This window comes from Haemorhous mexicanus, chromosome 3, assembly GCF_027477595.1.
Source record: "Haemorhous mexicanus isolate bHaeMex1 chromosome 3, bHaeMex1.pri, whole genome shotgun sequence".
NCBI classification, from domain to species: Eukaryota; Metazoa; Chordata; class Aves; order Passeriformes; family Fringillidae; genus Haemorhous; species Haemorhous mexicanus.
Genome location: NC_082343.1, coordinates 117080919 through 117222925, shown reverse-complemented (window position 1 = coordinate 117222925; position 142007 = coordinate 117080919). Strand labels below are relative to the sequence as shown.

Below are 142007 nucleotides of genomic sequence, written 5' to 3'. Positions count from 1 at the left end.
TCCCCAATTTTTGTTATTAGAAAGCAGGGGAAGAACAAGTGGCAGCTCCTCCATGATCTCAGAAAAATAAATGAAGTCATTGTCAACACGGGACCCCTTCAATCAGGGATGCCCTCCCCAGTGATGCTTCCCCAAAATTGGAATCCGGGAGTTCTTGATATTAAAGACTGTTTTTTCAGAATTCCTCTTGACCCAGCTGACGCCCCACATTTTGCATTCTTGGTCCCAACACAAAACCAGGACGCTCCCATGAGGCAGTTCCATTGGAAAGTGTTGCCACAAGGAATGAAAGCTTCTCCTACCATCTGTCAATGGTACATTGCCTCATTGCTGTCTCCTGTAGATGCCAAGGTGGGGGAAGCCATCATCCTGCACTCTATGGATGCTGTGCTTGTGTGTGCTCCCAGTGACAATATGCTCCAACACACACTTGACCAAGTGGTCAATGTTTTGATAACTGCCAGTTTTGAATTACAGGAGGAAAAAGTACAAAGGGTGAGACAGAGTGGAAATTTTCTAGAGCAGAAATCCGTTTTGATTTAGGTGACATCTTTGAATTAAGTCTGTAGCTTGCAAACATAGCTGTTTGGTCTGACCACCTGTTCTCACAAAAAAACCTGTGCTCTAAGAAGCTGCTTCAGACAAAGGACAGAGATAAGGGAGGTCCCCTTGAACTCTGAAACAGATGGAGAGACTGCGGGAGACAGGGCAGGGTGACCCGGGAGTTCTTTCTGTACTTTCTGATGAAAAACTAGCTGCAAGTATAACACGAAATCAGTAAAATTAATATGTATGAAGCTATTGTGAAATTCCATGCATATGGATTAGTAAGGGAGATAAAAATGGATCTGGAGTTCCCAGAGGTACACACGTCTTTTTAAGGGGAGTGATCCCCACATGTGTCTAGTGCTGTAATAAACATACTGGCTTTATAAATTTTACAAAAGTTATGGAGTTTGTTTTCTTTTTCTGCAATTCAAGGGTGCCCCTTTAGAGGTATCTGGGGCTTCAGATTGCTGCAAGGACCATTGTTCATCAAAAATTGGCTATTGACAGCGATCCCAAAATATTAGCGCACCTCTACTGCTTGTGGGGGTCTTTGAATTGGATCAGGCCCTGGCTGGGATGACAACAGAAGACCTAGCCCCTCTCTTCAATTTATTGAAAGGGGGAGAGGAGCTAAGTTCTCCCAGGACCCCGACTCCAGAGGCAAAGCTTGCCTTAAAGAAAGTAAAAAAGCTCTGAAAGAGAGACAGTCCCACCATCGTAAAACAAACCTGCCATTCAAATTTATCATTTTGGGAAAATTGCCACACTTACGTGGTTTAGTAGTCCAATGGGACCAGGACCAGAGGGACCCTCTCTTGATCACAAAGTGGGTTTTCCTCAGTCACCATCAGTCCAAGAGTATAACAAGGCCACAAGAGCTGATGGCTCAGCTGGTCAGGAAAGCATGAGTAAGGATCCTGGAACTGGCTGGATGTGATTTTGCATGCATTTATCTGCCAATCGGCCTCTCTGAGGATACAGCATCTCCAGAGAAGTTGACAGCAGGTATGTTCGAACAACTATTAAGAGAAAATTAGATCCTTCAAATTGCATTGGATAGGTAAGTAGGAAAGATTTCTGTCCAAGCTCCTGCCCACCAATAGTTTCATGAAAAGTTTTATTTGATCCCTAGAGAGAAAAGGAGCCAGAGGCCACTCAAGGCTCTGATAGTTTTCACTGATGCGTCTGGAGTATCCCATAAGTCACTAATGACCTGGAAGGATCCTCAAACTCAGCAGCGGGAAACAGACGTAGGATATGTGGAGGGGTCTCTGTGGATAGCTAAGTTGGCTGCTGTCCTTAGAGCTTTTGAGAGGTTTTCTGGGCCATTCAATTTAGTTAATGACTCAGCTTATGTAGCAGGAATAGTAGCTAGGGCAGAGAATGCAATTTTGAAAGAGGTCTTGAACCAAACTCTCTTCAAGATACTCTCAAAATTAATTGATACTGTTTCTGACTGAGAGCATCCATTTTATGTCATGCATGTGAGATCACGTACCAACCTGCCAGGACCAGTGGCTGAGGGAGGGAAATCAAAGGTCAGATTCCCTGGCTATAGCCTCTGTAGATCTAGCAAGGCTTCCTGACATTTTCCAGCAAGCAAAGATGAGCCATCAGATGTTCCATCAGAATGGGCCAGGGCTGGTCCACCAATTCCACCAGAAGCAAGATCAGGCCAGGGCCATTGTGGCGACCTGTCCCAACTGGCGGTCAACCGCCATTCTATGATTAGGAGATGGGGTTAACCCCAGGGGCTGGGCAGTTGTGAATTGTGGCAGACTGATGTCACCCACATATCTGAATTTGTCAGGCTGAAATATGTGTGCATGTCTCTATTGACACTTTCTCTGGGGCAACCTATGCCTCTGCCCACACAGAAGAGAAGGCCAAGAATGCAAAGAAACACCTGCTGCAGGCTTTCTCAGTGTTGGTGGTCCCTAAAGAAATTAAGACAGACAATGGCCCAGCCTACACTTCCAAGGGATTCAACAAATTCCTGCAGGTGTGGGGAGTTGAACATAAGATATCTCACACCTCTCACTCCCCCACAGGTCATGGTGTGGTTGAGCAAGCACATTGGTCACTTAAACAGGTTCTAGAATGTCAACAGGAGGGCACCAAGGACAAATGCCTCAGGCAAAACTTTGCAAAGCTCTCTTCACTGTTAACTTATTAAACTGTTCTTTTGAGAATCTGAATCCCCCAGTGGGGACGCTCTCTGCCGTATGGAGATCACAGATACGAAGAACATCTGCCCATCTTCATTCAGGACCCACAAACATCCAAAACTAAAGGACCCTGTAATTGGTAACATGGGGACGTGGGTATGCCTGCATGTCTGCTCCACTAGACCTGCAGTGGATCCTACAAAAATGGTTGAAATGCTGTCACCAAACACCTTAACAGGCCTCCTGATGCTGAAAAAGATGTGGTAGCAGCTAAAAGGAGGAAAAGTCTGTTGGGTGGAAAAGGAGACCCAAATTCCCCCTTCTACCCTGATTTTCTGTCACTTAATATGTTCATTGATGATTATGAAATGCTAAATAATCCTTGTTAAACTTTATACTATTTTAGGAAGAAGCCATGTTCCCCAGGCCAGCCCTCACTGGAATTTGTTTCATCTGATTCACCCTAAACCAGTCTTCTGATGCATGGATCCTTCCACAACCCAGGAAAAATGTCTGGGTTATGTTGGCAGAGGCACTTAAGCAAGACCACATCTACTTGTCTACAGCAGCAGTAGAAAATCCTATGTCAGCCTGCCTAATGGGGGTCCCGTTTAAACCCGAGGAGTACCCTGAAAGAACATTAAAAAACCGTAAATAGCAAAGAAAGCACCCACATAGTTTACTGAACACCAAGCATGACCTATGAACCATTTAGAGCCCCCTCATGCTGTGGTGAGTGTGGGTAGGCAAGCTGCTTGACATGAACAGTGAACCACAAGAACCTGAAGTTTTAGGGTCTTCAAGTGCAGCCTATTGCATTCAGTTTGTCTACGAACCAAGGCACCACATGGAACAGTACACCAATGTCCTCCAGTATAAAAAAGATTGCCAGGACAACAGGTGGTGCGATAAGATTGTGTATGTTAAGATGGTGTCCACAGAGGACCACCGACCAAAGAGGCTAGGAAAAGGTACTTTTCTCATTTGTGGGGATAGAGCTTGAGCAGGTATCCCCTCTTGCCTGCTCGGAGGTCCGTGCACATTTGGGCTGTTTATGCTGTTCATTCCCAACCAAACCCAAATTATGAATTAACAACAGAAAAACAATTTGAGAATCCAAAAGTGAAGCATTGATAATTTAGAAAAACACTGTTATTTATTGGTCTAGGCTAAAAAGAGCTACTTTATTTTTACCATGGGTTGCAGCTGCTAAAGCACAAGGTGAATTGGGCCACCTTGAGTGTTGGGTAGTGAAACAAGCCAGTTTAACAACAACCGCAATCAGTGACCTCCTAGCAGACAAAGAAATCACTAGGAAAGCTGCTCTACAAAATTGGGCAGCTATTGACTTCCTGCTGCTGCTGCACGGACATGAATGTCAAGAGTTTGAAGGTCTCTGCTGCCTCAACCTACATCAAAGGCACCAGACGTCCGCGCATTCTTGCGAGAAATGCAAGAATGGATAACTGATATCAAAAAAGAATCGGAGGACTGCCAGGGGAACATCTTCTAAGGGTGGGGGTTGACTGGGTGGCTCTCTTACATTGTTAAATCTATTGTTTGGTTTAATGTAATGGTTTTGCTTATTGTAATACCCTTTGTTATTTTAACAAGATGTTGCCTTTCCACTGCTGCACCCCTCACCTTTTCCCCTCCTGAAATTGATGTTACTGAGAGCCCTGATGCTCCTTACTCTGAAAACCCCTATACCAATAAGCCCGATACTAAGGATTCTCCCGATGACAGCCTCCCAACCAAATGGTGGTACGAGTTATGCCCAAAATCAGAGTGTAATCCCGTTCCTTCCTCTTCTTAAAAAAGATGGGGGAGATGTTGCAGTTAGTGTTTGTGTTACCCCAGTTTTCAGTTTTGTAATCTGGATTCTCTGATAGTGGTTGCTTCCAAAGCTCTCCCTATGTTGTTCCAAGTTGGTATCTCCCTAAATTGTATCCACCCTGATGTAAACCACTCCCCTTTCTCCTCCCCTTTGCTCTCATTGGAACTGGCTCTATAAACCACTCCCATCACTCCTCCCCTAAGGTTATCCCATTGGCTGGCTGTTTGTATCTGCCCGCCAGTTTTGGCCCGTATATAAACCACTGCAGAGCTGTGCTCTTTCCCTTTTGCTTCTGCATCTCTGGATTAAAGATTTTGTGGAATATGTGGTGGAGAGGATCCGTTGACTCTTTTACTTTTCTCCCTGACACTTGTAAAGCTAATCCCACTGTAGAGCCGCAGCTCTGAAGTTCAGCTCCTGGTGAATTTGTCCTGGAGTTGTTCCATAAACCTTGGTATGGCTGCTGGTGTTCTAAAAGAGCTAGCTAAAGACTGTAGTGATTGCATCACTTTCCCTTGGGAATCCCTGCAGATTTGGGCAATGTGTGCAAGGGCTCTGGGCTCTGATTCCCCTCACCCACCTCACAGCAGATGCTCCCGTTGCTCCCAGCCTTGGCTTCCCAGCAGACACCGGCAGCCGAGGGCTCCAGCTCAGGGGACACAGCACAGTGGCAGTGGCAGACCTGGGGTACACGATAGGTGTGGAGAAGAAGAAGGGAACCACCTCAAGAACTCAGGAGGAAGAGCAGCAGGAAGGAAAGGCCCAAAATCCTAAAGGAGAAGAGCAGAGAGTCAGGAGAAGGTGACCCCATGAGCACAGCAGATTCATTCCAGGGAGCACTGCAGGCCAACCCTTCTCCTCCACTGGGGATTGCCCAGGCAGCAAAGACTCCTCAGGACTCTTCTGGAAAGGTACCCAGAGCAGGATTTCACCTGGGACCTGCATCCATGTTCCCCCACCAGAAGGAAGCTCGTCATGCTGGGGAGGTGGGACAGAGCAAAGCCCCTGAAGGTCACCAAGGCCAAGTGCAGGTGCTGCCCATGGGTCAGGGCAATTCCAGGCATAGACACAAGCTGGGAAGAGAATGGATTGAGAGCAGCCCTGAGGAGAAGGACTTGGGGGTGCTGATGGGTGAGAGGCTGTCCAGGGAACATCTGTGCTCTGGGGGCAGCAGACAAGGTGAGGAGGGGGCAGAGCCAGGGGAACAGCCCTGAAAATGGGGCAGCAGGGCCCTGTCCCACCACTGCCCACATCACACAGCTGCTGCTGGGGGGAAGCTCAGGGCCCTGCAGAGAGGGGAGAAGCACAGCTGGACTTGGATCCCAGCAGGCACTGAGACCCCCAGCAGCTCCTGTGCTCCCAGCAGCAGGTTGGGGACAGGAGGGGGACAACTGAAACAGGAAAAGCCCCTGGATCTAGACAAGGGCAGTTCAGCAGCAGAGGAAAGCTGGGCATGTGCTGGCAGAGCTCAGGAGGGATTTCAGACACCAATTGTTTTGTTTGGGCACATGTCCAGCTGCTCCCTGGGCAGCAGAGTGTCAGTTCAGGACAGCTGCTCAGAATGGGAACTCCTGGCTCAGGATCATTGCTGGAGCTTGTCCACTCGGTCCACTTGTCCCAGCCCTGTCCTCTCCCACATTCTCTCCCTCTGGAGCATTGCCAGAGCTGGTTCAGTCTCAGGAGCCGGAGGCTGCCCTGAACAACATTAACTCCAGCCCAGCCACACACTGAGCCTGCTCCCAGGCACCCTTGGCACTCCCTGCACAGCTTCCCACTGCTGCAGGAATAGGGGAAAAGCCCCATGCGACTGTGTCAGTGCCCACAGAGAGGCACTGAGCACATTCAGGGCATAACTCGGGACCGAGTTCCTCCTTGGAAGCAAAGGAGGGAAGCAGCAAGGCTGGCAGCAGGACCTGCCATGGGAATGCCTGCACCCCGTTTCACAGGAACAGCCCCCCGAGAGTGTTTTCCCCAGCCCTGCCCCAGGGAAAGGGGCTCTGGGAACACCGCTGCCTTTGTGGGGCTGTCCCAGGGACCAGAGCGCTCTGGGTGGTGCTTAGACTGCAAGAGAGGAGAATCCCACCCTCCCTGCATGGGCAGGAAAAGGAATGATCCCCCCGGCTCCTGCCTTCAGGGGAGCGCAGCCATCCGGCCCCAGCGCGGGGCTGGGGGTGCCCGGGCCGGGCAGGGTCGGCCCCGCCTGCTGGGAGCGTTTCCCGGCCGGAGGGGCACGGGCTGGCGGAGGGGAAGGGGATCCGCAGGGGATCTGTGCCCAGCCAGCCCCGCTGCCAGCCCCGCTGCCAGCTCTCGGGACAGCCTTTGCGCCCCTGCAGCCTTCACTGTGCCCCTCCATCCCCCGCATCCCCCCTCTTTCCCCCGTCGCTCCGCTCCCACCGCTCTGACCCCGGCCCCCTCCCAGCTCAGCCCCCGCAGCGCACACGGCTCCCCTGAGCTCCCCCAAAGCGTTGCCAGCAAAGGAGGCTTCCTGCAGCCCACGCTGGGAGCACACAGTGCCTGCCCGCTGCCCTCAGCCCCCTCTTCTCCTGCCCTGCCATCTCCCCAGCTATGGCAAAGCACCGGGAACAGGAGGCAGGAGAGCAACAAGATGCTGCTCCCGGCTCCGAGCCCCGCAGCTCATCCTCATGCCCATGCCCATGCCCATGCCCATGCACATGAACATGCCCATGCCCACCCCCATGCCCATGCCCATGCCCATGCCCATGCCCATGCCCACCCCCATCCCCATCCCCATCCCCTACCGTCTCCCTCCGGGCTCCACAGCTCCCGGGCTGGAAGAAGCCCACCCCAGCCCCTTTTATCCAGCTCTGCCTCTCCAGTGGGTGGAGGGTTCCCATCTCTGTTCCAGAGCCAGCAGGGTAATTCCTGGAAATCAGGCTTTTTACTGCAGCAGAGTAGTGGAAGTGAAACCATCTTTTTGGAGGCACGTGACATGGTCCGAATTCCACACCAGCGGTTGTTGGAGTTGGCTCACAGTCAACACTGTTGCAGCCGTGACAGTTGCAGACTCTGACACTTAACTCTTGTGCTGACTGCTGGTGATAATATTGTAAACTGCGATAGTTGGATACACATAAATGTAAAAAAAGGAGGAGAGGGTCTTTGGAGAAAGGCCTGGAGGGACATGACAAGGGGGAATGGCTTTCCACTGCCAGAGGACCGGGATAGATGGGACATTGGGAAGAAATTGTTTCCTGGGATAGTTGTGAGGGGCTGGGATGTTATTCCCGGAGAAGCATTGGCTGCCCCATTCCAAGACAGGGACACCTTCCACTGTCCCAGCTTGCTCCAGGCACTGTCCAACCTGGCCTTCCTTGGACACCTCTCCAGCAGAGGAAGCACAGCAGGAACAGGGCCTGGCCGCAGCTTTCCTGGCAGGGGACACCCCACACCTGACAGGAACAGAGCCCTGGGGTTTGGAGAGGACACTCAACACCCAACCAGAGCAGGGTGCCTGGATTGCTTTTCCCTTGGCATGTGGACACAAAAATCCTGCTCCATGGCATCAAAACAAGCACTGGAGTTTGGATATGGAGACCTCCAGCCTGCCAGGAGCAGCCATCACCTGGGCCAGGCTGACAAGTCACAAGTGCTGGAGCAGACACAGCTGGCATTTGTCTGGCCTCAGGGGGAGCCTCAGCAGCTGCCAGGCAGGGCTGGGACACATCACCTACAGAGCATGGATTGGGTCCCTCTTTTCTCAGTTTAGCTGAGCCTGTCTCCAGAGGGATATTTCCTCCAGCCAAAGAATTCCCTGCTGCAGGAGTGTTACAGGAACAGAATCCCAGGATCACTGAAGTTGCAAAAGACCTCCCAGACCCTTGAGTCCAACGGGTGACTGTTCCTCACCTTGTCCCCAGCCCAGAGCACTGAGTGCCACGTCCAGGCATTCCTTGGACACCTCCATGTATGAGATTCCACCATGTCCCTGGGCAGCTCCTGCCAAGGCCTGACCACCCTTTCCAGGAAGAAATTCCTCCTGATATCCAATCTGATCCAGCCCTGGCCCAGCCTGAGGCCATTTCCCCTTGTCCTGTCCCTGTTCCCTGGGAGCAGAGCCTGATCCCCCCCCAGCTGTCCCCTCCTGTCAGGGAGTTGTGCAGAGCCACAAGGTCCCCCCTGAGCCTCTTTTTTCTCCAGGCTGAGCCCCTTCCCAGCTCCCTCAGCCTCTCCTGGGGCTCCATTCCCTTCCCAGCTCCATTCCCTGGACACGCTCCAGCCCCTCCAGGTCTCTCCTGGCAGGAGGGGCCCAGAGCTGCCCCCAGCACTGGAGGTGCCCCAGCAGTGCCAGCACAGGTTCAGGCACTGCCCTGGCCCTGCTGCCACCCCAGAGCTGGCACAGCCCAGGGGCCAGTGGCCTCTGGCACACCTGGGCTCATGTCCAGCTCCTGGCACATCACACCCAGGAAATCTTCTCCAGCACCATTAAACCATGACCCCCTCTCTGCCAGCGCTGCACCTTGTGCTGCACGGCTTCCTCGGGCTCAGGAGCTCCTCAGTGTCCCTTCAGGAGCAGCCAGAGAACCGTTCCCTCTCTGTCCCTGCCAGCCTGGGACAGCAGGAGCACACTCCTGCCTCACCCCTAGACAGCAGGAACGTGCACACTGCAAACTGAAACCGTCTGCACTCCTGACTCCATGGCAGGAGTGACCCAGCCAGAGCTGGAGAAGGCTGGGGATCATCCTGCATGAAGCTCCTCTGCTCCTGCTCTCTCAGCTCCAGGGACACCAGCTCCTCTCCAAGGACACCCTCCTTCCCTGTTGGGGACATGCTGCCACCTTCCCACCCCCCCAAATCCACTTGATCTTCTCCAAATCGAATGTGTGTGGCCAGAGAATTTCTGCCAGGCACAGCTCAATGGCTGAGGCACAGCCAGGGACTGGCACAGGGTGCCCAGAGAAGCTGTGGCTGTCCCTGGATCCCTGGATGTGTTCCAGACCAGGTTGGACTGGGCTTGGAGCAGACAGGAACAGTGGAATGTGTCCCTTCCTGTGGCAGAGGATGGCACTGGATGAGCTTTAAGGTCCCTCCCAGCCCCATTTGTGAGTCTGACAAGGTAACCCAGCTTTGGAAGCTGCAAAGGGCAGAGCACACCAAGCCTCAATGCCTAAATCAAGGCTGGAATACGTGACCCACTACTGAGATTTGTGCTGGATCAGCCACTTTCCCAAGGCTAAAATAGACAGGAACAAGACACGGTTTGGCACGAGGAAATTGGAACAATGTGGGTTTCATGGGTGTGACTGCAGGGAGCACCCACGGGGCAGGAGCACAGCGGTCCTGTGGTCCATGGGGGCAGTTCCTGGGCTGGCCCTGCTCCCGGGAAACCCACAGCCTCCTCTGCAGTCCCTTCATGGGGAGCATGGAGTCCCTCCAGAGCTCGCTGTGTGTGGGGACAGGTCACCACTGCCTCCCTGGACCCCAGCCCAGGCAGAGGAGAAGCTCCCAGTCACACCCTGATCATTCCAGCAAGGAGGGGTCCCATGTCACACACGGTCCCACCTTCACCACACTGCTCCTCACTGCACCCACAGCCCCCAAATCCCGGCTCTCACTCACTGCAATTCCTCTGCCACACAACCCCAGGTCTCTCTGCAGCCTCCCAACCCACAAACCTCAGCTTTCACTGCAGCCATCCCCCCAAACCCTGTGTTTCCCCGCAGCCACCCCCAAACTGGGGTTCCCCTGCAGAGCTCTCTGTAACCTGAAACATCTCAGTGAAGCCTCACCCCAAAACCCAGTTCCCCTGCAATGCCCCGTCCCCAAACTCCAGGTTCCCCTATAGCCCCCTGCCACCATCCCAGGTCTCACTGCAGCACCAACACCCTGTCCCCAAGCCCCTGGGTGTCACTGCAAAGCCACCAAACCCTGCGGCTCACTGCACCTCCCACCTGGGTTTCGGTTCTCGCTGCAGTCCTCCAAAACCCCACGCAGTGTATTGTCAGAAAAATCCACAAATGCCAGATGTTTACATGTGAGAAGAAGACAGAAGCAACCCTGAGGGTGGTAGGCCAAAGCTAAGGGTGAAATCCACAGCCCAGCTGAAATGCACATACACAAATGCACACGGTGTGGAAAACAGGAAGAGTGGAAGCCATTGTGCAACAACAAGGGTGTTTTGTGGTCACCATCACAGAAACATGGTGTGGGAAATTAATTTGTAGAGAATTCTCAAACCTGACAGAAGGTTCACATAGTGTGCATCTGTATGCACACCTTGAGATAAACAATGCTGACTTAGAAATGTTGTGGAATCGGACAGACCTTGTTGAGAGAGAAATGGAACTAGAAACAAGTTTCAAAGGGTGGCCTTGCAAATAAGACTGGATACTTTGGAGAAATAGAACTCTGAAAGATGCATTGTTGTAGGACCCACGAGGGGTAATTTTAGATTTTTGGTTTTAAGGCATCTACAGCATGGTGTGGCAAAAGATGATAGACCAATGTCCTGGTTTAGGGCAAATTTGGGAGAGAACATAATATCCAGCATAAATTACACACACACGAATGGGGATAACAGTCACCCTAGGACAACCAAGAAACGCTTATAGTGTATTGTAGTTAGGGAATAGTTGGCTTCTGATTGTAATGGTGTGAATTATAACATCTGTATTGTCTCACCCTTCACATGAGACTGAAAATGGAACAAAAGTATTTAAAACGCCTCTCAGTGGTCCGATCTCTGGGTCAGAAAAGGGCACAATATGACATGGTGGAATGACTCACATAGCTGGAGAGCTGCACTGGATGGCTACAAGCTCTTCAGAAGAGAAAGGAGAGGGACAAGAGGTGGAGGGGTGGCTCTTTATATTAGGGAGGCTTTGGACGCCATAGGTATTGAAACCAATGACAATAAAGTTGAGTTCCTATGGGTAAGAATTAGGGGGAAGGCCAGCAAGGCTGACATCCTACTGGGAGTCTGTTATCATCCACCCAACCAGGAAGAAGAGGTGGACAATTTGTTCTACAAGCAGCTGGAGGATGTTTTGGGATCACTCACCCTTGTTCTTGTAGGTGACTTCCAACCTTCCAAACATCTGCTGGGAATTTAATACAGCAGAAAAGAGGCAGTCCAGGGAGTTCTGAGAGGGTGTGGAGGACAATTTTTTGTTAGGATTATGGGATTATGGAATTATGGGTTCATGGGTTTTTTGGATTATGGGATGGGATAACTGGATTATGGGATTTTGGGATAATGGGATTACAGAATTTGGTGTGAGAACAGCTGTGAGGTGGGAACACTGTGAGCTGTGGGAACAGGAGAAGAATGGGATAATGGGATAGTGGGATAATGGGATAAAGGGATAATGTGATTATGGGATTACAGGATTACGGGATTGTGGGATGTGAAGATGTGGTGGTTGGAGGCTGTATGGGGCACAGTGATCATGAAATGATATAGTTCTCAATACTTGGTGAAAGAAGCAGAAGCATCAATAAAACATTCACACTAGCATTCCAAAGGGCAGACTTTGGTTTATTTAGGAGACCTTTTTGGAGAGTTCCTTGGGAAGCAGCCCTTAAAAACAAAGGAGTCCAGGAAAGGTGGGCATGCTTCAAAATAGAGATCTTGGGGGCACAGGAACAGACTGCCCCTGTGTGCCCAAAGATGAGCTGACGAGGGAAACACCCAGCCTGGATGGGCAAGGAGATTTTGGAAGAATTTAGGCATAAAAAGAGGATGTATCATCTTTGGAAGGAGGAATTATGGGATTATGGGATCATGGGATTAGGGGATGATGGGAGGATGGGTTTATGGCATTATGGGTTTATGGGATAATGGGATAATTGGATTATTGTTTATGGGATTATGGAATTATGGGATTATGGGATGGGATGATGGGATGGGACAAAGAGATAATCAGATTATGGGACAATGGGATTATGGTATTAAGGGATTCTGGCATTATGGGATTATGGATTTAGAGATTATGGGATTATGGGATTATTGGGTTATGAGATTATGGGATTATGGGATTATGGCATTTGGATTATGGCATTATGGGATTATGGCATTATGGCATTATGGCATTATGGGATTATGGGATTATGGGGTGGTTTTCCAGGCAGAAAGGGACCTGGGGGTACTGGTCGACAGCCAACTGAACATGAGCCAGCAGTGTGCCCAGGTGGCCAAGAAGGCCAATGGCTCCTGGCCTGGATCAGGAATGCTGTGGCCAGCAGGAACAGGGAGGTCACTCTGCCCCTGTACCTGGCACAGGTGAGGGCACACCTCGAGTGCTGTGTCCAGCTCTGGCCACTCAGTTTGGGAAGGACACTGAGGACCTGGGGAGTGTCCAGAGGAGGCAACGAGGCTGGTGAGGGGCTGGGAACACAAACCCTGTGAGGAACCAGTGAGGGAGCTGGGGGTGCTCAGCCTGGAGAAAAGGAGACTCAGGGGCGACCTTATCATTTCAGCTCCCTGAAAGTGATAATGTGGGGTTGGGCTCTTTCTGCAGGCAACAACTGACAGAACCAGAGGAGACAGTGTGAAGCTCTGCCAAGGGAAATTTTGGTTGGATGATAGGAAAAAAAGATTTTTACAGAAAGGGTGATAAAATACTGGAATCATCTGCCTTGGGAATGGCATCACCATCCCTGGATGTGTTTAAAAAAAGACTGGATGTGGCACTCAGTGCCATGGTCTAGCTGAGGTGTTGGGACATGGATTGGATTTGACCATCTTTAAGGTCTCTTCCAACCTTGTGATTCTGTGATTCTGAGATTTAGAGGAGTCCTTCCACTTTATTTGAACAACGGGAGAGAGTCTACAGGAGGTGCACGCCCACCAGGTTTTCTCTCTCTGCATTTTGGAGGGCACAGCCTCCTTTTATCTAACTCCCTGCCCCATGTTGCCCTCTTCCTTTTCTCATTGGCTGAGGTACTAGGGAGGTACAGCCTTCCTGAACCACGTACCGCATATTCCCCCTTGAACCTGTCATTTTACCCCAAAGTTCAGAAGTTCAAGCTTGTGCAGACCCTTGCCTTACTCAGGAGCCAAACTGTCTGGGCTCTGCAACAACCTGGTGCCTGAAGTTAGCAGAGACATGAGGACCCATTTCAAAGACATTAACACCCATACCTTCTCCCACCAAATTTTTTGTAAAAACATGAGCATATGTCTTTCCTCTCAATCCTCCTTTTCTGATTTCTCAATTTGTCTTTACAAACTGTGGTGGTGCATTCCCCCAAAAGTTTACCACAGTTTGTTTGGGACACGAACCCTAGTTATTATTAACTTAACCCTTTTTTACAAACTAGAACGTTTGTAATACCCCATCCCCACTTTTCTACACCTGGTCCCTACACCAAGTGTGGCAAATTCTGCTCATTTTGCTCAGCCCAGTTTTTGGTAGCTGGAGGCCACATGGGTGGCTTCTGTGAGAAGCTGCTAGAAGCTTCCACCATGTCCAGCAGAGCCAATCCCTGATGGCTCTGAAGATGGACATGCTGCTGGACAAAGCTGGGCCCATTAGAGAGGTTGGTAATGCCTCTGTGATAACAGATTTAAGAAGAAAACCAAAACAAAGTGGGATACATGCAGTTTTCTCTAGCCAGAGAGGAGGAGAGAGTATGTGAGGGAAACAACATGGTGACACCACGGTCAGTAGAGAAGGAGGGGGGAAGGTGCTCCAGGCAGCAGAGCCAGGATTCCTCTGCAGGCTGTGTGATGACCATGGTGAAGCAGATTGTCCCCCTGCAGCCCATGGAGGTCCACAGGAGATGCAGACATCCACCTGCAGCCTGTGGGGGAGGTGCCCATGCCAGAGCAGGTGAATGCTTGGAGGCTGTGGTCCAGTGGAAGACCCCAAGAAGAGAGGAGGTCCTTGCTTCTGAATCCAATGTGGTATGTGTAGGAGTTCTGGATGCTGAGAATTTCAGACTTTCAGTGCTGACAGACTCTGACCCCCAGGAGAGCACTGCATTTGACCTGAGGCCGTGGAGAAGCTTCCAAAATTGATTGAGAGCACTGGGATTGTGGGTGTGGAGTTGGGTAGAAATGTGTGATATCACAGGGTGGAAAACTCAGAGTTTGGGGTTTTAGAATATAGTCATATATATAGAGCTAAGATGGAGGGTTTAGGGCAGTGGCTGGTCCTTCTTCTTCATCGCCTTCTTCATGGGTTTTGGTGGTATTTTGTAATTGAACAGAAAAGTCCACATTGCTGACTTCGAGTGATTAGTTATTAGGTTAAAAGTGAAAATAATTTAGGTGTCATTTCTTAATTGGATAGTTTAGCCTTAAAAGATCTTGTAGGGAAAGATAGTTGGCCATTTTGTAGCTTGTTAGTAGAATGCAGTAGAACTCAGGACTTGCAATAGAGATAAATAAAAAGCATCTGACTCTGAACGTGAACTATTGTCTCAAGTGTTTTCAATCCCCATCTCGACAAAGAAAAAAGGAAGCTGAAAACCAGCAGAATGTAACAAAAGGTTAACCACAAGTAATATTGTAACAAGAAGTGCAGGTAAAGCAAGCAAGATAGCGGAACAAACGAGATAGCGGAGCAAACAAGATACCAGAGCAAACAAGATAGCAAAGAAAGCAAGATAGCCGGGCAAGGGAGATAACAAATGCCATCAAGAGCAAGATAGCAAGTTTTAATGGAACTTGCCAAGTGCAAAATTAGCTAAAAACAAGTTAGACTGAAAAACAAGAAGCACCAGGCATGCAGTGAAGATAGTGCTAGAAAGATCAAATGTGAGGAAAATTACAGAAACCTTCATCAAAAGACCACAAGAAGACTGACGACCACCACAGACCGAACTGATGCATGCACGAAAGCAACAAACTGTTATAAAAAGGTGCCACAGCTTTATGCAATGATAAGTATGCTAATGATACATTGTAATTGTGACATTGAGTGGAAGGACTTTTAAAATGTAACTGTAGGCTAAAGAAGATTGGGTTTTTGGCGGAGAGATCTCCCTCACTCCCAGCACTAAATAAACCAATACCTGCTCTGAAGCCCTCTGATTATAGAGATTTATTTTCTTGCCCAGTTTTGGGCTTCCTGAGCAATAGAAAATCCTGTTTTCTCCAGGATCCTAAAGTGCCCATTAATTGTTGTAATTCTTTCCAAGCTAACTATGATTCCACATGCATGGTTCCACCATTCAGTCCAGGCTGAAGACGTTGGTGTGGAAGAGCATCAGGGCCAGACTGGGAGGGCTGTGGGGAGCTGGGAACCAAGGTGCCACAGACAGGGAGCAGCTGCTGCTTTTCCAGCTGTGCTGTGATGTGTACACACTTCTCCACACCCTGGAAGAGCTCTGGGAGCAACGGAGCCCTGGGAATTCTCCTCATCTCCTCTCTCTTTGTGACAGACACCAGAGAGCCCCGACTCGGGAGTCCCTGCCCAGCTGCCCCCCTGGCCCAGGGCAAAGGGAGAGGAAGCAGGAATTCCGAGAGGAGGTGCCCAGGAAGCAGCGGGACAGAGCAGAGAAAGGCAAAAGAGCTGGAAAATTGGCCAGTGCTGAGGGGGTTCCTCACTGTATTGGGTTTTACATGGCCTAGTTTTTGGTAGCGAGAGGGCCACAGGGGTCGTTTCTGTGAAAAGCTGCTGGAAGCTTGTGGTAATCACATATCCTCTGAACGGAGAGAGACATAGCTCTCTCCCAGGATTTTCCTGGAAAGCTGTGAGAAGCTGTGAGAATATCAGAGAAAAGAATGAGCAACAATACTTAGCTCCACTTGCTGCACCTGCTGTTGTGCACATGTGCAATGCATTATGGAGATTTGTTTACCAAAGGGTGATTTTTTAATTGGACACTAGCTGGTGTTTTAGTTGGACACTGGCTGTATCGGACTGTTGGTAAGGTTACAAGCTTCTTAATAGATTTAGTATAATGTAGTATTTATGATATATAGTATGATATAGTATGATATAGTATAATAAAGCAATTGATCAGCCTTCTGCAATCATGGAGTCAGTGCTAATTATTACCCGGCTGGGGGCCTATGTTGACAGTGACCCATGCCATAGTAGTTCTGGGAAAACTGGGAAGGACCCCATGGCATAGCAGAGAAAAGCCACCTCTCCCTAAGCAAACAGAATAAGATCTTGAGTAACAAGCTGACCAAAACCCCCCATGCCCTGTTTCTCTGCGCTGTTGGTGGGAAAGTGTAGAGAGAGAAGATGGAATTGAGCTTCAGGCAGTGGGACGCTATAAGAGAAGTTTTCTTTGCTCTCAAGTTTTCCTCATTTGCCTTGTGATCATCTCAAAGACAGAGACCAAGACCCTGAAGATCCTGACTGGGGTTCTGGGCCTGGTTGGGGTGGATGCTCGCCAAGTGATTGCAGGTGTGCTTGCTGTGTTGCCATGGCACACTGCTTCAGGCAGGGCCTGGCAATGAGCAGCTTGCTCTGTACACTTACAGTGGCTTCACAATCCCTGCTCATCACAACAGCCCGTGAAGTTTCCTTACCTCTTGGCCAAATGAACTTTCTGGGGTAACTTTTGTGATCCCCTATTGAAATAAAATCCCAATATTGCTGGGTGGAACGTGCCTGGGCTCGTCCGGCGCTGCTCTGGACCAAAGGCAGCAGCTGTGGTGTTTCACCTCAGAGACACCTTTGGCTGGCTGGAAGTTGCAGTTAGGCACTCGGAACAAGTCCAGGCATGGTAGAAACTCAGTTTACCTCTAGTGGAAAAGGTTCAGGCGACGGTGAAGAGGAAAGGGAGTGGATTCCACCGGAGGGTTAAATCCAGAGTTTTATTCCAGGGTCACAGAGCTCTGAATCTTGGTAACAGCTCCAACAGAAAACCAACCGCATGGTCTCAGTGTCCTTTAAACCCACAGGGAGGGGGGAGGGAAAGGACAGGTGAGCCACCAACCAGGTGGGAGGGGGAGGGTCTCAGGGGACAATGACACCTGGACAGGCCAATGACCCCAGGTCTGAGAAGCATCTTTTGAACCTCTGCCAATCACACGATGCCCTTACTGGTATGTAGAGCTTGATGGACATCACTTCGGAAAGGGGGCAAGGGGGAGGGGAAGGAAGAGGTTGGCACACCTGAGAAGGAACTGGGACAGGATATTGCTTCACACTGCAACAATCCCCCACGGAAAATCCCTCATCTGCCTCACAACCACCATGATGGACAGAGATTGAAGCCCCCTCCCAAGGACTGAGATTGAGACCTCTATAATCCTAACACAGGGGCCGGACTGAAGCAGGATGTCTGCCAAGTGTTGCCTGCAGGTGTGTTCAGTGGACTAAAACTGGTTTCCCACAGAAACCTATGGGGTTCGGCTCTCTGTCTCTGCCACCACACACGCTCAGGATGGTTCTTGCCTGCTGGGCTTCAAAAGATGGGTCTGGATGCTAGGTTTTTTCGGTCTTCAGAATTGTTTATTATTTCTTATCTAAAAAGTCCTTTCTCTGCCCGAAGGATCTGACCAGCACGGCAGCCAAAGGCACTCTGCCCACCCCCAAGGCGGTCGCATCTTTTATAACAAAAACTACGTATATCATATTTACCTTTTGTCCCCAATACCTATCACCCTTGTCACCAAGTACACCCTCACCCTAGACCAATCCCCAAATGCCAACACCACTGCAGAAGATGGAAGACAGGAAGAAGAAAGAAGAGCCTGGTGGCACGCCATGATTCCTCCATCTTGTCTCTACAACCCCCCTGTACCAAAACCCCAAAATTTGTGATTCACCCTATAATGATATCTTCCCTTCACCATTTACACCCGAGTGATTCTCACAGGTTCCATTTCCTCATACATGGGTGGCACATCCCTAGATGGATCAAAATCAAGCCACCAAGTGCTTTTGGCAACATTCCAGGACTCCCAAGCCCCCCAAGGGTTCTCTCGGTAGCTCTGGACATCAGGAGTGATGTGCTGAGCTCCCACAGAAACCAATCCTGAAAACAATGGGTCCCGCTCACTGCTGTGATTGACTTGTCCTATTTTTGGAACTTGGACTGTCTGTACTTGTTTTTTAATAGAGACTCATTCTCCGCTGTCTTTTACCTGTTCCCCCCGCGGTGGTTTCAGTAGACTCATTCTCCATTGTCTTTTACCTGTTCCCCCTTGGTGGAGGACTATAATAGACCCCTGAATTAATCAAGACTTTGAGATTCTCCCCAACAGGACAGATCTTTTGGCTGGACCACAAGGATTTCGTCTCTCTGTTGGTAGCTATATTCCCCTCCATTTTCTCTCTCTCTCTCTCTCTCTCTCTCTCTCTCATCTCCTTTCTAATCCCTCTCTTGCATTTGCTGTGGGCAATAAAAGGTGTATTTGTTCTGATTAATACTGAAATCCCCTTCTGCACTTTTTTTCAACTCTGAGATCAGTTAATGAACTATCATGACCCCCGCTTGTACGAGCGGATCGTGACAGTCGAGCCTGCAGAACGCCATGGCAGCACAGAGAATCTTGTCTCCACCTGGCCTTGGGGGGAATAAATGGGATGTGGCAGACACCCTATGGATGATGCCTCGAGTATAAAAAAGTGTAAACAGCAAACTGAGAGAGCAATCTGGGAGGATGGGACTGCATAACCTGAAGCTGTAATTGGACAATTAACCCCAATATGGAAAAGGGCCAAAACTTATAAAAGGAGAAAACTCATGACCCAGCGTTCATCTTGGGTATAGCCACAGCTGGGCTCTTGCACTGCCCAAGGAGTATCCTGTGAAGGCCTTTTAATAAATATCTACTTTATTTCTTTAACACTGTCCAGCTTCTGTACTAGATGGCCTCTCAAGGCATCACAGAGAGGAGCCTGCTGAATGAGTGAACAGCATGTGATCACCCACATGTAAGGACATTAAATTATGTTGCTGATGTGGCAATGTGTGATGGGTTGCTTAGTGAAGAAATACCTTATAAGAAAATACTCTGTCTTGAAGAAGTGTGTAAAACCAGCTTTTTTCTTGCAATAAATGTCTCAGTGTCCCCTCTGATCTGAGTCTGTGCATTAGTGGGTCACAGGAAAGAGGGAGTGGCTTAGGGGGAAAAAGAGTGTTTTAAAATCTTCTTTTATTTCTCATTATCCTCCTCTGACTCTGTTAATAATAAATTCACTTTATACCTTTAAATTTGATCCTGGTTTGCCCTTAGAGTGTTTTTCTCCGAATCCTCATCTCAGCTCATGAACCCTTTGTTAATTTTTTTTCTGAAGGAACAGCTTTTGTAGGTGCCTGGTGTTTGGTAAGAATCAAACCACGAGAGCCTGGACGTGAAAGCTGTTTTTTATTGACTGATTGGAATAGTAATATCCTCATTAAAACATGTCTGAGATGTCCTCAGTTCTTCAGTAGGGGTCTTGTGCACCGGGAGCTGGGAAAGGCAGCTCTACAGCAGCAGGATGTCGCAGAGAGCCAGGGACAGAGCGCTTCCCGAGGACACACGGCCAGAAGGACTCCAGCCACAAAATTACCAAGCCAAACAAAATACACAGAGAATCCAGAAGGACACCAGGAGCTCACACAGTGCAGGAGGAGCTGTGAGCCCTGGGGATGTCCAGCCACAGCCACCTCTGGGTGGGTGATGTTGGGAAGATGTTTGAGCTGTGGGACATGTCCCAGTCTCTGCCGGAGCTGTGGGGAGAAAGGGCAGGGTCTGCCCCTGGCCCATCCCAGGGCTCTCTGCAGGACCTGCTGGGCACTATGTCCAGCATTCCTGAGGTGGGACAGATCCCTGTGCCAGGGAATGTGTCCTCCAGAGCTTTGAGTGGAGCAGGGACAGTGCTTGGGATGGTCTGTGCCCTCTCACTGCTGGGCACCATGCCCAGCATTCCCGAGGTGGGACAGATTCCTGTGCGAGGGAATGTGACCTCCAGAGCTTTGAGTGGAGCAGGGACAGTGCTTGGGATGCTCTGTGCCCTCTCACTGCTGGGCACCATGTCCAGCATTCCTGAGGTGGGACAGATCCCTGTGCCAGGGAATGTGATCTCCAGAGCTCCGAGAGGATCAGGGACAGGCACTGGCAGTGGGGACAGGTGCGGATGTGACAGTCTGGTCAGAGAGCGAGAAAACCAGATAAGTTTTCTCAGAGCAGACTTGTGAGACTTTAGGGAGTTGTAGAGAAACAATGACAGCTTGTTATTATAAACAACCTGCAGGTGGTGTGTTCCTACTCTCTGCCTTCCTGTTTTTCTCAAAGACTGTTTATAAGAAAGGTGTTTTTGTTAATTAGCCAATCAGGAGAAATTGATTGATTGATTAACCAATCTGGTCTGAATATATCAGAAGAGTCTATAAAAAGAGGGAATTTTTGTATTAAAGCAGCTGCTGTGCAAACCAGCCTTCTGGTGAGTCTGTCATTTCTTACTCAATAGTGACAGACAGGCACCGGGGATGCTCTGTGCCCTCACTGCTGGGCACCATGTCCAGCATTCCCAAGGTGGGACAGATCCCTGTGCCAGGGAATGTGACCTCCAGAGCTCTGAGTGGAGCAGGGATAGTGCTGGAATTGGGGACAGGCACCAGGGATGCTCTGTGCCTTCTCACTGCTGGGCACCGTGTACAGCATTCCTGAGGTGGGACAGATTCACAGATCCCTGTGCCATGGAATGTGACCTCCAGAGCTCTGAGAGGAGCAGGGATGGTGGTGGCAGTGGAGACAGGCACTGGGGGTGCTCTGTGCCCTCACTCTGCTGGGGCTGGCACCTCCCCAGCTGCTCCATCCCAGCTTCCTGCTCCATCCTGGATTCTGAACATCCCTCCAAGGAGCCTTTCTAGAGCACTCCTACAGCTCCAGTGAGGCAGCCCCAGCTCCCCTCTCCTTCCCCTGATTCCCAGGAAGGCACCAGCCATGACCCCAACAGGCAGAGGCCTCGGGGACTCCCACAGGAGCCAGCTGGGCGCCTCTCCCAGCCCCGGTGCGGGATGCAGAGTCTGGGGATCTTTGCCATGCTCCTGCCCCATTTCCCTGGCACTGAGTGGGACCCACAGAGAAGGAATGCAAAGAGGAGACCCAGCAGCAGCAGCAGCAGGGAGGAGATGCCCCCAGGGCTGCCCAGAGGTCACAGGGAGGAGAAGGACACGGAGCTGGGAAGGTTGTGCCTGGGGCTGGGGACACGGGAGAGGTTCCAGCCCTTCATGCTCCCAGCAGCTTCTTGACCATGTATCCGGGCATGCTGTAGAGGAACAGGGCCACCATGATGAGGAGCAGCAGGGCCAGCACGATCTTGATGATGAGCCACTTGTAGCGGGTGCAGATGAGGTATTTGATGGACTTGAGCGGGTTCAGGAACCAGATGAATGACGTGTCCGGGCGGCTGCAGGGGAACCAAACACCCATCATTAATCCATTACCATGGGAAAGGGATTGATGGACCTTAAGGTTCATCTTGTTCCACATCCTGCCATGGCAGGGACACCTCCCACTGTCTCAGGCTGCTCCCAATTTCCAGCCTGGCCTTGGGCACTGCCAGGGATCCAGGAGCAGCCACAGCTGCTCTGGGCACCCTGTGCCAGGGCCTGCCCACCCTGCCAGAGAACAATTCCTCATTTCCAAGATCCCATCCAGCCATGCCCTGGCACTGGGAGCCATTCCCTGGGTCCTGTCCCTCCCTGCCTTGTCCCCAGTCCCTCTGCAGCTCTCCTGGAGCCCCTTCAGGCCCTGCCAGGGGCTCTGAGCTCTCCCTGGATCTTTCTCCTCTCCAGGTGAGCACCCCCAGCTCTCCCATCCTGGCTCCACGGCAGAGGGGCTCCAGACTCAGAACACCTCCGTGGCCTCCTCTAGACCCTTTCCAGCAGGTTTTGGGGCTCGGAGCTGGATGCAGCATTCCAGGTGGGAGCGGAATACCATAATCCCAGGTCCCTGCTGCAGAAAGGCTTCTCCCACTCACTTGGGTTTCTCCAGGGGATCAGGCTCATTCCGAGCCAGCCCAGCAGGGGATTTCTCAGCCTCCTCTGCTGTCAGAAGGTGCAGCTCAGCCTCAACTTTGCCCTGCAGGGAGCAGAGACCTGTGCTGAGGCCTGGGATGTGCTCCCAGGCCAGAAGAAACAAAGCCATGAGGGGGAAGCAGGGTGTCCACAAAGAGTGGACGGTCCTCAGGAGGCAAACCCTCCCTTTTCCCCATCCTTACAGTGATCTCCAGCTCATCATTCTCATCTCTGGCCACGAACGGCCACCAGCCCTTGACCCGCTTCTGCTTGAAGATGGAGATCATGGGCAGCTCAGCCTCATTGGTCACCATCTCCAGGCTGCACTGCTTGGACGTCTTGGCTCCCCGGGGGAAGCGGTTCAGGTCCAGCTCGATGGCCCCTGGCAGGACAAAGGGGAAGACAGAGGTTGGCATGTCAAAAAGGCAAAGTCCTTGGCTGGAGAGGGGCTGGACCAGCAACTCCTGCCCTGGGGAGCAGCTTTGAGCCAGGTCTGCGATGGAGAAATGGGGTGTCTTGGCTACAGGAGCAGTGGAGAAAAAGGATCTCAGAATCATGGAGACCTGAAGGTTGGAAAGAGGTCCCAGATCCTCGAGGCTAACCTGATCCCCACCTTGTCCCCAGTCCAGAGCACTGAGTGGGATGTCCAGGCATTCCCTGGACACCTCCAGGGATGGGCACTCCAAACCTCCCTGGGCAGCCCCTGCCAAGGCCTGACCACCCTTTCCATGAAGAAATTCCTCCTGGTGTCCACCCTGAGCCTGCCCTGGCACAGCCTGAGGCCATTTCCCCTTGTCCTGTCCCTGTTCCCTGGCAGCAGAGCCCGACCCCCCCTGGCTGTCCCCTCCTGTCAGGGAGTTGTGCAGAGCCACAAGGTCCCCCCTGAGCCTCCTTTTCTCCAGGCTGAACCCCTTCCCAGCTCCCTCAGCCTCTCCTGGGGCTCCATTCTCTTCCCAGCTCCATTCCCTGGACACACTCCAGCCCCTCCAGGTCTCGCCCTGGAGGAGGGGCCCAGAGCTGCCCCCAGCACTGGAGGTGCCCCAGCAGTGCCAGCACAGGGACAGGCACTGCCCTGGCCCTGCTGCCACCCCAGAGCTGGCACAGGCCAGGGACCATTGGCTGCTTACACACCTGGGCTCGTGTCCAGCTGCTGGCACAGCACCCCCAGGGCCTTTCCCACCCCCTTTTCCCAGCCTGGAGCACTCAGTGGGGTTGGTGTGACCCCAGTTCAGGACCTGGCCCTTGTCCTTGGCCCATGGATCCAGCCTGTCCAGAACCCTCTGCAGACCCTTCCTGCCTGCTCATCCCACCTGCTCCATCCAGCAGCAGCTCAGGGGGTTTGTGGGGTGCTCTGGACCCTGCACATACCCAGGAAATCATCGGCTGAGAAGTGGTCGGCATCCCAGACCTGCAGGGTGAGGCGGGCCGGGATCTTGTACTCGGTCTCATCCCAGGAGAACATGGACTCCTTCTTGGAGATGACGATCTTCTCCTCGGCCATCAGGTAGTCGAAGGGGAAGATGTAGCGCCAGTTGAAGTTGCCTTCACCAGTGAGGGAGTGGTAATGGACATCTGTGTCCTGCTTGTCCTCCTGCTGCCCCTTCAGCCACCTGCAGGGCCCGGGGAGGTGAGAGGGGGACACAGGTTTACATGGGGCAGGAGAGGGGACAGGACCACCCTCTTTGGGCAGCCAGGGTGTTTCCAGGACTGAAAAACCCTAAAAGTTATGAACAAGGGGATGGGGCTGCTTCAGACACTGCAGCAGGAAATCCAGGGGGCAGGAGGATGCCAGAGGGAACAGAGAACCTCAGGAGAAGGAGATTCAAGGGGATTGTCCGAGGGCTTACCCTGGGTGAGGAGATGTGGAGGAGCTGTACAGGAGCTGGAAGCAATGCTGGGGAGGCTGGAGCAGAGCAGGATGGAAAAAGGATCAGAAATTTGGACATGGGACTGGAGGGACAGGACAATGGGAATGGCTTCCCACTGGAAAAGGGGAGATTTGGGTGGGATATTGGGAAGGAATTCTTTCCTGTGAGGGTGGGCAGGCCCTGGCACAGTTGCCCAGAGAAGCTGTGGCCACCCCTGGATCCCTGAAAGTGTCCAAGGCTGTTCCAAGGCTGTTCCAACCTGGATTTGGACACTTCCAGGGATGGAAGGTCCTCAAATTCCAGAGGGATAGAACTGCTGGGATAGCTCCAAAGTCTCCTCAGAGCTCAGGGTTTTGCTTGGATTCCTTGGAGCTCCACCCCACAGGATTTGTCTGTTGAGAGAGAACCATGGTCTGGAGCTCCTGGGACAGTGGAAGATGTCCCCACCCAAGGGAAGGGCTGGGATGGGATGAGGTTTAAAGTCCTTTCCTACCCAAAGCATTCCATGATTCAGTGACTCTCTGATGTGCTGAAGTTCTGGAAGGGGCTTTCCCTTCCTGCTGAAGGAGGGTGAAGCAGAGATGGGAACAAACCAACAGAACAAGCATCACCAGTTTGGCTCCAGGCTCAGGGATTGGAGCTGGCAGGGTGGAAATGCCATGAGGGGACATCAAGACAAGCTCAGAGAGGGGCAGAGGTGACTGAATGGTACTTTAAATTTTAGCTTTTCTTTTTTTCAGACTCTGTACTGCTTTAGTGTGTAGGTCTGAGTTTCATATTAGGGGACGGTGAGCTCTGTTCACAGAGTGGGTGACAAAATAATTCCTGCTCTAGCTGGGGACCAAGGACAAATGATCCAAATCTCAGGCCCTAGAGCACAAACAACGTGGGCTGAAGAGAGAAAAACAAGAAGGATTGGATTTCAGGTGCTAAAGCTGGAATTGGACAATTAACTCCAATATGCAAATGGACCAAAATTTATAGAAGTGTGAAAACTTGTGACCTGTTGTCCATCTTGGGTGTAGCCCTGGCTGGGCTCTTGTGCTTCCCAAGGTGTATCCTTTGAAGGCCTTTTAATAAATCCCTACTTTATTCCTTTAATTCTGTCCAGCCTCTGTTCTAGGTGGCCTCTATAGCAATCAGTTTTTGGCAACTCTACCAGGACAGAAAAAGCATCTGGAAAACCCCTTGGACCAAATGAACACCCAACTCCTGCCCCCCACTCTCACTGGCACCCCCAGGGGTGCCCAGCTGAGGTCCAGAAGGTACCAGAGCCCAAGAATCCTCTGAATGAAGGCGGTATTTTGTCTGATACCTTCTGGACGGCAGCTGGGGCCCCTCCTGGGAGTGCTGGTAGGAGTGGGGGGCAGGAGCTGGGTGTTCCTCATCCAGGGGGTTTTGCAGACGCCCTCTGTCCTTTTGTGGTCACAAAAACTGATGCCTTGGGAAGGCTGACCTAGAACAGAGACTGGACAGAGCTAAAGAATAAAGCAGGGATTTATTAAAAGGATCTCCTCCATGGATCCACCTTGGGCAGCACAAGAGCCCAGACGAACCCAAGATGAACCAAAATGGTCCCAAAATGCACGACTGGGCACAGGATCTCTCACTTTGATCAGTTCTGCTCCATTTGCATCTTGGATTTAGTTGTCCAATTCCAGCTTTAGCCCATGCAGTCCCATCCTTCTTGTTTTTCTCTCTTCATTCCATGTTATGTTCTTGGGCCTGAGATTTGGATCATTTGTCCTTGGTCCCCAACTAGAGAAGGAACTGTTTTGTCTCCCCACTCTGTGCAGAGAGCTCACCATCCCCTAATATGAAGCTCAGACCCACACACTAAAGCAGCACAGAATCTGAAAAAATATAAAATATAAAATTATATTAATAGAAAAGCTAAAACCTGAGGCATCAGCAGCACCTGTGTTAGGTGCTAAAGGCATCACAAGCAGCGAGACCTCGTCAGCACTTGACAGAGATGTCTTGTGGAGGATCAGACAGCCACAGAAGCTGAGCTGGGGAGTGCTGCCAACCTCCTGGCCCTGGTGCAGTGGGAGAGATGAACTCAGGGCAAGAACAAAAATTAAGACATCCCGTCTGGTCACTCTGACTGCTCTGAGGAGAGAAGATGTAACAAAGGCATCACTGGTGCAAGAGGATGCAGCAGGGACTTGGGAACTGAAAAGATTTTGTTGCTAAGGGAACGGGGGCAAGGGGGTCAGAGTGGGGAATTTTGTGTGGAAGTGGAGGAACTGTAAATATTGGTCATTAGTGTAATACACTGGCTTTGCTTGCACACAGCATGGTCTGTGTCTCTCAGCCTCTGCAACACCAGGCATCTCCTCTCCCAACAGGAAATTGTCACCATCCAAAACCACCCCAGTGGCATTCTAGACAAGCCCCCACAGCTCCAAGCAGGGCCCTCTGGATGTGCAGCCAAGGAGAGGGGGAGAAGCAGGAAACAGCATGGGAGATGCCAGCAGCTTCTTTGGAATCTCAGCAGAGGCAAGAAAGAGACTCTGAGTAAACATCCCCAGCAAGAACCTGGCCAAAATGATGACATATCCATCCCCTTCCCTGCGTGTCCTCTCCACACTGGATTATTGCCAGAGAGGGGATGAGGACCCCCAGACTCTCCAGTCCCCCCTCCAAGCATGGCACAGAAGTAGATGAGAACACATCCACCCGGTCCTGGCTGGTTTTGGGTCCCCCAGCACCACCCATGTCCAACAACAGCAGGGACAGGCGCCCACCCCGGGAGAGGCAGAGGTTGCTTCAATGGAATTCCAGGCTGTACCTACCCCCTGACAAAAATGTCACTGGATTTCTCACTGCTGGAATTCTGTATCTACCCCCTGACAAAAATGTCACTGGATTTCTCACTGGTGGAATTCCAGGCTGTACGTACCCCCTGACAAAAATGTCATTGGATTTCTCAGTGGTGGAATTTCAGGCTGTATCTACCCCCTGACAAAAATGTCATTGGATTTCTCAGTGGTGGAATTCTGTATCTACCCCCTGACAAAAATGTCATTGGATTTCTCAGTGGTGGAATTCTGTATCTACCCCCTGACAAAAATGTCATTGGATTTCTCACTGGTGGAATTCCAGGCTGTACCTACACCTCAGCAAAAATATCACTGGATTTCTCCATTGTAGAATTTCAGGCTGTACCTACCTCTAACAAAAATGTCACTGGATTTCTCCCCAGTGGAATTCCTGGCTGTACCTACCCCCTGACAAAAATGTCACTGGATTTCTCACTGGTGGAATTACAGGCTGTACCTACCCCCTGACAAAAATGTCACTGGATTTCTCACTGGTGGAATTACAGGCTGTACCTACCCCCTGACAAAAATGTCACTGGATTTCTCACTGGTGGAATTCCAGGCTGTACCTACACCTCAGCAAAAATATCACTGGATTTCTCCATTGTAGAATTTCAGGCTGTACCTACCTCTAACAAAAATGTCACTGAATTTCTCCCCAGTGGAATTCCAGGCTGTACCTACCCCCTGACAAAAATGTCACTGGATTTCTCACTGGTGGAATTCTGTATCTACCCCCTGACAAAAATGTCACTGGATTTCTCACTGCTGGAATTCTGTATCTACCCCCTGACAAAAATGTCACTGGATTTCTCACTGGTGGAATTCCAGGCTGTACGTACCCCCTGACAAAAATGTCATTGGATTTCTCAGTGGTGGAATTTCAGGCTGTATCTACCCCCTGACAAAAATGTCACTGGATTTCTCAGTGGTGGAATTCTGTATCTACCCCCTGACAAAAATGTCATTGGATTTCTCACTGGTGGAATTCTGTATCTACCCCCTGACAAAAATGTCACTGGATTTCTCACTGGTGGAATTGCAGGCTGTACCTACACCTCAGCAAAAATATCACTGGATTTCTCCATTGTAGAATTTCAGGCTGTACCTACGTCTAACAAAAATGTCACTGCATTTCTCCCCAGTGGAATTCCTGGCTGTACCTACCCCCTGACAAAAATGTCACTGGATTTCTCACTGGTGGAATTACAGGCTGTACCTACCCCCTGACAAAAATGTCACTGGATTTCTCACTGGTGGAATTACAGGCTGTACCTACCCCCTGACAAAAATATCACTGGATTTCTCACTGGTGGAATTACAGGCTGTACCTACCCCCTGACAAAAATGTCATTGGATTTCTCACTGGTGGAATTCTGTATCTACCCCCTGACAAAAATGTCACTGGATTTCTCACTGGTGGAATTCTGTACCTACCCCCTGACAAAAATGTCATTGGATTTCTCCCCAGTGGAATTACAGGCTGTACCTACACCTTAGCAAAAATATCACTGGATTTCTCCATCGTAGAATTTCAGGCTGTACCTACCCCCTGACAAAAATGTCACTGGATTTCTCCCCTGTGGAATTCTGTACCTACCCCCTGACAAAAATGTCACTGGATTTCTCCCCTGTGGAATTCTGTACCTACCCCCTGACAAAAATGTCACTGGATTTCTCCCCGGTGAAGTAGTCGTCGTCCTCCAGGATGACCTCGTCGGTGTTCCACACGATGACCCTGAGCTCGTACCTGCCCGAGGGATGGAAAGGGAGGTGAGGCACGGGAGCAGGGAATGGGAGCAAGGAATGGGAGCAGGGAATGGGATAGGAAAGGGAAGGCCAGAAAGCAGAGCTGGCTGCCAGGAGCAGGGAACTGCTCATAGGGATCTATCCTAGGGATCTGGAGGGCAGGATCAGGATCTGGAGGGGATCTCACCATGGAGATGATTATAGGGATGGGACTCTTCCTATGGGGCCAGGCTGGAGAGCTGGGAATGTTCACCAGGAGAAGGATCCAGGGAGAGCTCAGAGCCCCTTGCAGGGCCTGAAGGGGCTCCAGGAGAGCTGGAGAGGGACTGGGGACAAGGCATGGAGGGACAGGACACAGGGAATGGCTCCCAGTGCCAGAGGGCATGGACGGATGGGATATTGGGAAGGGATTCCTGGCTGGGAGGGTGAGGAGCGGCTGGGATGGAATTCCTAGAGCAGCTGTGGCTGCCCTGGATCCCTGGCAATGTCCAAGTCTTGGAAGGGACTGGGAGCACTCTGGGATAGTGGAAGGTGTCCCTGCCCATGGCAGGGGGTGGAACAAGAGCTTTAAGGTCTCTTCCCACCCAAACCATTCCATGATTCCATGATCTCCACGGGATCTCCCGGGTCAGCCTCACCAGGGTGAGCCAGGAACCAAGGGAAATTTTCCATCCTCTGCTCCCAGTCTCTGCAAAGAGCTTTCCAAAGGCTCAACGGGGCAGCCCAGGCTTGGATTTTGGGAGATTTATGACCAAAATTGGATGTGCAAAACAACCAGAGCCCAACTCTGTTCCTGCTCTCCCCCCTTGACTCAGCAGGGCTGTGATTCCTCCCCAAAATGGGCTCAGAGTCCTCCTGAGGGCTCCAGGAGGTTTGGGCTCTCCAAGGAATTCCCAGCAGGGTGGGGAGCTTCCCATCACTTCTGCTGGGCTGGGAATTTCTTGATGGAGAAACATAAACCATAAACAAAACCCATAAACAAGCTGTGGGAAGGCTTGTGAAAAATAAGAACTTCACCATAGCAGATTTACCCCGGGTGGCTGCAATTTGTGACCAAATTAAGAACCATGAGAAAACTGTTTTTCCTCTTGTAAAGAAGTCTCCATCACATTAACAAGAAGGACTTCTCTCCCTAAGTAAACTTAGAAAAAGAGATTATTTTAGCGGCAGTAAACTGACTGGAAATTTTAAGTTTTGTTTCTTTGCATTATCAGCAGGAAAAAAAAAGTTGTAGGGAGAGGAAAAGTGTTTAAAAAAGTTTGTCTTAATTCTTATTACATTTTTTTTCTTTTAATCACTATTAATAAAATTTTATTTGTACTCTTTTAAAGTTTTAAGCCTGCTTTACCTTTCTCCTAATCCTATCTCACAACAAGAAATAAATACACTAGTAACTAACCAATACCAAAACCTACCATACTCTTCAGTACTTTGAAATCTTAAAAGAAGAAACTTTGAAATCTTGAAAATCTTAAAATTAAGAAATTCTCAAATTAGAAAAAAATCTTTAAATTAAGAAATTCTCAAATTAGCAAAATTAGCGGACTACACAAAATCAGTGTTTCTACCCAGTTTCAAACTAAAACCTCCACACCAATGAAGTGGGAGTGGGTGGAGGAAGAGCAGAATCCCAGCTCCTGCAGTGAGGGTAGGCTGGAGGGAGGCTCAGCACACGTGGCCACAGCACCTCACTGGATGTGCCAGGGTGTCTCCAAGTGAGGGAAGTGGATTTACAACTTCCTTAACCCCCTCCTTTGGGATCTCCCTTTGGCAGTGCCCTGGCTGAGCCCATCTGTGGGATTCCTTCACCTTTTCCTTTTCTCCTGCCTGTCCTGTGCTGTGCCTCTCCCAGCTGGGATCCAGGGATGCTCTCTCCACCCAAGGCATCGACTGACTGGGATGCACAAGAGGCTCCCATTGGGATTCCCAGTGCCATCCCTGTATCCCAGCCCTGGGGACAGGAAAAGGAGCCCAAGGACCAAAGCCAGCAGGGTGAGAAAGGACTAGAAGGGATATTGAGGGAAGAAATGTCCTTCTTCCCCCTCTGTGTGCTGTCTGTGCCTGCTCCTTCCTGCTTGGAATGCTGTCCACCACCTCCTGGAAAAGCCTGATCCAAACTGCCCTGGGATAACCCTGCCCCTGCCCAGGAGAGGCTCAGGGCTGGGCACTCTGCTCTGCCCAGGGAGCGATGGAATTTCCCAGTTCACACAGGAAGGAAAGATTGGGATCTGCAGGGGATGGAAGATGTGGGATCCCACCCTCAGGAGCAGTTCTGGAGCTGCTTCCAGTGTTGGGATCCCTGGGAATGGCAGCATGGATGAGGAAGCCAAGTAGAGGGCTGGGCTGGCCATGGAGCAGCAGCAGGAGGTGGGAGAAGCCCGGCTCCATCCTCAACCTCCCATTTTCCTTCCCCATTTTTTGTCTGGGCTGCCAACCAATCCCAGTAATTTCCTGAAGTTCCTTACTTCTTTGGTTTCCTTGGAGAAATATCGATGGCAGGGCCAGGCGCTGGCATATCCATGGGGAACATGTCCACCCACATCTCCAGGCGGCCCTGTGGGGTGGGAGAGGCACAGTCAGTTCCCCCTGTCCCTCCTGTCCCCTCCCCACCAGTGTCCCCCTCTTCCCACATCCATCACCCCGGCCATGTGGAGTGGGACAAGCTTCTCCCATGCCACAAATCCTTCTCCACCCCTGCAGAAACATCTCATGGAGAGGGTGAAACTGGATGGGTTTTAAGGCCCTTTCAGCCCAAACTATTCCATGATTCCATGATCTCCATGTGAGCCTGGATCAGCCTCACCACGCTGAGCCAAGCTCCAAGGGGAGCTTTTCTTTCTCTGCTCCCAGCCTCTGGAAAAAGAGTTTGCCAAAGGCTCAATGGGGCAGCCCAGGATTGGATTTGGGGGAATTTCTGACCAATATTGGGTCTGCAAAATGACCAGAACCTAACTCTGTTCCCACTCTCCCCCTTTAGTCAACAGGGCTGTGATTCCCCCCCAAAACTGGCTCAGAGTCCTCCTGAGGGCTCCAGGAGGTTTGGAGTCTCCAGGGAATTCCCAGCACTGCCTTTGGTGCCCAGCAACCTGCGGGTTTCCAGTCCCTTCTGCTTGGGAATCTGTTGGGAATTTTGCTCCCAGGTGCCCAGAGGTGAATCAGGGTAATCAGGAGGGATTATGGGATGTGAAATGGATGAGGATGGATCAGGAGGCACTGGAGATTTTCTCTGCTGGCCTCCCAGGGTGACCTGCCCACCCTGAGGTGGGTTAGGGCTGCGCTGGCCCCCATGGGCTGCCCCCAATCCCGTTGGAATGTAAGACCTGCTCGATGCCCGGCTTGTCAGGGTTGAGCAGCGGCCGCGTCTCCACGTGCTCGGGGACGAGGCGGCAGCCGGCCCGCGGGATGTCCTCCCAGTGCCGCAGCACCGCCAGTGCCAGGTGCTCGTCCGTCGGCTTCTTCTGGCCTGGAGGACAAAGGGGAGCTTGGACAGCTGGGACAGGGACACAGGGAGAGCAAAGCACCCAGGGCCTCCACCTGTGCTCCAAGGTGCAGAACTGCCTCATCCTCTCCACCCTTTGTAGGAGCACTTTGTCCCAAGGGTTGCAGAACTGTCCCCAGGTGCAGACCTGCTTCATCCTTTCTATCCCTTGGACAAGGTGTTCCCAAGAGTTGCCGAACTGTCCCAAGGTGCAGAACTTCTTCATCCTCTCTATCCCTTGGAGACCACTTTGTCCCAAGGGTTACAGAACTGCCTCATCCTCTCCATCCCTTGGGAACACTTTGTCCCAGGGTGCAGAACTGCCTCATCCTCTCCATCTTTTCTGGGAACACTTTGTCCCAAGGGCCGCAGAACTGTCCCAAGATGCAGAACTGCCTCATCCTCTCTGTCCATTTGGAACACTTTGTCCCAAGAGTTGCAGAACTGTCCCAGGGTGCAGAACTGTCTCATCCTCTCCATCCCTTGGGACCACTTTGTCCGAAGGGTTGAACAACTGTCCCCAGGTGCAGAACTGCCTCATCTTCTCCACCCCCTGGGAACACTTTGTCCCAAGGTGCAGAACAGCCTCATGTTCTCCATCTCTTGGGAAGACTTTATCCCAAGGGTTGCAGAATTGCCTCAAGGTGCAGAACTGCCTCATGCTCTCCATCCCTTGGACAAGGTGTTCCAAAGAGTTGCAGAACTGTCCCAAGATGCAGAACTGCCTCATCTTCTCCACCCCCTGGGAACACTTTGTCCCAAGGTGCAGAACAGCCTCATGTTCTCCATCTCTTGGGAAGACTTTATCCCAAGGGTTGCAGAATTGCCTCAAGGTGCAGAACTGCCTCATGCTCTCCATCCCTTGGACAAGGTGTTCCAAAGAGTTGCAGAACTGTCCCAAGATGCAGAACTGCCTCATCCTCTCCATCCCTTGGGAGTACTTTGTCCCAAAGGTTACAGAACTGCCTCATCCTCTCCATCCCTTGGGAGTACTTTGTCCCAAAGGTTACAGAACTGTCCCGAGGTGTAGAACTGTCTCATCCTCTCCATCTTTTGGGACAAAGTGTTCCCAAGGGGTGCAGAACTGTCCCAAGGGGTGCAGAACTGCCTCACCCTCTCCATCCCTTGGGAACACTTCATCCCTCAGCTGGCACTTCCTAACTCCTCTTACCTCTTTCCAATCCCTGTAGAAGGTTCAGATCCCCATTCGTTATTCCCTGTCTGAACCAGTCCCATGTCCACTGACCACATTTTCCTTCTTTCCTTCACCCCTCCTGGCCTATTTCCCTCTTTCTTGGGCACACTGAGTGTGTTGGGACACAACTCTCACCTCCCATTATTTGGGAATGCATTCCCATGGATAACAATCTCCTCAATGCTGGAGGTGTCTCCATGGCTTTTGGGACATGCACTGCTCAGAGGGCATTTCCAGAGGCAGTTTTGGATGTCTGTGGATGTTCTTGAGTGATTCCAAGAGGAACCCTCTGGTCTGGAGGGTCTGTAGGACTTTGTAACTGGTTTCATACTGGGATGGTGCCTGCAGGGCTGGGTAATGAGCCCACCACACCTGTCTGGGGGGGATTGGACTGAACAACCTTCAAAGCTACATTTCAAACCACTCCACGATTCAAACTACGCTGAGATTCCATCCCTGGATGATGAGGAGACCCCCCCCCAGACCCCTGCTCTGCTCCAGAACCTCCATCTCATGGGGCAATCCCACAGGGCCATACCATTTTCATCCTCGATCTCCGTGGGGCCGGTGAAGACCCTGTTGGCAACTTTCACTCTTCCCCCTGGCCCGAAGTGCGGCCCATCCACTTTTCCCTCTTTGCACAGCTTGGACAGGATTTGGGAGGGCTTCATGGGGTCACGCCAGGTGTTGTACCCATGGCTGGGAACAGGAGGGCAAGATCAGAAAAAAAAGGTTGCGAGGACAAAGAAATTTTTTTCCCTTTTGCCAGGAAAAAACCCCCACTGCACCATGAAGCAGCCAAAATTCCCAGAGAAAGAATTTGAGGCAGCAAAGGTGAACTTTAGAGCAGATTTGATCCCTCTGTGCCCCTTTTGCAAACACCTTCCACCCAACTTTGGCTCAGACCTGGAATTCCCAACGCATCCTGCTTGAGTCCTGATGCTCAGCATTGCCCTGTTTGCTCTGCTCTCATTTCAGCCCTGACCTCACCCCTCTTCCCAGTCCCACCAGTCCCCCCAGTCCCTCTCTCCTCCCCTGGGCTCCTGATGACCCACTCCCTAATGCTGGTGACAAAACCAGGGATAGCACAGACTCCTCCATTCATCCCTGCTCCTTGCAGGGTGTGGGATTTTTCCCAAAACAAATAATTCCAGGATCAGCAGGCAGTGAAGGAGGGAGGTGGGACCTCCTGTGGGAGGTCTGGGTGGGACACAGAGGAGGGTCCAGGTGGGAGGTGGGACAGGGAAGGCTTTTCCCATACATGGAGTAGGTCTGGGACACGCCGCAGGTCGCCCGGTGCTTGCTGTAGAAGCGATTCTCCAGGTCGATCTTGGTCTCCCCAATGAGGTCGTCAGTGCCCACCAAATCCCAGTCATACACAGCCACGGTCAGCATGGACTCCATGGGGAAGGTGGCCTCGATGTCGAAGGATCTGGGATCGGGGGAAGCAGAGAAAAGCTGCTGCAGGGTCTGGCTGCCACTCAGGACAGAGGTGTGTCTGCTCCAGTCCATGGATGCTGTTCTGTCTGCATCCATCACTGCAGCACATCTGAGGTGGGGTTTAACTCAACCACCAGCCCTTTACAGGAGGGAAAATCTTTGACCTGGATGTCCCAACACCCCTGAGGCTGAGTGTTCCAGATTGCAAGGGAAGACATATTCTATTACTATCTGCATGGCAGTTGTCTTTTGTCAAGTGGGCAGTTTTATTTATCTCTCTCTAAGTGATCACAATCACTCCTCCCTCGGGAGGGGACATCTGCTGATAACAAGCTATTGAATGTCACTGCATGGCTGATAAGAACTACAGCATGCTCCGCCCAGAGGGAGGAGCCAAGTGTTGCTACCCAGATATAATCTGGAGGTTCTAGAACACCAGCATGGCTTCTCCACTGGATTTCCCAGAAGAACAGCAGCTGTCTCTTCTTCCACTAGATCTTCGGAAGAAGACTACACCCTTTTTCTACAGGATCCCTGCTCCAGCAGAACCACACCTGACACTCCAAGAGGACTGCAGCCACAATTCCAATTAGACTGCTACCAACACCCTGACCCACAGGGTGTCAGGTTGTGTTCTGACTCTGTCAGTGTTGCTCTAGTGTACTGCATTGTTTATTTTATCCTTTTATTTTCTTCCCTATTAAAGAACTGTTATTTCCTGCTCCCATTTTTTTTGCCTGAAAGCCCCTTAATTTAAAATTTATAGCAATTCGAAAGGGTGGGGAGGGTTTGCATTCTCCATTTCAGGGGAGGCTCCTGTCTTCCTTAGCAGACTCCTGTCTTTCCAAACAAGATATTGAGTTTGTGTCTTATTCTCACTCAAATTTAGGTCTAATAATTCCTAAGCAGGAGTTTCACCTTGATCAGATAAATTTCAGGTTCATCTCTTAAACACGCAGTGCTACTCTGACCACACACTGGCAAAGAGGGACATCCTGAAAGGACATCCACACTGTGGGATAAATCCCACAAATAAAGATAAATAATTAAGCTAAATAAATAAAGATAAATCCAGCTCAAGGAGCAGCCAAGGGACACCTGAGCTGCAGGTCTGAGGGCTGGCAAGCTTGGGCTCAGCTCAGCAGTTCCAGGCGCAGACTTACTTCCCAAAAACAGGGTTCAGCTGCTTGGAGATGTAGTTCTCCTTGTCCTTGATGTCCGTCTTGCCCAGCTTGATGGCGATGTAGGGATCAGCTTTCCCGTTGATGTCAGCCGGGTGGAGGTCCGTGGCCTGCAGGGAACAGGTGGGAAGGGTCAGCACTGTCCACAGTAGCCAAGGATTCAGGGATGGGCCCATTCTCCATCCCTGATGATGGGTTGCTCTTTGAGCCAGGTCTTAGGAGCTCTCAGAGAACCCATCACACCTGAGATAGCTCAGCTACCCAGAATGGCATAAAATTATCAGGATGGCTTTTGAGGTAGTGTTGGAAACAGAAAAAGGTTTAATAAAAGGTAAAAGAACAAAGCTCTTTCAGAGAAAAACCCAAGCCACGGGCAAGAAGTTCTTGCTCCTTCTAAAACACTCCACAAAAATGATTTCCTTTGTCCTCTTAATTTTCTAGTGAATTATCTAGGCAGGACCTCTCGGCCTCTGTCCAATTAGGCAGCCCCAGATCTGAGGTTAAGTCCCAAACCTCCTATGAGGTATCTTTTTACCAAATTGAGGAGAGAAACTTCTGGACTTTTTTCCTTTTTCAGCAGACAAAGAATAATTTGGTCACTCTGTCAACAGGGGGCACATTCCTACACCCTGAAAACATCCAGTTGCTTCAGTCCCTAAACAGAGTGTCTTGGATTGAAATGGGGATGAAACGGTGTCTTGGATTAAACTGGGAATATTCCTGCCTCAGGAAAATCCCAGTCCTAGTTAAGGAGAGTTTGGAACTGGCTTTGTCCTGAGATGTCACCGCAGTGACCTTTGGAATCTCAGCAGAGGCAGGAAAGAGACTCTCAGGGAACATCCCTGGCAAGAACCTGGCCGAGATGCTGAGACATCCAACCCCTTCCCCTCATGTCCTCTCCATGCTGGATTCTCCCCAGAGAGGTGGTGAGGACCCCCAAACTCTCCAGTCAACCCCTCCAAGCGTGGCACAGCAGCAGATGAGAGCAAGTCCACCCAGCCCTGGCTGGTTTTGGGGTTGACCAAGCTGGTGTCTGCTATTCCAGCCTGGTGATGGATGGGAGACTCCATATCCCAGCGGGAAGCAGCTCTGGATGGAGAACCAGGCTGGTGGGAAATGGAGCCAAAAGTAGGTTCCGTTTGTAACACACTGGGACAAGGTGGTGGCAAAGGACAACCCAGGTGCTTCCAGTGGGATGGAGATCCCTCCCAAGTGCCTGTCTGCAGAATCCCAGGCTTGGAGACAGGGGCATGACCAGTTCAGGGGTCAGGAAGTGACTTTTCCAGAGCACATTCCATCTATAGAGGGAAAAAACTTGCGTTGGCTGGATCACGTCGATGATCACAGAACAAGTGTTCAAGGAGGTGCCGTGCCCTTCACAAGGATCTCCTCAATCCTGCTAGATCCCATTCCACCCTTTTCCTCCCATTCTCTCCCATCCCAGAACCATCACCAGGGTGGTGGTGTGGCTGTGGAATGAACCAACACCTCACACTACAGGCTGATCCAAACTATCCATGGGAACTGAGCACCAGGACACGCCGGTCCATCCCACCTCCTGGAGAGAGGTCTCTGGATCTGGCAGGAGTGTGGATCTGTCCTGTTCCCAGTGCTACGAGCACACTGCTCTGGAGACAGCATTGGGTCTGGGTATCCTGGGATGTCCCTGAACAGCTTCGGATAGTAGGAAGTGTCCCTGCCCATAGCAGGGGTGGAGTGGGATGGACTTTAGGTCCCTTCCCATCCAAACTATTCCATTCCCAACCATTCCTTCCCACCCAAACCAAGGAGCTGCTTCAGTCCTCAAGCTGCATCCTGGGTCCTGAAGCAGTGGTGATGCCTCAGGTTTGGCTTTTCTATTTTTCAGATTCTGTGCTGCTTTAGTGTGTGGGTCAGGGCTTCATATTATGGGATGGTGAGCTCTCTTCACAGAGTAGGGAGACAAAGCAATTCCTTCTCCAGCTGGGGACCAAGGACAAATGATCCAAATCTCAGGCCCAAGAGCACAAACAATGTGGACTGAAGAGAGAAAAACAAGGATGGGACTTCATGGGCTAAAGCTGTAATTGGACAATTAACTCCAATAAGCAAATGGAGCAGAACTGATCAAAGTGAGAGACCCTGTGACCAGTTATGCATTTTGGGACCATTTTGGTTTATCTTGGGTGCAGCCCTAGCTGGGCTCTTGCACTGCTCCTCACCATTGAGATCCTTTCAATAAATCCCTATTTCATTCTTTAGCTCTGTCCAGTCTCTGTTCTAGCTCAGCCTTCTCAAGGCTTCAGTCCTGGAGCACTGAAGCTCAATCCCCACCAGCTCCAGGTGGAAGGGAGTGCCAGATCCCACCTGCCGCACCCCAAATTCCCACTCACCCTGACGATGTAGACCCGGACCAGCACGTTGATGGGGTCATTGCTGGGGATCCCCTGGAACATCCCGAAGGTGGGGTCATATCCTGCCTCCTTGCTGATGTCATCAGGGAGCGGCACTTTGTAGACGCACATGGAGCCCTGGTGCAAGGGAGGGTATGAACCAACTGAGTCCTGCTGCCCAGGGCCTCTGTGGAGGCAAACCCATCCCAAAACAACCTTCCCAAAATCCTGGTCAGCATTCCTAACCACTCACCTTGAACCTCCCCACTATACGCTCCTCCTCTGTGGCGTTGTCATCATTGTCCCCAATCTTCCCCCGGAGCAGGTTGAAGGTGTGCAGCCAGTCCTCAAAGTTGTCAAATTCTGATTCCAGCTCTTTGTTGAAGACCTGAGATGAAAAAAAATGTGTAAAGGAGGGAATTTGGGATAAAAACAAAGATGAGCAAAAGATATGGGGAGTACTCAATCAGCTCAGAAGGAACAAGGGGCAGGACAATAGGAAATGGCCTCAGGCTGTGCCAGGGAAGTTCAGATGGGATACTGGGAATTATTTCCTCATGGAAGGGGTGGTCAGGCTTTGGAAGGGGCTGCCAGGGAGGTTTGGAGTGCCCATCCCTGGAGGTGTCCAGGAAAGGCCTGGATGTGGCACTCAGTGCTCTGAGCTGGTGACAAGGTGGGGATGAAGCACAGCTTGGACTGGATGGTCTAGGAGGGCTTTTCCAACATCAATGATCCTGGATTCTGTGAACATGGACACCTCAGCTCCCATTGGTTAATTTTTCTAGGAAGGAGAAGGTTCTCCAGCATTATTGGGTTGGAAAAAGGGAATCTTGGAACAATGGGTGTGGCCATTGTTCCCCTTCTGTGCAAGATCCAGGTCTAAACCCCACCTGAACCCCAGAACCACAGGTGACATGAATCCTGAGAAATCCTTGGGATCACCAAACCAGCGCCCACCCCTGTCCTGAATCCTGGCTGGGCCAGCAGGAAAACTCTCCCTTGGAGCTGGGACACCTCCAAGCTTCCCCAGGGATGAGTCTATCCCAGGACAATTGCTTATCTTGTGATCTCCAGCTACAGAGAGATGCTGGGAAGCCTCATCCCAAGATAAATCCCTAGGAGAGATGTCCCAAGGCACATCGCCCCCACAATTAGGTACTTCCTCGGAAGCACCCCTGGTACCTTGAGTTCATCAATCTTCTGCTTGTTTTTCTTCTCAGGGAGCTCAGGGGCAGGCTGCTGCTTCTTTTTCTTGTCATCTTTGGGCACTTTGGACTTGTCTTTGTCCTTGTCCTTGTTCTTCACCTGGGCCTTGGAGCCTTTCAGGGGAGAGTCACCAAGTTTGGCATCACTCTGAGTCAGGGGGGGAAGTGGAGCAGAGGGAGGAGATGGAAAGGAGGGAGGGAGGGAGAGAATGGAAATGAGGGTCAGGAGAGCTGGGGGAGATGTGGTAGGGCTTGGATAACGTCCTTCAAAGAAGAGAAGCATGAAAGCTGCCAGCTGCTGCTGCCTGCAAGTCCCATCCCAGCCCTGCCCTGTCTTTCCTTGGGTCTGGATCACAGCGCCTCCAGCAGCCCAGAGATCTCTGTGCAGGGAATTCCATGGCTGACCTGAGCAGGAATCACTTGGAGGACTACAAAACATGGGCAGAGCCCTCTGACAGCGATGAGAAAACCTGGTCCTGCCCACAGCAGGAATGGTATGGCCAGCAGGAGCAGGGGGGGTAATCCTTCCCCTGTACCTGGCACAGGTGAGGGCACACCTCGAGTGCTGTGTCCAGTTCTGACCCCTCAGTTTGGGAAAGATGTTGAGGACCTGGGGAGTGTCCAGAGGGGGCAACGAGGCTGGAGAGGGGCTGGGAACACAAACCCTGTGAGGAACCCCTGAGGGAGCTGGGGGTGCTCAGCCTGGAGAAAAGGAGACTCAGGGGTGACCTCATCACTCTCTGCAGCTACCTGAAAGGTGGCTGTGCTCAGCTGGGGCTGGGCTCTTTCTCCAGGCAGCACTGACTGAACCAGAGCAGACAGCCTCAAGCTGCACCAAGGGAAATTTAAGCTGGATATCAGGAAAAAGTTCTTTACAGAAAGGGTGATAAAATTCTGGAATGTTCTGCCCAGGGAGGTGGTGGAGTGCCCATCCCTGGGTGTGTTTAACAAAGCCTGGGGGTGGCACTGGGTGCCAGGATTGAATTGAGCTGTTGGGGCTGGGTCGGACTCGATGATATTTAAGGTCTCTTCCAACCTGATCATTCTGGGAATTTTCTTCCTCTTGCCAGAGACTTCTACAGCTTTATGGAGCCTGGGGAGTAGAATCCCAGCCTGGGAATATGGAGGGGACAGTGCTTGATTCTGCTGCTTCAGATTGTCCAGGACCAGCTGCAACCACAGGTCACCAGAGTCTCATTTGGAGCAACCACCAGTCACAGAGAGCTGGGAAGAGGCTGCTGGAAAAGGTGGATTCAAGGGAAACTCCTTCCCCTCTCTGCAATCCCTGTCCCTTTGTGCCTCTGCCAGCTTTCATGAGGGCTGGACATTATCCAGTGGTGGGGCCAGACAGACAGATGGAAAAATATGGATGAGGAAAGGGGGAAGGAGTGGGAGAGCCAAGGGAAATGGATCATTCTAAAAAGAAATACAACCCCAGAGGACACCAGTGCAAGCCCAGAAGAACCTGCTCAGAGTTGTCTCCAAGCTCAACCAGACAAGACCTCATTTTTCCTGGGATACAAAAATTGGTCTTCAAAAAGAAACCAGGCTCAGAATTTTACTCAGCTGAAGGGTTTTGCATCCCCAGGGCACAACAACAACCCCCTGTCATGGGGACATGGAGCACATGGAGAGCAAGGGTGGAATTCCTCAGGGATACCATTCCCAGCCCCACTGGTGGCATGGCCAGATGAACAAAGTCACCCTTGACCAGCCACTCCCAGGATTCTTGGCTGGCATCATTTTTGGGACAAAATCAGTCTCCCCCAAATTAGGGAAGGTCAGAAGCCCACCTGACCTAAAGACCTGAATTCCTACAGAAAACGGCACATTTAGGGCACCATTCATCTCATAATTTTATAAAATTATAGTAAGTGAAAAATAATGTATAATGTATAAAATTATATAAATTGATATATAAATTGATAAGTTAGGTGAGAGAACTTGCCCTAAATTGTATGTTTGTCTTCCCTGCCCGCATTAGGACAGCAGACAAAGAGTTCAACATGGAGGGGAAAACACACAAAAATCGAACCTTTTTGGGAAAACAAAACATGCTGGAAGTGTCTGGTTTGTCTGGAGAGCTGTGGTAGATTCCCAAAGGGATGTCCAAGCACCAAGAGGAATTCTGGTCCCACCTTTCCCTGCTGTGTTCCCTCTCTCCCTCCCAGCCTTACCCTCTCCAATCTCCATCTCCTCCTTCTCCTCTGCTTCTGCCGCAGCCGCTTCCTGCTGCCGGAGTTGCTGGAGGAAAAAGGAAACCACTGGATATTACGAACAATTTTTTCCTGGAAAAGCTGCCCAGGGCAGTGGTGGAGTTCCCATCCCCAGGGGGATTTGAAGCCACGTGGATGTGGCACTTGGGGACAGAGTGGTAGCTTTGGCAGTGCCAGGGAATGGTTGGACTCGATGGTCGCCAAGGGCTTTTCCAGCCTGAGCATTTTTGGGATTCCATTACTGCTGGAATCCAGGGCACAGGGAATGTTCCTCTGGCTGTCCTGAGAAGTCCTGATCCCCAAGAGAACACTGCTTTTAACCTTTGTCCGTGGAGAAATCTTCCAAGACTTTGGGATGAATTGGAATCTATGAGTGTGTGAAAATAGATAATGGTGAAGTTTATCACAGGGTGAAAACCTTAGAGTTTTGGGTTTTTAGTATGGAGGTGGATAGGAGACAAGATGGAGGATTTTGGGTGTTGTCTGACCTCCTTCTTGTTCTTCATCTGCTCCATTTTCTGCAGTGTTGGTGGCACAGAGGGATTGTTTAGAAAGAGCCGCAATGCAGATGTTGGGTGAACAGACAAATAATTAGTTATTGGTAGAAAGGTAGAAATAAAATATGTTCTAAGGGTTAATTGGACAAAATAGCTTTAAAAGACCTTGAACCTGTGTGCCTTGTGACTTTTGGTGCCTTTCTCTTTGTATGCTAAGTCTGAGATGTAGAGGGACTGCTGAACTTCTGATAAGAGAAAAATAAACCACCACCTGAAAACTGAAAAAACTAAAAGTCGCATTCGTCTTTCAATTCTGGCACAGAACTTTTTAGGGCTCTCCCCATCAGGGGGATCCTCGGCGGGGAGGAGGTGTTTCCACACATAATGAAGCACAGCCCCAAGGCTTTGGAAGGAGCTGGAATTAGGGGAGACCTCTCAGGAAGGGAACCATCTCCCCTGGATACCCCTCACTGCTGCTCCTCACCCACCTCCTTCATCGTCTCAATGGAAGCGAAGTACTTGGACCACCAGTCCAACATGCTCTCATCCGGCTCCTCCTCCTCCACTTCCTCCCCACCTCCTCCTCCTCCTCCTCCTCCTTTCTTCTTCTTCTTCTTCTTCTCCTTCTCTTCCTCAGTCTGAAGGGACAAGGGAAGCACAGACAGGGAAGGGGAGGGATCAGGTAAGAGAGAATAATTTCTGAGAATACAAAAGTGAAGCACCTGAGGAGGGACAACCCCCCAGGCTTGGGGGCCTTGTGAACTTTCTCCCTTTTACAGCCACAGAACGCCCAAGGGTGACCAAGGTTTTGGAGAAAGTGCCAGAATCATGTAATGGTTTGGGTGGGAAGGGACTTTAAAGCTCATCCAATTCCATTCCTGACACCTTCTAACATTGCAGGTCATTCCAAGCCCCAACTAACCTGGCCTTGGACACTTCCAGGGATAGGGCAGTCCCTCAACACCTCCACATTTCCATCATCCTATTTATCCGTGCATTTCCCAGGCTACATCTCTGGAATCTTCCATGGCAAGAGTCAAACTGTGCCCAGCAAAGCACCTTGGGTCCCCTTGGTGGGGAAAGGGAACCTTTCCCAGCTGGTACCTGGTTGTGGTGGGAATACCCAAATCCCTCCCGCAGGGCACTGCCTGTCCTGCGACGGCTGGGATGAGAAGTCCTGGGACAGCTGGGATGAGAAGTCCTGGCCCAAAAGAGCTCCCTGAACTGCAGGAACGAGGCCACTGAAGGCCACTGTCCTTGAGGGGACAGCACTGTTGTGTCTCTGTCATGGGACAGAGGGGTGATGTCCCTGCCTGGCTCGTGCTGGGGAGGGTGCCTGGTCCATCAGAAGTGGCACGGAAGGGCTGAAGAGGGAGCAGGGGGTTGGGAGCAGGGATGCAGAGAAGATCCATCACTTACCACATCCACCTTCACCACTGCATCGGAATTCTGACGCCCCAGGATGGAAGGGAACAGGGAGAGGGAGAGCAGGTTAAGGACACACCCTCAGGTGAGTGCAAATCATCAATCCCAGGGTGGTTTGGGTGGGAAGGGACCTTAAAGCTCATCCAGTGCCACCCCTGCCATGGGCAGGGACACCTCCCACTGTCCCAGGCTGCTCCCAGCCCCATCCAGCCTGGCTTTGGGCACTGCCAGGGATCCAGGGGCAGCCGCAGCTCCTCTGGGAATTCCAGCCCAGCTCCCTCTCACCCTGCCAGGGAACAATTCCTAATTCCCAATATCCCATCTATCCCTGCCCTCTGGAAGTGGGAAGCCATTCTCTGTGTCCTGTCCCTCCACGCCTTGTCCCCAGTCCCTCTCCAGCTCTCCTGGAGCCCCTTTAGGCCCTGCAAGGGGCTCTGAGCTCTCCCTGGATCCTTCTCCTCTCCAGGTGAACATTCCCAGCTCTCCCAGCCTGGCTCCATGGCAGAGGGGCTCCAGCCCTTGGAGCTCCTTGTCAGGAATCTGTTTTTGTGGAGGAATCCCTGGAGCAGAAGGGTGGGAGAAAGAGTTGAAATTCCCATTCTGGACACAAAAATGGGCATATTGAGTGTGACACCCCTGGGACACGCTGCCTTCCCACTTCTGGCTGAAATCCCTCAGAAATCAGCAATTCCATGAGGAAAGAGGTGCTGCCACATGGATACTCACAGCTTCCAGCTTCACCATCGTGTCCATCTTCTTGATGGGGACCTCGGGTTCCATGTTGACCACGATCTCCCCTGTGGGGCGAGAGCGATGGGCCCTGCTGGTCATGGCCAGGTAGCCGTTGAGGTGTTTGGCTGGAGAGAGGACAGAAAAGGAGAAAGAGCAAGGGAGAGGGACAGTGGAGAGGAGAAACCAACAGTTCAGGTGAGATCCTACAGGAGTCAGGCCAGAAATTGAGTTCAGGTGAGATCCTATAGGATTCAGGTTGGGAACTGAGAGTTTAGTTGAGATCCTACAGGATTCAGGCTAGGAACTGAGAGTGCAGGTGAGATCCTACAGGATTCAGGCTAGGAACTGAGAGTTCAGGTGAGATCCTACAGGATTCAGGCTAGGAACTGAGAGTGCAGGTGAGATCCTACAGGATTCAGGCTAGGAACCAAGAGTTTAGTTGAGGTCCTACAGAACTCAGGCCAGAAAGTGAGAGTTCAGGTGAGATCCTATAGGATTCAGGCTGGGAACTGAGCGTTTAGTTGAGATCCTACAGGATTCAGGACAGAAAGTAAAAATTCAGGTGAGATCCTACAGGATCCAGGCCAGAAATCGAGAGTTCAGTTGAGGTCCTACAGGATTCAGGCTGGGAACCAAGAGTTTAGTTGAGATCCAACAGGATTCCGGCTGGGAACTGAGATTTCAAGTGACATCCTACAGGATTCAGGCCAGTAACCAAGATTTCGAGTGAGATCCTACAGGAATCAGGCCAGAAAGTGAGTTCAGGTGAGATCCTACAGAATTCAGGCTAAGATCCTAGATTTCAAGTGAGATCCTACAGGATTCAGGCCAGAAATTGAGAGTTTAGGTGAGATCCTGCAGGATTCAGGATAGGAACTGAGAGTTCAGGTGAGATCCTAAAGGATTCAGGCCAGAAATTAGGCTCAGGTGTGATCCCCCAGGATTTAGGCCGGAGCACAGTGGGACCACCTTGTTAGGAGCAGTGGAAATGAGCACAGAGCCTTCAGCAGGACCAAAATCCCACTCAGAGCAAAGGAAGGTGGAGGATAAGCAGGAAATGTCTTGAGGAGAAGAGGCAAAGAAGATTGTCCTGTGGCTCGGACACAACCCCTGGTCCAGGTTTGGGGATTAGGAATGGTATCCTGCAGGGGAGTAGGGATTAGGAATGGGATCATGCAGGAGAGTAGGGATTAGGAATGGGATCGTGCTGAGGAGTAGGGATTAGGAATGGTATCAGATTGAGAAGGCTGAGAAGGAGATTAGGGATTAGGAATGGGATCAAACTGAAAAGGCTGGTAGGGATTAGGAATGGGATCATGCTGGGGAGTAGGGATTGGGAATGGGATCATGCTGGGAAGGGCAGTAGGGGTTAGGAATGGGATCATGCTGGGAAGGCCAGTAGGGATTAGGAATGGGATTGTGCTGGGAAGGGCAATAAGAAGCAGACCTCCTTGGGAATCTTGCCCAGCCTCCAGCCCCAAAACTGGGAGGAAAGGACTAATTCCCAAGGCTCCCAAGCCCTCAGCTGCTGGGATGGGTGGGAAGTGGGTCTGGGATGGGTTTTCCTGCAGGTGCTGATGGACTGGGGTGAGAGGGGTCTGGACCTCTACTCTTTACAGCCACCATGGGGACTGAGTGTGGCCAAATCCTGTCCCAGTCCTGAGGAACACCTGGGGAATCGAGTCCTGAAGCTGCAGAGATGATGGAGGTGAACCTTGCTGGAGATTAGGGTATAGGAAATATTTTTTATTTGTTTTGAGAAGTTTTGATTTTTAGGAGAATGCTGTTTTTAATCTTTGTTTATGGAGGAAGTTTCTAAGACTTTGAGATTATTTGGAATTTATGAGTGTGTAAAATAGATAGTAGGAATTTATAGGTGTGTAAAATAGAGAGTTTATTATAGGGTAAAAAACTTAGAGTTTGGGGTTTTTAGTATGGAGGTGGGTAGGAGATAAGGGATTTTGGGTGTGGTTTGATCTCTTTTTTGTTTTTAATTTATTCTATTTTTTATAGTGTTGGGAGTACAAAGTGGTTGGAAAGAAACACAATGTAGATGTTATGCAGATAAGCAAATAATTAGTTATTTGTAGAAATAAAGTACGTTTTAAGAATTAATTAAATAAAATAGTTTAAAAAGACTTTAAATTTGTGTGTTTTGTAACTTTTAGTGAGTTTTTTTAATATGCTAAGCCTAAGATGTAAGTAGTGTATATAAATATATAGTGTATAGATAAATATAGACATATAAGTAGATATATAGATATATAGTGTATATATAAATAGCGTATAGAATTTTTAATTAGAGAAAAATTAACAATAATTTGAAGATCAAAAGACTAAAAACTCCTATTTGCTTTTCACTTTTACTACAAAATTTTTTAGGGGTCTACCCACACCAAAGTGCTGAAGTTGGGGTTTTTCTTGGAGTTTTGGACCCAAAACCAGAATTTCTATGGGTTAGCCAACCATCTCACGGTCTCACAGACCATCCCACCTGTGGATGCCATGGGACAGGGAGAGAGAAACGGCAAGCGTTTCTCACAGTGGCTTGTGAGAAATTTTAGGGAGTTGGAAACATGTGATAACCTGTTGACTATAAACAACTTTCAGGTGCTGTTTTTCTACCTTGTTTTTCCATTCCTCTCAAGGACAGTGCTTGAGAAAGATGTTTCTGTTAGCTGGCCAACAGAATAGAATCTATCGTACCACTCTAAAAAAACCGCGCAGTTCTTTTGAATAAAGTTCTTCTTCACCTTTGCTATGATCCTGCCTCTCGTCTGTTCCTGTCCTGACCCCGGCGCGTGAGTGACACCCACCTCCCTCTTCTCCCCGCGGATGTCCCAGACCTGGTCCCCCTGTCCCAGTCCTGGTACCTGCCATGTTCCAGTGCTGGGCTTGCTTGTCGGGCGGGCGGTAGATGAACTTGCGGAGGGAGCTGACGGTGTGGGAGCCCACCAGGGTGTAGCGCCCGAAGGCGCGGCAGTCCACCACGCGGATGTTCAGGGGCGGGTGCAGCAGCTCGTTCTCCGGGAGGTCCTGGGGAGCGGGGCAGGGATGGTCATCGAGGGCTGGGAGTGGCTGGTTTGGGGGTCGGGAAGGGCAGGAAGGATTGGGAATAGGATTGTGCTGGGAAGGGCAGTAGAGATTAGGAATGGGATCAGACTGAGAAAACTGGTAGAGATTAGGAATGGGATCACACTGGGGAGTAGGGATTAGGAATGGGATCATGCTGGGCAGTAAGGATTAGAAATGGGATCATAATGGGAAGGGCAGTAGCGTTTAGAAATGGGATCACACTGAGAAGAACAGTAGGGATTAGAAATGGGATCACACTGGGGAGTAGAGATTAGGAATGGGATCATGCTGGGCAGCAAGGATTAGAAATGGGATCATAATGGGAAGGGCAGTAGGGTTTAGAAATGGGATCACACTGAGAAGGGCAGTAGGGATTAGGAATGGGATCATGCTGGGCAGTAAGGATTAGAAATGGGATCATAATGGGAAGGGCAGTAGGGTTTAGAAATGGGATCACACTGAGAAGAACAGTAGGGATTAGGAATGGGATCATGCTGGGCAGTAAGGATTAGAAATGGGATCATGCTGGAGAGTAGGGATTAGGAATGGGATCATACTGGGAAGGACAGTAAGGATTAGGAATGGGATCATACTGGGAAGGACAATAGGGATTAGGAATGGGATTTTAATGGGAAGGGTTGTAGAGATTAGGAATGGGATCATGCTGGGAAAGGTAATAGGGATTAAGAATAGGATCACACTGAGAAGGGCAGTAGGGATTAGGAATGGGATCATACTGGAAAGGGCAGTAGGGATTAGTAATGAGATCATGCTAGGAAGACATGAGTAGGGACCATTGAGTAGGGACCAGAACTGGGATCATGCTGGAGGAAGAAGTCCAGAGCTGCTCCAGGAAATCGTGGCTTGGGAGCCCTTAGGTGAAGGAAAGGTGTCCATGTGCTCCATTGTTTTGGGAAAACTGGAGTAAAGGGCTTGGAGCCATGGTGGGCTCCAGAAATTCTGGGTTCCAGCTGAGGGATCAGAGGGAAGGGGCCACACTCACCACCTCGAACCACTTGACCAAAGTGCTGAAGTTGGGGTTTTTCTTGTAGTTCTGGATCAGGGCAGACTGGACGCCCTTCCCGGCACACTCAATGTCCACACGGGGCCGGTCCACCTGGGCCAGGTTCACTCTCTTCAGGTCCCTGAGCCCCCAGAACAAGATCTAGGGCAGGAGGAGGAGGAGGGAGAATGTGAATGTGAGAGGGAGGATCCCTGGGAGCTGGTTCTCCATGGAGAGGGATCCCACTGCTGATATCATCACAGGGCAGTGGTGAATCCCTGAGGTTTCTCCTCCTGACACCCTGCAGCCCAAGGTCTCCAGCCTGCTGCCCTCAGCATTTTCCTGCCTTTCTCCCTTCCTGGCCTTTTCCTGCCATGGGAATCCAGCTCTGTCCGTCTCTGGTGGCTCTGGATCCAGCACTGCCATCACTTTGTCCCAATGGGATCAGTGTCACTGTGGAAACTTCCCTGTCCCTACCTGGGATAACAGACTGCCACCATCCAAAATTCCCCAAAACTGAGATTTCCCCCACCTCCTTATTCTCCATGGCTGAATTAAAATTGTGAGGAACATTTATTGTGATGCAAATGTGTGGGAAACCAGGAGCCAAAATCACTTTGGAGACCTGGTCAGTGGAACCTCACCTGAGCAGAGACACTTTCACCCAGGGCTGAGATGTGCCCTGATCATCCCTGTGGGCATTGCCAGGGTCAGGGATGTCCACTGGGACCTCCAAGGGGCACATCACACAACAGTGGAATCAGTTGGAAAAGCCCTCCAGGATCATCGAGTCCAACCTGTGCCTGATCCCCACCTTGTCGCCAGCCCAGGACACTCACTGCCACATCCAGGCCTGCCCTGGATGCCTCTAGGGATGGGCACTCCAAACCTCCCTGGGCAGCCCCTGCCAAGACCTGACCACCCTCTCCATGCACAAATTCCTCCTGATGTCCAACCTGAGCCTGCCCTGGCCCAGCCTGAGGCCATTTCCCCTTGTCCTGTCCCTGTTCCCTGGGAGTAGAGCCCGACCCGCCCTGGCTGTCCCCTCCTGTCAGGGAGTTGTGCAGAGCCACAAGGTCCCCCCTGAGCCTCCTTTTCTCCAGGCTGAGCCCCTTCCCAGCTCCCTCAGCCTCTCCTGGGGCTCTATTCCCTTCCCAGCTCCGTTCCCTTCCCTGGACACACTCCAGCCCCTCCAGGTCTCTCCTGTCAGGAGGGGTCCAGAGCTGCCCCCAGCACTGGAGGTGCCCCAGCAGTGCCGGCACAGGGGACAGGCACTGCCCTGGGTTGTGCCCACACTAATTTGGATATAAAATCCCCCTTTGGATATCCATGGATACATGAGAGGCATCCCATCCTTGTTTCCTAAGGTTGATGGGATAGAGAACACTTGAGCTACAGGATTGCTTTGGGAGCAGATGATCCAACTCCATGTCCATCTCTAACATTCCCTGAGCTGCATCTCAGCCCAGGTGCTGCTCACTCACTGTCCTGCCCAGGTTTGACAGCAAGGAATGATCCAATTCCCTGGGTTTTTTTAGGGATGCTGCAGCCTGGTTCCCAGACAGATCCTTGACTCCCAGTTCCCTCCTGCCCTTCCAACACCCTTGGAGATGTTCTCCTGCCCCACAATGCTCCACATGGGCATTGGTTACCTCCACTCTGTATCTGCTCAGCACCGGCCGAATTCCCAGAGGCACTGGCAGGATGGGACCTCGGTCCATGTCCGTGGGGCCGTCGATGGGGGGTAGGTCTGATTTACCCCCAGGGCCAATCTGGAAGGGAGGGATCACAGATTAGGATCTGCTCCTCTGAGCTGCTGGGAAGCAGTTTTTGGTCCTTCTCACAGAATTGTGGAATCACAGATTGGTTTGGGTTGGAAGGGACCTCAAAGATAGCTCATTCCAACCCCTGCCATGGGCAGGGACAAATTTCAGAGAGAGCTGGGATGTGTCTCAGCTGGAACTTGTCCCAGTTGTTGGAGCTGGGGTGTGTCAGAGGGCTGAGAGCCCAGGGCAGGTGCTTTGGGAAGAAGAAATCACAGGAGCAGAAGGTGCTGGGGATTGCTGTCCTTCCACACAGAACAGTCCCCAGAGCAATCCAAACTTCTCAGCCCACCAATGCAGCTCATCCCAGGGCTGTTCCATCCTGGAACTGTACCTGCTGGACTGTGTGTAAGAAAACAGAGATGTGGTCCCAGAGCTCAGCCTAGGAGCAGGTTTAAGGTCCCATTTCCAGCCCAGAGCTTGGGAAAGATCAAACCCCCATGTGAGCCATTCCCCAGTCCAAGGAAAATTGGGAGAAAAAGGGCTTGGATGAGCATCTGCCCTGGCAGAAAAAGGAGATGGGAAAAACATGAGGCACAGAAGTGGAAGAATTTAACTCTGGTATTGCCCCAGACTATGAATCACTGAATGGTTTGGGCTGGGAGGGTTTTTAGAGACCATTGAATTCCAACCACTGCCATGGGCAGGGACACCTTCCACCTTTCCAGGCTGCTCCAAGCCCCATCCCACCTGGCCTTGGACACTTCCCGGTGTCTTTGATGAACAACAAGTGGTCGATCCATCCAAGAGAAACTACAAAGGTCCATTCCATGTGAAGGGGCAGTTATTCCCGGTTATTCTGAGTTACCTAATTCTCCATAAATTAATCCCCTCTCCCTTCCAACCCTGCATCCATCCTTCCCATCCCTTTGTCCAGCTGGCACCTGGAGCAGCTCGAAGGCAGCCAGCAGGTCCCCGGCTGTGGCGTTGCCGCGGTAGATCTGGTAATATTCCAGCTGTGGCGGGAAGCGCGGAGGGCAGTACTCCTCATCTGACATCTTCACCACCGGCTTGGCAAATGTCCTGCCCATGAAGTCGGCTTTTCCCTATGGAAAGAATCCTTGGGGTTGGCGATCCAACATGGGAATTCCAAATTTAGCCCTGTGGTTCTCCCCAGAAGCACTTGGGGCTGGGGATGCGACAGAGGAATTCCAAAATTAGCTCCATGGTTCCCCTCAAGAGCACTTGGGGCTGGGGATCCAACATGGGAATTTCAAAATTAGCCCTGTGGTTCTCCCCAGGAGCCCTTGGGGTTGGGGCTCCAACATCAGAATTCCGAGACTAACCCTGTGATTTTTCCCCAGGAGCTCTTGGGGCTGGGGATCCAACATGGGAATTCCAAGATTAGCCCCGTGGTTCTGCCCAAGAGCCCTTAGGACTGGGGATCCAACACAGGAATTCCAAAATTAGCCCTGTGGTTCTCCCCAGGAGCACTTGGGGTTGGGGATCTGACATGGGAATTCCATATTTAGCCCCATGGTTCTTCCCACCATGGTCAGAACAGGAATGGGATCAGCGCTCTGGCCTTGGGATGCCAAAGCTCAGGGAAAACTTTCAGCCTGACTCCTTGAAGGAGGTTTGGGACAGCCGAAGGTTGGGATAGCAAGGAGGCCAGGGATGAGCACCTTTCCCAAATGGAAATGCTCCTTGGCTACAGCCTCTTTCTTCCCTCAAAAAACAAGATACATCTGAGATTTATGAGCGGCGGAGGCTCAGTGGGAGATTTGGAAGGACCATTCTCCAAGGATCAGGGAAAAAAGCTCCCCAAATCCTCTGTCTCCAAATCTGGAGAGATCCCAGCATCCAAACCACTCACAATTCCCTGGGATTTTCTCACCACAGTGTCCTGGTCATAGATCTCGATGACGATGATGGGGGGGTCATCCCTCATCTCGTGAGCTTCCCCGTACAGCTCCACGTTGTCGAACACCAGGAGCTGGTCCCAGGTTGGGCACAGGGTCTCGTTGAGAACCTGGGGAAATGGGAGAGATTCCTACTGCTCCAGGAACGGACCAGGGTCCTGGGAAAGGGCGGCAGGTGGGGCTGCTGTGTGTTTTTTGGATTGGGAATCACCCAGTAATTCTTCTGAGGAGGACAATCCAATAGCAGATGAGCAGAGCTGGGTTATTCCCAGGCTTCCTAAAGCTTGGCAACCCTTGGACTGGGAAGGGAAGACTGAAAAATAACTTTAATATGACCCAGTTCTTCCTAAACTGGCAGGGAATCACTGAGAATCATGGAGAATTGCGGAGAATTATGGATAATCATGGAGAATTGCAGCCACCAGGATGTGGGACATAAATTGGGAATGGGCTCCAGGGAAGAGATCTCCTGGAAACTATCAATGTCCTGTTCCAGAGCTGCTCTCCCACCGCAGGAGCCCAGGACCAGCCTGATCCTCACTGATGGGATCTGTGCCATGGGAACTTGCAGAGCCAGCCATCCCCACACCCCTCCCTCCCCGCATCCCAGGAATGTTCACCTCGGTGCACTGGCTCTGGGAGATGAAGAAGACCCGTGCGAAGGGGTCCGAGAGGCCGCTGCTGTCGGCTGCAAACAAACTCCTGGCTTGGTACATGTGGGCTCGCAGCTGGAACACCTGTTTCTCTGGAAGAGAGAGGGAGTGGGATGGGATGGCCTCTGGGAGCCTGTCCATATGATGCTTGTGTTGAATCATGATTTTAAAGGGTTAAGTTTTTAGCTGAGGGTTAGAACCAATTTGTATTGAAGTTAGATACACCAGTGATAGGTTAATGATTATTAGATGCTTAAGCTAAAGCTAATTTTTATATTACGAACTCATTTGTAGAAGGAAGTGGAGCAAATGAACCATTATAGGAACATACTGTGTTGGGAAGGATGAAAGTGTGACAAGAAAGTCTCACAGCTGTATGGGCTTAGCAGAAAGATTTTTGAATGTAGAATCTGAAGAAGGAATAGAAATGGAAGCAAGTTTTGATATAGAAGAAAAGAATTGCTGAGCCAGTCTGACTGGATAACCAAGGAGGCAAAGGGTGTGTTAGTTAGAAGGGGTTTTATGGCTTAGAGCAAAAGGATAAACCCACCTCAAACAAGAAGATGTTTTTACTAAGCAGAAAAATAGCACAAGGCAAACAAGCCTGCCCATGTTGCAAGTAGAAAAAAGGTCTCAGAATTTTCCACTGCAAGAAAACTGTAAAACAACTTCTAGCTTAAACTGTAATGTACTAACTTTTAGTGATTGGAGAATGGTAACATGAAAATGGTAATTACAGGAGTTATGATAGGCTATGGATAATAGTTAAGGGATAGATTGGTTCTACTGGATTAAGATGCTCAGCAAAGAAAAGTAAATAATGTAATGTAACCTAAACTAAGGGGCTCCAGGCCTGCCTGCAGCTGGAGCTGACAGCTGTGGGCACAGCTCTGTCACCCACAACCAACCCTGGACTGCTGTGACACCTTGGATACAATAAACTGCATTTTGAAGAGCTGCCTGGAGCTCTCTCTCTCTCATTTAGGCCCTTACAGTGGCACCCAACGTGCTGCCCCATTAGTAAGAGCCTGAATGAGGGATGCAGGACTCTAGGCCTGCCTGCAGCTGGAGCTGACACCTGCATGCACAGGCTCTGTTATCTACGATCCTGGACTGCTGTAATGTCTTGGATGTAATAAACTCCATTTTGAAGAGCTGCCTGGAGTCCCTCATCCCTCATTTTGGCTCTTAGTCTACTGAAACCAGTAGAACAATGTCCAGCACCTGGACTCTATGTTAATCCATCACGGAGCAGGGGGCCTTGGATCGTGCCAGAAGGTCACAGAGACCTGACAAAAACCTTCCTGACCTCATCCCTGGGACCACTGACCCATTTGAGACCACCAACCCAATTCAAGAGAAGAAATGCTCACGCGTGAAGGACTAAAACCCTCATTTTAATACACAGCGGGGATGGGAGGTGCTGGGGTTATGCCTGTGTATTAATTTGGGAAATAAATAGAAGGCAAAAAATCCTTGTGGGGTGTGGTCACGCATTTCAGGGATGACCCCCTTGCTGCCCCCCAACATAATAAACACACCACTTTCTAAGTTTGACTAGTTAGAGAGTCTTTGTCCATGATTTTTGGTTTTAATGATTCCGTATCCCCATTCATCTGTTTAGCCCAGAAATAATTTTTGCACCTTTAAGATTGGGTTCTGAGAGTGAAGCAGGGGGAGAAGACGCTCATAGCTTATTTTCAGAAACTGCACTCACTCCTCCACATTCCTGCTCCTGGATTGTGTTTTCTGTGGGTGGACAGACAGCGGGACAGAGCTCTCCTTTGCTTTTAGTTAGTTTTTAGCTCGCTGAGGCAAAGAAGTTCCCTGGACTGTGGTTTTTTTCTTTTTCTTGGACCTGTTTAAACCTGCTCAGGACTGAGCACACACCAGGCCAGGTGTGAGCTGTGGCATTTCCAGCACTGGAGTGACTGATAAGAGGCTGATAAGAGGCAGATAAGAGGCAGATAAGAGGCTGATAAGAGGCTGATAAGAGGCTGATAAGAGGCTGATAAGAGGCTGATAAGAGGCTGATAAGAGGTTGAGTGAGCCAAGTTACAGCTCATGGAGGGACTTTGTGAGTTTGTCATCTCTTTTTGAGCAGCAAGAGGGTTTTGTTGTTAGATATTGTTCATTTTTTTGTGTGCTGGTGAATGCTTTGCCCTTTGTTAAATAAGGTTTTTTTCCACTTTTCTCCAAGGAAATATTTTCCCAAACTGACTGGGGGAGGGGCTGCTTAAATTGGCTTTCTAGAGGAGCCCCTTTGGAGATTCTCTGCCAAATTTGTCCTAAACCAGGACAGAGCCCATCCAAGGCATTTCTCAGGAGCCTGGATTTGCTTGTGGCTGAAGGATCTCAACTCAAAGCACAATTCCTGAATGGATACGAATTTCCTTGGCATCTTTGTTGTGCGCACAATGAAAACTCTGAACAGGACTGGGATGAGGGGACACAGTTCCCACCCTCCCATCTCTCCTGGGACAACCAGAATGGTGTCCCCCTTAGCTCCTGGAAGCCCTTGGAGCAGGAGGTGTCCAGCCAGGCTCCCTCCCACCCTCTCCACACCCCGTCCCATGGGAGCTCCTTACTGGTGTACAGGAGGCTGATGGGTGGGAAGGAGGGCAGGTTTTGTCCTCGGGGGGTTTTCTTCTCCTCGAACCCACAGGGGAGGCCGCTCAGGAAGTCCTTGCGCTGCTTGTTGAGGCCCAGCCACAGGTAGATCTCCATCTTGGCCTGGACTGTCCAGCCAGCAGGGCCGAAGCCCCTCTTCCCGGGGAGCTGAGCACAAGGAAAAGAAAAGTTCACATGGATATCAGGAATATGGACAGACAGACCCCTCTTGGAGCACCCAACCTCTTTGGGGCATTGTGCTGCTGCTCCTTAAACCCAAGGATCTTTTGGGATCATGACTGCTCTGGCTCAGGCATTGTCCTCTTCCCACCGTGGTTTCCTTTTCCTAAGTGTCTTAGGTTGGAAATGCAAGATGTGGCTGGGGGTGTGTATTCTATTTTCCGTCTGTCAGAGGTGGGGCAGTAATCTTCTGCTCGTTGGGCAGTTTTCTTTATCTCTTCCACAACCAACCCTTCCTTTGGGAGATCTCTGCTGTTAATGGGCCATTAATTATTAATTATCTTCTGTTCATGGGCCAGTGAGTGTCACTGCAAGGCTGATAAAATTCCATCATCCCACTGGGAGATGCTCTGCCCAGGGGAGGAGCCAAGCATTCCTACCTGGATACAATCTGACACTGGGAACAGCACAGCAGCCTTTTCCCACTTGCATTCCCAGAGGTGAAGCTTTCTTCTCCCCTGCAATCCCAGAGGGAGAGCAGGCCCATCTCCAGCAGCCCTGGAGCTCCAGAGGAAAACTCCCCCCTTGTGCAGGATCCTGCTTCAGCAGATCCATGGCTGGCACTGCAGGAGGGCTGAGCCACCCTGGGATGGGACTGTGCCACCACCCTGAGCCCCCCTGGGATGGGACTGTGCCACCACCCTGAGCCCCCCTGGGATGGGACTGTGCCACCACCCTGAGCCCCCCTGGGATGGGACTGTGCCACCACCCTGACCCATCCTGGGATGGGACTGTGCCACCACCCTGAGCCCCCCTGGGATGGGACTGTGCCACCACCCTGAGCCCCCCTGGGATGGGACTGTGCCACCACCCTGACACACAGGGGGTCAGCTCCTATTCTGACTCTGTTAGTGTTGTTTTGTATTATTGCATTTTTATTTTATTTTGTTTTATTTTAATTTATTTTTATTTTATTTCTTCCTTAATAAAGAATTGTTATTCCTGCTCCCATATCTTTGCCTGAGAGCCCTTGAATTTCAAAATTACAATAATTCAGAGGGAGGGGGTTTGCACTTTCTATTTTTCAAGGGAGGCTCCTGCCTTCCTTAGCCCACACCTGTCTTTTCACACCACAACACTAAGCCAGAAATTCTCTGGATTTCCAGCTGTATCAAGCACCTCCCTCTTTCCAAACATTTCCTACTTACCAGGACAGGGTAAGTTCAGTGCTTCACCCTCCCTAGGAGCCAATTTCCACCCCTACTGGCAGAGTATGGATCACATTTCTCCAATATTCAAAACCCAGAAAAAATGGATACAACACTCTCATCCTCATCTCCCAAATCCCCTCCTCTTGGCTGCTGCTCCCCTGGGCCAGAGGGATCCTCACCTTGAGGAAAACCGTCTTCACTTTGGCGCAGTCCTTGCCCATCTCCTCGTCCACGATGGAGTACAGGATGTCCTTGGAAGGGATGCGGGCATAGGCGATGCGCTTGTTGTTGCTCATCATCCAGATGAAAACGTCGGGAATCGTGTGCTGGGGCTGGGAATGCCACAGGAGAGCCCTCTCAGTGCCCCAGCTCCGACCACTGAGGCACTGATGGGGCTGGAGAGCTGCTGGAGGCAAATCCAACAGATTCCATGGAAGGTGGATGTGCCTGTGGCCACACTGGGGGCACTGGAATTGTTTGGAGATTCCCACTCCAAAAAAGCTGCTCAGACCTAAACCCCTCAGGAAAGAAACTGGGATTTATTGATGCAGTAAAGTAGAAAAATTATAAAAGAAAGGCCTCATAAAATCAGGCCTGCTTTGTTAGGTCTAGCCTTGTCAAGCTAGCACTTTTCATGTTCCCATGTGAAAACAATCCTGGTGCGAGCAGCTCATTAACATAACAATTCATTCCTGGGTGAAAAACAACTAACAACTGCATAAACATAAAATCTATCCCATGAAAATCAGTGAAGAAAATATGTAAAAAATATGTAAATAATTTGGAATGATAATTTAAGAATAATCATTTAAATAAAGATATTTTAAATGCCTTTTACTAACCAATAAAGTAATTGGCAAAAAAGCTCCTAAAAAATTGGACTCACACACGAGGTCTTTAAAACTGTATACAAATGAGTTATGTGAATAAAGAATGGGGTTTTTCCAATTTTTTTTGGCATGAAGAAAATGGAGTCTTGTGGTTGGGATTGAAGGTATTTGAGATGATACTTTGTGTTTACATTTAGGTGTTTATTTTTTTTTATTAAAGTTCTCATTTCACAGCTGTGAGTTCTGTAGTTTTTTATTACTAAGGTATAAAATGGTTAACTATTTTTTGTTATAAGGTCTTTTAAAGTTAAACTATTTAATTAAGAATTTATACCTAAATTATTTTCTCTTTTAATCCAATAACTGATCACTCAAAGTCTGTAATGCGGACTTTTCTGTTTAATTACAAAATACCACCTAAACTCATGAAGGAGAAGGAAGAAAAAGGTAAAGAAGAACAATTTGTTTTTGTCTTAAAACCTCCATTTTGCTTTATATTCATTATTATATTCTAAAACCCCAATCTCTAAGTTTTCCGCCTTGTGATATCACACACTTCTAACTAACTACACACCCATAATCCCAGTGCTATCCATTTCTTTTGGAACCCTTCTTTACAGCCTCAGGTTAAATGCAGTGTTCTCTTGAGGGTCTGTGCCTTTCAGCATGGAAAGTTTAAAATTCTCAGTATCTAGGGCTTCAACAGAGTCTTGTGTGATTTATTCCAATAATTTATGTTGGTTATAAGTTAAAAAATATATAAATTTGGGCATAGAAGACTGAAGGTTTTTGTTCTCTCCTCCTTCAGTGGACTTGGGGAGGGGAGAGCAGCAGCCATTCCTCATCCCTGTGTAGGGAAGACGTTCCCAGTCTGGACAGGGCCCCCTGACTCCTCAGATCTGGGTTGGGTCAGGGCCAAGGAAGGCCTGGCAGAAACCAGGAATGGAGCTGGGAGTTTTCCATGGGCATTGGAAGCAAGAGGTGGAATGGCTGCAGCTCCAGGGAGGGACGAGAAACCCCTGTGAGCCAGTCCTAAGTTGGAAAAATGCCATGGAATCATTTCGGAGACTAAAGGGGTCCAGGAGTTCTGGAGAGGGACGGGGGACAAGGGATGCAGGCACAGGACACAGGGAATGGATCCCACTGCCAGAGGGCAGGGCTGGATGGGATATTGGGAATTAGGAATTGTTCCCTGGCAGGGTGGAGAGAGGCTGGGCTGGAATTCCCAGAGCAGCTGTGGCTGCCCTTGGATCTCTGGGAATGTCCAAGGCCAGGCTGGATGGGGCTTGGAGCACCCTGGGGACAGTGGTAGGTGCTGGGGTTGGACCTAGATAGGATTTCAAATTCCTCCCCACCCAAACCAGTCCGGGATTTAATGTGTCACCTTCCAATTCCTGATTGCGCAGGGATCCACAGGATCCCTCCACGGCTGGGACTGGCTGAAACATCTCCAGCTCTGCTGCAGGAGGACTCAGCTCTGTCCCTGCCTGGGAAACTCTCAATTTTTTTTTACATCGTCTCATTCCCTCCCAGGAGTGCACAGGGATCATGGGGCAGCTCATGGACTTGGAATGGCTCCTTGCAGAGGGACCTCTCCTGCCCTTGGAGGTCTCCATGGATCCATCCATCCATCCATCCATCCATCCATCCATCCATCCATCCATCCATCCATCCATCATCCCTATCCATTCATCCATCCATCCATTCATCCATCCATGTCATCCCCCCTCCATGGATCCATCCATCAATCCCATCCATATCATCTATCCATTCAATCCACCCATCCCATCCATCCATCCATCCATCCATCCATCCATCCATACATCCATCCATCCATCCATCCCAGATTTCTGTCCCCATGAGCTGCCCCAGCCAGAGCCATGAGGGACCCACCTCGTCTGCCAGGAACCGCAGCTTCTGCAGGAAGTTCTGCACCAGCTTCAGCTTGTCCTTCATGGTGTTCCTCTTGACCTGGGAGCGCAGGGCCGTGGCCTGCTGGGCCATGTTCTCCTGTGGGCACAACCAGAACATCAGGACACAGCTCGAACTAAGGAAAGGCACCTCAATCCCACCAGGTCAGGGTGGACACCTTCAGACACCCTTTCGTTGTCCTTGGCATGGTAGAGTCTGAGAGGGCAGAGACAGCCCAGGAGAAGGTGACATCACAAAAGTGTCACCTGAGCTTGGAGAATTTTAGGGTGGCTTGAAGAAGGTGTCTCTCCTCCTGGGGGAACTCTGCTCTGTGGGGTTCCCAAAATCACCCCAAACCCCTGTCCCTGGGGCAGCTCTGTTTTTTGGGGTTCCCAAAATCACCCCCAAACCTCTGTCCATGGAGTTCCTCTGCTCTGTGGGGTTCCCAAAATCACCCCAAAACTCTGTCCCTGTGGCAGCTCTGCTTTTCTAAAAGGGTTCCCAAAATCACCCCAAACCTCTGTCCCTGTGGCAGCTCTGCTTTTCTAAAAGGGTTCCCAAAATCACCGCAAACCTCTGTCCCTGGGGCAGCTCTGCTTTTCTAAAAGGGTTCCCAAAATCACCCCAAACCTCTGTCCCTGGGGCAGCTCTGTTCTGTGGGGTTCCCCAAATCACCCCAAAACCTATGTCCCTGGGGCAGCTCTGTTCTGTGGGGTTCCCCAAATCACCCCAAATCTCTGTCCCTGGGGCAGCTCTGCAGGATCCCCAAAATCACCCCAAACCTCTGTCCCTGCGGCAGCTATGCTTTTCTGAAAAGGATCCCCAAATCACCCCAAAACTCTGTCCCTGGGGCAGCTCTGTTCTGTGGGGTTCCCAAAAACACCCTCAAACCTCTGTCCCTGGAGCAGCTCTGCTTTTCTGAAAGGGATCCCCAAATCACCCCAAAACTCTGTCCCTGGAGCAGCTCTGCTCTGTGGGGTTCCCAAATTTCCCTTTCCAGCTCTGTGCTCCCAAATTTCTTTCCAGAGTCTGGTGGAAGGGAGCCAGCAGAGGCAGAAGTGACACCTGGGACTTTGCTGAGACCTGAGTGGGCTTTGGGGTCAGAATTAAACCCCAAATCCCTGACTCATAGGGACTGGAAACCAACATGTCCATGGAACAAATTCCTGCCCCTTCTCAGGAATCCTCCTCTGCTCTTCCCAAAACTTCCCTGAACGACCCGTGCCAGGGAACAATTCCTAAATCCCAGAATCCCTCTGGCAGTGGGAAGCCATTCCCTGTGTCCTGTCATTCCATCCCTTGTCCCCAGTCCCTCTCCAGCTCTCCCAGAGCCCCTTTAGGGATCAGATCCTGCTCACCAGCTCCCTCATGCAGGACTTGAGCCTCTCCCGGTCCAGCCTGGTGCGGGACGAGTGGTGCTGGTCCTTGTCAGCCAAGGTCAGGAAGCGCCTGCAGGAAAAGGGGATTCCCATGGGAACCCTTCCCAGGGTTCCCTTCCCACCCCACCAGCCTGACCACATCTCTGGAAAATGCTCAAATTCCTGCCAATCTCCAGCAAAATTGTGGATGAGAGGCCAGTTTGCACTGCGGACTCAGGAAGGGACAGCATCATCAGGGCCACCAGGTGCCACCCAGAATTCCCAGAATTCACAGAATCACTGGGTTGGAAGAGACCTCCAAGACCATTGAGTCCAACCCATCCTCAACACCTCAACTCAACTCTGGCACCCAGTGCCACATCCAGGCTTTGTTAAACACGCCCAGGGATGGTGACTCCACCCCCTCCCAGGCATCCGGGAATTCCCAAAATTCCCAGAATTCACAGAATGACCAGGTTGGAAGAGACCTCCAAGACCATCGAGTCCAACCCAGCCCCAACACCTCAACCAAACCCTGGCACCTAGTGCCACATCCATTTTAACCACATCCAGGGATGGTGACTCCACCACCTTCCCAGTCCCCAGGAATTCCCAAAATTCCCAGAATGACCAGGTTGGAAGAGACCTTCAAGACCATCGAGTCCAACCCACCCAGGCTTTGTTAACCACATCCAGGGATGGTGATTCCACCACCTTCCCATTCCAGAACTTTATCACTCTTTCTGTAAAGAACTTTTTCCTGATATCCAGCCTAAATTTCCCTTGGTGCACCTTGAGACTGAGTCCTCTGGTTCTGTCAGTGCTCTCTGGAGAAAGAGCCCACCCCCACCTGAGCTCAGCCACCTTTCAGGCCACCAGCCTGAGGAGGCCACAGGACTGAGGTGTTCCCTCCTCCTTTGGGGTGTTTGGGGTGCGAGATGGAAGCACCACGCTCCAGCCCGAGGCAAAAGATCCAGCATGGTGCCAGTGTCATGGAATGTCATTGCCCCATCATCCCCAGGACAGGGCACCGTGAGGTGACATTCCCCCTGGGAGCAAGGACCTGCATGGTGTCACCTTCCCACGTGTCACTCACAGGCAGCCGCTGCTGAGCTCCTCCAGGACCCCTCGGAGCCGGCGCTCCGGGTGCGGCTTCTCCGTCTTGATCATCTCCTGAACGTCGTTGAGTCCCTCCTCCTGCGGCACCAACGGGGACAGTGTGAGGGACCGGGGCCTGGGAACCACCTGGGGTCACCTGGGAATCACCTGGGATCATCTGGGATCATGTGGACTGGGAATACATGGGATCACCAGAGCTGGGTTGAGGATCAGCAGGGTTCATCTGGGATCACCCGGGCTGGGCTGGGAATCACCTGGAAATCACCTGGGCTGGGCTGGAAACTACCTGAGGATCTCCTGGGGATCACCTGGGTTGGGAATCACCTGAGATCACCTGGAATCACCTGGGCTATGCTGAACATCACCTGGGATCATCTGGGATTACCTGGGCTGGAAACCACCTGGGGATCAGCTGGGCTGGGCTGGGCACCACCTGGGGATCACCTGGGCTGGGCGGGGAACCACCTGGGATTACCTGGGTGGGCTGGGCACCACCTGGGATCACCTGGGTGGGCGGGGAACCACCTGGCCTCCCCACCCTCACAGGAAAGAATTCCAGGCCAATATCCTGCCCAAATCTCCCCTTTCCCAGTTTGCACCCATTCCCCCTTCTCCTGTCCCTCGAGGTTTGTCCCCAGTCCCTCTCCAGCTCTCCTGGAGTTCCTTTAGGCTCTGGAAGGGGCTCAGAGCTCTCCCTGGAGATTTCCCTTCCCTGGCTTTGCCCCATGAGTGCTTCACCCCTCCAGCCCAGGTGACACAGCCTCCCCACTGCTGTTCCCTTTTGTGGGGACATCTGGATCTGACCCACAGAATTGTCAAGGAGCTGCTGGAATTTGGTGATTCCTCACTGGGAATGTTCCCATTTTCAGGCACTGTCCATCTCTGATTTGAAGGGAACCTGGCTGTGGCTGTGCCTGGTGCCAGCCCCATGTCCCAGCCATGTCCCCCAGTCCGTACACCCCTCCCTGTCCACCCCTGTCCATCCCTGACCAGCTTGTCTGCGATCTTGTCCATGATGTTGGCGTTGTAGAGCCGGCGCCGCTGGTCCTGCCACCAGCTCCGGATGTAGATACAGGGCTTCTTCTCCAGGTAGGGCAGGTGGAAGTAATTCCTGCAAAAAGAGGCAGGAGAGGCATTCTGTGAGGGTGACAATCCTGGCCTGGAGCAGCCCCCATCCCACCCCTCTCCTGGGAGGCAATGCCATGGTGGGAAGGGGGATACGGCAGCTCAGGAGCGGGAGGGAGGCGGCCTCAGCTGCATCCTGGAAAGCAGAGGCTCGTTTCTCCTGAGGCCTTTCCCAAAGCCAGGCCCAGGATGGATGGGTGCATTGCCCAGGGGCTGCCCCATCCATCCTGGGAGTCTCCAAGGCTGAGCTGGACAGGGTTTAGAGCAATCTGGGATGTGGCAGCAGCTCTCTGGTCACAGAGAGCAACAGATGACTTTCCCAGGCATTGCTCTTTCATGAAGTAAGGCTGTGAGAAGATCAGAGAAAAAAAGGAAAAAGAATTCTTATCTTAACCCGCTGCCCCTGGTGTTGTGAATATGTGGAACATGTTATGGAGATTTGTTTATCAAAGGGTGGTTTCTTAATTAGACAGTGGTGGTGGTGTTTAAATTAAAGGACCAATCAAGTCCAGCTTTGGATTAGGAATCACCTGGGATCATCAGGGCGTACCATAGCTGTCTATAAAAGCAATGAATTTCTTAATAAAGATTAATGGAATGGAGGCTCTGTTTTTCCCGAGGCCATTCCCAAAGCCAGGCCCAGGATGGATGGGTGCAGTGCCCAGGGGCTGCCCCATCCATTCTGGGGGTGTCCAGGGCCAGGTTGGATGGGGTTTAGGAGCAATCTGGGGTGTGGCAGCAGCTCTCTGGTCACAGATAGCAGCAGATTACTTTCTCAGTCATTGTTCTGTGAGGAAACATGAAGAAAGGCTGCAAGAAGATCAGAGAAAAGAATGAGAAACAATTCTTATCCTAACTTGCTGCACCTGGTGTTGTGAATATGTGGAACAAGTTATGGAGATTTGTTTACCAAAGGGTGGTTTCTTAATTAGCCAGTGGTGATGGTATTTGGATTGAAGGACCAATCGAGTCCAGCTGTATCGTAACTGTCCATAAAAACAATGAGTTTCTTAATAAAGATTAATCTGTAATCATGGAGTCTATGCTAATTATTACCCAGCTGGGTAATTGATGGGACAGTGTCGGGGTCAGAACTGGATAATCCTTAAGATCCCTTTCTACCCAAACCATCCTGGGGTTCTGGAACCTCCCAGTTGCTCCAAGCCCTGCCCAACCTGTCCTTGGAACAGCCGAAGGAATTGTGATCCCCACTTTTGGGGTGCTGGCCGCGAGCCAGGATCCAGCACCTGGAGAGGGGAATCCTGCTGCTCCTGCACCAGGAAAAGGGGAATCCTGCTGCACCTGGGATCATCAGGAGTCAAATCCAGCTCCAGCCTTTCCTGGGTGTTTCCACCAGGAGATGTCAGCAGAGCCCCGTGGTTGAGCGGGGTGGGGGACAGCTGCCAGAGGATGGAGATTTTTGGATAAACAGGGTGGGAGAGGCCCCAAAACATTGGAATTTCTCATCTCCCCTTGGCATTCAGTGGGACGAGGAGGTGAGCAACAAGGGAGGGAATTCCAGGGGGATCAATGTGTGCCAGATATTGATGGAAACAAGAGAAGGAATTCCAGGGAGAGGTGTGCTGGATATTGATAGAAACAGGGAGCAGATTCCAGGGAGATCTGTGCTGGATATTGACGGGAACAAGGAAGGAATTCCAGGGGGATTTATCTGTGCTGGATATTGATAAAAGCAAGGGAAGGAATTCCAGTGGATTTATCTGTGTTAGATATTGATGGAAACAATGGAGGGAATTTCAGGGGGGTTTATCTGTGCTGGATAATCTTGGAAACAAGAGAAGGAATTTCAGGGGGATTTATCTGTGCTGGATATTGATGGAAACAAGGGAGGGAACCCCAGGGAGACTTTTCTGTGCTGGATATTCATGGAAACATGAAAGGGAGGGAATTTCAGGGGATTTATCTCTGCTGGGTATTCATGGAAATAGGGAGGGAATTCCAGGGAGACACATATCTTCACCAGATGTTATTTTCCCAATTTATTTAATCAGAAAGTGAATTCAATTAGCACCAATCTACTGCTAAAACTTGATAAAAATCCACTTTAAGTGAATCTCATCATCTTAAGTCCAATTTTATCTTTCTTGGAATGCAAATCCAGACCTCCCCGGGCACATCTCACCACGCAGAGGGTTTGAGCCTTTTTATCCCAATTTCCTGCCCAATGCATTTGTAGATTTTTCCAGCAGTTTTTCCATCTGGGATCTCAACACTGCCGAGGCCACCACCACTGACCCATGTCCCTAAACCAGGACAGTCCCTAGGTGCCACGCAAGGTGGCCACACTGACCCAGTGCCCAGGTGGACACACTGACCTGTCCAAGACCAGGTGGACACACTGACCAGTCCAAGACCAGGTGGACACAGTGACCCAGTGCCCAGGTGGACACAGTGACCTGTCCATGCCCAGATGGACACAGTGACCTGTCTGTGCCCAGATGGACACACTGATCTGTCCAAGACCAGGTGGACACACTGACCACACAAATCCAGGTGGATACAGTGACCCAGTGCCAAGGTGGACACACCTGTCCATGGCCAGATAGACAATTGAACACACAAATCCAGGTGGACACACTGACCTGTCCGTGCCCAGGGGGTCACACTGACCCAGTGCCCAGGTGGACACACTGACCTGTCTGTGCCCCGGGGGTCACACTGACCTAGTGCCCAGGTGGACACACTGACCTGTCCGTGCCCAGGGGGTCACACTGACCTGTCCGTGCCCAGGGGGTCACACTGACCCAGTGCCCAGGTGGACACACTGACCTGTCTGTGCCCAGGTGGACACACTGACCCAGTGCCCAGGGGGACACACTGACCTGTCCGTGCCCAGGGGGTCACACTGACCTGTCCGTGCCCAGGGGGTCACACTGACCCAGTGCCCAGGTGGACACACTGACCCAGTGCCCAAGTGGACACACTGACCTGTCCGTGCCCAGGGGGTCACACTGACCCAGTGCCCAGGTGGTCACACTGACCCAGTGCCCAGGTGGACACACTGACCTGTCTGTGCCCAGGGGGTCACACTAACCCAGTGCCCAGGTGGACACACTGACCTGTCTCGTACTCAGGTGGACATACTGACCACACAGTCCAGGTGGACACACTGACCTGTCTGTGACCAGGGGCTTCATGGGCTGGGATGAAGAAACGGAAACCAGCTCTCCCTCCTCACCACCTTCATCATCACTGGAATTCTGGAGCAGCTCCGACTCCTCCTCATCCCCATCCCCTCCCTCTTTCTTCCTCCTCAGGAGGGGTTTGCTGGAGCCATCCACCTGGTTGCCATAGTTACCTCGAGAAAGGGAAAAAAAAAAAAAAAAAAAATCGATTCACAGGGTTATAACTCCCAGCTCTGAGATTGAATTCAGGCTGGCAAAAGTTTTCTCTGCTGGAATCACAAAGAACGTTGGAGTTTGACTTCCTGGAACCACATCCAGGAGTTGGAAATTAGGGAGAGGTGTCCATGCCCTGCTCCTGTTGCCTCTTGATCCCGTGGGAATCCCCCGGCATCTCCAGAGAATGAAACCAGGATGGAAGAGAGGGATCAGCTCCACTGGCCACAGCCCAGCAGGCATAAAATGGGATCCCCCAGGAGAAGCCATTCCCTGTTCCCCAAACCTGTTCTAGCAGGGGTTGGAACGGAAAATTGGGAATAAACCCCACTCCCAGCTTTGGATTCTGATTTTCACCACCATCACTGTCCCCCAAAAAACAACCAACCTATGGTGACCTCGAAGTTAATGGGTTTGTCCCCAATCTTCCTGTCGATCATGGTGGCCTCCAGGAAGGCTCCGAAGAGGAAGAATTCCTCCATCTTCCCGCTGCAGTTCTGCAGGAGTAAAGAGATCCCAGGGCTGAGGGTCGGGGCCAGAGGGAGAGACTGGTCCATCCCTCGGGATGCCATTTCCAAAGGGATCGGGAGGGTTTTGTCCCCCATCTCTTGGTTTGTTGTAGAGATTGTTTAATCAAAGATTTCATTTTAATATCTTTAATTAAAGATAACCCTGAGCTGTGTTCAGGGACATTCAGGAGTACAAGCCTGAGTTCACTGAACTGATCAAACCACCCAAATCCAGGTTCCTGGATGCTCCCATGGATTTGGAATGGTTCTGTTTCCAGGCGGTTTCATTCCCTCTGGCTGGGAAATAAAGGAGATTGGCTTATTGGTTTCTGATTGAAACCTTGGTTTCTGATTGAAATCCATCAGGATAAGAGTGGGATAACTGGAATTAGGGGATGAGCCACTGCCCGTGTGTATTTCCCACTTGGAGAAACATCCCTAGGCTCAGGAGATGATAGAAATCATGGAATGGTTTGGGTGGGAAGGGACCTTTAAGATCATCTGGTTTCATGGGCAGGGTCACCTTTCTCTGTCCCAGGGTTCTCCAAGTCCTGTCCACCCTGGCCTTGGACCCTTCCAGGGATGGATCAGCCACAGCTCCTCTGGGAAAGATGTGCCAGAGACAAACAATGTCACTCTGGCATTCCAGCGCTCCTAAGGGAGGCGAGTACTGGAATGATCCTAAAACCTGATACTTCTGTTGCCCTGTGAGATCCAGAACAGCTGGGACAACACTTGAAATCACAAAATTCACAGAATTCCCAGAATCACTGGGTTGGAAGAGACCTCCAAGACCATTGAGTCCAAACCAACCCCAACACCCCAACTCAACCCTGGCACCCAGTGCCACCCCCAGGCTTTGTTAAACACACCCAGGGATGGGCACTCCACCACCTCCCTGGGCAGAACATTCCAGAACTTTATCACCCTTTCTGTAAAAAACTTTTTCCTGATATACAACCTGTATTTCCCTTAGTGCAGCTCAAGGCTGTGTGCTCTGGTTCAGTCAGTGCTGCCTGGAGACAGAGCCCAGCCCCAGCTGAGCACAGCCACCTTTCAGGGGGTGTAGGGGGTGATGAGGGCACCCCTGAGTCCCCTTTTCTCCAGGCTGAGCACCCCCAGCTCACTCAGGGGTTCCTCACAGGAATTGTGTTCCCAGCCCCTCTCCAGCCTCGTTGCCTCCTCTGGACACTCCCCAGGTCCTCAAGGTCCTTCCCAAACTGAGGGGCCAGAACTGGACACAGCACTCGAGGTGTGCCCTCACCTGTGCCAGGTACGGGGGCAGAATGACCTCCCTGCTCCTGCTGGCCACACCATTCCTGATCCAGGAAAATCCTCAATTCATGAGACCAAAGGTAACGATCCAATATTCCCAAAACCCCAAACTGCCCCCTGGATGCTGTGGGGTCATGGGGACACCTGTGGGGTCACGGGGGACTTACATCAGCCACCGCCGTGGCCTGCTCCACCTGCACCTCAGTGGAGCTGTTGATCTCGGGGTTGGTGGTGTCCAGGATCTCCACGGCCAGGCCCAGCAGGAGCCGGGCGCGGAAGGAGACACCCTCGCCCAGGCCCTCGTTGAGCTCCTGGTGCTCGTCCATGAGGGTGTAGTTCCGCGTGGAGCCGTACATGTTCACCCAGGCGGGTCCAAAGGTGGGCAGGAAACCTGAGGGGGTGGAATGGGCAGGTGGGAAGGGGATGGAGAGGGAAAAGGGAATGTCTTGGCAGCCGTGGTTGGCATCACTTTCGTGGTCTCTGTGTGGTGACACAGGCTGGGATGTGTTCTTGTGTGTCCATGGAAGTGTGGTTGCCGCCATCCATGGAGACAGTTTTTAGGGAATTCCAGGATCATTTGGGTTGGGAAAGAGCTCCCAGACCATCAAGTCTAACCTGTGACTGATCACCACCTTGTCCCCAGCCCAGAGCACTCAGTGCCACATCCAGGAATTCCTTGGACACCTCCAGGGATGGGCACTCCAAACCTCCCTGGCAGCCCCTGCCAAGGCCTGACCACCCTTTCCAGGGGGAAATTCCTCCTGGTGTCCAACCTGGCACAACCAGGATGAGTGGAACCATTTAAGTCTTTCACCTCAATCTCCTGCCTAATGCGTTTGCAGGAGATTTCTCTGGCAGTTTTTCCATCCGATCCCAGCACTGCCAAGGCCTCCACTATCCCATGTCCCCAGGTGCCACATCCAAAAGGCTTTTAAATCCCTCCAGGGATGGAAACTCCACCCGTGCCAGGGATGAACAGGCATTTCCAGGAAGGAATTTTCCAGATATCCAACCTGAGTCTGCCCTGACACAGCCTGAGGACATTCCCTCTTATCCTGTCCCCATTTCCTGGGAGCAGAGCCCAACCCCCCCAGATGTCCGCTCCCTTCAGGGAGTTGTGCAGAGCCACAAGGTCCCTCCAGAGCATCCTGGGGTTTTTTGGGGAAATTTTCAGGGAAGGCAGAGGTGGGAGCTGGGCAGGTCTTTGGCAATTCCCCATTTTGAGGTTCGAGGAAGGAGAACCCCCCGTTAGTCCCTTTCCAGTCCCACGTCTGGTTTCCCATCTTTCCCCTCAAATGCTCATCCATCCATGGAATTTTTGGAAGAGCAAATTGTTCTGGGGTGTCTTTGCTTTCTGGTATTGGCTGAAGGTTTGTGACAAATCTTGGTTTTCAGGGCATTGGCCCAGGAACCTCTCACATTTGAGGGCATCAAGGTCTCTCCAGATGAGCACCAAGGAATTCCAGGGGCGGGAAGGAGCCTGGAAAACTTTGGGAACTCCACCAAAGGAATGTCCCTGTAGGTTTTATGCCCCCACTTCAACTTTACCTTTGTCCCCTTCGTTGGAGACCTTCCTCAGGTCGATGAAATGGGTCCCGATGGCCACGTCGTTGACCTTGTCCGAGTCCCGGATCTGGATCTTGATCCGCTTGCACAGCGGCGGAAACATCTCTGTGAAAATGATTTGCTCGTTCCAGAGGGGCTCATAGCTGCTCTTCTGTATGGATGTCTTTCCCTGGGAATTGAGAAGAGACGGATATCAGACAAGGGTTGAGTAAGAGATGAGAGATGTGGGACTCCAGGTGGAGTCAAAATGCAATTTATTGTGTCCAAGGTGTTACAGCAGTCCAGGGTCGTGGGATGTTGGAAGCCTGGATGCGGAGAATTTTAAACTTTCTGTGCTGACAGACTCTGACCCCCAGGAGAGCACAGCTTTTGACCTGGGGCTGTGGAGAAGGCTTCCCAAAGTGATGAATGTCACTGGGATTATGAGTGTGGGGTTCGTTAGAAGTGTGTGATCTCACAGGGTGAAAAAACTTAGATTTGGGGTTTTGGTATACGGTGATATAAGGAGCCAAGATGGAGAATTTTGGGCGTGGGCTAGATGACTTTTTTGCACCTTCTTCTTCCTTCTTCTTCACAGATCTGGGTGGTTTTCTCCAATTGGATGAAAGATGTCTGCATTGCAGGTTTTGGGTGATCATAATTGGGTTAGAAGCATAAATAATATAGATGTCAACTGTTTATTGGGTAACTGGGACTTAAATAGCCTTGACCAGACACCATTTTAGCTCACTTTTTAGGGAGAGCTCACATCTCGTCAGTTTGTAATAGATAAGGATAATAAACTTCAGAGTGAGACTTGAAAAACAACATCTCCTGAGTTTTATTTGCTCCGACCTTGGAGCAAGAAAGAGCCTGGATTTCCAACATGGGTGACAGAGCCACGCCTACAGCTGTGAGCTTCAGCTGCAGACAAGCTTGAAAACCCTTTCGTTTTGGTTACTTTGCACTATATATTTTTCTTTGCTGAGCATTTTAATATATAATCAACCAATCAATACCTTTACTATTACCCATAACCTATCATTACTATCATTACCATATTATGGTCAGTACTATCCAATCAAATGGGTTAGAATATTACAATTTAAGCTTAAAGTTGTTTTCCTGTTTTCTTGCAGTGGATAATTCTTAGATCTTTTTACTTCGTGCCACATGGGCATGTTTGTTTGCCTGTGGTAACTTTCTGCTTGGCAAAAACATCTTTTGTTTGTGGTCAGCTTATTTTTTGCTCTAAGTTATAAAATCTCTTTCCAACTCGACTTAACCTTTGGTTTCTTAGCTGTCCAGCAAGACTGGCTCAGCAGCCCTCAATTTACACGTCAATTATTCTTCTATATAAAAACTTGCTTCTGTCTCTATTTCATTCTCAGGTTCTACATCCAGAGATTTTTCTGCCAAGCATACATATCTGTGAGACTTTCCTGTCAAACTTTCATCCTTCCCAACAGGTTGGATCTCCTAAACCTCATCCCCCACCACCCGAGCTGCTCCCTTCCACCCACTCCACCCTCTCCTGGGCAAGGAATTCTCCTCCTCAACTGGAGAGGGCTCAAACCCACCCTGGAGAGCAAGAACAAGGTGACACCACGCCCTTCTCAACGTGCCAGGTGACACCACGCCCATCTCGACATGCCAGGTGACACCACGCCCATCTCAAAGTACCAGGTGACACCATGCCCATCTCAAAGTACCAGGTGACACCACGCCCATCTTGACCAAGGTGACACCATGCCCATCTCAATGTAACCAGGTGATACTACGCCCGTCTCAACACAACAGGTGACACCACGCCCATCTTGATGTGCCAGGTGACACCACGCCCATCTCAATGTACCAGGTGACACGACGCCCATCTTGACCAAGGTGACACCACGCGCATCTCAATGTAACCAGGTGACACTACACCCGTCTCAGCGCAACAGGTGACACCATGCCCCTCTCAATTTGCCAAGTGACACCACACCACCCATCTTGACGTGCCAGGTGACACCACGCCCATCTCATCTTGCCAAGTGACACCATGCCCATCTTGACATGCCAGGTGGCGCCACGCCCATCCCAAGGTGCCAGGTGACACCACGCCCATCTTGACATGCCAAGTGACACCACGCCCATCTCAACCAAGGTGACACCACGCCCATCTCAATGTACCAGGTGACACGACGCCCATCTTGACCAAGGTGACACCACGCGCATCTCAATGTAACCAGGTGACACTACACCCGTCTCAGCGCAACAGGTGACACCATGCCCCTCTCAATTTGCCAAGTGACACCACACCACCCATCTTGACGTGCCAGGTGACACCACGCCCATCTCATCTTGCCAAGTGACACCATGCCCATCTCAATGGGCCAGGTGACACCACACCCATCTTGACGTGCCAGGTGACACCATGCCCATCTCGACCAAGGTGACACCACGCCCATCTTATCTTGCCCAGTGACACCATGTCCATCTCAATGGGCCAGGTGACACCATGCCTATCTTGACATGCCAGGTGACACCACACCCACCTCAATGTGCCAAGTGACACCACGCCCATCTCAACGCACCAGGTGACACCACGCCCATCTCAATGCACCAGGTGATACCATGCCCATCTTGATGTGCCATGTGACACCACGCCTATCTCAAAGTGCCAAGTGACACCATGCCTGTCTTTATGTGCCAGGTGACATCACACCCATTGTGCCAGCTGACATCACACCCATCCTGACCTGCAAGACCATCTATGGTCACCTGCTGGTGTCACCTCCAGTGGTCACCCCGGGACCTCCCTGCTCACCTTCTGCCCCGCGAAGGCCACCTGCACATAGGGGTCCACCAGGTCCTTGTTCTCCCCGATGAGCGCTTTCTTGACGTTGGCCATGATGCTGGTGTTCATGCGCGGCAGCCCCTCGGCGCGGTAGATCTTGATGTAGAACCGAGCCCACTGCCGCTCCGGGGGGACCCCGTCGGGGAGCAGGAGGTTCCTGGAATGTCAGGATGGAGTTGGGAACAGCTGCTGGGGTGGGGTGGTCAGGGAAGACCAAAGGTTGGATGGGGTGATCTCCATCCAATCTTTGTGGTTCCATAAAGGACCAGAGAGAAGCTGCTCCATTTTCCAAGCACTGACTCCTTCCAATTCCACTCCATTTCACGGAAATGGAATGAATGGGATTTTGGAAGAGTTCCTTTTTCCTCATCAAGGGGAGCTCAGAGGATTATTTTGGGGATGAAAATAACTCCATCCATTGTTATTTTGGCTTTCCTCCTCTGCAGGAATAGATGGGAATGCTGTGAACAAAATATTTCTAGGGGAATTCTAGGAATTGCTGGAGTTGTCCATGACTGGTGGAAGGTGTCCCTGCCCTCGGCAGGAGAGTTGGAAGAAGGTGATCTTGAAGACCCCTTCCAAAACAAACCATTCCAGGATTTTAGGAATAAGTAGGAGAACATCACCACTACAGCATGGAATGAAGGCCAAAGTACTGGAGGTGGTTCCTCAAACCTCAGCAAGTCAGGAGAGCTGTGCTGGTGGCTCCTGAATGTTAATGGCTGGACTCAACCCCAGAGGTCTTTCCCAACCTAAACCATCCCATGATTCCATCTGGGGAGAACCTCAGAGTCAGATTTTAAATGGAGATATTCATTTAACTGGAAAAGTTTTGGGGCTGGAATCAAGACTGAAAGCTCCTGATTTTTGTTCCGTGGCCTTTGAGATGTTCTGGGCAGTCCAAGATCCCTGTCCACACACACAGCCTGGGAAACCTCATCCAGACTTCCCTGCTCTGCCCTGGGATGTGAGATCCCATCCAATTATCCCATTATCCCATCCCATCTCATCCCATTTTCCACCCAGGGCCCATCAGGAGCATCAGGGGACATCAGGCTGGGTGACACCAGGCTGGTGGTGCTGGAGAGTTCAACCACCAGCAGATGGTCTGACTCCACAGGAAGGACAACTCTGTGCTGGACATCACCTGGAATTGTACCAGGACCACACATTCCCTCCCAGAAAACCACTGGATTGGTCCCTCTGCTTTCACAGCTCAGGGTTTGCCACCAGGTTTGGATCCTGTGATCCCACCCAAGGGAAAGAGAGGTGGAAAGGATTCCTGAGGGAGCCAGGAAGAAGCGGATCTCAGCAGATCCCTACCCTTCGATGTCATCCTCCTCCGTCTCGTTGGCCTTGTGCGGGGTCTTGATGTTGTCCCCTTTGCCCACCACGGCGATGTCACACTTGAGGTAGCCCTTGAGGCCGGCCGTGAGGTCCTCAGGGTCAGACAGGATGGCCCATTTGTGGTAGAACTGGTGCTCTGCAACCCAGGGGACAAGAGAGATCTTTGTCACCACCAGACACGGCCAACGCCACCAGGACACAGCATTCCATGGAGTGGGACCTGCCCTGTGTGTGAGGGATCCCAACAAACCCCTGGAAAATCCACTGGGAAGGGGTGTCTGGTGCTGAAGATGGAGAAACAATGGGATAAACAGGAGGGGGGTGGAGTCTCAAGTCCCCACCCTGGAGGGGTTTAAAGCCATGTGGATGTGGCACTTGGGGACATGGGGCAGTGGTGGTGGCCTTGGCACTGCTGGGGATGGTTGGACTCGATGGTCAGCAGCTCTAATCAACTTCTCCCTCTTTTCCAGGCTTGGGTGAAATGCAGGGCAGGATCCAGCCCTGGACATTCCTGTCTGGAATGTTGGTGTCCTGTCTGGGAATGTCACCTGGGGCTTTTTCCTTGGCAGGGCAGGGATGGACACCAGCAAAGCCAGGAGGGATCTCAGGGATACCTGGAAGAGCTGGAGAAGGGAAGGATCCAGGGAGAGCTCAGAGGGCCCTCCAGAGCCTCAAGGGGCTCCAGGAGAGCTGGGATTTGGGCAAGGGCTGGAGGGGCAGGAGCCAGGGAATGGCTTCCAGTGGGAAAGGGGAGTTTGGGATTGTGGGATCTTGGGAAGGAATTCCTGGCTGGGCTGGAATTCCCAGAGAACCCCTGGATCCCTGGCAGCGTCCAATGCCAGGCTGGACATTGGGGCTTGGAGCCACCTGGGACAGTGGAAGGTTTCCCTGCCCATGGCAGGGGTGGAGTTAAATTATCTTTAAAGTCCCATCACACCCAAACCATTCTATGATTCCACAATTCCAGGATGGGATATAGACCCTTCTGCAGAGGTGTCAAGTGCTCTTCCCTGACCTACAAGCGACTCCAGGTGACTTGTTTATGTCTTGGATATTTACACTTAATCATTTTCAATCAATTTCCAATCATTTAATGCTTGGAAAGCGTTTTCCAAGGAGTCCAGCCCCTGCCTGACTCCTTTGCCAGGAATTTTACTCCAGTGAGCACCTGGAGTGTGCAGGTGCCCGGGAATTGTTACAAACAACATTCACATACCAGGCTGGGTATAAACGGTCCCAACATCCATCTTGAAGGACCCCACCAATGTCCCGCTCCTCAGGAGGTTTTTGGAGTGGATCACCTGGAAATCAAGAGGGAAAAACCGCTCAGGAATTCTCCCAGGACCTGGGAGCCACAAAACCATTCCGGAGGTCTCCAGGATGGGATGGGAAAGGAGCTGAGGAGTTTTCCTTGGTCTGGGGAGGATCCTAAGGACACCAAAAGGCCCAGTGGGGTTGGCAGGTCTTGATTAATGGAATTGCCAGGAAGTTTGTATTTGGAATGAGCAAGAAAATGCAAAGAAATTAATCTTTGGAGCAAGATCCCTTTTCCAGTCACTGCATCAGCAAACACTGGGGTATTTAGCTGAGGGAAGAGCCTTTAGAATGCTCTGAATTTGAGGAAAATTGGGTGAAATTGTCCAGCCAATCTGTGCACCAGGATGGATATAGATGATCCTAATTAACGTGCCCTAATTGGGCAGGGAATCTGGAAGTCTTGTCCATCACCTTCCTGGTCTTGGGGGGACTGAAATCTCAGCTTTGCTCTCAGCATTCCCAGTCCTGGATTTCCACAACAGATCTGATGCCCCAGGAATTTCCCTGGCAGGCTCTGGAAGGTCTTTCTTCTCCACAGGAATAAATAAATAAATTCCAAGGTTTGGATCGCTGGAATACCAGAGATCAACCCATGAAGGGACACAGGGAACGCAGGAGCTGTGTGGAGCCAGGAATGAGGGTTGGAACAGAAAAACAGACTGAGGGCCTGCAGAGGAGAATTCCTGTTGGGAATCCCACATCAAGGACCTTAAATCCATCCCAAAATGGGTGGTTTGTTTCCAAAGCCCCTCAAAAAGGACAAGGATATCGGGGCCACTTACGGAGAGCTTGATGATCTTGTCGAACATGACATCGGGGGGGACGTGGAAATCGAAGACAAAATACTGGAAAGGAAAAAGGAATGGTGAGGGGTGGGATCCATTGGGATTGAGAACCCCCCGGAGAAGCTGTGGCTGCCCAAGAGGTGCCCACGGTCCAGCAGGGCTGGATCCATGTGATCCCAACTCTGAGCATAGGACCACATGGATCATGGATCCCCCACTGAGTGTGGGGAATGAATGGAAGCACAGATTTCTGGGAAAACCTGGGAATGGTTGGTCACAAAATTCCAGAGAGCAAAGGCTTTGTTTCTGCTGTGTGGTTTGAGGTTTCACCTTATTCCAGCAGGAATTTAACCCCAAAAAACATGGATAAGAAGGAAATCACGGAATAGGGAGGAGGAGTAGCCCAGAGGAATTGAGAACCCCCTGGAGAAGCCATGGCTGTCTGAGGGTTGCCCATGGTCCAGCAGGGATGGATCCATGTGATCCCAACACTGAATGTGGGACTACATGGATCACGGATGGGGATGTGGGGAGCCAACAGAAGTGGAGATTTCTTGGAAAACCTGGGAATCATTGATCACAAAATTCCAGAGGGTCAAGGCATACTTTCTCCTGTGTAGTTTGATGTTTCACCTTATTCTGGCAGCAATTTAACACCAAAAAAAATCACAGATAAAAAAGAAATCACTGGATCAAGGGAGGAGTATCCCAGAGGGATTGAGAACGCCCTGAAGAAGCTGTGGCTGCATGGGGGGTGCCCATGGCTTAGCAGGGATGGATCCATGTGATCCCAACACTGAACATGGGACCACATGGATCACCAATGCCTCACTGAGTGTGGGGAGCCAATGGAAGCGCAGACTTCTCAGAAATTCTGGGAATCATTGATCACAAAATTCCGGAGGGCAAAGGCTTTGTTTCTCCTGTGTGGTTTGAGATATCAAATTATTCCAGCAGCAATTTAACCCAAAAAAAAACATGGATAAGGAAAAAAAATCACGGGATAGGGGGGAGGAGTATCCCAGAGGGATTGAGAACCCACCAGAGAAGCTGTGGCTGCCCAAGAGGGCCCATGGCTCAACAGGGATGGATCCATGTGATCCCAACAGTGATCATGGGACCACACAGATCACCAATCCCCCATTGAGTGTGGGGAGCCAACAGAAGCACAGATTCCTCAGAAAATCTGGGAATCATTGGTCACAAAATTCCAGAGGGCAAGGCCTTTGTTTCTCCTGTGTGGTTTGAGATTTCACCTTATTCTGGCAGGAATTTAACCCAAAAAATCACAAATAAGAAAGAAATCACCGGATCAAGGGCAGAGTAGCCTGGAGGGGTTAGAGCAGCACCGGGGCCAGACCCACCTCATTGTAGTAAGGACAATTGGTGGATTCCTTCATGGAGGTGTATTTCTTCTCCTCCCCCACCTCCACGCACACCACGGGGTCCATGTTGAGCCCCACCAGCTGCCGGGCCTCGATGATGGTGATGCTGACCTGGGGAAAGGAGTTCCCAAACTTCCATATCCCGGGAGCAGCTCCAGGCTGCCTTCACATATCCCCCCACCTCTGACCGAGGGGAATTCCCAGTGCAGTGGGGTCTGCTGGTCCCACTGGGACACAGGTGAGGAGGGGCTGGCAAGGGTGTGGGATGCAGGAAATCCCAGGAATCCCAGTTGTTCCCACCCCACGGTGTGGGCACTCTGCCCAACGTGGAAAATCCAATGGCATCACCCAAGCTGTGGGATCAGAGTGACCGATCCCACTGGCTTCACTTCTGCTGGAAAATCCAATGGATTCAACCCGAGCTGTAGGATCAGATCCCATTGTCTTCACTTCTGCTGGAAAATCCAATGGATTTAACCTGAGCTGTGGGTTAAGATCCCATTGGTTCACTTCTGCTGGAAAATCCCATTTTCTGCTGGAAAATCCAATGGATTTAACCCAAGCTGTGGGATTAGAGAGACTGATCCCATTGGCTCCACTTCTGCTGGAAAACACAACGGGATCATGGACTGGTTGGAATTGGGAGGGATCTTAAAGCTCAATCCATTCCACTCCCGGCCAGGGCCGGGGACACGTTCTGCTATCCCAGATTGCTCCAAGGAGACATTCCGTGGAGACAACCTAAAAACCGGCTCAATTTGGGCTCAATTTGGTCTCTCTGGGTTTCACATGCTGCACAACAAACCCAGTCAATGACTTAATCCTGAGTTTATGGCTCCACCAGTGAAATTTCAGCTCTTGGAATTTCCTGGATCCAAGCCCAGTGAGTTGAGACCCACCAGGAATTCGGTCCCTGCAAACGGTGTCCCCAAGCCCAGGCTGTGACCCTGAGGGCACAGGCTGGTGTCACCTACCTGGTAATCCATGGGCCTCCCAGCACTCGGCTCCATCCTGATGTCGGGCTTGGACCTTGGGAGAGGGAGAAGAAACCCTTGGTCAAACCACCGGTGGAATTCACAGAATCATGGAATGGTTTGGGTTGGAAGTCACCTCAAAGATCATCCAGAGCCTGACACCTCCCACCATCCCAGCTTGCTCCAAACCCCATCCAACCTGGCCTGGGACACTTCCAGAGAAAGGGCAGCCGCAGCTTCTCTGGGAATTCCATCCCAGTCCCTGCCAGGCAGCAATTCCATCCATATATCCAATCCATCCTTGCCCTCTGGCAGTGGCAAGCCATTCCCTGTGTCCTGTCCCTCCATCCCTTGTCCCAAGTCCCTCTCACTACAAAAGCAGGGTCACCCTCAACACTCCTTCAACCCTGGGAGCTGGGAAGCTCCATGGAACTTTGGTGATCGCTACTGCAGATCAGATATTCCAAAAAAACATCCCACTGGCTCTGTGGGACAATGATTTCCAACATTCCCTGTGTCAGGGATCACTCATTTTTGGGATGTCTGTCCTCACTTCCTGCTGGCACAATCCCAACCCTGGATCTCACCTTTTGTTGGAGACATTGGTGGTGACAGCGGTGACAGAGGCCAGGGAGATGGTGTCTGGCTCCAGGCCTGCTCCGTATCTCATGGCCTTTCTATCCAGGTCTTCTGTTTCCAGAACAGCCGGATCGTCTGTGGGAAGGGGACAAAGGAATGGCTCCGGTTTTAATTTCCATCGGTGAATAATTAAAGGCTGGGAGAAGGGAAACCAATCCATCCCCTCGGCTGGGAGCACAAAAACAATGGGAACCAGGTCGGGTCTCGGACAACCTGCTCGGAAGAGGGGTTATCAAGGAGATGACATGGAATTCCATCCGGGCAGAATTCCTGCAGAGGGTCTTGGGGAGGAAAAATAAGAAATAATCACAACACCTTGAATTTAGGGGGTGAAAGAGCATTTGAGGAAGAGCTGGAGATCTGAGGAGCACAAGAGATGTTGCAAAGACAACCAATTCCTTGGTTTTGAGGAGAGAGGGGCGAAAAAATGGGAGAAATGGGTCACTCCCAAGAGGAAGAAGTGCTGCAGGAGCCCAGATCACACTGGTATGTGCTCATGCCTGGGTTTCTATTGGAAGAAGTTGCTGGAATGTTCCTTTCCTGAGGGAAATGGGGTCCTTGACTCAGCCAGGAGATTAAGACTGAGCCAAAAGCTGGGACTTGCTGTCTCCAGCTCTGGGATCCTTGCCATGGGATGGTCATGGAGCTGCTGGAGTTGCTCCAGAGGAGATCACGGAGCTGCTCCCAGGGCTGGAGCCCCTCTGCCTTGGAACCAGTCCAGGAGAGCTGGGAATGTCCAACTGGAGAAGAGCTGGGTTCAGGGAGAGCAAAGAGCTCCTTGCGGGGCCTCAAGGGGCTCCAGGAGAGCTGCAGAGGGACTGGGGACAAGGCCTGGAGGGACAGGACACAGGGAATGGCTCCCACTGGGAAAGGGAAGATTGGGGTGGGATCTTGGGAAGGAATTCCTGTCTAGGAGTGTGGGGAGGGGCTGGGCTGGAATTCCCAGAGGAGCTGTGGCTGCTCCTGGATCTCTGGAAGTGTCCAAGGCCAGGTTGGAGCTGATCTAAGCTGGAGAAGGAGTCTGGATGGGAGGGAAGCATGCACAGAACGTTGGGAATGCCGGCTTGGCCAACAGGTGCAGGACGTCAACCGATCCCTTATCCAGTGGCCAAGGGTTGGAATCACCCTCCCAGCCCAGGGACAGCTGGAGGCTCCTGGGAAAGGCGGGATCAGGAGCTTCCCAGCCCTGCAGCGCTGCCCATACTACACAGTGAGCATTCCATGACCGTAGATAAATCCAGCCTGTGGAGGTGCTTCCATGGGACAAACTGCTCTTCCTTTGCATCCTGGGTGTTTTCCCATGGCCCTGCTGGAAGCTTTAACCACGAGGGAAACACCCAGGTTCTGGGAAGAGCACCCAGGTTTCCATGCCAGCATCCCAGGCAGAAATTCCCTTTTCCTATCCTCAAACCTGGATGGAAAACAGAGGAAGTTTTCCCAGAATCACGACCCAAACTGAGGCTTTTCCCCACCTGTAAATGCACATTCCTGCTTTTCTTTGCTGTGGAAAACTGATCCTCGGCTCTGAATGGAAACAGCCATGAATTTCCAATCGCTGCCCTCTCCTGCCTTTCCAGAGGTGTCCAATTCCAGCCCCACCTCGTGCAGAGCCCAGGGAACACACAGCCCTTCCTCTCCCACCACAGAAATTCCAGGAATCCATCATCATTCCACGACCATACCTTGTTTCCGATGCTCATCCTTGGATGGACGTGTCTTTCCAAGCTTCATGGCTGAAAAAACTCCTTTTCCAGCTCTGGATGAAGAGAGGAAGAATAAAAATTCCCGTTAATTGCTGCATTGTTTGGTGTTTTCTAGGACACAGGAGCACGAGGAGGTTTTTTTCCAAAAGGGAAAGAGGAAATGTCAGCTGAAAAACAGAGCAGGAAATATTCCAGAGAGTCAGAATAGAGTGAAATTCACAGCCCTGGAATCTTGGATCCCATTTTTTATCTGGGAATGCCTCAGCTTGGGATAACTCTGCCTCCCCATGAGCAGAGTCCCTGCTGGGGGTCCCGGTCATGTTCCCACTCCTCATTTCTCCTGACCAGTTCATGGAATTTCTTTCCAAGACACTGGAAAATGAAACTACTAAAAACGAAATAACCCAAAATTCAAATAGCCCAAAGTTCAGACACCCAAAATTTAGACACCCCAAAAATTCAGACACCCCAAAATTTCAAAAACCCCGAAATTCAAACTCCCCAAAATTCAGACACCCCAAAATTCAGACACCCCAACACTTCGCCCACCCATGAAAAGGAAACATTTTTAATTGGGGAATTCCCATCATTGGAAGTGGAGGAACTTTCACAGGTTTGCTGGAGATGTTCTTGGAAGTAAGAAGGGACCTCCAGCCAGGACCTCACCTCCAGCTGGGACCTCAACTCCTGCCTTGACCTCACCTCAAAACCCGACCTCACTTCCAAGCTAGGACCTCATCTCCAGGCTGGACCTTTCATCACCTCCTGATGGACCTCACCTCCAAAATGAACACCAATTTCAGTTGGGACCTCACCTCCAGCCTGGATTTAACTTCCAGTCAGGTCCTCTCCTCCAGCCTGGACCTCACCTCCAGCCTGGACCTCATCTCACCTCCAGGATGGGCCTTTCCCCACCTCACCTGCCTGGAGCTCACCTCCAGCCCAGATCTCAGTTCCAATATGATCCTCACCTCCAGCCTGGACCTCACCTCCCACTGGGACCTCAACTCCTGCCTTGACCCCACCTCTGAACTGCACCTTTTCCCACCTCTGGCCTGACCCAGACCTCACATCCAGGCTGGAGCTTTCATCATCTTCAGTCTGGACTTCACCTCCAAACTGGGATCCACTTCCAGCCAGAACTAAAAGTCACCTCTAATCTGGACTTTTCCTCACCTCCAACCCAAATCTAATCTCCAGCCTGGACCTCACCTCCAGCCGGGACCTCACCTCCAAATTGGGACCTCACCTCCAGGCTGGACCTTTCATCACCTCCGGCTTGGACCTCACCTCCAAAATGAACCATTTTCAGTTGGGACCTCACCTCCAGCCAGGTCCTCACCTCCATCCTGGATCTAACTTCCAGCCTTGACACCTCCTCCAAGCTGGACCTCATCTCCAAACTGGTATCCACTTTCAGCCAGGACAAAAAGTCACCTCCAACTTTCAGCCAGGACAAAAAGTCCTCCAAGCTGGACCTCATCTCCAAACTGGTATCCACTTTCAGCCAGGACAAAAAGTCACCTCCAACTTGGATTTTCTTCACCTTCAACCCAAATCTAATCTCCTGCCAGGACCTCACCTCCAACCAGGACCTCACCTGGCTGCCAGGACCTCACCTGGCTGCCAGGCCAAGGGATCCAGAGCTCCTGGATTCTGCAGGATTGGGAAGTCATTTCACAAGGAAACCACATGGACCCTGTGGGATTTCCCAGTCCCACCTCTGGATGGGGACAAAGGGTCAAGTTTTACCCTTGGGAATTTTTTCCCAAGGCCAAAATATCCTGGAGTTGGGTCCTGGTTGGAAATCACCCCCAGAAGTCTCCAGGCCACAGAGAGAGCCAGAGCAAGCAGGAATAAAATTAAGGAGAATGGGAAAATAAGGTATCTGGGGGAGGGGATAAGACTGGGATAAGATCCAGGACCTATTTAAACCTGGGACTAAAACAGCACTGAGGCCTATGGAAGCTGTGATTTATTCCCAGGATGCTCCATTTTTTCCATGGATCGGAAGAGAAAAATTAAGGATGAGGATTCCGTGTCTGTAATCCCACCAGGGAACACCCAGGGGATGGGACCCTTTGGAGCTGTTTTCAAACTAATTTATTTAATGAGGAAATGTTGGAATCATGGCTCAGGCTCTGGAATTCTGCCCTTCCAGTGACACCTCCTGGTTGGTTGGATTACATTCCTTTCTTTTCCATGAAATTCTCAAAAAATGGAGAAAAAACCCCAAAACCTCCAGTCCCAGAGCTGCCATTTATTAAATGGATTTGATAAAATTAATCAAAATTTAATCAAATCCGTTTGTTAAATGGATTTGATAAAATCCCTGTCCCGGGAATTTCTGAGGTTCCTTGGGAAGGAAAACCAAAGTGAGGAGCAGCTGGTGATGGACTCGGCATGGAAAATCCCATCAGGGTCCTCTCCCAGCTGCCAAATCCACGGACACCAAGGATTCAGATCCCTCAGACGTTCCTGACAGTAAAATGATGGTGGTGGGTTGGGGTGATGTGAGGAAAAAAACCTGGGATTAATCACCTGATCCATGGTGTGGAAAAAACACACCTTGGAATAGGGAAAAGCCTCTGGGACATCCACAGGATGAGGTGGATTGGAGGAAAAAATCCAGAAAATAAAATTATGAAACAGAGGTCCAGGTGCTGTGTCCGTGCCCAGCAGGGAATGGAGACTTGGGGAGGGGAATGGGAAGGGAATAAGGAGGTTTGGAGGGTGCTGGAGGAAGGAGAAAAAGGAAAGGAAAAAGGGGAAAAGAGGAAAAAAAGAGGAAAATAAGAGGGAGGAAAAGGGTTAAAAGGAAAAAAGGGAAAATAAAATTGGGAAAAGTAACAAAAAAGAAAAAAGGGTAAAAGGGGAAGTAAAGAAAAAGGGGAAAAGGAAAAAAAGACAAAAAGGTAAAATAAGAAAAAAATAAAAGGAAAGCAGGAAAATGAAAAAATGGAGGGGAAAATAGGGAAGAAAAGAAATGGGGAAAAATGGGGGAGGGAACTGTGAAGGAAAAACTGGGGGGGGGAAATGGAGGGGAAAAATGGGGGGAAAATTGGGGTGGGAGAATGAGGGGGGAAATAAAAAAGAAAAAGGGAAAAACCCAGAAAAAATTAGGAAAAAACCCTAGGAGCAAAAAGTGGGGTGGGGGGAAAGAAAAAAATGGGGAAAAAATAGAGGGAAAATAAAATGGGGGGGGGATGAGAGGGAAAACCTGAGGGAAGAACAAGGAGAAAGTAGAAAAAAAGAAAAGGAAAAAATACCCAGAAAAATTTGGGAAAGAAACCCCAGGAGGAATCAGCAGGGGAAAAAAATGGGAAAAAATAGGGGAAAGAAAAAACTTTATGAAAGAAAACTGTTGGGATTAAAAAAAATGCTGAGGATAAAGCAGGAAAAAACCTCCAAACAAACAGGAGAAAGCGCCAGGAAAAAAAAGGGGAGGGAAAAAGGAAAAAAAAAAACAAAACAGGAAAAATTGAGACAAAGAAATAAATTCTGAAGCAGCAGATTTTGGTGGATTTTGGTGGCTTTTGGTGGCTTTTGGTAGCATTCAGCAGGCGCTGGGAAGAAGGGAAGGAGCAGGATGAAGAAGAAGACTGAGCCATCCCAAAAGTTCCAGAGTAGCTCCCAGTGGCTCACCCCAATCCCCAACCCCTTCCCGATCCCCACCCGTCCCTTTCCCAAGCTGGGCGAGCCCTGCCCAATCCCAAACACCTCCCCCTTCCCATCCCAGCTTCTACCTTCACCCAGCCCTGCAGGAGAAGTTTCTGGAAGAGCTGAGGGGGGAATGGCGGAGCCTCTATGGTGGGACATCCATCCCAGTGCCGGAGGGGACGGAGCAGGGATGGGGGATCCCTCCGAGTCTCTTCCAAGGGCACAGCAGGGTTTTTGTGGGATCTTCCCGATGTTCCCGCCGCGCTCCTGACGGCACCGGTGGGAAGCCGGGGCTGGCGGAGAGCTGACACCATCTCCACATGAATATTCCATGAGGATCCGCGCACCTGCGGAACCTGAGCTGCCGCCATGGCACCGAGAGCCCTCCTGGGCCATCACCTGCCCTTCTCCCGCTTTCCTGAAGAACCCAGGCTCTGGAGAAGCTACTGCTGCTCCATCACATCACATCCCACCTGGGTTCCAGCAAGTTTGGAGTGGGAAGAACTTCCAAGGAAGTTTAAATCCATGTCAGACACCAGAAACTCCAGACAGCCTCTTCCCAGGGATTTTCTGGGGTGTAATATGGGATTGAGCATGGATCATCTCCAGTCCCACAAACACTCCTGCTGATCCTCTTGGTTTTGTCCTTCAGGATTTTACCTTGTGAGGATCTCCAGAATCCACAGGGATTCTGGAGCCACAGCAGGGATTTGGGAGCAGCCTCCCTCCTGCTCAGCTTCCAGCTGAAGATCCCGTTACTGGTGAATTATCCATGGATAAAAGGACATTGTAATCACTGCCCTTTACTGGGAGTTGGAAGAACTTCCAAGGAAGTTTAAATCCATGTCAGACACCAGAAATTCCAGACAGCCTCTTCCCATGGATTTACTGGGGTCTAATATGGGATTGGGATTGAGCATGGATCATCTCCAGTCCCACAAATCCTCCTGCTGCTCCTCTTGGCTTTGTCCTTCAGGATTTTACCTTGTGAGGATCTCCAGAATCCACAGGGATTCTGGAGCCACAGCAGGGATTTGGGAGCAGCCTCCCTCCTGCTCAGCTTCCAGCTGAAGATCCCGTTACTGGTGAATTATCCATGGATAAAAGGACATTGTAATCACTGCCCTTTACTGGGAGTTGGGAGCAGGGAACAGCATTCCCATGGCTCATTTCCTTGCAGGAATTCCACCTGCCAGGAATTCTTCCAGAGGACAGATGCCACTGCCAGGTCCATCCTACGCCCTTGGGAAGATCCCAACCCTCAATCCCTTTGTTCCTCTTCCCCGAGGAAGGACCAGAGCTGGGTCTCTCTCTTCCCATTTTTCCTGACTCTGTCCTCTCCTTGAGGACATTTTCCTCCTTCTCCACCTCATCTCCACCTCCTGCTTCATCCCATGATTTGGGAGGATCCATCCCTGGGATGTGCCATGAGTTGATCCCTAAAACACAAAACAAGGAATAGAAGCCAGGAGAGACTGCTCTGATGGGGAAGTCCCTGGGGCTGATTCCAGGATCATTCCCTGGAGTTTAAATTTGAGCCAGAGGATCTGGTTTTTGGGGGAACATCCCAGTCCGGTATCCATGAAAATTGTTGGGAATAAAAGGAAGGCAGGAGCTGAAGAAACTTGGCAGCCTAATGTGGGCACAGGAGCTGTCGGATCATGGAATTCCCAAGTGGGAAGGAACGCACCGGGATCCTTGATCCAACTCCTGCCCAGGACACCCCAGCAATCCCACCCCATCCCTGTCCCAGTGCTCCTGGCGCTCTGGTGGCCTTGGGAATGTCACCATTCCCTGGGGAGCTGTTCCAGTGCCCAGCCAGCTGTAGGGGAAGAACCTTTTCCTGATATCCAAAGAAAAGCTGGATCTAAGTCCTGTCTGCACCCAGACTTCTCCTGCCCTGTCCTTGTCCAGCCTGGGAATCTCCCTCCATCCGATCCCTACGGATCCCTCAAGGCCTCTCAGTTCCCTTCAGGCACTGCCATACTGCAAAGATTTTGCTGGATAAATATTCCTTGTTTTTTTTTCATAAATATTCCCTGAGACCACACATCCAAGAGAGCCAAGTTTTTTCCAGGTCTGGCTTTAGAGGGAGGGAGAGCACAGCAACCAGATCAGCTGGGAAAAGTGGGAACAAGGAGGAGGAAGGGGAGCAAACCAAGTGGATCAGTTGGGAAAAGTGGGAATGAAGAGGAGGAGGAGGAGGAGGAGCAGGAAGAGCAAACCAGCTGGATCAGCTGGAAAAGTGGGAATGAAGAGGAGGAGGAGGAGCAGGGAGAGCAATCTGATGGGAAAAGTGGGAATGAAGAGGAGGAGCAGGGAGAGCAAACCAACTGGATCAGCTGGAAAAGTGGGAACGAAGAGGAGGAGGAGGAGGAGGATCAGGGAGATCAAACCTACTTGTGTTCCTTGGTCTTCTCCTTGCCTTTGCTGGAGCCAGTAGTGGAATATCAAGGGAATAAAAGGCAAAAAAACTTCAGTGCACCGAGGAATTGGGGAATCATGGAATGCTTTGGGTGGGAAGGGACCTTTAAAAATCCATAATTCCACCCTTGCCATGGCAGGGCCAACTTCCACTATCCCAGGCTGCTCCAAACCCCAATGTCCAACTTGACCTTGGATTCTTCCAGGGATCCAGGGGCAGCCACAGCTCCTCTGGGAATTCCATTCCAGCCCCTCCCCACCCTCACAGGGAAGAATTCCTTCCCAATATCCAGTCCAAACTTCCTCTCTCTCAGCTTAAAATTTAGGTGGAAAACATCCCTGCATGGCTTAAGACACCCCAGCTCCCAGCACTGGAGATGGAAGTGAGGGAAATTCCCTGGATTTGTGTTTGGGGCTGTTAATGCAGGACATGTGGGATTCCTGGATTGCATTTCTGGGTTTGGGAAGCTCCTAGGCAGGAGACACAGCTTCTCCTTTCTGGAGAGGGGGATGGTTTTCCGTGTCCTAACACATCCATATCCCTGCTCCAGAGAGGCCTGCGCTGTAGGGAACGGGCTGATCTGGAATTCCTTATTCCTGCCCCAACTCTGCATAGGAAACATCGATCCTTTCCTTCCCTTTTTCCTCTGAGATCCTGCTCTGCTCTCTGGCTTCTGGTTTGCTTCTCCTCCAATATTTCTCTGCAGGTTCTGCCTCCCTGTTTTCCTCCCTGGGTCCTTCTTCCCTGTTTTCCTCCTCCTTTTCCTTCCCAGCCCTTCCCTGTTTTCCTCTCAGATCCTGCTTCTCTCTATTTTCCTCCCTATTTTCCTCTCTCTTTTCCATCCCGGTCCCGCTTCTCTCTTTTCCTCCCTGGTCCTGCTTCCCTATTTTTCTCCCCATCTTCCTCTCTGTTTTCCTCCCTACTTTTTTCTCTTTTTCCTCCCCAGTCCTGTTCCCTGTTATCCTCCCAGGTCCTGCTTCTCTCTGTTTTCCTACCTCTTTTCCTCCCAGGTCCTGCTTCTCTCTTTTCCTCACAGTTTTCCTCCCTATTTCTCTCCCTACTTTCCTCCCAGTTTTCTCCCCAGTCTTTCTTTCCTATTTATTTTCCTCCCTGTTTTCTTCCCTGGGTCCTGTTCCCTGTTTTCCTTCTCTTTTTCCTCCCCAGTCCTGATCCCTGTTTTCCTCTCTGATCCTGCTTCTCTCCATTTTCCTCCCTATTTTACTCCCTGGACCTGCCTCCCTATTTCCCTGTCTGTTTTCCACCCCAGTCCTGCTTCTCTCTTTTCCTCCCTGTTTTCCTCTGTTTTCCTCTCAGTTTTCCTCCTGGATCCTGCTTCTCTGATTTCCTCCCTATTTTTCTCCCCGTTTACCTCCCCAATCCTTCTTCCCTATTTATTTTCCTCCCTGCTTTCCTCCCTGGTCCTTCTTCCCTGTTTTCCTCACAGTTTTCCTTCCCGGTCCTCCTTCCCTATTTTTTTTCCTCCCTGATTTCATCCCCGCTCCTGCTTCTCTCCCCATTTCCCTCCCCTCCCTCTCTCTCCCCCGTCAATCGCCCTCATTGTCCCGCAGCAATTAGGGAGGAGAAAGCAATTAAGCAGCTCGGGAAGTAATTAAGGAGGCTGGAGTTAATTACATCGGCTCCTCCGCCGGGCTGGGGACAAGGGGCAGATTTCGGAGCCTGAAATTCCAGCTCCTTGTGCCCGAGCCGCTGAAAAACCATCCAGGAAAAATTAAATAGTGAAGTGTTGCTGGATTTGGGGGTTTGGGAGAATTCCAAAGGAGCTCCCGCATAAAATGGGACTCGGGAGGGAAAGTGGGAAGAGCAGCACAGGCAGGGATCAGCCTGCTCTGATCTCTGATCCAAGAATTCCAGCTTTTTCAGTCCCGACTCCTGCTGTGGGAGCAGAGCAGGGAAAAATTATTCCCTTGCCAGCTGAGCTCCTCCTGAGCGCACCAAATCCCAGCTCAGCATTGGAAAAGCTGCCAGGAGAGGAATTGAATCATTCCAGGCTTTCTCCTGGAGCTCAGGGATCTGGTCCAGGTCCTGCTGGACACACTGGAGATGGACTGGCTGGGATTCAAGGCAGGGATCACATCCTGCTGATCTCACTGAGTGGGATCCTTCCCTCCTTCCACAGCTTCCCTGGGAATTCCTGCTCACCCCCTTCCCACCCTCTCAGACAGGAATTCCTTCCCAATCTCCCACCTCACGCTTCCCTTTCCCTGTGTCCTGGCACTGTAATTCCTGGTATCACCGTGTGGGATATGGTGCAGAGGCAGCACAGGATGAGGCTGACCTGGATCCCAGATCCTGGGTTTATGCTGGGACCAGCACCCATCTGTAGGATGTGGGATGGGCTGGAATGGAAGCAATCCCTCAAAATCCCAGATCCCACCCCAAAATCTGGGATCCTTTCCTCTTTCCCTTCCCCATCCAAACTGCCCTGGGTGGACAGAAGGGCTGGAATGTTCCCTGGAGTCAAGATGGGATCCATCCCTGGGTGGGCAGAGGGGCTGGAATGTCCCATCCCTGAGGATCCATCTCTGGCTGGGCAGAGGGGCTGGAATGTCCCATCCCTGAGGATCCATCCCTGGGCAGACAAAAGGGCTGGAATGTTCTCTGGAGTCAAGATGGGATCCATCCCTGGGTGGGCAGAGGGGCTGGAATGTCCCATCCGTGAGGATCCATCTCTGGGTGGGCAGGGGGGCTGGAATGTCCCATCCCTGAGGATTCATCCCTGGGCAGACAGAAGGGCTGGAATGTTCCCTGGAGTCAAGATGGGATCCATCCCTGGGTGGGCAGAGGGGCTGGAATGTCCCATCCCTGAGGATCCATCCCTGGGTGGGCAGAGAGACTGGGATATTCCATCCCTGAGGATCCATCTCTGGGTGGGCAGGGGGGCTGGAATGTCCCATCCCTGAGGATCCATCCCTGGGTGGACAGAGGGGCTGGAATGTTCCCTGGAGTCAGAATGGGATCCATCCTGGAGTGGGAAGAGGTTCTGTGGTGTCCCATTCTTGGGTGGGCAGAGGGTTGGGAATGTCCCATCCCTGGGATCCATCCCTAGCTGAGCAGAGGTGCTGAAATGTTCCCTGGAGTCAGAATGGGATCCATCTCTGGGTGGGAAGAGGTTCTGGGTTGTCCAATCCTTGGGTGGGCAAAGGGTTGGGAATGTCCCATCCTTGAGGATCCATCCCTGGGTGGGCAGAAGTTCTGGGATCTCCTATCCCTGAGGATCCATCCCTGGGTGGGAAGAGGTGCTGGAATGTTCCCTGGAGTCAGGATGGGATCCATCCTGGGGTGGACAGAGGGTCTGGAATGTCTCATCCCTGAGGATCCATCCCTGGATGGGCAGAGGAGCTGGGATATCCCATCCCTGGGTGGGATGGAATGTCCCATGCCTGGGATCCATCCTTGGGAGAGAGGCCAGGGAAGGGCAGATCCTGTGTCCTTTCACCCTTCCTGGAGGGAAGTCATGCCCTGGGTGAGGGATGCAGGAACACGGCTCATTCCAAGCCATGTCCCTCTTTTTCCTCTGTTCCCCTCCTCCTCCTCCAAGTGTTTCCTGCATCTCTTTCCTCTCCTTATTCCTGCATCCACTGCATTCCTGGCACTTGGATCAGGGTGACGGGTGGGTATCTGCACTTCCTGAGGGATCCAGGATCCTTTCCCAAGGTCCTGGTGCAGCAGGCAATGTCAAATTCCCCTCTCTCGCTCCTTTCCTTTTCCTGAGGCCTTTCCAGTCCAACTCTCCCGCCAAAGGTGACCATGGAGAATCCCAGCCTGGGCACAGATGGAGAATTCCCATTTTATCCCTCAGACAACTGAGTTTGGAGCACTTTCCTCGGAAAAATGGACTGATGGTCCTGCCCTGCTGCTGTTCCCAGGGGATTCTGCTGCTGGGGGCTGGAGCCTAGAGCCAGAGGGTGCCCTGGGAATCAGGGATCAGGGAATCGGGATACCTGAACGGCAACACCAGCTGTTTTTTCTCTTTCCCTTTGGCCTTGGCTCTGCAATCCAAAGGAGCGATTCCATGAGTTGTGATCCAGGGATGGACTCTGATCCACCTTCTCCCCCCAAAGTCATCCACGTGCACGGAGCAACACAACACAGGCAATCCAGGAGGGTCCCACAGGGAGAGATCCCTGTGCCAGGGATTCCCAAGGATCCCAGGGAATGGGAATAGGGGTAGGACAGCACTGGTAGGGATGGGATCAGGGATGGATGGATGGATGGATCCATGGATCCATGGATAGGTCTCTGGATGGAGGGATGGATGGATGGATGGATGGAAGGAAGGAATAGGTGAAGGGATGGATGGATCCATTGATACGTCTCTGGATGGATGGATGGATGGATGGATGGATGGATGGATGGATGGATGGATGGATGGATGGATGGATGGATCCATGGATGGATCCATGGATCCATGGATCCATAGATAGGTCTCTGGATGGAGGGAGGGATGGATGGATGGAATGGGTGAAGGGATGAATAGTTGGATCCATGAATGGAGGGATGCATGGATGGATCTATGGATGGATCCATGGATAGGTCTGTGGGTAAATGGATGGATGGGTCCATGGAATAGGGGAAGGGAAGGTTTGGGAAGGTTTGGGAAGGGAAGGTTTGGGAAGGTTTGGGAAGGGAAGGTTTGGGAAGGTTTGGGAAGGGAAGGTTTGGGAAGGGAAGGTTTGGGAAGGTTTGGGAAGGTTTGGGAAGGTTTGGGAAGGTTTGGGAAGGTTTGGGAAGGGAAGGTTTGGGAAGGGAAGGTTTGGGAAGGTTTGGGAAGGTTTGGGAAGGTTTGGGAAGGTTTGGGAAGGTTTGGGAAGGTTTGGGAAGGGAAGGGAAGGGAAGGGAAGGGAAGGGAAGGGAAGGGAAGGGAAGGGAAGGGAAGGGAAGGGAAGGGAAGGGAAGGGAAGGGAAGGGAAGGGAAGGGAAGGGAAGGGAAGGGTCCATGAATTGCTTGGAATACAGAAAAACACAACTCTGGAAGCCCCTTCAGAAGTGCCTGACTGGAAGGGGATTTGTCCCTTCCAGTCAGGGAAGGGACAAATCCCCTTTGCTGGGATTAGGAAGGACAGAGGGAATCCCAGGAGTGGGTGATCCCAGAAAAGGCCCTTTCCCTGGATCCAGACACCATGCAGGGACTGCTCCCATCCATGCACACACCATTCCCAAAGGGAAGATCCCACCACATCCCATACCTAGGATCTTCTGGGTCCTCACTGTTGGGAGGAGACAGAGCCAGGAGGAGGAAGATGAGGAATTAACCAACATTCCCAACTGGACACAGCCCATGGGAGCAGGACAGGGGGAGGGGCTGATCCTCAAATCCCAGGAATGTTTTGGGTGCGAAGAGACCTTAAGGATCATCCCATTCCACTACCCCAGGGTGCTCCAGCCTGGCCTTGGACACTCTCAGGGTTCCAGGGGCAGCCACAACTTCTCTGGGAATTCCTGCTCATCCCCTTCCCACCCTCCCAGCCAGGAATTCCTTCCCAAGATCCCACCTCAAGCTTCCCTTTCCCAGTGGGAAGCCTTTCCCTGTGTCCTGGCACTATCATTCCTGGTATCACCCTGTGGGATACGGTGCAGAGGCAGCACAGGATGAGGCTGACCTGGGTCCCAAATCCTGGGCTTATGTTGGGACCAGCACCTATCTGTAGGATGTGGGTGCCTGGGATGAGCTGGAATGCAGGCAATTCCCCAAAATCCCAGATCCCACCCCAAAATCTGGGATCCCTCCCAACAGGACATTTTGGTACCTTGCCACTGTCTTGTATCCACCGTTAAACTTAATCCTGGATGAGGCACCGGAGAGAAAGAGAAGAAAAAAAAATCCAATCAAATCCCAAGGTCAGAATTCCTGAGGGAGAAGGGACAGCCCTTCCCAGGAGGATGGGTCTGTGCCCAAGCTCTGGGTGATCCAGGGAGGGAATTCCAGCTGTGCATCCAGCCCAGGCTGTTCCACTCCCCCAATTCCCAGAAAAAAAACCCGGCTGGAGGCCGCATCTCCGGATCTTCACTTCCAGCATTGTCCATTGCTCCGCTCCATCTGGGAATCTCCTCCACCAGGACAGGCTGGGGGCAATTTACATTCCCAGAATCCAGAAAAAAACTCCAGGTTCTGAAAGCTCTGTCCTGGGACTCGCAGCAGAACCTGCTCTGTTGTTTTGAACATTTTCCTGATTTTCAGGATCCTGAGGATGCATTTTTTTCCCAAGGAATTTAATGGCACGTTAAATGATCAACATAATTTAATTAAGTTTAATTAAGGGGTTGGGAAAAAAATTGGAAAACCTTGACTAGGACTTTTTTTTCCCGGGAAGGAAAGGATCCTAAACTTCCTGTTCATCCTGGTGGCGGCACTGTGACATCCCAGAGATCCACGCCCAAATTTCACATGGGTTTGGGAATTTTGGACTCTTCTTACCTATTTGGACAGGGATGAATTCCCCACTATCCCAAATTCCAGCCATTCCCAGCATTGATCCATATCCCCAAGTGCCACATTCACACAGGAATGGGAAGAGGAATGGGGAATGGGAAGGGGAATGGGGAATGGGGAGTCTGTGGGGATTTTCACCCCAAGTTCTCCCACGCCTGGCACAGATCCCAACTTTGGAGCAGGTGCCAGGGGGATAATTAGCGACAGGCAGTCGGACAAGGCTCGGATCCGCCGGGGACACGGAAGAAAAGCTTCCATCAATAATTCACCGGGAGCAGATTCCTTTCGGCTCCGAGCTCTGTCCCGGCCATGAATATTTCAAGGACAGCCCCTATCGAGTGGTGCTTCCCAGGATCTCACTTTCCAGGGGGTTGGGAGCTGGGCTCAGCCAGGTTTTGGCAGTTCCTGAGCTGCCTCTGGAAGTGCTCATCCCTCTTGATTTTTCCTGGGAATCTAAGGGTGAGTCTGTGTCGGTGAATAAATCATGGAATTATAAAATTTCTGAATGGTTTGGGTAGGAAAGGGCTTTAAAGCTCATCCCATTCCATGCACAGGGACAACACCCACTATCCCAGGTTTTCCAATCTCTTGGACACTCCCAGTGGTCCAGGGGCAGCCACAGCTTCTCTGGGAATTCCATCCCACCCCCTCCCCATCTTCACAGGGGGGAGTTCATTCCCAATCTCAAATTTTTCCCGTTATTTTCTCTTTTCCTCACTGGAACATAAGTCCAGCTTTTGGAAGGATCCTGTCCTGGTTCCAACATCCTCCCATCTCCTGGGATTTTTTTTTTAAATCCAGGTTGGATTTTTTAGCTCTTTATTTCCCCATTCTGGATCCTTCCCTGTGATTTTTTTTCATGGATTTGTTTGGTTTAAGTTCCAAAGGGATCAAGGATCCAAAGCCATTCCAGGGACCAGGCACATGGAAAGGCTCCACCTCCCATTCCTGGCTCCTTCATCCCCGGATTTTGTGTGGGATGAGCAGATTCCAAACTTGGGATCCCCAGGAAAACACAAAAAAGGAATTTAACAGGTCCAAGTCTTGATGGGGATCCTGGATTTAAGGAATTTTCTTTGGAAAGCTGAACTTTGGGGGTGGATCAGCCCTGGAAGGGCTGGGGGGATCTGCTGTGGGAATTTACCTGGAATGCTGATCTTCTTCCGCTTCATCTCCAAGGCTTGGGAATTTACAGGGAGAGAGGAAAAATTCCAGCTGTGATGTGAGGACAAAGGGCTCTTCCATTGTTTTCTAAACCAGGAAAAACTTGGGAACACTCCAGCACAGCAAACAACTCCATGCATGGCTGGAACCCTGGGATCCCCCCAGTTCCACTTCCCACTTTGTCCACAGCATCCAGGTTTGTCCCAGACCAGATTTTGGGGGATATTTGACCAATACTCCACCTTTTCCAAGTGGTTCCCTCCTGCCTGACCTCCTTTTCCCACACCCTCCTTTTCTTTGGGATGGATTTGCTCAAATCCCAAAGGAAAAGTGGGACTGGGCGGGTGCTGTACCCTATGCCAGGATTCCTGGAAGGTGGAAAAAGGACTTCCCAGCCCTTGGAAACCTTTGGGAAGCCTTGCCATCATCCCAGTGATGGAAAGCTCTTCCCATTCCTTGGAAAGCTGCAGGATTGCTTCATGGCGGGGGGGCCTGATTGAAGAGAAATTCCCCAATTTTGGGAAATTCCCAAGCAGAGGAATCCACGTGGATCTATGGACATGGGAAGGTGGCGCGTTCCCTGGGGAAAGAAGGAACAAAGGTGAAAAATTCCCTGTGTTCCCAAGGGATCAGCCTGGATCCAGCAGCAACCAAGGAAAAGCTGGATCTGCTTTCCCTGGAATAGGCAGCTCCACAGGAGAATTCCCAAAATCCTTGGTGTGGATGCTCTACTCCATGGGAAGGGGACAAGGCTGTCCTGGATCTGCCGGAGAAGGATTTTTGCTTCCAGAGCTGCCTAAGTCAGGGATCCCCAGGCTCAACCCTCTCTGAGATGTCCGTGCCCAAATCCCAGGGGATTCTCCAGTGGGAAAAGGGGCTCCAGGCTGGGAGTGGGGCGGGAGAGAGGTAGAACAGGGAAGGGAATGCCTGGGATCATGGGATCAGTCACTGGAAAAGACGGAAGTTAAACCAGGTCCCCGTGCCCAGGAACAGATTTTGGATAAGGGATGGAATGTGTTGGAAAAGGGGGAAAGGCTTTAAGCTGCAAAGGGATGGACTCAGATGGGATTTTGGGAAGGAATTCTTCCCTGGGAGGGTGGGAAGGGGCTGGCATGGAATTCCCAGAGAAGCTGTCGTGGCCCCTGGATCCCTGGGAGTATCCAGGACCAGGCTGGACACTGGGGCTTGGAGCAGCCTGGGATAGCGGGAAATGTAGGGATTGGAAAGGGATGAGCTTTAAGGTCCCTTCCCACCCAGAATATTCCATGGTTCCACAATTCCCTGTCTCCAGGGCTGTGGCCTGTGGTCCCTGAGGTTGCTCCTGTGACATTCCAGGGACCGAGAGTTCCGTGCATTGTTTATCCCACTTTTCCTTGTGTATCCCACTGCCCTTTTCCTCCCCATCCCTGCCCACAAACATTCCATCCATGTGGAAAACAGGGAATCCAGAGGGATCCCTGGGCTGGAGGAAGGACAGTGGGAATGGAATTGGGAATGGGATTGGGAAGGCCAAGACAAGGCCAACAGGAGCCCTCCCCATCCCACTGTATTTCCTGTCAGAAATGCAGGTCTGGAAACAGCAAAATTCCTTATTTTATTCTTCCAATCCAAATTTTTCCCAGATCTGGAATCTGTAAGTGATGGAGAAGGAATGGCTTTCCAAAGGAGCCGGGACATTTTTGTTCCCAAAGGAATTTTAACCAAAGCGCTTCCTTGGATTCCAAAAGAATGGTTTACATCCTTTGGAATGTGAACCTTTTTTGGATCCTTCCCAAAAGCTGGAATGTGGGACCTCTTACCTTTGCTTTCTTTTATTCCCATCTTTTTTTTTTGATTCCTGGAAAATCCCAGGACGTGTTTGCTACAGCCTGAGCCAGGCATTCCTTGGAGGAAAATCCTCCAGGAATTCTTAGTGAAAACAGGGATAAAACCCCATGGATGAACCCCAGAGGTGCCGAGACCTGGGAATTGTTTGGGATGGGGGATTAACCTTTCCCATCCCAGGGAATTCCCTGTATTTCCAGTATTCCCTCCATCACACCCTTCCTGCTGCTTGCATGGATGTCTCTATTCCTAAAATGGGGGTTTTACCCCTAAAAACCTCATTTAAACAGCTTGGCTTTGGGAATCTCCCTCTCCCAACTTCATCCTCACTTATCCCTGACTTTCAGGAGGAAGGGCCTGGGGGAATTCCTGCTCCTGTCAGCCAGAATCGATCCAGGCTGAGTGGGAATGCTGGGATGGATGATCTGGGATGATCCTGAACACTGCCCTGAGATCCAATGGAATCCATGGTCCAGCCAGGGAAAAGGCGGGATGGGATGGGATGGGATGGGATGGGATGGAAAATGGGGATGGGATGGAGATGAGATGGGGATGGGATGGGATGGGATGGGAAATTGGGATGGGATCCATGGGATGGGATGGGGATGGGATCCATTAGATGGGGTGGGATGGGATAATGGGATAATAGGATAATGGGATGGGATAATGGGATGGGATGGAGATGGGGATGGGATCCGTGGGATGGGATGGGACGGGATGGGATCTATTGGATGGGATGGGATGGGATGGGATGGGATAATGGGACGAGATGGGATAATGGGACGGGATGGGATAATGGGATAATGGGATAATGGGATGGGGATGGAGATGGGATGGAATAATGGGATGGGATGGGAATGGGATGATGGGGTGGGATCCATGGGGATGGGGATGGAGATGGGTTGGAATAATGGGATGGGGATGGAGATGGGATGGGGATGGGATCTATGGGATGGGACAGTGGGGTGGTATCCATGGGATGGGATGGGATCCATGGGATAGGATGGGATCCATGGGATGGGTTAGGGTGGGATTTTTTCCATCAGAAAGGACCCACAGGGATCACCTGGTCCAGCTCCACCCTCTCCAAGGCAGAGCCAGTGTTAAATCCTGTTATTATGAGCCCCTCCACATCCTTCCTGTCATCCCTCATCTCACAGGAATTCAGGAGCTTTTCCCAAAATGCTCCTTCCTGTGGGTGAGCTCCTCCTGGGACGATCCTTGTGATTTTACCTGAAATTCCCTTTCTTTGACTCCTTCCCAAACTCTTTTGTCACGCCGAGAAAAGCCACAGCAAACAAACTTCCATGCACACGCAGGGAGCTCATTCCCATGGGAATGGCTGATCCTGGGATCTGGGGACAGGAAGTGGAGACAGAAGGGCACCTCAAAGGCACAGCAGTGTCCCAGCCAGCATCCCGATCTCCTTTAAGGATCCCATTCCAAGGCTGCTTTTCTGGCTGTTCCACCACTTCTCCACCCCACCAGCAGCCCAGGAATGGGAATTCAGGGACAATTCCTGTGGGAGATCCATCTGGAAAAGGCACGGAGCAACACAGCACTGCGGAGCCTCTCCCTACCTCGTGTCCTGGGACCCCTGGCTCAGGGAATCCCCCTCTCCCAGGAGCTCATCCTCGCTGTGGAAATACAGCTCGTCCTCTTCCATCCTGGTGGGAACACCGCAAACATCAGCCCTGTCCTTCCCGGGATTCAGGATTCCAAAATCATGGAATCACTGAGCCCTTTGGGTTGGAAAAGCTCTCCGAGTCCTACAATCCACAGCATCTCCAAGGCCACCCCTGATCCATGTCCCAGGTGCCACATCCACAGGGATTTGAAATGCCACCAGGGATGGGGGCTCCAGCCCTTCCCTGTGCCAGCCCTTTGCATGAAGGAATTGTTTCCAAAATCCAGCCTGGAAACCCCATGCAGGACACGGCTCTGCACATCCCACGCTCAGCAAACGCCACAACTCTTCCTAAAATGCGGCAACCACAGCTCCTCTGGGAATTCCAGCCCAGCCCCTCCCCACCCTCCCAGCCAGGAATTCCTTCCCAAGATCCCCATTCCCAGTGGGAAGCCATTCCTTGGCTCCTGGCCCCCCAGTCCTTTCCCAAATCCCAGCTCTTCTGGAGCTCCTTGAGGCTTGGGAAGGGGCTCTGAGCTCTCCCTGAATCCTTAATTTTCTGCTTTAATCCCACAGAGCTGCATCCCACAGGATTCATCTGACGAGAAACCGGAAAACCCATCCTGGAGACATCCCAGCAGCATCCTCCAATTCCCTGGAATCCTAAAATCCCAGACCATGGAATGGGACTGTGCCACCAACCTGACACACAGGGGGTCAGATCCTATTCTGACTCTGCCAGTGTTGCTTTTATTTGTTTGTACTATTGCATTTGTATTTTTAATTTTCCTAATAAAGAACTGTCATTCCTGCTCCCGTATCTTTCCCTGAGAGCCCCTTAATTTCAAAATTATAATAATTTGTAGGGAGTGGTTTTACATTTTCCATTTCAGGGGAGGCTCCTGCCTTCCTTAGCAGCCTTTTCAAACCAAGACACCTCCTCTTCCAGCTGTGCCATTCCTGGCTCCCTGCCCAACATCTGCACATTCAATCCATCACCACATTCCCGCTCAGCCTCGTCCCGGCTCGCTGAGCCAGAAAACAAAACCATGCCGCGCTTCCAATTTGCTTTAAAATTCCCTGGATTCAGCCCAGTTCCCACAGTTAATGAACTGCCTTGGAGGGATGTGAGCAATTAGAGGGATATTCCCTCTGTTTCCCGTTTTTTCCTTTTTTTGGCCACAATAAAGTGCTAATCCCAGATGGAACGTGGTCCAAAATGGGATAACCCTGAGAGGGGGAAATGGGGTGGAAAGAGCAGCTGATTCCAAGGGCTGTTTGGATTCACAGCTCCAGGCTGGGCTCCCTGTGTGGATTTAGGGATTTGGCAGTGCTGGGGGAATGTTTGGACTTGGTGCTCTCCGAGGGGTTTTCCAGCCAGAAGTGTTCTGATATTCCATGATTTGGGAATACAGGGATTTTCCTCCTTTATCCATCACTATGGAAGTGGTGGATCCGTGAGGGGCAGACAGGGAATGTGGTGTTCCTGAGGGAGCCGTAGGTGACACCAGGACCCAGCTCTGCCTTCACCGTCCTCCTCTCCCACTTCCAGAGCCTCCCTTCCTGAAGAATTCCAGCAAATTCAGGGATTTGATGTGTCCCCTATTCCAACTGCTCCCTTTTCCAATGGATTCAAGAGCTCCCAGAGTGGGGACCCACGGACAAAACCACGCCAGACAGCATAACTCCAAAAACTGTAGAAAGCTGCCTGAAAATCCACCTCAGCATTCCATGAATCCCCTTCATGGCTGCAAATCCTGGATTTACAGAATCCCAGAAGTTGGAAAATCCCTCCAGGACCATCGAGCTCGAGCTGTGCTTGATCTCCACCTTGTCACCAGCCCAGAGCCCTGAGTGCCACATCCAGGAATTCCTTGGAAACCTCCAGGGATGGGGACTCCACCACCATCCAAGGATTGTGTCCTGGGTATCCATAGGTTCATGGATACTGAACCAGCTCAGACTCCATCCCAGTGGAGTCACCTGCAGCATTCCCAGTCAATCCCATTGGGTTGGGATTGCAACTGGTTCCAGCAGCTTTGTGTCAAGGAATGTCGGGATTCAGCCCCTGGGATTGTTCCCATCCAGGGCCAGATCCCAGGAGCCCACAAAGACACCCAAGGAAAGCTACAGATCCCTAAGTGAATGGAAAACCAGAATTCCCTTGGAAGTACTGGAAATGTCCCACCTGCCGCCGTGGGGTTCCTCAGGAATTCCCAGCAGGAATCACCTGGTGTGGGATTCCACTAATCCTGGGGAGCAACTGAGATCCCAACGGCTGCCCTGGGGCTACCTCAGTCCTGGGAGCACCATGCGCTCCATGGACACCTGGGATTCCACCTGGACCTAAATCCCACCAGTGAGGCCTGACCAGGAGCCAGACCCTCCATCCCCTCTGGATCAGGATGGAATTATGCTTTCTCTCCAAGTGCTTCAATCCAGGAAGTTCAGCTCTCTCCAGGTGTGGTGGAGCACCAGGACCTGCTGGAGGCCACTTGGATCCCACCCTCACCTGTTGGATCCACATCACTGGTGGAACAATGGAGCTGTTCCATGGATCCACCAGTGATCCCTGACCCCCATCCAGACCTTTTATCCCCTCAGGATCAGGATGGAATGACACTTCCTGTCCATGTGGTACAATCCTGGAAGTTCAACTCTCTCCAGGTGTGGTGGAGCACCAAGACCTGCTGGAAGCCACCATCACCTGGAGCTGTTCCATGGATCCAACAATGACCCTTGACTGCCATCCAGACCTTTGATCCCCTCGGGATCAGCAGGGAATGACATTTTCTCTCCATGTGCTACAATTCTGGAAGTCCCTGTTGTGTCTGGAGCTGCCAGGGCCACCTGGATCTCACCGTCACCTGGAGATGTGCCAATGGATCCACCAGTGAGCCCTGACCCCCATCCAGACCTTTGATCCCCTCTGGATCAGGATGGAATGACACTTTCTCTTCAAGTGCTTCAATCCTGGAAGTTCAGCTCTCTCCAGGTGTGGTGGAGCACTGGAATCTGCTGGAGGCCACCTGGATCCCGTCCTCACCTGGAGATGTTCCAACAGCTCCAACAGTGAGCCCTGACCCCCTCCAGACCTTTGATCCCCTTGGGATCAGCATGGAATGACATTTTCCCTCCATGTACTACAGACCTGGAAGTCCCTGCTCTGTCTGGGTGTGGTAAAGCACCAGAAGCTGCTGGTGACCACCTGGATCCCACCGTCACCTGGAGCTGTTCCATGGATCCACCAGTGAGTCCTGAATTCCATCCAGACCTTTTATCCCCTCGGGATCAGGATGGAATGACACTTTCTCTCCATGTGCTACAATCCTGGAACTCACAGCTCCAGGTGTGGAGCACTAGAATCTGCTGGAGGCCACCTGGATCCCACCGTCGCCTGGAACTGTTCCATGGATCCACCAGTGAGCCCTGACCCCCCATCCAGACCTTTCATCTCCTCAAGATCTGCATGGAATGACACTTCCTCTCCATGTGCTACAATCCTGGAATTTCGGCTCCATCCCTGAGCACCACGACCTGCTGGTGGCTCACCTGGATGAGGTATTCCATGGATCCACCAGTGATCCCTGACCCCCATCCAGACCTTTCATCCCCTCAAGATCTGCATGGAATGACACTTCCTGTCCGTGTGCTACAATCCTGGAAGTTCAACTCTGTCCTGGAGCACCAGGACCTGCTGGTGACCACCTGGATCCCACCCTCACCTGGAGCTGTTCCATGGATCCTCTGAGGGCAGGAGATGCCCCTTGGAGCAGCGCTGGGGTGACGCTGCCCTTTCCCAACAATCCAAGCATTTCCAATCCCCCCCCAATCCCACATCCAGGATCTCCGTGTCCCGTTACCTCCTGAAGCTCTTCTCCGTGGATTGCTGGTTGGATTTCCCAGGAGAGACATCGGAGCCGTGCCGGTGGCTGGACAGGAGGCTGTCGGTCTCCAAGGAATACCTCCCATCCCCCTCCGAGTGCACGCTGGGAGTCTCCAGGAATTCCTTGTCATTCCAGGTGCCCACCGTCCCATCCAGAGCCTGGTAGCGGATCTCTATGGAGATACTGGTCTGCAAGACAAGGAGACACCATCAGCGCCCCTGGAATATCCCGGGAAATCCAAAAAGCGGGAAGAGCATCAGCCATTGGGTGTTTTAGCCTTGCTGATCCCAAAGTTTCTCTCTTCCTGGATGCGGATTCTTTGCTTCTTCTGCCAAGGTCAGGATTAAATAGCGAGTTGGAATTTCTTGTTGGGACTCAGATGTTTATCTTATCTATGTTCTTATCAGTTCTTATCGATCTTATCTCACAAACCCTGAGTTCTGCAGCACTTCACTCCAACAAACCACAAATGGAGTCCCATCTCTCTCTCTGCAAGGCCTTTTAAGGATAAACTGTTCGATTAAGAAATTACACCTAGATTATTTTTACTTTTTACCCAATTACCAACCACCCGTGGCCCGCAATGTGGAGTTTTTTATCCAATTACGCAAAATCAACCAAACCCTAGGAGAAGAAGATGAAGAAGGTGAAGAAGAGGGTGAAGAAGAAGAAGAAGGTGAAAAAGAAGAAGGTGAAGAAGAAGAAGAAGGTGAAAAAGAAGAAGGTGAAGAAGGTGAAGAAGAAGAAGAAGAAGGTGGAAAAGAAGAAGATGAAGAAGGTGAAGAAGACAGCGAAGCAGATGAAGGTGAAGAAGAAAAAAATAAAGAAGGTGAAGAAGATGAAGAAGGAGAAGGTGAAGAAGAAGACGAAGAAGACGGTGAAGAAGAAGAAGAAGACAAAGAAGATGAAGAAGAAGAAGAAGGGCAAGAAGTTGAAGCAGAAGAAGGTGAAGAAGAAGAAGATGAAGAAAAAGAAGAAGATGAAGGTAAAGAAGAAGAAGAAGGTGAAGAAGGACCAGCCACCACCCCAAAACCTCCATCTTGCCCCATATTTATTACCATATTCTAAAACCCCAAACTCTGAGTTTTCCATCCTGTGACATCACACACTTCTACCCAACTCCACACCCACAATCCCAGTGCTGTCACTCAATTCTGGAAGCTTCTCCACGGCCTCAGGTCAAATGCAGTGCTCTCCTGGGAGTCAGAGTCTGTCAGCACAGAACGTCTGAAGTTCCCAGCGTCCACAATTCCAACATCTGGACACCTGGAGAGGCAGCTTTGGGCTGGAAAGGGATCTGATTATGGTCAGGAATTCCTGGTGCATCCCAGACCAGCAGCAACAGAGCCGGGAGAGGGAAAAGCCCGGAAGAGCCTCAAACCCTGGGAGCAGCTGGAGACACCAGGAGCAGGTGGAGTGGGTTCCTGGTGGAGCTTTGTTCCCTGGTCCATCACTTTGTTGGGAATTTTACCCAGTGATACTGCTAATCCATGGATTTGTGGGGCTTTACTCCAGCCTGGTCCTGTCTCCAGGCTGGGCAGGATTTTTTAGGATTGGGCATCCCAATCTTGGATTTGTTCTGGTTTGGATCTCCCAGTCTGGCCATGACCAACCTAGGTGGGGCTTGGGGACACGAAGGGACCTGGCACTGGACGTGTCCAAACTTCATCTCAAGCTCCTCATGGATCACAGAATCCTGGAATGGTTTGGGTGGGAAAGGACCTTAAAACCCATCCCATTCCCATTCCACCTCCCAGGCTGCTCCAACCCCCATGTCCAACCTTTCCTTGGACACTCCCAGGGATCCAGGGGCAGCCACAGCTTCTCTGGGAATTCCGGCCCTGCCAGGAACTCCTTCCCAAGATCCCACATCCATCTCTGATCTAAAGCTCCTTGGATGAACCAACTCCGAGTAAGTTCCTCTCCCTTTTCCATGTGGCCATCCCCAACTTACTCCAGGGTGCAGCAAATTCAGGTTTGGAGCTTTCAAGTATTTTTCTCCCTAAAATCTTTCCTTTTTTTTCCCTAAAATCTTTCCTTTTTTCCTCCCTCAAATCTTTTCTTTCTTTCACCTAAAACCTTTTTCTTCCTAAAATATTGCCTTTTTTTCTCCCTATTTCCCTTTTTTCTCCCTAAAATCTTTCCTTTTTCTCCCTAAAATATTTCCCTTTTTTCTCCCTAAAATATTTCTCTTTTTTCACTTAAAATATTTCCTCTTTTTTCCCCTAGAATCGTTCCTTTTTTTCCCCCTGAAATTGTTCCTTTTTTCTCCCTATTTCCCTTTTTTCTCCCTAAAATATTTCCCATTTTTCCTCCCTAAAATATTTTCTTTTTTTCTCCCTAAAATCTTTCCTTTTTCTCCCTAAAATCTATCCCTTTTTTCTCCCTAAAAGATTTCTCTTTTATCCCTTAAAATATTTCCTCTTTTTTCCCCCTAAAATTGTTCCTTTTTTTCTCCCTGAAATTGTTCCTTTTTTCTCCCTATTTCCCTTTTTTCTCCCTAAAATCTTTCCCTTTTTTATCCCTAAAATATTTCTCTTTTTTCCCTTAAAATCTTTCCTCTTTTTTCCCCTAAAATCATTCCTTTTTTTCTCCCTGAAATTGTTCCTTTTTTCTCCCTATTTCCCTTTTTTCTCCCTAAAATCATTCATTTTTTTCCTCCCTCAAATCTTTCCCTTTTTTCTCCCTAAAATATTTTCTTTTTTCTCCCTAAAATCTTTCCCTGCAGTCCAAATGGAATCAATTCATTGAGATTTCATCCTGCTGCTTTTGCTCCCATGGCCAAAATCCTTCTAAAAGCTCAGATTTGGACAAAGCAATTTGAAATTAAAAAAAAAAAAAAAAAGCCAAAAAGCAATTCCCAATTCCCTCTCCTAGAAAATGCCTCTTTTGAAAACCCATCAGCTGCTGACAAGATTAAAGTACAAGGAAAAAAAGCACTTTTCCACCTCCACTCTGCTTCCATGGAGAAATTATCTGTTATTTTGGGTTCAAAACCAACGGATTTTAGATAAAAACCAAAAAAAAACCAAATTAAAAAAAAAGGTTAAAAAATGGGGAATGGGGAAATTTCTTACAGAAATCTTCTTTTTTCCATGTTTATATTTAAGAGGAGGTGCAGCCTCCCCCCCTGCTCCAAACAAGGGGATGCTGGAAGGCTGGAAAATCCAAGATTTGGGAAGAGAACAATTCCAGAGGGATTCTGTGCATTCCGCACGTGACAGCCGAAGGGTGACTCAGTCCCAGCTGGGAATGAAGATCTGGGGGAAGGTTTTGATTGATTTATCTTCTACTTTTTTTTTTTTTTTAATGGAAAAATCCAAATTTGAGTCAATCACAGCTAATTTTCCCCCCAAAGCTATTGGAGAATGTCAAATAAACCCCCAGGATATGAGGAGGAAAAACAGGGATCAAAGTTGGAATGTTTGGTTTTTTCACATTTTCAGACATTTAGGGGTTAAAATCTCCTTTTCCAGCTGGACTTAGGAGTTAAAAAAACCTTTCAAGGCAGGAAAAATTAAGGATATAACAAAGTGAAAGATCTGTGGGATGAGTGGGATCATGCCTTGGAAGGGCTATTAGGAGGAGTGGGTTGGAATTAGGAGAAATTCCCTTTGGAAACAATGGGATGGGAAAGAAAATGAGGAAGGAGAAAAATCCCTGCAGAGCTGGGAGAGGTTGATCTTCCCCTGGGGATTTTAAATTGATTTTTTATGGATTTTTTTTTTTCCCCGGCCGCTTGAGAAAAAAATTAATTCTGAGCCATCCTGACTTTTCTGTTGTAGGAGAATGGACACAGCTGGAATTTTGCTCCTGGCTCCGGCATTCCTCGAGTTTTTAATCTCCTGGCCAAGGCAATAAAGTCGGGAGGGAGGGCGGGAGCGGCTAGGGATGGTTCTCAGCCAGCCCGGAAAAAAAGGAAAACGATTTCCAACCTCTCCTTTGGGTTCCATCAGGGAAAAATGAGGCTGTTCCCAGAAACTGCCTCAGGATGGGTGGGAAAAGATCTTAAATCCCACCCCATTCCAACCCCGACACCTCCCACCATCCCAGGGTGATCCAAACCCACCCTGGGACACTGCCAGGAATCCAGGGATTCTTTGAGAATTCCAGCCCAGCCAGCCAGGAATTCCTTCCCAAGATCCCACCATCCCAAGCTCCCCTTTCCCACTGGAAGCCATTCCCTGGCTCCTGCCCCTCCAGCCCTTGCCCAAATCCCAGCTCTCCTTTCCCTCTGCAAAAAGCTCCAAGGATTCCCTGCATCCTTCCCTGATCCAGCTGCATATTCCCAGCTCTCCCAACCTGGCATTGGATCCATCCTGATTCTTCCTTGAGAAGGAATTTTTGGATCCAGGGGCTTCCCTGGGAATTCAGGATTCCAGGAAGTCTCCCTTCCCTTTTCCACCCCCAAATTCCATAAAAATCCCTCAGGATGGATCCTGAGTGTCCTTGATCCCAGAATCCCGGAATGGTTTGGGATGGGATCCATGGACCTTCAATCCTATCCCAGGAACACTTCCCACCATCCCAGGATGCTCCAAATCCACCCTTGGACAGGGATCCAGGAATTCTCTGGGAATTCCAGCCCAGCCAGGAATTCCTTCCCAAGATCCCACCATCCCAAGCTCCCCTTTCCCACTGGAAGCCATTCCCTGGCTCCTGCCCCTCCAGCCCTTGTCCAAATCCCAGCTCTCCTGGAGCCCCTTTGGGATCAGGAAGCAGCTCCAAGGATTCCCTGGATCCTTCCCTGATCCAGAGGCACATTCCCAACTCTCCCAGCCCTGCAGCAGCTCCGTGCTCTCCTCTGGACTCTGACTCGGCTTTCCCAAACTCTTGGATCACACAGAAAATCCCTGAGGCAGCTCCTCACCTGGAATCCCACAATTTCCACACCCCTCTGGGAAAATCAGGATAAGAACCCCCCCGGTTCGGGGGCGCATCCGTCATCCCGAGCCCCCATCCCGAGGGAAAATCTCCCCCTGTTCGGAGCCACCGCCGCTTCCCTCGCTGCCTTCCCATCTCACGGGAGCCGTTTCCCATGGAAACGGAGTTTTGGAAGCAGCTTGGAAACGCAGCTATTTCTGATCCTGATATCCAACCCCGGGGGTTCCATTAAAAATCAGCATTCCCCCCGCCCCGCTTTTTCCCTGGGAGCCACTGCCTCGTCCAGCACCAAGGACAGGGGCGGATGAGTGGAATTCTTGGAATTAGCAGGGAGGAGAGCAGGATTTCATTAAGTGGCCTCTCCTGGGGGGGATAGGGGGAGTGGAACCAATAAAAATCAGGAATGCAGTCCTGAGGAGGGCGGGGAAATGCAAGGAGTGCAGTTGTGCTTGGGAAAGATAATTCCAGCTGCTCTCTGGTTTATTGGGAAGTTGCCTGATGAAAATCATTCTCCAAGGGAGGAAAATTCTGTATTTTTAGGATCCTTCGGTGTCACAAACGGCACAGAGGGAAACCAATGGATGGAAGTTGAATCCTGGTGGATTGCCACCAAATTCCTGGTGGCAAAATAATTCCTGATGGCCTCCTGGCCTGGCCAGGGCTTGGGATGGAATCCTGGAATCCCAGACTGGTTTGGGTGGGAAGGGACCTTAAATCCCATCTCATTCCAGCCCTGACACTTCCCACTGCCCCAGGCTGCTCCAAGCCACATCCAGCCTGGCCTTGGACATTCCCAGGGATCCAGGGGTGGCCACAGCTCCTCTGGGAATTCCAGCCCAGCTCCTTCCCACCCTCCCAGCCAGGAATTCCTTCCCAATATCCCACCTATCCCTGCCCATTGGAAGGGGATGGAACTGGATGAGCTTTAAGGTCCTGTGCAACCCCAACCATTCCATGATTCCATGATAAAGGACACTCAGTATCCATCCAGAGGGATTTTTGGGGAAGTTGGGGATGTAAAAGGGAGAAAAGAGGAGGGGAGACCCTTCCTGGAGCCCTGAGATTCCCAGAGAACCCCCTTGTTCCTGAAATTCCTTCTCAGAGAGGAGTTGGGATTGGGATGGATGCAATGCTAGGGCTGGGAGAGCTGGGAATGTGCAGCTGGATCAAGGAAGGATCCAGGGAATCCTTGGAGCTGCTTCCTGAGCCTCAAGGGGCTCCAGGAGAGCTGGAATTTGGGCAAGGGCTGGAGGGGCAGGAGCCAGGGAATGGCTTCCCGTGGGAAAGGGGAGCTTGGGACTGTGGGATCTTGGGAAGGAATTCCTGGCTGGGCTGGGATTCCCAGAGAATCCCTGGATCCCTGGCTGTGTCCAAGGAAAGGCTGGATCACCGTGGGATGGTGGGAGGTGTTGGGATTGGAATGGGGTGGGATTGAAAATCCCTTCCTCCCCAAACCCATCTGGAATTCAGTGATTCCATCCTGTGCTCTGCTTCTCTCTGCCCATGCTCAGATCAAACCAGGTCCATCCCTGCTTTTTCCCCATCCCAATCTTCCCACACTTTTCCAATATAGGTTTTTCTTTGCACCCTCCGGACATTCCCAGCTGCCTCATCCCTTCAGAGCAGGAGTAACGGGATCAAGGCAAAGAGAACCGATTTCCCTATTCCCACAGGTTCAGTGGAGACAGGGACACACGGATCCGGGAATGATGGGAATGTTGGCCTCGGTGACCCACCTGGATGGTGGAATTGTTGTCATCAATGAGCGTGTCCGTCACCTCCAGCTGCCCTTCCGCCACCACCTTCTGCAGGACCATCCGGAACGTCCCGATGAGCCTGCAGAGCAAAGGACAGGAAATCCCGGGAGTTCTCACCCACCAGGACTGGATTTTCATGGGAAAAGGGATTTGCTTCCCATTATCCTTAGGAGAGGGAGAGGTGAGATCCTAGATCGGGGCTCAGTGGAGGTGATGGAAAAAGGAGAAGGTGAGAGAGGAGCTGTTCCAAGGGAATGCTGTTGGGATAAGGAAAGGAGGAGATTTGGGAATAATCACTCTTGAATTCCTGCAATGCCCCTGAGGGATCCCAAAGCGGCCTTTTCCATGTGGAATGTCCACAGTGGACACCTTTAACTGTGTTATATCCCTAATTTTCCATGCTGGTGACTCAAACAAGGAGCAGGGACCACCCCTCATCCATCTGCACCACATCATGGAATCATGGAATGCTTTGGGTGGGAATGGACCTTGGAGCTCATCCCAATTCCTTCCACCATCCCAGGTGGCTCCATGCCCCAATGATATGAAGGAATTATTCCCAACATCCAACCTGAACCTCCCTGTGGCCATTCCCTCTCATCCTGTCCCTTTCCCTGGGAGCAGAGCCCGACCCCCCCTGGCTGTCCCCTCCTGTCAGGGAGTTGTGCAGAGCCACAAGGTCTCCCCTGAGCCTCCTTTTCTGCAGGCTGAGCCCCTTCCCAGCTTCCTCAGCCTCTCCTGGGGCTCCATTCCCTTCCCAGCTCCATTCCCTTCCCTGGACACGCTCCAGCCCCTCCAGGACCCTGCAGGATTTCCACCTCCATCCCCCATTTTCCACATTCCAAGCACGGATCAATCCCTACAGAGGTCTGTCTCCAAGGTGCCCTGCAGGACATGGAATGGGAAAACCTTTCCTCTGTTTGATCCATAATTCCCAACCCAGAAGAAATAATTCACCCCATGGAAACATCCTTCTTCTTCTCCAAGATGAGGAGAAAGCTGCTGTATCCACCTGGATTTCAGGGTTTGGAAAACAACATTATTCCCTGTCTGCCAGAGCAGCAGCACTTTTGTTTTGGAAAGAATTCCTTGGGTTTATTCCATGGAATATCCTGAGCTGGAAGGGTCCCACCAGGATCATCCAGGCCAATTCCAGCTTTTCCTCAGGAGTACAGCCTTCAGGGCCCTGGATTCCTGCAGCTCTCCCTGTTTTCTAACCTGTTTGGAATCCAAACCATTCCCAGGTGTGGTGGTGACTTCCTTGCTCCTCTTGGATCCAGGTGGAGCTTTTGGCTCCCAGGTGCTCCATGCCCATAGAGGGCTGAGGAAGGAACAGGAAATTCCTCCTGAAATATCCCCCCTGCAGAGCTGCTCCAGCTCTGGGATCCAACATCGGGATCTGGAGCTGCTGGAATGAGTCCAGAGCAGGGTCTGGAGCTGCTCCAGGGACTGAGAAGAGCTGGGAATGTCCATCTGGAGAAGGGAGGGATCCAGGGAGACCCCAGAGCCCCTTGCAGGGCCTCAAGGGGCTCTGGGAGAGCTGGAGAGGGACTGGGGACAAGGCATGGAGGGACAGGACACAGGGAATTGCTTCCACTGGGAAAAGGGAGTTGGGGGTGGGATCTTGGGAAGGAATTCCTGGCTGGGAAGGTGGGGAGGGGCTGGACTGGAGTTCCCAGAAAAGCTGTAGCTGCCCCTGGATCCCGGGCAATGTCCCAGGCCAGGCTGGACAGGGCTTGGAGCACCCTGGGATAGTGGAAGGTGTCAAAGTTGGAACAGGATAATCCTTAAGGTCCCTTCCCACCCAAAGCATTCCATGAATCCATGGCAAAACCAGAGCCCTTCCAAGCCCTGCAGCAGAGGGCAGGGACAGATGGGACCTTGGGAAGGAATTCCAGGCTGTCGAGGTGGTGAGCCCTGGCACAGGTTTCCCAGAGAAACTCCTGTCCTTCCTCAGATCCCTCCCAAGCCGCTTCCCCCGGCAGGATCTGAGCAAGACGGAATTAAAAATTCAGGACTTGTCTGTGCCGCCGTTTAATTCCAAGTGTTCCATAATTCATCAGGGCCCTGCTCCCTCCCTTCCCTGCCGTTTCTGCTGATGGAAAAAAGGGAAATTTTCTGGGTCATCCGTAATTTTATCAGCCCTGAGGAGCAGCTCTGGTTTCCAGCCCCAGCCAGGCTGGTTCAGTACCTGGAGCTCGCTCAAATCCCGGGATCAGGGAGTCTGGGATGCTCCAAACCCCGGGACCCACCAGGCTTTGCCCTTGTGGTGCATCCCAACTTCCAGGGATGCCTCCTGTATCCCCGAGGCCATTCCAGGGACACTGTGGGGATGGTGAATCCCATGAATCTGGTCGCGCTTTCCCAGCACTGAAGTTTTCCTAGGGCCAGAATTCCAGGTGTCTGTGCCAAGAGCATCCTCCAGCCCAGGAAATCCCATTTTCCCTCCTCTGCTCCCTCAGCCTTTAGTGTTTGATCCATGGGCAAGGTTTGTTCCTGAACCCAGGAAGAGGCTCTTTTTTGGGAATGGCATCTCCATCCATCCATCCATCCATCCATCCATCCATCCATCCATCCATCCATCCATCCATCCATTGATGGATCCATCCCTCCATACAGCCATACCTCCATCCATCCATCCATCCATCCATCCATCCATCCATCCATCCATCCATCCATCCATCCATCCATCCATCCATCCCTCCATCCCTCCATCCCTCCAGCCATCCATCCATCCATCCCCGGAACCATCTATCCCTGGATCCATCCATCCATCCATCCATCCATCCATCCATCCATCCATCCATCCATCCATCCATCCATCCATCCCCTGGAACTGACAAGAGCCAAATCCTGGGACCTCCATCCCAGTTTGGTCCCCACTTCCAGAAGCCCCTGGAAAGGAGGGATAAGGAAAGCAGAGGGGTTCCACACCTTCTGGCCCCTTTTCCAGGGAATTATCCTGCTGAACCCTCATGGAATTGCCCAAGGCCAGGTTGGATGGGGCTTGGAGCACCCTGGGATGGTGGAAGGTGACCATTCCAATTTGGAACCTGCAGCTTTTCCACGGATTTCCAAATCCCTGCTTGGGCAATCCTGATTAATTCCAGCTCTTTCCTCTTGCAACTCCCGCCTGGAGATTTCTCTGGAGCCTTTTTTCCCCTCTCCAGCCAAATTACAGCTTCATCTGGAATTATCTCAGGCCATGGAATTGGAGCTTCCAAAATCACTTCCCTCCTAATTATCCCCTTCCCGCCGCTTGCAGGAGCCCGTAATTACTCCGGGTTTTTTTCCCCTGGAATACCTGGAGAAATGTGGGACATTCCAGCTGCTCCAGCTCAGCAGCCTCCAGGTACTAAAAGTTGCTCCCGCCAAGATTCTTCCCCCTTTTTCTTCGGGAAACTCTTGCAGGAGTTCCCAATAAATAGGAATTATTTTTTCTTTGGAAGGCAAGTGAAGTTTGTTCCCCCTTTTTCTTTGGGAAACTCTTGCAGGAATTCCCAATAAATAGAAATTTTTTTTTCTTTGGATGGCAAGTGGATAATGAGTGAAATCATCCCTGGGTATGGAAATATCCTGCCAGGAAATTTAATTTGGGATGAGATTTCTGGAGAGTCAGTTTGGATGTGCTCAGGCTCTCGCTCCATGTTTGGATCGATGTCGCTCCAAGTTTGGATCCAGAAGTTAAAAATTCCACAAAATCTGAGGCAGCTGGAGCTGAAGGGGTCACACCCGAGGGGCTGCAGGCAGGAATTTGGCACTGAGAATTCCACCCTGGAATCCTGGAATGCTTTGGGTGGGAAGGACCTGAGAGCTGATCCCACTCCAACCCTGACCTTCTGCAATCCCAGATTGCTCCAAGCCCCATCCAACATTTTTTTGGGCACTTCCAGGGAGGGGACAGCTTCCCTGGGAACTCCATCCCAGCCCGTAACAGCCAGGAATTCCATCCCAAAATCCCATGCTCCGTGTGGGGAGGGCAGTCGGACAACAGGGAAACCTCCAACTCCAGAGTTAATTTTTTTCCATTCTCCTGCTCCAGCAGGAGACAATTTTCCATGGACAATTTTTCCAGACAATTTTCCACTGATGATTTTTCTGGATCATTTTCTACAGATGGTTTTTCTGGATAATTTTCTGCAGATGACTTTCTGGATAATTTTCCACATAAAAATTTCCAGCTAATTTTCCACAGATGATTTTCTGGATAATTTTCTGTGGGTGGCTTTTCCAGATAATTTTCCATGGATGATTTTTCTGGATAATTTTCTGTGGATAATTTATCCAGATAATTTTCCATGGATGATTTTTCTGGATGATTTTCCACAGATGATTTTTCCAGATTTTTTCAACTGTTTGTTTTTCCGGATAACTTTCCACTGATTATTTTCCTGGATAATTATCCACGGATGAAATAAGGATCCCTCTGGAGACACAAAGGATGCTGTGCCAGGATCTCCATGTCTGGAGAAGAGCAAAGACCTGGACCAAGCTCTGTTTCCATCCCGGAGACTCCAGGGATGGATTTAACCCTTTGGAATCCGGATCTTTTTGTCCCTGTCAGGTAACGGAGCAGCTCCTGCCTCTTCTCTGCAGGATGGGTTTTCCATAGGAAAATCATCTCTGCTCCAGGTTTGGAATGTGGCTTTGGGCCTTTGGCCGGATCCCGCTGCTGCTCCAGAGGAAAACAGGGACAAGGAGGAGAGGAAACCCCCTGGAGCAAAAACTCCAGGGTTTTGTGCACATTCCTTAAGGATTGGGATCTCTGCCCGGTGTTATCCCTGTTTTCTGCACAAGGAAAACCTGCTCGGAAAGGCTGGGCCAGGCTGTCCCAAAAGTTTGGGAATGGGACCACAGGGGTGATGCTCCATAGCCTCTGGATCACGGCTGCCTCTTGGATTCATCCCTGGTTGTGCCTCTGCTTTTTTTCCCTGGATCTTCCCCTCTCCTGGGTGTGATTCCCATTCCCACATCCCTCAGGAGTGTCCCGTGGTGGCTTTTCCTGCTCAAAATCCCCCCAAAAATTTGGGATCTCAAATTTCCTCCATCCAGCTTCTTCCAGGGCCCAGAACCATGGGAGAACACCCCAGGGATTTTTCTCCCATCCTGGGGGGGTTCTGAAGGTTTCCCAGGAACTGTGGAAAATGCCTGAATTCCAGCAGGATCCCGGTATTCCCACCTAGGTCATCCCTCCTCACACCAGGATTTTCCAGGATGGGATCACATGGATTATTCCATGCCATGGGAATCTCCTGGGTTTTATTCAGGATGTGGAGGCCCCACAATTTTTCATTCTTCCCTCTTGTGGAACTTTTCCAGTAGGAATTTCCACCTGGGAATGACCCACGGGCAGGATGTGGCTCCTGGATGCTTTGGATGCATCCTGGAGAGATTCCCAGCCCGGAAATTCCCAGTCCAGGAGCTGGGGAAAGAATTTTTGGGATGCCGTGGCCCATCTGGGGGGGTTAGGAGGCTTCTCCCTTGTCCCTTTTCCTTGGATACTCAGCACCCTGGGAATGCTCCTGGAGACCCTCCGGAGGCGGGATGAACCCACCAGGATCCAGAGGCACCTGGATGAGGCCAAACAGGGAGCACATTCCCAGGAACTGGCTGCTGGTGACAGCCACAGGCAGAGGGAACAAAGGGAGCTGCCGGGGACGTGACTCCGGAGGGTCTGGATCAGGTCCTGGATCAGGTATCCCGCCTTTTTCCAGGCCTTTGATCAATGGCCTTCATCAGCTGCTCGTGAATTATTCATGGAGCACCCGGATCAGCTTTCCCATGCCTCTCCCTCCTCCCCTCCTCCTCCTCCTCCAGAGGATTTGACGAATGGGCCAGAGTTCCAGCTCTGCCTCGGTTTTATGGGAATTCCTATTCCAGACATTCCCTGCATTTCTAGAGGGATGCTCCCAATCCTCTCCCTCCTCTCTCTTCCTCCTCATTTCTGGACAAGGAGGGTGGGCTGGAATTACAGACCAAGGGAATTCTTTTCCTGCATTGTTACTGGCATTCCCAGAGGGATGTTCCCAAAATTCTCCATCCTCTCCTCCAACTGATTCGAAGGATGTGCTGGAGTTCCAGCACTGCCCTGTTTCAATGGAATTTCTTTTCCCATTTATTCCTTGCATTCCTGGAGGGATGTTCCCAAAAATATCACAACCTCATCCAACTTATTCCCAGATAAGGAAAATGGGCTGGAGTTCCAGCACAGCCTCAATTTAATGGGAATTCCTATTCCATATATTCCCCGTATTACTGGAGGGAGGTTCCCAGCACCAGCTCCTCTCTTCTCCTCACCCTCCCAGCCAGGAATTCCTTCCCAAGATCCCACCATCCCAAGCTCCCCTTTCCCATGGGAAGCCATTCCCTTCCCTGGCTCCTGCCCCTCCAGCCCTTGCCCAAATTCCAGCTCTCCTGGAGTCCCTGGAGGCTCAGGAAGCAGCTCCAAGGATTGCCTGAATCCTCCTGTTTTCCAGGTGTCCTCGTGGATCCATGTGGGAAGGGATTTTAAATCCCATCCCATTCCAAGCCCAACACTTCCCACTATCCCAGGTGGCTCCAAGTCTCATCCAGCCTTTCCTTGGACACTTCCAGGGATGGGGCAGCCCCAATTTCCCTGGACACAATCAACCCAACACCCACAGGAGCTGGAAAATCCGGGAAAACACATTCCAGCATCAACTTCCACCTGGACAATCCACAAAAAAAAATCCAATTTCCTTTAAGCCACGGAAATTTCATGGAAACAATCAGCACAACTTGGGAAAAACTCGGTGATGAGCACCACAGAATTCCTGGGGTGGATTCCTCACACTCCGAGCCTCTCACACGGCACCAGAAATTCCCGGGAAACTGGGAATTCCCTCCTGCCTCCAAATGGAAGCGGAGCTGCCTCGTCCCGCGGGATGAGATCCGTGTGGGCCGTGGGAAGGAGGGACTCACCTGTTGGTGAAGACTTTGCTGTAGTTGAACACTTGGATCTCCAGGATCTCATTCCCGTCGATGTTGGTCGCCACCGGCCAGCGGAAAGTCTGGGAAAAGGAGGAGAGGGATGAGCCGGGATTGTTTTGGGAAAAGGAAGAGATGGATGAGTCAGGATTGGTTGGGAAAAGGAGAGGGAAGAGCCAGGAGGGTTTTTGGAAAAGAAGGAGAAGGATGAGCCAGGACCAGTTGGGAAAAGGAGAGGGAAGAGCCAGGAGGGTTTTTGGAAAAGGAGGAGAAGGATGAGCCAGGACCAGTTGGGAAAAGGAGGAGAGGGACGAGCCAAGAGGATTTTGGGAAAAGGAGGAGAATGGACGAGCCAGGCAGGATTAGTTGGGAAAAGGAGAGGGAAGAGCCAGGATTTTTGGGAAAAGGAGAGAGAGGAACCAGGAACATTCAGGAAAAGAAGGATGAGGATGATCCAGTTTTTTGGGAAAAGGAGGAAATGGATGAGCCAGGATTGGTTGGGAAAAGAGGAGAGAAGAGCCAGGAGAGTTTTGGGAAAAGGAAGAGGTGGGCAAGCAAAGACTGGTTGGGAAAAGGAGGAGAGGGATGAGCAAGGATTGGCTGGGAAAAGGAGGAGAGGGATGAGCCAGGATCAGTTGGGAAAAGGAGAGAGGAACCAGGAGCATTCCGGAAAAGAAGGACAAGGATGATCCAGGAGCTTTTGAGAAAAGGAGGAGTGGGATGAGCCAGATGTGATCCAGGGAATAGCAGTGGAGGGAATGGGGATGGAGAAAGGCCTCTTTTCCCAGGAAAAAGGCAGCTTTTCCTAGGAAAAAGGGCTGTTTCACATGGATGTCACTAAGGATATGCTCAGTGCCAACTATTCCATGGATTCACATGTGGAAAATATGAATACAGACATTGGATGAGGATGGGAATACAGAGCCAGTCTGGGAGAGCTGGGAATGTGCAGCTGGATCAGGGAAGGATCCAGGGAATCCTTGGAGCTGCTTCCTGATCCCAAAGGGGTTCCAGGAGAGCTGGGATTTGGACAAGGGCTGGAGGGCCTGGAGCCAGGAAATGGCTTCCAGTGGGAAAGGGGAACTTGGGATGGTGGGATCTTGGGAAGGAATTCCTGGCTGGGCTGGAATTCCCAAAGAATCCCTGGCAGTGTCCAAGGAAAGGTTGGAGCACTCTGGGATGGTGGGAGGTGTCACAGTTGAAACTGGATGATCCTTAAATTCCCTCCCCACTCAAACCATTCCATGATTCCATAAAATATGATCCCTTTCCTATTTTTTTTTTACTTCCCAAGGCAAATCCCTCTGTCAGCCCAACCCCGTGGATTCCCAGTTTTCCAAGCCCCCAGGACCTCCTAAATCCTCCCTTCCCAAGCCACTCCTGGCACACCCCGTGTCAGGAATGTGCCAGAGGCAGTGGATCCAGAATCCAGGATCCCTCCCAGGAACAGCAGAGCGGGATTGAAAACCACAGGAAGAGAATTTGCTCATCCAGCAAATTCCCGGGAAGGAACTGATGCCTCCTCAGCACTTCCTGAGCTATTTATTCCCAGTTTTAATTGGTCTGCAGAGTCAAGGAAGCAAAGGAAAAATTACTGGACTATAAAGGGAAATGGGAAACGGCGCCAACGGATCCAGCACTGCTCTGGATCCTGCAGCAGGATTTATCCTGAGCTCTCCATTTGGGGATGGAATTTAGTCCTTCCCCTGCCTTTTCCTTGGATTTTTCCCAAATGTTTTGATGCTCCAGGGATTGGATCCAGTGATCAAATCACCTGGAAATCCCAAGGTTATGGAATCAAGGAGCTGGAAAAATCCTTGGAGATCACTGAATCCAAGATTTCCCAGCGCTGCCGGGGCCACCCTTGGTCCATCTCCCCACATCCATGTGGATTAAAATCCCTCTGGGAATTCCACCACTGGACAGCCCTTTCCAGGAAGGAATTCCGCAGGAATGCCCCTCTGGCCTGAGGAATTGTCCTGTTCCCACTTTTCAGGGCTCTGCACCAGCAGCCCTCGGCTCCTTTTCCCAGAGAGAGGAGGACAAAAATGGGAATTATCCCAGTCAAGTTCTCTTGTCTCTGTCCAGCCCCCATCCAAAAGGTGCTGGATGTGCTTTGGGATCCACCAAATCCCGGGAAATCCACTCCAAACCCAAGGAAAGCTGAAGGAAGTGGCAGCAATTGTGGGGAGTGGCGTCCAGGGATTCACTAAATTCTGGGATGGCGTTTGCCAAAGGAAAAGGGGGAAAATAAATCTGGAAAAGTCGTGGCTGGAGCCACAGCTTGATCCAAGGGGTTTTCCAAGCACTGGGAAACAAACGGGAAACTGGGAAGGCCCTGGCACAGAATTCCCAGAGAAGCTGTGGGTACCCCTGGATTTCTGGAAGTGTCCAAAGCCAGGCTGGACAGGGCTTGGAATACCCTGGGATCAGGAAAAGTGTCCCTGTCCCTGGAGTGGGATGAGTTTTGCTGGGTCTCTTCCTACCTAAAATTCCATGATTTGCATTTCCTGGAATGATCAGGAAAAGTGTCCCTGTCCCTGGAGTGGGATAAGTTTTGGTGGGTCTCTTCCCACCCAAAATTCCATGGTTTGTGTTTCCTGGAATTGGCAGGAGCAGCTCCTGCCTCAGGGCCTGTTCGAAATTATCCCAGGAAATTTCATCTCCCAGGAATTTGGGCTCCTTCATTCCCAGAGATTCCCTTCCCCCCGGCTGTGGGGGATCTCCAGGAAAAGCCTTTCCAAGATTAAATCCTTTGGGATTTCAGCACAGAACCCAAACATTCCTGATTAACTGGGGAGCTGTGCACAGCCTCTGGAATATTCCAGGATCTGGAGCAGCAGAGGCTTTGCAGAATTCTTTAAGGAATGAAGGAGAAAATAATTGGGAAAGAAACGGAGCGGAACCAAACAAATGGAAACCGCTGGGGTCTGAAATCCAAATCCTGCCTGGGGGCGGATCCTGATCCACGGGAAGGGGGGGTGGGAAAAGAGGGAATTAACACGGAAAAGAGGGGGCAGGAAAAAAGGGAATTACCATGGATTTCCTCAGCTCTGAGATCACAGAATCCAGGGATTACCAAGGTTGGAAAAGCCCTCTGGGATTGTCGAATCCAAGATGTGCGAATAGGACAATTCCTGGAGTACCACACCCAGGAATTCCTTGGAAACCTCCTGGGATGGGGACTCCAAACCTCCCTGGGAGCCCCTTCCAAGGCCTGGCTGCCCTTTCCATGAGGAATTATTCCCAAAATCCAACCTCAAAATTCCCTGGCACAGCCTGAAGCTGTTTCCCCTTGTCCCTATTCCCGGGAAGCAAAGCCTGACCCCCCCCTCCTGCTCCAGGATTTGGGATCTGCTATGGATAATCCAAGTGGTTTGAACTCCAAATATTCCCAGGAATTCCCTGTGCCCACAGGAGGGTGGAGATTCCCTGGATATTCCCTCAGTAGGAAGGATGTGATCCAGGAATGTCCCCATGGCATCGCAGAGCCTGTGGCTGCTCCAGGAGGGATTCACTTCCCTGAAAGTTCTGGAATTCCAGGCTGGACTCAGCTCCTGATCCAAACATGATTCCAACCATTCCCAAAGACTTTTCCAATGGAATGTGGTGAAGGGGAGGGGGGGAATCCCACAGGGAGCAACAGAGGGGTTGGTGGGAGATGGAGTTGGATGGGGCTTGGAGGGGGAAAAATTCCCAAAAATTTGGGATGTTCCAGCCCTGGAAGTGTTCATGGGATGGTTTGGGTGGGAAGGGAACTTCAATCCCATCCCATTCCATGGGCAGGTAAATTTCTTTATCCCAGGCTGCTCCAAGGCTTTTCCTTGGACACTTCCAGGGATCCAGAGGCAGCCACAGTTCCTCTGGGAATTCTGTGCCTGAAGGAAAAAGAAGGAATTTCAGGGGGGGAAAAAATCCCAACTTCTTCCTCTTGAGACAAAGGAAAATGGAGCCAAAATCCCAGCGGGATTTTCCCAGCTTGGATGAACAATTTTTCTTGAAATTCAGTGCAGAAAATACTGGAATTTTTATGTTTTTAATTTATCCCCCCACCCTGGAAAATTCCATAGGGATTTTCCCACTTCTGTCCAGCCAGGAATCCCGTTTGGCCCCTGCCAGGAGAAATCTTGGAGCGGACAACAAAGATGCCAAGAAAAATCGGGAATAGGGATTTCACCAGGACTGGGAATCTTGGGTATCCACCTGTACAGGGAATCCTTGGAAAACAAGTGGGATTTTTTGGGATAAAAAGTATGGAAAACTTCTCCTACCTCGTCAAACTTGGCCTCGTCCTCGCAGTTTTCCAGCACTCGGGTGTAGAAGGAAAGTCCTGGAAAGGAAAAAGAGGGAAAACAGGTGGATAAAGGGCTGGGAGACCCCAGGAGACCCTGGGATTTTGGGATCTGGGAACTGCCAGATGGAAAAACTCCACTGGAATTCTGCCTCCTGGGAGACACCCCTTGATCCTGCGGTGCCTCCCCGCTCCAACCCTTCCCAATCCAGGAGCATCCCAACTTTTCCTGAGGGCGGAATCGTTATCCGCCTGTTCTCCAGGGGGTATCCATGAGTGATATCCCTCATTTCCCAGCCCCATTCCCGAGAGGAAACCTCTCCTGGCAGCTCTTTGTGATCCATTAACTCCTGGCTCCCTAATTAACCCCGGACACAAACGCAATTAAGCTGGGATGAAGTGGGAATTCCCATGGGAAAGCGACTCTGGAGCAGAGCTCAGATCCTGCTGGAGCTTCCCAAAAAATGGGCCAGGTGATGGAAATTCCCCGTTTTCCTGCCTTTTCCCCAAAGCCAGGCTGAAAAAACAGAATTTCCAGAAAATCCTGGAGTCATCCCTGTTTTTTTCCATGTGCAGTTGGATCAGGGAGCCTTTTGGAGCTGCCAGGATTCGATCCCATTCCCAAATCCCTGATGGAAAACTGGGACAATCCTCAGGGCAAAGCTGAAAGCTCTGGATCCTCACAGGATCCCTTGGGAATGTGGGAGCCAAATCCAAAGCTGTGGATGGAGAGGAATCCCTGATATTCCAAGATTTTGGCCAGGGAATCCATCCATCCAAAGCCAGGCTGAAAAGCCAGAATTCCCAGAAAATCTTGGAGTCATCCCTGGTTCCTTTCCATGTGCGGGGCAAGGAGAGGGAGAAGGGGAACCGTGACGGATCCGGGAGAACTTTGGAGCCGCTGGGATTTGATCCCATTCCCGAATCCCTGACGGAAAACCAGGAGAATCCTAAAGGCAAAGCTGAACCCTCACTCTGGATCCTCACCAGATCCCTTGGGAATCCTGTGGGATTCCCTTGGGAATGTGGGAGTCAAATCCAAAGCTGTGGATGGAGAGGAATCCCTGCTATTCTGGGATTTTGGGAGCGGATTTTGGACACAGAATCCATCTTTTCCCTCCACTTCCAGAGCGGGATCCACCAGTCGCCCTTCCTGCCTGCTCCCGTGCATCCGGAATCCCGTCTGTGCCTCAGTTTCCCCACTTTGGAAAATGCGGCGGCTCCCGGGATTCCCAGGAGAGGAGGAGCAGGGTCACTTCCCATGCCAGACTCGGGAATGCTTTATCCCAGATTTCTTTCCTTCCTCTCCCACCCGGGAGCTCCGGCGGATCCCTTGGGATGCGATGCCGGATGGGGCTGGGATGGGGAAGGGAATTCCTGTGCCAGGCTCAGGGATCCAGGAAAACCAGAGGAATGAGGAATATCCAGCCAGGAGCTGGGATCCTGAGCTCCTCATTCCCTGCTCAAGCATCCAAAGCTTTTCCAGAGGGGCTGGAAAAGTTTTTCCCAATGGATTTTGGGGCTGAGCTCCAACCAGAAACATTCCAGGCCTGGAATTCCAGGTCAGTGCACCTGGAATCCATCCTATCCCACTCCAGAGTCAGACAGGGCCTGGATGAGGGAAGGAACCACGGTAAAATGGAATTATTTTGGTTGGAAAACCCCTCTCGGACCGAGTCCGGCATTCCCTGCTCCCTGTCCCCAAGTGCCACATCCACAGGGATTCAATCCCTCTGGGAATGGGGATCCCACGTCCCTGGGCTGCCCCTTCCAGGCAGGAATTATTCCCGAGGAATGATTCCCGTGGACTCCAGGATGGGCTCAGGTCAGCATGGGTTCAATCCAAGAGCCAAAATTCCGTCAGGGATTTAAGGAATTGCTCGGAGAGGACCAGGGCCAGCAGGACACTTCCCAGGAAGCATTCCCAAATTTTCATGGAGCGAGGGGCAGCAGAGCATTCCCAGAGAAACCGAACAAGGGAAGAGCTCTCAGGGGGGTGGATTGGGATGAGCTTTAGGATCCCTTTCATCCCAAATCATTCCATGATTCCAAGATCATGGAAAACTCCCATTTTTCTGTTACAGAATCCACAGCATGGCAGGAAGATCCCAAAGGATCATCCCACTAATTTATCCTTACGGATTTTTCCCATCCCCTCATCCCGAGCCAGCTCCTGCATCCCATGGAATATTCCAGCCCAGATTCCAGCCCGGATTCCATTCCCAGAGCTCTCCCACATCCCAAAACGTTCCGGCTGCGTGTCCGGGAGGTTCCCGGCGATCATCCCTGGAATTCCTGGTCTGCATGGAGCTGCTCCCTCCGTTTCTCTTTGGATAAAAGGAATTTGGGAAAGACACCCAGAGCCTTTGGAGGGGAATTTTTATCCCTGCGGATCCGAGGTTTGCTGCAGCTTTGGAGCAGGGAATGAGCCCAAATCCCTCTCCAGGCACATCCAAGGGATGGATCCATCTGGATCCACTTCCTGGGTCCATCCACACCTGGAATTGCTTCCCGAGCTGCTTCCAACCCCTTTTAGCAGCTGGATTTTCCTGGCCAGGGCCTGGATGAGCCTGGGAAAAGAAATTCCCACCTGGAAGCATCGGGCGTTGGCTGCATCCCGGCGTGATCCTAAATCCCCTTTTCTGTGGGAATTTGTGGGAGGAAAAGAGCAGGAAAACTCTCAGGACCCCGATCCAACCATCCTGGAAATTCCTCCCTTGGAATTCCATCCCAGAATGGGTTGGGTGGGAAAGGACCTTCAATCCCACAATTCCTTTCCAATCCCAATATTCCAGGATGATCCAACCTTTCCTAGGACACTCCCAGGGATCCAGGGATTCTCCAGGAACTCCAGCCCAGCCAGGAATTCCCTCCCAATATCCCACAATCTCAAGCTCCCCTTTTCCAGTGGGAAGCCATTCCCTGTTTTCCAGTCTGGACCCAAAGCAGGGACGGATCCCAACATTCCCAAAGTCCCACTGGGAATTTTGGCTGGATTCAGGAGCAGGAATGTCCAGAACTGGAAATTTGGCATCTCCCAGGGCTCCATGGTGGATTTTCTGGGAATTCTGCTTCTTCCCAAAGATTTTCTTGGAGCTGGAAGCTCGACAGGGAGCTGAGGGTTAATTATCCCTGGTTAATGATCCTGAGGCAGGGAAAGCTGATCCAGGCTGGCGATGGAATTCCTGGAATTCCCCTGCAGAGCTGGGATCGCTGTTCCCGCCTTTTCTTTCTGATGGAATTCCTGGAATTCCCCTACAGAGCTGGGATCGCTGTTCCTGCCTTTTTCTCACTGATGGAATTCCTGGAATTCCCCTGCTGAGCTGGGATCGCTGTTCCCGCCTTTTCTTTCTGATGGAATTCCTGGAATTCCCCTACAGAGCTGGGATCGCTGTTCCTGCCTTTTTCTCACTGATGGAATTCCTGGAATTCCCCTGCTGAGCTGGGATCGCTGTTCCAGCCTTTTCCACCCCGATGGAATTCCTGGAATTCCCCTGCTGAGCTGGGATCGCTGTTCCCGCCCCCATCCCACTCTCCCTCCATGGATTCCCTGCCTCTGGAAGAGCTGGAATCCCATCCCGAGCCTTTCCCAAGCCTTGGGAAATCTCTGGCAGCTCCGGAACTTCCACAGCCCCGCGGGAATTTTTCCTCCTTCCCAAGGAAATCTTTGGAGCTGCTGCGGATCCCGGTGGGAATGGGAAGCTGCGGGATCCTCGGGAGAAATCCAGGCTGATCCCGGACCCCGGAACAAGGCGAGGATTCTTTTGGGAATTCCATGGGAGCCTCGATCCTACAAACCCTTGATCCCACAGCTGGATTCCAGCTGGGACACGATCCCTGCTCCCGGTGGGAATTTCACTGTGGGAATTCACCCCCCTTTTCCCTGGATAAACCCGAGGGGAGGGGATCCCAAAAAGAGCAGGTTTGGGGCCATGTGTGGGGAAACTGAGGCAGGGATGGATGCAGGGATTCCCCAAATCCTGTCCCACAAATCCTGACCCCAAATCCTGTCCCTCAAATTCCACCCCCAAATCCTGACCCCAATTCCCGTTTCCCAAACCCTGTCCCTGAAATTCCACCCCCCAAATCCTGACCCCAATTCCTGCTCCTCCAAATCTTGACCCCAAATCCCATCCCTCAAATCCTGATACCCCAAAATCCTATCCCCAAATTCCATCCCCCCAAATTCCACTCCCCAAATCCTGATCCTCTAAATCCTTTTCCTCAAATCCTTCTCCCCAATTCCTGTCCCCCAAATCCCACCTTCCCAAAATCCTGTCCCCCAATTCCTGCCCCTCAAATCCCGCACCCCAAATCCTTCTTTTCCAATCCTCTCTCCCAATTCCTGTCCCCAAAATCCTGTCCCCAGGTCCCACTACCTGAAATCCTTCCCCCCAAATCCTGCACCTCCAAACTCCACCCTCCAAATCCTGTCCCAAATTCCTGTCCCCCAATTCCTGTCCTCCAATTCCTGCTCCACCAATCCTGCTCCCCCAAACCTTGTCCCCAAAATCCCACTCCCAAATTCCTGTCCCCAAAATCCACTCCCCAAATCCTGATCCTCTAAATCCTTTCCCTCAAATCCTTCTCCCCAGTTCTTGCACCACAAATCCCATCTCCCCAAAATCCTGTCCCCCAAATCCTGCACCTACAAATCCTGCCCCCAAAATCCTGCCCCTCAATTCCTGCTTCCCAAATTCTGCCCCCAAATCCTGATACCCCAAATTTCTGTCCCCAAATTCCACTCCCCCAAATCCTGAACGTCCAAATCCTTTCCTCAAATCCTTCTCCCCAGTTCCTGCACCCCAAATTCTGCCTCCCCAAAATCCTGTTCCTCAAATCCTGCTCCACAATCCTTCTCCCAAAATCCTATCCCCAAATCCCGCACCTGCAAATCCTGCCCCCAAAATCCTGTCCTCAAAATCCTTTCCCTCAAATCCTTCTCCCCAGTTTCTGCACCCCAAATTCTGCCTCCCCAATATCCTGCCCCAAATTCCTGCTGCTCAATACCCACTTCCCAATCCTGCTCAACCAATCCTGTCCCTCAAACCCTGCTCCCCAAATCCTGTCCCCAAATCCTTTTCCTCAAATCCTTCTCCCCAATTCCTGCCCCTCAAATCCTTCTCTCCAAATCTTTCTTCCCCAATCCACTCCCCCAATTCCTGTTCCCCAAATCCTGTCCCCAGTTCTGGCTCCCCAAAATCCTATACCTCAAATCTTGCACCTCCAAACCCTGCCCTCAAAATCCTGTCCCCAATTCCTGTCCCCAAAATCCTGTCCCCAGTTCCCGCCCCCAAAAATCCTATACCCCCAAACCCTGCCCTCAAAATCCCGATCTCCAATCCCTCTCCCCCAGTTCCTGTCCCTCAACTCCCACTTCCCAAATCCTGCCCCACCAATCCTATCCCTCAATCCCTGCCCCCAAAATCCTGCCCTCCCAATTCCTGCCTCCCAGTCCCTCTCCCCCAGATCCCGATCCCCCAGTTCCCGCTCCCCAATTCCCGATCCCCCAATCCCTCTCCCCGAAATCCCTCATCCCTAATTCCTGCCTCCCAATCCCTCTTCCTCAATCCCAAATTCCTGATCCCCCAAATCCCGAACCCCCAAATCCCGAACCCCCAAATCCCGATCCCCAATTCCCGATCGCCCAATTCCTTTCCCCCAATTCCCGACCCTCCACTTCCTTTCCCACAATTCTCCATCCCCCAAATCCCGCTCCCCAAATCCCTCATTCCCAATTCCCGCTCCCGGTACCCCGGAACGCCGCCTTGGCGATGCGGTCGCCTTTGCCGCGGAGGCCGGAGACGGAGCGGAGCTGCAGCACCAGGGCCATGGCGGGACCGTGCAGGGCTCGGGATGGAGCCGGGGCCACCGGGGCGGGCTCGGGGCCGGGCCCGGTGAGGATCCGGTCGCTCGGAGCCGTCCCGGGGCGGGCTCGGAGCAGAGCCCGGGGCGGTCCCGGGGCGCTCGGTGCGGTGCCGGTGCCTGATGCGGTCCCGGTGCGGTGCCTGTGCTCGGTGCGGAGCTCGGTCTGGTCCCGGGGCGGGCTCGGAGCGGAGCCCGAGGTGGTCCTGGGGTGGTCCCGGTATCCGATGAGGACCCGGGGCAGTCTCGGTGCAGAGCACGGTGCGGACCGAGGTGCTCGGTGTGGTCCGGTGCAGCGTCCGGGACCTGATGCGGTCCCGGTGCGGTCCCGGTGCGGAGCCCGAGGTGCTCCCGGTGCTTAATGCGGTCCCGGTGCTCGGTGAGGAGCCCGATGAGGTGCCCGGAGCCTGACGCGGTCCCGGTGCGGTCCCGGTCCCGGTCCCGGTGGCGGTCCTGCTCCTGATCCCGGTGCCGCGCTCCGGAGCTCAGCTCGGTGCGGTCTCGGTGCCGGTGCGGAGCTGCCTCCGCTCCCGGTGCTGAATTATTCAGCAGCGGGGCCGCCCCTCCTCCCCTCCCTCCTTCCTCCCCTCCTTCCTCCTCCTCCCCCTTCCCCTCCCTCCTCCTCCCCTCCCCTCTCCTCTTTTCCTTTTCCTTTTCCTTTTCCTTTTCCTTTTCCTTTTCCTTTTCCTTTTCCTTTTCCTTTTCCTTTTCCTTTTCCTTTTCCTTTTCCTTTTCCTTTTCCTTTTCCTTTTCCTTTTCCTTTTCCTTTTCTTTTCCTTTTCCCCCCTTTTTCCCTCTTTTCCCTTTTTCCTCCATTTTTCCCCTTTTTCCCCTTTTCCCTCCCCAGCTGCTCGAAGTTTGGAATAGGGAAACTGAGGCAGGGCTCCATGGGATCCGCACTCCTCGCCCTTTCCAAAAAATCCCGGGAATGTCGCGGAGGAGCTGAGCCGGACCCGGCTCCGCGGGCAGGAGCGTCAGGCACCGGAGGGAGAGGGAAAGAAACCTCTGGGAATCCTGGAATTCTTGGGGCTGGAAAAACCCTTGGAGCCCACCCCTGATCCTGGTCCCCAAAAATCCCAAATCCCATGGATTCACAGCTGGGAATGCCCAGGGATTCCCAAAAAACCACAGATTCCATGGATTCAGAGATGGGAGTGTGGGATGGGGAGGAATTCCCAAAAAATCCCATGGATTCACAGGTGGGAATGCCCAGGGATGTCCTGGGACAGGGCAGAATTCCCAAAAAAGCACAAATCCCATGGATTCACAGATGGGAATGTGGGATGGGGCAGAATTCCCAGAAAACCACAAATCCCATGGATTCACAGGTGGGAATGCCCAGGGATTCCCAAAAAAGCCCAAATTCTATGGATTCACAGCTGGGAATGCAGGATGGGGAGGAATTCCTAAAAAATCCCAAATTCCATGGATTCACAGCTGGGAATATGCAGGTGCATCCTGGGGTGGGGCAGAATTCCCAAAAAAGCCCAAATCCCATAGATTCCCTGGTGGGAATGCCCAGGTGTGTCCCAGGATTCCCAAAAAATGTAAATCCCATGGATTCAAAAGTGGGAATGTGGGATGGGGAGGAATTCCCAAAAAATCCCATGGATTCACAGGCGGGAATACCCAGGGGTGTCCTGAGATGGGTGGGATTCCCATAAATCCCAAATCCAAATCCCAAACAGGGCAGGATAAATCCCTGGGATTGGGCTGGAAAATCCACGAAAGGCTCAGGGAGAGGGAAAGGGAATCCTGGGAATCCTGGGAATCTGGGAATCTGGGAATCTGGGAATCCTGGGAGTCTGGGAATCTGCTCTTGTGTCTGGCGGATTTTACTGGGAAAGAGAAAAATCCCTCGGGAATTCTAAGCTGCTCTGGCTTTCCTTGGAAACTCCCAGGGAAATTATAATTTATGGTAATTAGAGCTTATTGCATATTCATGAGCTTTTGTGGGAATCCTGCCCCATCCCGGGGATGGGCATTCCCAGCTGTGAATCCATGGGATCTGGGATTTTTTGGGAATCCCTGGGCATTCCCAGCTGTCAATCCATGGGATTTGAGATTTTTTTAGGGGGAACATCTCCCCACCCAGGACTCACCTCCACATTCCCACCTGTGAATCCACGGGATTTGGAATTTTTGGGAATTCTATCCCAGCCAGGATACACCTGGACATTCCCACCTGTGAATCCATGGGATCTGGAATTTTTTGGGAATCCCTCCCTATTCTGCATTCCCAGCTGTGAATTAATGGGATTTGAGACTATTTTTGGGAATTCTGCCCCATCCCACATCTGCACCTGGGAATCCCATGGGATTCGGGAGTTTTTGGGAATTCCTGGGCATTCCCACCTGTGAATCCATGGGATTTGGGTTTTTTAGGGAATTCTGCCCCACCCCAAGACACACCTGGGCATTCCTGCATGTGAATCCATGGGATTTGGGATTTTTTTTTGGGAATCCCTTGCAATTTTGCATTCCCACCTGTGAATCCATGGGATCTGGGATCTTTTGGGAATTCCGGGACACACCTGGGCATTTCCACCTGTGAATCCATGGGATTTGGGATTTTTTGGGAATCCCTGGGTGTTCCCAGCTGTGAATCCATGGGATTTGGGATTTTTTTTAGGAATTCTACCCCATCCTGCATTCCCAGCTGTGAATCCATGGAATTTGGAATTTTTTGGGAATCCAGGGACACACCTGGGCATTCCCACCTGTGAATCCATGGAATTTGGGCCTTTTTGGGAATTCTGCCCCACCCCAGAACACACCTGAGCATTCCCACCCCTGAATCCATGGGATTTGGGATTTTTCAGGAATTCCTCCCCATCCTGCATTCCCAGCTGTGAATACGTGGGATTTAGGATTTTTCAGGAATCCCTCCCTATTCTGCATTCCCAGCTGTGAATCCATGGGATTTGTGGTTTTCTGGGAATTCCTCCCAGTTCTGCATTCCCAGCTGTGAATCCATGGGATTTGGGCTTTTTTGGGAATTCCTCCCAGTTCAGCATTCCCACCTCTGAATCCATGGGATTTGACCTTTTTTGGGAATCCCTCTGATCCCAGGACACCCCTGGGCATTCCCACCTCTGAATCCATGGGATCTGGGATTTTTTGGGAATCCCCATCCAGGCATTTTCCCCTCTCCAGTCCCGTTCCCTTCCTCTCCCACATTCCCATTCCATGAAATCCAAATTTTCCCCTCTTGGCTTCATTGGCTCCCGAATTCCGGCGATTATTTGGGATCATTTTAAGGACCAGGATGAGCTCCCCAAAAATGAGGTCAAATGCCAAAAGAAACCCCAAAATCGGGACAAAACCCCCCAAAATCGCCCCCAATTTGGGGTCCAGCCAAAGCCCCCCCGGATGCGCCGGGAAACACCAGGGAAAAATGAGGAAAAAAGGGAAATTTGAGGGAAAGGGGGGAAAAATGGGGGGAAAAGCAGGAAAATGTGGAAGAGAGAGGGAGAAGGGGAGAAGAGGGAGAAAAGAAGGGAAAGGTGGGGGAAAAAGGCCAAAAAATGGGAAAAATGGAAAATGAAAATTTTAAAAGGAAGAAAAACTTGGGAAAAAACCGTGGGAGGAAGAAAATAAAGGAAAACCAGGATGGATCCGGGAATTCTTTGGGATCTTTAATGGAATCTCAGGGCCCCCCTCCCCCGGACCAGGATCTGATCCCGAAGTTCCTTTCCGGCTTTCAGGGATGTTCCCACCTGGAACGGGCGATCCCAAATCCTCCTCTGGCTCTGGACCCGCTCCCAGCTCAAACCCGAGACTCCCGGGGAGGAATTTCCCGGCTTTTCCGTGGATTTTTCCTCCTGCCGGGATCGCTCGGCAGCTCCTCCCGATCCTGTCCTTTAGAGGGCACCAGGAGCTCGGGAATTGCATCCCTGGGAGATCCCGAGGGAGGAATTCCTGCTCCAAATCCCTCCTAGCCCTGCCCGCTGGCACCGGGCTCCATTCCCGGTGTCCCGGCATTCCAGGATCCCCTGTCCGGGTGGGATTTGAGATCCCAGGAAAAGGGCGAGGCTGGAATGTCGGGATGGAGCTGGGATTGTGATGGAAATCATGGAAAGGAAGTGTTTGAAATGGAAAAGTTTGGGATTCTGGGAAGGATTCCTGGCTGGGCTGGAATTCCCAGAGAATCCCTGGGTGTGTCCATGGAAAAGCTGGAGCACCCTGGGATGGTGGAAGCGTCGGGGTTGGAATGGGACGGGATTGAAGGTCCCTTCCCACCCAACCCCTTCCAGAATTCCCCCACATTTGCAAATCCCAGCTCTGCTCCCAGCCTTTGGCCCTCCAGGATGGAATTGTCCTCTCGAGGATCCACAATCCCGGGAAAAGGAAGAGGAGCAAACTCCCCGCGGGCTCGGCGCTCTCGGAGCTCTTCTCCCACCCTAAACCATTCCATGATTCCATGAGCTTTTCCCGGACAATTCTGATGGAATCTCTTCAGCCCCCTGGAATTTAACGAAGCCCTCTGGAGCCGCTGCCGGGTTCCTTTGGCACAGCTCAGAATTCCCCCTCTGGGCTCTTTTTTTGGGACACGATACGGCGATTCCCTTTTCACGGATCTCTCCGTCTGCCTTGGAAACCCCGGGCAGGTGATGGATGCCGGTGACGTCAGCAGGAAAAACCTGGAAAAATCCCAAGGAAAATCTCTCTGATTGCAGGGATGACGAGGCCGCTCCATTTTTTTTTTTTTTGCTTTTCAAGAGGAACAATTCCTTTTTTTTGTTTCTTTGTTTGGTTTTTTGGGATCCTAAATAAGCCAGGAATGAGCTGTGAGCTCTGCAAATCCCAGCAGGAATTCTGCGAAGGCCTTGGATGCTCTTGGGATGAGCAAGAGGGATGGATCCCAAAATGAAGGAAAGGGTTGGGTGGGGTGGGGGTGGGACCTCAAATCCCAAACAATTCCAAGGGCAGGGTCACTTGCCACCATCCCAGAATCTCATCCAGCTTTTTCTTGGACACTGCCAGGGATCCAGGGATTCTCTGGGAATTCCAGCCCAGCCAGGAATTCTTTCCCAAGATCCCACCATCCCAAGCTCCCCTTTCCCTGGCTCCTGCCCCTCCGGCTCTTTCCCAAATCCCAGATCTCCTGGAGCCCCTTGAGGATCGGGAAGTGGCTCCAAGGATTCCCTAGATCCTACTTTTTTTATCCCTTGGAGCCACACCCCAAAGTATTTCTCTGCTGGGACAGAATTCCAGCCTGGAGCACCTTCAGAGGATCTTGGAATGTTTTGGGAGGGAAGGGACCTTCAATTCCATCCACTCCATGGCCACTTCCATGATCCCAGGATGCTCCAAACTTTCCTTGGGAAAGGGAGGGGAGAAAAGGTGGGAAAAATAAGGGGGAAAAGGTGGGAAAGGAGGGGGAAAGAGGGGGAAAAAAAGGGGGGGAAGAGGTGGAAAAAAAGGGGGGAAGAGGTGGACAAAAGGGGGGAAATAGAGGTTGCCAGGAATTCTCTGGGAATTGCATCCCAGCCCCTCCCCATCCTCCCAGCCAGGAGTTCTTTCCCAAAATCCCACCCCAAGCTCCTCTCCAGCCATCCCCCCGCTCTGTATCCCAGGGGATTTGTGTTGATCCACGTCCAGGCTGGGATCAAGGATGGAGAATCCCCCTGGAAAACCATTCCAGGCTGTCCCCAGATGCTCCTGGGGAGTGCAAATGTGTGGAATTAAGGGAATTGCTGTGCCCTGCTTTCCCCTAATCCCTCTAATCCCTGTAATTACACATTGGGCCCTTGGAAATGGCTGATGGCAACTTCCAGACCCTTCCTGGCCATTCCCAGCTCCAGCCCAGGCTCATTCCCAGTGGGATCCGGGCACATCCTCATTCCCAGTCTCTCCCAGTTCCTTCCTGGGGCTGGGATTGGGATCTCCCGCATCCAGCTGTGGACAACATCTGTGCCCCGCCCTCCTCTCTGCTTCCAGCTGGGGGGATAATTAATTAAAGCCGCTCATTAATTTGTCCTTGAGCCTGATCCCTGCCCGGGATGGGATCCAGAGAGGGGCACAATTCCATGGCACAATGCCATGGGCAAGGCTTGCCCAGCCCTGGGAGAGCAGGGAATTTTGGGGTCACATTCCCGCCCTTTTACAGCTTCTTTCGAGCCTTTGAGAACTCTTACAGCCGTCTCAGTTTGTCTCCTTTATCAGCATTTTGTTTCGTTTTTTAAAAGGAATTTTTTTCCTTTGAAAAGGAAATTTTATTTCCTTTTTTTCTGTCTCTTACCACCTCCCTTTCAGAACCCATTTACCCTCCTCTCACCCCTCTCTTACTCCTCTTCTTACACCAATTTTACGTTTATTTTTACAACTTTTACCCCTCTTTTACACCTCTTTTACTCCTCATTTGAAACCTTTTTGCCCCCCTTCTACACCTCTTTTGCCCTCAGCTTGCACCTCTTTTACTCCTCTTTTTACACCACTTTTACTCCTCTTTTTAAACCTTTTTACTCCTCTTTTTAAACCTTTTTACTCCTCTTTTTAAACCTTTTTACTCCCCTTTTACACCTCTTTTACCCTCAATTCACGCCTTTATCATTTTATTTCCTTTTTTCTCTCATCACCCTCCTTTTACACCTCTTGTCCCCCCTATTTTAAACAACTTTTACTCCTCTTTTTAAGCCTCTTTTCCATTCCTTTTCCTCCTCTTTTACCATCATTTTAATTCCTTTTTCTACCTCTTATCACCTCATTTTTACACCACTTTTACTCCTCTTTTTACATATTTTACGCCTCTTTTACCCTCAGTTTACACCTCATTTTATTTCCTTTACTATCTTATCAACCCCCTTTTAAATCTCTTATCACCCTCCATTTAAACCCCTTTTATCCTGATTTTACTCCTTTTATCATCATTTTATGTCTTTCTATCTCTCTTATCACTCTCCTTTTATATCTCTTTTGTCACCATTTTTCTTCCTTTTAACCCCCATTTTCCACCTCTTATTCCCTCCTTTTCCACCTCTTTCTCCCTCTTTTTCCACCTCTTTTCTCTTCTTTTTCCACCTCTTTTCCCTGTTTCCCCCCTCTTTTCCTACCACTTTTCTACCTCTCCCCCCTCTTTTTCCACCTCTTTTCCCTTTATTTTTCCACCTCTCATTTCCCTCCTTTTCCACTTTTTATTCCCTTATTTTTCCACCTCTTATTTCCCTCTTTTTTCCATCTCTTCTCCCTTTATTTTTCCACCACTTTCCCCTATTTTTTCACCTCCTTTCCCTTCTTTTTCTACATTTCCCCCTCTTTTTCCACCTCTGTTCTCTTTATTTTTCCACCTCTTTCCCCCCTCTTTCTCCACCTCTTATTCCCTTATTTTTCTACCTCTTATTTCCTTTCTTTTTCCACCTCTTCCCCCCCTTTTCCCCACCTTTTCCCTTTTCCCCATTTTCCACCTCTTTTCTGCTTTTTTCCACCTCTCTTCCTCTCTTATTCCACCTCTTTTCCCCTTTTTTCCATCTCTTTTCCCTCTTTTCCACCCATTTTCCCTTTTTCCATCTCTTATTCTCTTCTTTTTCTGCCTCTTATTTCCCTCCTTTTCCGCCTCTTTTCCCCTTCTTTTTCCACCTCGTTTCCCACTTATTTTTCCCCTTATTCCACCTCTTATTTCCCTCCCTTTCCATCTCTTTTCCTCTCTTTTTCCACCTTTTCCCCCTCTTTTTCCCACCTCTTTTCCTCTCCTTTTCCACCTCTTCCCACCTCTTTTCCTCCTCTTTTTCCACCTCTCTTCTCTTCTTTTTTCCCACCTCTTTCTCCTCTTTTCCCCTCTCTTTTCCCCTTTTTTCCCACCTCTTTCCCACCTCTTTTCCCACCTCTTTTCCTTTATTTTTCCACCTCTTTTCCCACCTCTTTTCCCACCTCTTTTCCCCCTCTTTTCCCACCTCTTTTCCTTTATTTTTCCACCTCTTTTCCCACCTCTTTTCCCACCTCTTTTCCCCCTCTTTTTCCCAACTCTTTTCCTTTATTTTTCTACCTCTTTCCCCTCTTTTCCCACCTCTTTTCCCACCTCTTTTCCCTTCTTTTTTCCACCTCTTTCTCCTCTTTTCCCCTCTCTTTTCCCCTCCTTTTCCCACCTCTTTTCCCCTCCTTTTCCCACCTCTTTTTCCTTCTGCTGGAAAGAGCGGATTTTCCCTGAGGGAGGTGAGAAGAACAAGGTCAGGATTTAACCGGGAGCATGGGGTTCCATTTTCCAGGGAAAAGGCAGGAAAATCCCAGAGCAGCTGGAAAATGACCAGATGGTTTTTAGGGAAGAGGTTTCCCTGCTCCACAGTTTTCCCAGAGTGGGGAGAGCTACAAAACAGGGGGAAAAAAACGAGGAAAGAGAAGAAGTAAAAAGAGAAACTGAGATTTTTTTAAATGGAGCTGAGTTTTCCAGGTGTTCCGTTTGTATTCGGAGCCAAAACAGGAGGCAAAATTCCAGTGATTTTTTTCCTGGATTCTGCAAAAATTTGGGAAAAGCACATGAGAGTCTGGCTGGAATTCCTGGAAAAGCTGAGGCTGCTCCTTGTGTCCAAGGAAAGGTTGGATGGGATTGGAGAAACCTGGGATGGTGGGAGGTGTTGGGGTTGGAATGGGATGGGATTGAAGGTCCCTTCCCACCCAAACCATTCCAGGATCCTCTGGAGCTGCTGGGATGGCTCCAGGCTGGGATTTGTTTCCCAGCAGGCAAATCCCATGAGATGCAGCTCTGAGGGATCAAAGCAAAAAAAAATGGGATCCAAGGAATCCTTGGAGCTGCTTCCTGATCCCAAAGGGGCTCCAGGAGAGCTGGAATTTGGGAGGGAGACAGGAGCCAGGGAATAGCTTCCAGTGGGAAAGGGGAGCTTGGGATTGTGGGATCTTGGGAAGGAATTCTTTCCTGTGGGTGACATGGATTGGGAATGTCCAGGCTGGTGACATGGATTGGGAATGTAGGGGCTGGTGACATGGTTTGGGAATTTCAGGTTGGGCAACATGGATTGGGAATATTGGGGTTGGTGACATGGATGGGGAATGTTGGGGATGGATTGGGAGTGTTGGGGATGGATGACATGGATTGGGAATGTTCAGGTTTGATGACATGGATTGGGAATGTTCAGGTTGATGACATGGATTGGGAATGTTCAGGTTGGTGACATGGATTGGGAATGTTCAGGTTGATGACATGGACTGGGAATGTTCAGGCTTGTGACATGGATTGGGAATGTTCAGGTTGATGACATGGATTGGGAATGTTCAGGCTGGTGACATGGATTGGGAATGTTCAGGTTGGTGACATGGACTGGGAATGTTCAGTCTTGTGACACAGACCAGGAATGTTCGGGTTGAGTGATATGGATGGGGAATGTTGGGAATGCTGGGTGATATGGATTGGGAATGTTCAGGTTGGTGACATGGATCGGGAATGTTCAGGTTGGTGACATGGACTGGGAATGTTCAGTCTTGTGACACGGATCAGGAATGTTCGGGTTGAGTGATATGGATGGGGAATGTTGGGAATGCTGGGTGACATGGATTGGGAATGTTCGGATTGGGTGACACGGATCGGGAATGTTTAGGGTGGGTAATATGGATCGGGAATGTTGAGGCTGGCTGGCCTGGTCACCCTGATCCCAGTTTGGATCCCCCTCTCCCAGCCCTGCGGATTTTCCCGCTGCTCCATCTCCAAGGATTCCTGCTCCGGGTGAAGCGCAGCTGTGGAGCGGCCCGGGGGCACCGCCATCACTCCGTGCCGAGGTTTTCCAGGGGGATTGGAATTGGATTTGCCTGTTCTGCTTCCAGGGCTGTGGATGCCAAGCTCAAACTCTCCTGGGGCTGGAATTGGATTAAGCTCCGTAATAAATCCTGTGAGTGCTTCCCTAATTCCCAGCAGACTCCCTAATGCTGTTATCTCCCAGGAAAAAGCTCCTTATCCATCTCTTTGGGAAGCAGACGGTGGCACTGGACACTTGGGACACCGGATCCGACACGAGGGGAAAACAGGGATTGGGGTGAAAAAATGGGAAGGTGCCCTGGAGGTGAAATAATCCCAATTTAAAACAGGCAGAGGAGGTGGTGGGAGCCCACCCGGAATGTCCGGGAGAGGGATTGGGAATGTCAGCTCCCAGCCAGGATCTTTCACTTTGCAGGTTGGTTCTGGAAAGGTCCAGGTTGGATCGGATCCAGGCTCTGGATCCCGGCTCTGTTCCAGCCTGTGGAACAGGGAACAGCTGCAATTCCTCATTCTGACTGTTCTGGATGCTGGGGCCTGATGTTCCATGGAATGCTGGAATGGTTTGCATGGGAGAGACCTTAAATCCCATCCCGGTCCAATCCCAAAACCCAGGGTGCTCCAACCGTTCCTTGGACACTGCCAGGGATCCAGGGATTCTCTGGGAATTCCGGCCCAGCCAGAAATTCCTACCCAAGATCCCAAGATCCCGACCCTCTGGGCATGGTGGGAGCCATTCCCTGTCCTACCATTCCAAGCCCTTTTCCCAAATCCCTCTCCAGCTCTCCTGGATTGGATCCATCCCCATCCCAACTCCTCTGTGGAATGAAATTTCAGGATCCAGGGGTTTCCCTGGGAATTGGGGACTCCAGGCAGGGTCTCCCTTCCCTTTTCCATCCCCAAATCCCATATAAATCCTTCAGGATGGATCCTGAGTGTCCTTGATCCCAGAATCCCAGAATGGTTTGGGATGGGATCCATGGACTTCAATCCCATGATCCCAGGGATACTTCCCATTATCCCAGGGTGCTTCAAATCCACCCTTGGACACTCCCAGGGATCCTCTGGGAATTCCAGCCCAGCCAGGAATTCCTTCCCAAGATCCCACCATCCCAAGCTCCCCTTTCCCACGGGAAGCCATTCCCTGGCTCCTGCCCCTCCAGCCCTTGTCCTCCTTTCCAGCCTGCTGGCTCCATCCTCCCCCGTGTCCTGTTCCCACATCTCCAGCTGGAAAAGGGATGTGCAGGATCAGGAGCAGCTGGAGGAGGCCGGGATCAGGAAAAGGCTCCTGCTCCCCCAAAACCGGAGCAAAAAGGGATCAAGTTTGTCCCTGTCCCCCAGAAACAAGGAAATGAGGAAAGCATTCCTGGTCGAGATCCCATTGCCGTCCCTGGAAGTGTCCAAGGCCTGGAGCACCCTGGGACAGAGGAAGGGGGCAGGGTTGGAATGGGGTGGGATTGAAGGTCCCTTCCCACCCAAACCCACCCCAGGAATCCCCAGATCTGTGCACAGCGGGATGGAAGGGGAAGCACAGTGGCATTCCAGGCCATCCCAGGATCCAAATCCAGAGAAGACAGGGATCCAAACCCAGAGATGAAGGGTCCAATCCCAGAGGTGAAGGATCCAAGTCCAGAGGATCCAAATCCAGAGGTGGAGGACACAAAGCAAAGGGTGCAGGACCCAAACCCACAGGATCCAAATCCAGAGGATTCAAACCCTCCAAATCCAGAGGTGGAGAATCCAAACCCAGAGGTGGAGGACCTAAACCCAGACTGAAGGATCCAATCCAGAGGTGAAGGACCCAAATCCAGATGTGGAGGATCCAAACCCAGAGATGGAGGATCTGAATCCAGAGGTGAAGGATCCAATCCAGAGTGAAGGACACAAATCCAGAGGTGGAGGATCCAAATACAGAGTGAAGGACCCAAATCCAGATGTGCAGAACCCAAACCCAGAGTGAAGGACCCAAACCCAGAGGTGCAGAACCCAAATCCAGAGTGAAGGATCCAATCCAGAGGTGAAGGACCCAAACCCAGATGTGCAGAACTGGAACCCAGAGGTGCAGGGCCCAAACCCAGAGTGAAGGATCCAATCCAGAGGTGCAGAACCCAAACCCAGAGTGAAGGACCCAAACCCAGAGGTGCAGAACCCAAATCCAGAGGTGCAGAACCCAAATCCAGAGTGAAGGATCCAATCCAGAGGTGAAGGACCCAAACCCAGAGTGAAGGATCCAAACCCAGAGGTGCAGAACCCAAATCCAGAGGCAGAGTATCCCTGTGGGATGTCCGGCCATGGCATCACTTCCCAGGCCCAAGTCACTTCCCAAATCCACGCCAGCATCTGGAGGCTCCTGGATTTTGCCCATTCCCCTCCCCCCCCTCGGCTCCTCTCCCACCACTGGGACAGAGCCGGATCCAAACCTGGGCCCAGTTTGGTCCCATTTTCCCTCCCCCAGCTCCCTGGGCTGTCCCAAAACCCCCCTTTTCCCAGGAAACCCTTCCCCCAGGAGTATTTTCCACAGGGATTATCCCGGTGTGCAGACCCAGCCCAGCAGAGCTGTTTACAATCCCTAATTGAATTTCGGGAAGCGCCTGCGGCCGTCTCTGTTTTCCATCAGGCACCTGCCAGCCCTGATGGGCCTCTCCTGCTCGTTCCGTGTCCTTGGATTTCCTGGAAAACCATCAAAGGCAGCCCTCGCCTCCGGCTGCGGCCGGTTCCAGGGATGCAGAGCAGGATCCGGGAGGGATGAGGGATAAGCTGGGACACAGGTGGTGCAGGTTCCCTTGGAATCATGGAATGGTGTGGGTGGGAATCACGGAATGGTTTTGGTGGGAATCCTGGAATGGTTTTGGTGGGAATCACGGAATGGTTTGGGTGGGAATCCCAGAATGGTTTTGGTGAGAATCACGGAATGGTTTGTGTGAGAATCACGGAATGGTTTTGGGTGGGAATCACAGAACAGTTTGGGTGGGAATCATGGAATGGTTTGGGTGAGAATCACGGAATGGTTTGTGTGGGAATCAGGGAATGGTGTGGGTGGGAATCACAGAATGGTTTGAGTGGGAATCACGGAATGGTTTTGGTGGGAATCACGGAATGGTTTGGATGGGAATCATGGAATGATGTGGGTGGGAATCACAGAATGGTTTGGGTGGGAATCAGGGAATGGTTTTGGTGGGAATCACAGAATGGTTTGGGTGGGAATCATGGAATGGTTTGGGTGGGAATCATGGAATGGTTTTGGATGGGAATCACAGAATGGTTTTGGGTGGGAATCATGGAATGGTTTGGGTGGGAAGGGACCTCAAAGCCCGTCCATCCCACTCCTCTCCATGGGCAGGGACACTTCCCACTATCCTGGATTTTCCCACATTTCCACCTGTGTGTCTCCTCCAGGTGGGGACAGGCCGATCCCTCTGGGAAATGTGTTTTCCATGGATTTTCCTCACCACGTTTCCCTGCCTTTTCCACCTCTCCAGGTGGGGTGGAGGTGGGGGGGGAAGTTGCTCCAAGCTCTTCTCCGGGCTTCCAGAACGGGATTTTCCACAGCTGGAATCAGGAAGGAACAAGGAAGGGATGGGTGGGATCTTGGGAAGGAATTCCTGGTTGGGAGGGCTGGCTGGAATTCACAAAGAATCCCTGGGAGTGTCCAAGGAAAGGCTGGAGCTCCCTCGGATCATGGAAGTGTTGGGGTTGGACTGGGATGTTACTGAAGGTCCCTTCCCACCCAAACCAGGCTGGAATTCCATGAAATCCCACGGATGGGGATGAATCCATGGTGGGGATGGATTTGGGGCTGGATGCATCCAGCTGGGACATCTGGGAATGTGTTGATGGAGGCAGGAAAACCTCCCAGAGGGGCTCAGCTCCAGGAGGACCTTCCAGGGTCCTTCCCAAACATTCCAGGAGGGCCCTTCCCAGCCCCACGTGTCCCTTTGGCACAAAAATCCTGGGATTTTGAAGCATCTCCTGTTCATTCCCCATCTCCTTCCACCTGCATGGAAAACCATTCCCAGGATCCGGGGGCTTCCACGGATCTCCCAGGGCTCCTGGAGAGCAGGGTGGGACATTCCAAGGGAACGCAGAAAATCCGGGATTGGGAGGATCCCAAGAGGTTGGGATGATCCCCCCCATCCTGGGTTGGGGACAAGGACACCGGGGAGGTCCTTGTGGCATTCCCGTTGATCCGGAGGAGCCGGAGAGCCTCATCCCTGACCACAGCCCGGCCCCGAGGGCTCGGAAGTGGAAAACGTCAATATTGGAATGTTCCCAAAGGCAGCGCTGCCCTTCCCAAGGTCCCGGACACCGCCCGGGGACAGCAGAGTGTCCCCAAGGGCCACCATCCACTCCCTTTTCCCAAAAAAACACCCCCTGAGCTCCTGGAGATCCGGGATCCCAATGGGATGGGGAAGGGGGGGTGCGGTGGGATGGGAATTCCCAGATTCCCACAGGGAAGCGCCAGGGAAGAGAGGCCACATCCAGCCTTGGTGGCAATCCCGGGATTCAGGCAGGGAAAATCCTGCTGGGAAAATTTTTGGATGTGGAGATGGGCTTCAGGAGCAGCGGAGAAGGCAGGGAAAAGCGGAGAGGGAAATTCATGGAAAAAAACCTCTCCCAGAGACCTCGTCCGGGGGGATCAGCCATTCCCACTCCTGGAGGAGAAGCACAGATGGAAATGAGGGAAAATCCAGCTGGGATAGTGGGAAATGTCCCTGTCCATGGACTGGAGGGGTTTTCAGTTCCCTTTCCACCCAAAATTCCAAGATTCCCTCAGGGAAGAGCTTTCATAAAGCAGCTTGATCCAGGAAAGGGAGGGACAGAGCCTGGAATTTTCCTCTGGAACTTCTCCAGGCTCATTCCCAGCAGGAATTCCCCACTTTGTCCATCTGCACTGAGGGGGGATCCCAAAGATTTTTCTCAGAAGAGCCTTGGTGGGGAATCTCCCCACAGCTGCTCCATCCCGGTACCATTCCCTGGATTCGGCTGATATCCGGGAGATTCCCGCTGTCCCAAGGCTGGGATCAGTGTCCCATTCCCTCCTCTGGCTGCTCCCACCGGGATTTGTAACCACGGGAAAAGCCCTGGGAAGGACAGGGAAAACAGGGAACAGCTCCAGATCCTGTTTTTCCCGGCTGTGGATCCAGGCTGGCACCGTTGGATTTGCCTGGGAACACGGCGGATCCAGGAATGTTCCATTCCCTCCTTCCCTGTCAGGGCTGATTTGTGCTGGAAATGGGATTTTCCCTGATTTCCTCCCTCCCTGTCACATCCTGCGGCTTTTCCAGCCTCCGTCCCAGAGTTCTTGTGCCCTGGTTCCAGCAGCTCCCAAGGTCAGCCTCGGATTCCCGGCATTCCGAGACGCTCCCGGATCCTGGCTCACCGGGGCCTTTGCTTTCCTGGCTTCCCGTGATTTTCCAGGAAGATCCAAGGTGCAGGAGCAGCTGGGAGGATTTGGAATTGGTTTTTGTGGAGGGAAGAGGCTGGGCCAGGCTGATCCTGCTGTTTCCAAAGCGAAAAAATAGGGAATGGGAAGGGATTCTCCCTGTGTCCTGGTGGCCGGCAAAATTCCAGGCTCCAAACGCAGGAAAGGAAGGGAAAGTTCAGGAAAATCTTTCCAGAAGGAGAAACGAGGTCAGGGAAGGGAGAAGTTATCCAGGATTCCTGGGGGATGCAAACCCCAGATTCCCCTTGGAAGCAGAATTCCAAGCCCAGAATTCCAGGATGTGCTGGGACCAAGCCAAATCCCTGATGATTCCCAGGGAATCTGTGTCTGCCAAATCCCTGGAAGTTTTCCAGGCCAGGTTTCCAGGAGCTTGGAGCAACCTGGGATGGTGGGAGGTGTCCCTGCCCATGGAATGGGATGGGATTTAAGGTCCCGTCCCCCCCAGACCATTCTGTGATTCCAGGACTGGAAATTTCCTTGGAGCAGAAGGAATTGTGAAGAACCTCTTGTGGTTTTTCCAGGCGATTCCCAAACTTTGGTGTCTGGATCCATCTGAGGAACTTTGGGATTCCAGGAAATCCTGGAGGGGTAGAGGAGTGGCAAAGGGTTCGTGGCAGATCCGTGGCATTCCAGGTTTGCCATGGAATTTGGGAATATCCCAAAGTTATCCTGACACCGATTCCCAGACACCTGGATTCTAGACTGGGATCAGCCACAAAATTCAGGATATTTGATGATTCCCTGATTATCCAATTCCAACCTTTGGTCTGGAAGTGATCCCTGGAGTGATCCCAGCTGGAATTCCAGCAGAATCCTTGAGAATCCACAACCACTTCCAGGTACTGGAAACCAACAGCGGAAAGAGCAAAAAGACTCTCAGAAAACAGGAAAAATTCCCAAACTGGTCCTGCTGGGAAATTCCAGCTCACCTTGGGTTTTCCTGGAGCCACACGGATCCGGAGCCAATCCCTCATCCCCTGTTTCCAGGGATCGTGGTTTGGTTTTAACTGGCAGCTTTCCCTCTGGAATA

The 142007-nt window shown here is 51.3% G+C and overlaps 2 protein-coding genes and 1 long non-coding RNA gene across 5 annotated transcripts in view; 1 reads left to right on the top strand and 2 right to left on the bottom strand.

The window, feature by feature from the left end:
* Positions 1-4878, top strand: part of LOC132325637 (uncharacterized) — an 8593-nt gene extending 3715 nt beyond the window's left edge. The window contains exon 3 of the long non-coding RNA XR_009485993.1: positions 3124-4878. This is a non-coding gene — a long non-coding RNA (uncharacterized LOC132325637). The remainder of the gene's footprint in view (positions 1-3123) is intronic.
* Positions 1-10577, bottom strand: part of LOC132325636 (interferon-induced very large GTPase 1-like) — a 24751-nt gene extending 14174 nt beyond the window's left edge. Inside the window, exons 1-2 of one of the 3 annotated variants that reach the window (XM_059843173.1) lie at positions 10464-10577; positions 5135-5324 (exon numbers count right to left, since the gene is read on the bottom strand). The gene's annotated coding sequence lies outside the window, so the exon portion shown is untranslated. Of the gene's footprint in view, positions 1-5134; positions 5325-7313; positions 7469-10463 lie in introns of those variants that run through there. The other 2 variants (XM_059843172.1, XM_059843174.1) reach the window with 2 other exon arrangements.
* A 10829-nt stretch (positions 10578-21406) lies between these two features.
* On the bottom strand, positions 21407-125802 carry OTOF (otoferlin). Its single transcript, XM_059843150.1, has 52 exons — positions 125724-125802; positions 119950-120008; positions 115673-115761; positions 108710-108809; positions 102066-102277; positions 98156-98242; positions 94732-94767; positions 92905-92940; positions 92344-92364; positions 91099-91146; positions 87112-87141; positions 81031-81104; positions 79297-79423; positions 78710-78764; positions 77715-77846; positions 76348-76410; positions 75465-75549; positions 74225-74384; positions 72872-73058; positions 70066-70252; positions 68685-68908; positions 67122-67230; positions 66510-66693; positions 63240-63360; positions 62227-62327; positions 61131-61221; positions 59755-59871; positions 57211-57363; positions 55619-55808; positions 52998-53122; positions 52353-52487; positions 51400-51561; positions 50345-50464; positions 48693-48854; positions 47488-47650; positions 44609-44739; positions 43877-43906; positions 42946-43095; positions 41917-41988; positions 39722-39892; positions 38793-38927; positions 38540-38677; positions 36150-36277; positions 34808-34978; positions 34085-34245; positions 32194-32336; positions 31339-31427; positions 28776-28874; positions 23800-24041; positions 22635-22813; positions 22395-22495; positions 21407-21821 (listed from the first exon to the last, which is right to left on the bottom strand). Exons 1-52 carry the CDS (start codon positions 125800-125802, stop codon positions 21641-21643), a joined length of 6345 nt encoding a protein of 2114 aa, XP_059699133.1. The 3' UTR covers positions 21407-21640.
* Between the last annotated feature and the right edge of the window lie 16205 nt (positions 125803-142007).

Excerpts from the sequence above, each read along its gene's own strand:
- OTOF (XM_059843150.1), bottom strand. The coding sequence starts at position 125,802 with ATGGCCCTGGTGCTGCAGCTCCGCTCCGTCTCCGGCCTCCGCGGCAAA. Across the intron at positions 77,847-78,709 it reads GGAGGCCCATGGATTACCAG|GTCAGCATCACCATCATCGA; the intron begins GTAGGTGACACC and ends TCCTTTCCCCAG. Across the intron at positions 73,059-74,224 it reads GAGGAGGATGACATCGAAGG|GAACCTCCTGCTCCCCGACG; the intron begins GTAGGGATCTGC and ends CTGACATTCCAG.